Source organism: Oncorhynchus masou, chromosome 11, assembly GCF_036934945.1.
Source record: "Oncorhynchus masou masou isolate Uvic2021 chromosome 11, UVic_Omas_1.1, whole genome shotgun sequence".
Lineage (NCBI taxonomy): Eukaryota > Metazoa > Chordata > Actinopteri > Salmoniformes > Salmonidae > Oncorhynchus > Oncorhynchus masou.
The window spans coordinates 23,862,450-23,974,234 of record NC_088222.1 but is presented as its reverse complement, the minus strand read 5'-3'; the positions used below and the strand labels follow the sequence as shown (position 1 = coordinate 23,974,234).

The window sequence follows — 111,785 nt, the reverse complement described above, 5'->3', positions numbered from 1 at the left end:
AATATTTAGCCAGTAGCATTGTGGAACATCCAGGTGCTCTTTTGCTAACTTCAGACGTGCAGCAATGTTTTTTTTGGACAGCAGTGGCTTCTTCCGTGGTGTCCTTCCATGAACACCATTCTTGTTTAGTGTTTTACGTATCGTAGACTCGTCAACAGAGTTAGCATGTTCCAGAGATTTCTGTAAGTATTTAGCTGACACTCTAGGATTCTTCTTAACCTCATTGAGCATTCTGTGCTGTGCTCTTGCAGTCATCTTTGCAGGACGGCCACTCATAGGGAGAGTAGCAACAGTGCTGAACTTTCTCCATTTATAGGCAATTAGTTTTACCGTGGACTGATGAACATCAAGGCTTTTAAAGATATTTTTGTAACCCTTTCCAGCTTTATACAAGTCAACCATTTTTAATCTTAGGTCTTCTGAGATCTCTTTTGTTTGAGCCATGGTTTACATCAGTCAATGCTGCTTGTGAATAGCAAACTCCAATTGTGAGTGTTTTTTATAGGGCAGGGCAACTCTAAACACCATCTCCAATCTCGTCTCATTGATTGGACTCCAGTGTAGCTGACACCTGACTCCAATTAGCTTTTGGAGAAGTCATTAGCCTAGGGGTTCACACACTTTTCCCAACCTACAGTACACTGTGATTGTTTAAATTATGTATTCAATATAGACAAGAAAAACACAAAAATCTGTGTGTTATTAGTTTAAGCACACCATCTTTGTCTATTGTTATGACTTAGATGAAGTTCAGATCAAATTTGATGACCAATTTATGTAGAATTTCAGGTAATTCCAAAGGGTTCACATACCTTTTCTTACCACTTGGCATTTTTCCTATTTTGTTGCACTACAACCTGTAATTTAAATAGATTTTTATTTTTATTTCATGTAATGGACATACACAAAATTGTCCAAATTGGCAAAGTGAAATGAAAATTATAACTTTTCTTTTTTTAAACGGAAAAGTGGCGTGTGCATACGTATTCACCCCCTTTACTATGAACCCCCTAAAAAATATTGGGTGCAACCAATTACCTTCAGAAGTCACATAATTAGTTAAATAAAGTCCCCCTGTATGCAATCTAAGTGTCACATGATCTGTCACATGATCTCACTATACCTGTTCTGAAAGGGCCCAGAGTCTGCAACACCACTAAGCAAGTGGCACCACCAAGCAAGTTGCACCATGAAGACCAAGGAGCTCTCTAAACAGGTCAGGGACAAAGTTGTGGAGAAGTACAGATCAGGGTTGGGTTCGAAAAAAAATATCCGAAACTTTGTACATCCCACGGAGGACCATTAAATCCATTATTTAAAAAATGAAAAGAATATGGCACCATAACAAACCTGCCAAGAGAGGGCTGCCCACCAAAACTCACAGACCAGGCAAGGAGGGCATTAATCAGAGAGGCAACAAAGAGACCAAAGATAACCTTGAAGGAGCTGCAAAGCTCTGCAGCGGAGATTGGAGTATCTGTCGTTTAAGCCATACACTCCACAGAGCTGGGCTTTATGGAAGAGTGGCCAGAAAAAAACATTGCTTTAAAGAAAAAAATAAGCAAACACGTTTGGTGTTTGCCAAAAGGCATGTGGGAGACTCCCCAAACATATGGAAGAAGGTAAAATGGTCAGATGAGACACAAATGTAGCTTTTTGGCCATCAAGGAAAATTCTATGTCTGGCACAAACCCAACAGCTCTCAGTACCCTGAGAACACCATCCCCACAGTGAAACATGGTGGTGGCAGCATCATGCTGTGGGGATGTTTTTCATCTGCAAGGACTGGGAAACTGGTCAGATTTGAAGGAATGATGGATGATGCTAAATACAGGGAAATTCTTGAGGGAAACCTGTTTCAATCTTCCAGAGATTTGAGACTGGGACGGAGGTTTACCTTCCAGCAGGAAAATTACCCTAATCATACTGCTCTAAAGCAACACTCGGGTGGTTTAAGGGGAAACATTTAAATGTCTTGGAATGACCTAGTCAAAGCCCAGACCTCAATCTAATTGAGAATATGTGGTCTGGCTTAAAGACTGGGAAGAATGGGCAACAATCCCAGTGGCTACATGTGCCAAGCTTATTGAGACATACCCCAAGAGACTTGAATAGTTACGCATGCTCAAGTTTTCTGTTTTATTGTCTTATTTCTTGCTTGTTTCACAATAAAAGATATTTAGCATCTTCAAAGTGGTAGGCATGTTGTGTAAATCAAATGACACAAACCCCCAAAATATACATTTTAATTCCAGATTGGAAGGCAACAAAATAGAAAACTGCAAAGGAGGGTGAATACTTTCGCAACCCACTGTATATCAAGAACCCCAATAGTTTGCCCAGTACTCACTGTCTATATTAGCTTCCTCTTTGTGGGGGTAAGCCTACACATTCGTAAAGCTACTTTGTCATATCTTAATTGTCTAAGTTGAAGCCTACCAGTTATTGTATTGAATCAATGGTTTATGACCTGACAGGTTGCGGCTCGTTGTACATAATTTATGTAGCCACATATTAAAATGACAAAAGTTGCATATGACATGCCCACTGTCATGTCTTATTATGTCTGTTCCTGTCCTTTCTCTTCACTCTGTCTCTCTCTGCTGGTCTTATTAGGTTACCTTCTCTTTCTCTCCTTCTCCAGCTGTTCCTCATCTCCCCTAACTAGCTCATTCACCCTTTCCCCACCTGTTCCCTTTTTTCCCTCTGATTAGGTCTCTATTTCTCTCTCTGTTCCTGCTACTTTCGGTGTCAGATTCTCGTTTGTGTTTCTCATGCCAGAAGCAAGCTATCGTCTCGTTTGCTTCCACCTAGTCCTATCCTGTCAGAGTCTGCCTGGCAGGTGCATCCTGCACTCTACTAACTATCTTTTGTTTGCACCGTGTCCAGTTCATCATATGCTACGTGTGATCAGCTACCACCGTTCCTCTGTGACCCGCACCGACCCAGAGCGACCTGCAGCCTGTCGCCGCTACCCAGCTATTCATCAGAGGGACTTTATGTTTCATTTGTCACCCTCTCTGCGGGTATTCTATTGTGCCATTGACAACGTCGGAAGAGGATCTATGCCATTCCTGTTTTTTCATTAAATGAACTCTGTTTCTGTTAAAACCGCTTTTGGGTCTTCACTCAAGTACATAACAGAAGAATCTGACCAAGAATGGACCCAGCGGCTCCGGACCCTTTTCACTCCGCCGTCGAGATCCAGGGAGCGATGCTAGGCAGACACGAGGAGGAATTGTCTGCTGCTCGACATGCCGTTGAGACCCTGGCCGTCCAAGTCTCCGACCTCACAAGACAGGTTCACCAACTCCACCTCGATCCACCGCCCACTTCCAGGGTTTCCGAGTCTCCGGAGCCCAGGATCAATAACCCGCCGTGTTACTCTGGGGAGCCCACTGAGTGCCGCTCATTCCTCACTCAGTGTGATGTGGTGTTCTCTCTCCAGCCCAACACTTACTCCAGGAGCACAGCCCGCATCGCCTACGTCATTTCTCTCCTTACCGGACGGGCGCGTGAGTGGGGCACGGCAATCTGGGAGGCGAGGGCTGAGTGTATTAACCAGTATCAGGACTTTAAGGAGGAGATGATACGGGTTTTTGACCGTTCTGTTTTTGGGGAGGAGGCTTCCAGGGCCCTGTCTTCCCTATGTCAGGGGAATCGATCCATAACGGATTATTCTATTGAGTTTCGCACTCTCGCTGCCTCTAGTGACTGGAACGAGCCGGCTTTGCTCGCTCGTTTTCTGGAGGGTCTCCTCGCCGAGGTTAAGGATGAGATTCTCTCCCGGGAGGTTCCTTCCAGTCTGGACTCCTTAATAGCTCTCGCTATTCGCATAGAGCGACGGTTTGATCTTTGTCGCCGAGCTCGTGGAAAGGAGTTCGCGTTCTCCGTTGCCCCCCTCTCCGCATCACTGCCACCTGCCGCATCACTGCCACCCTCCTCCGCCGGCTCGGATGCTGAGCCTATGCAGCTGGGGGGTATCCGCATCTCGGCCAAGGAGAAGGAACGGAGAATCACCAACCGCCTCTGTCTCTACTGCGGCTCCGCTGGTCATTTTGTCACCTCATGCCCAGTAAAAGCCAGAGCTCATCAGTAAGAGGAGGGCTACTGGTGAGCGCAACTACTCAGGTCTCTCCTTCAAGATCCTGCACTACCTTTCCGGTCCATCTCCGCTGGACCGGTTGATCTGCTTCCTGCAGTGCCTTGATAGACTCTGGGGCGGAGGGCTGTTTAATGGACGAGACCTGGGCTCGGGAACATGACATTCCTCTCAGACAGTTAAGGGATCCCACGGCCTTGTTCGCTTTAGATGGTAGTTCTCTCCCCAAGATTCAGCATGAGATGCTGCCTTTAACCCTCACTGTCTCTGGTAATCATAGCGAAACCATTTCTTTTTTAATTTTTCGTTCACCTTTTACACCTGTTGTTTTGGGTCATCCCTGGCTAGTGCGCCATAACCCTTCTATTAATTGGTCTAGTAATACTATCCTATCCTGGAATGTTTCTTGTCATGTGACCTGTTTAATGTCTGCTATCCCTCCTGTTTCCTCTGTCTCTTCTTCACAGGAGGAGCCTGGTGATTTGACAGGGGTGCCGGAGGAGTATCACGATCTGCGCACGGTGTTCAGTCGTTCCAAGGCCACTTCTCTCCCTCCACACCGGTCGTATGACTGTAGTATTGATCTCCTTCCGGGAACTACTCCCCCCGGGGTAGATTATACTCTCTGTCGGCTCCCGAGCGTAAGGCTCTCGAGGATTATTTGTCTGTATCGCTCGACGCCGGTACCATAGTCTCCTCCTCCTCCCCCGCCGGAGCGGGGTTTTTTTTTGTTCAGAAGAAGGACGGGTCCCTGCGCCCATGCGTGGATTATCGAGGGCTGAATGACATAACAGTTAAGAATCGTTATCCGCTTCCTCTTATGTCTTCAGCCTTCGAGATCCTGCAGGGAGCCAGGTTTTTCACCAAATTGGACCTTCGTAACGCCTACCATCTCGTGCGCATCAGGGAGGGGGACGAGTGGAAGACAGCGTTTAACACTCCGTTAGGGCACTTTGAATACCGGGTTCTTCCTTTCGGCCTCGTTAACGCTCCAGCTGTCTTTCAGGCACTAGTTAACGACGTCCTGAGAGACATGCTGAACATTTTTGTTTTCGTTTACATGGACGATATCCTGATTTTTTCACCGTCTCTCCCGATTCATGTTCAGCACGTGCGACGCGTCCCTCCAGCGCCTTTTGGAGAACTGTCTTTATGTGAAGGCTGAGAAGTGCACTTTTCATGCCTCCTCTGTCCCTTTTCTCGGTTCCGTTATTTCCGCTGAGGGCATTAAGATGGATCCCGCTAAGGTCCAGGCTGTCATTGATTGGCCCGTTCCTAAGTCACGCGTCGAGCTGCAGCGCTTTCTTGGCTTCGCGAATTTCTATCGTCGTTTCATCCGTAATTTCGGTCAGGTGGCAGCTCCCTCACAGCCCTTACTTCTGTTAAGACGTGCTTTAAGTGGTCCGTTTCCGCCCAGGGAGCTTTTGATCTTCTCAAGAATCGTTTTACATCCGCACCTATTCTTGTTACACCTGACATCTCTAGACAGTTTGTTGTTGAGGTTGACGCGTCAGAGGTGGGTGTGGGAGCCATTCTTTCTCAGCGCTCCCTCTCTGACGGCAAGGTCCATCCTTGCGCGTTTTTCTCTCATCACTTATCGCCGTCAGAACGTAATTATGATGTTGGTAATCGCGAACTGCTCGCCATTCGCTTAGCCCTAGGCGAATGGCGACAGTGGTTGGAGGGGGCGACCGTTCCTTTTGTCGTTTGGACTGACCATAGGAACCTTGAGTACATCCGTTCAGCCAAACGACTTAATGCGCGTCAGGCTCGTTGGGCTCTGTTTTTCGCTCGTTTCGAGTTTGTTATTTCTTATCGTCCGGGCTCAAAAAACACCAAGCCTGATGCTTTATCTCGTCTCTTCAGTTCTTCTGAGGTCTCCACCGACCCCGAGGGGATTCTCCCTGAGGGGCGTGTTGTCGGGTTGACTGTCTGGGGAATTGAGAGGCAGGTAAAGCAAGCACTCGCTCACACTCCGTCGCCGCGAGCTTGTCCTAGGAACCTTCTGTTCGTTCCCGTTCCTACTCGTCCGGCCGTTCTTCAGTGGGCCCACTCTGCCAAGTTAGCCGGCCACCCCGGCGTTCGGGGTACGCCGCTTCCATTCGCCAGCGTTTCTGGTGGCCCACTCGGGAACGTGACGCGCGTCGATTTGTCGCTGCTTGTTCGGTCTGCGCGCAGACTAAATCTGGGAACTCTCCTCCTGCCGGCCGTCTCAGACCGCTTCCCATTCCCTCTCGACCGTGGTCTCACATCGCTTTAGATTTTATCACCGGACTGCCTTCATCAGCGGGGAAGACAGTTATTCTTACGGTTGTCGATAGATTCTCTAAGGCGGCTCATTTCATTCCTCTCGCTAAGCTCCTTCTGCTAAGGAGACGGCTCAGATCATTATCGAGAATGTTTTCCGAATTCATGGCCTTCCGTCAGACGTCGTTTCGGACAGAGGCCCGCAGTTCACGTCTCAATTTTGGAGGGAGTTTTGCCGTTTGATTGGGGCTTCCGTCAGTCTCTCGTCCGGCTTTCATCCCCAGTCTAACGGTCAAGCCGAACGGGCCAATCAGACTGTTGGTCGCATCTTACGCAGTCTTTCTTTTCGTAACCCTGCGTCTTGGTCAGAACAGCTCCCCTGGGCAGAGTACGCCCACAACTCGCTTCCATCGTCTGCTACCGGTCTATCTCCTTTTCAGAGTAGCCTCGGGTACCAGCCTCCGCTGTTCTCATCTCAGCTCGCCGAGTCCTGCGTCCCCTCCGCTCAGGCTTTTGTCCAGCGTTGCGAGCGCACCTGGAGGGGGGTCAGGTCGGCACTTTGCCGTAATAGGGCGCAGACTGTGAGGGCCGCTAATAAGCGTAGGACCAAGAGTCCTAGATATTGTTGCGGTCAGAGAGTATGGCTCTCCACTCAGAACCTTCCCCTTAAGACAGCTTCTCGCAAGTTGACCCCGCGGTTCATTGGTCCGTTCCGTATTTCTCAAGTCATTAATCCTGTCGCAGTGCGACTTCTTCTCCCGCGCTATCTTCGTCGCGTTCACCCGGTCTTCCATGTCTCCTGTGTTAAGCCCGTTCTTCGCGCCCCCGCTCGTCCCCCCCCCATCCTTGTCGAGGGCGCACCTATCTACAGGGTTCGTAAGATTTTGGACATGCGTCCTCGGGGCCGTGGTCATCAGTACCTAGTGGATTGGGAGGGGTACGGTCCTGAGGAGAGGAGTTGGGTTCCCTCTCGGGACGTGCTGGACCGTTCGCTGATCGATGATTTCCTCCGTTGCCGCCAGGTTTCCTCCTCGAGTGCGCCAGGAGGCGCTCGGTGAGTGGGGGGGTACTGTCATGTCTTATTATGTCTGTTCCTGTCCTTTCTCTTCACTCTGTCTCTCTCTGCTGGTCTTATTAGGTTACCTTCTCTTTCTCTCCTTCTCCAGCTGTTCCTCATCTCCCCTAACTAGCTCATTCACCCTTTCCCCACCTGTTCCCTTTTTTCCCTCTGATTAGGTCTCTATTTCTCTCTGTTCCTGCTACTTTCGGTGTCAGATTCTCGTTTGTGTTTCTCATGCCAGAAGCAAGCTATCGTCTCGTTTGCTTCCACCTAGTCCTATCCTGTCGGAGTCTGCCTGGCAGGTGCATCCTGCACTCTACTAACTATCTTTTGTTTGCACCGTGTCCAGTTCATCATATGCTACGTGTGATCAGCTACCACCGTTCCTCTGTGACCCGCACCGACCCAGAGCGACCTGCAGCCTGTCGCCGCTACCCAGCTATTCATCAGAGGGACTTTATGTTTCATTTGTCACCCTCTCTGCGGGTATTCTATTGTGCCATTGACAACGTCGGAAGAGGATCTATGCCATTCCTGTTTTTTCATTAAATGAACTCTGTTTCTGTTAAAACCGCTTTTGGGTCTTCACTCAAGTACATAACACCCACTGACTTGTATATTTTTCTGGGCTTTGGATGTTTGAAACTCCCATATTGATATGCACTCAGCATCTGAGGGGTTGAAGCAAAAAAAATGGACGGGGATTGTGGTAAAGTATGTGGACTAGAGTCAGCACATATCTTTTTCACATATCTTTTTCTATAGTTTCTCTTCCCCTAACTTTCCTCACACTCTATTTTCTTCTTTCTGTCTACCTTACTCCACCCTCTCTTCTCCTCCTCTCTTTCTATAGGTAATTTCATATGCTCTTCATCACCTGGATATTTACTCATTAAACTGTTCATCAAGCTAACCATGCATGCCTTAAAACGTACACTGAGTGTATAAAACATTAGGAACACCTTCCTAATATTGAGTTGCACCCCCTTTTGACCTCAGGACAGCCTCAATTTGTCGGGCATGGACTCTACAAGGTGTCAAAAACATTCCACAGGGATGATGGCCCATGCTGACTCCAATGCTTCCCACATTTGTATCAAGTTGGCTGGATGTATTTTGGGTGGTGGACCATTTTGGGTGGTGGACCATTCTTGATACACAAGGGAAACTCACACTCAAACCGGTATGCATGGAAGCTACTACCATACCCTGTTCAAATGCACTTACATCTTTTGTCATGCCCATTCACCCTCTGAATGGCAAACATACACAATCCGTCTTAATTCTCTCAAGGCTTAAAAACCCTTATTTAACCTGTCTCCTCCCCTTCATCTACACTGATTGAAGTGAATTCAACAAGTGACAAATAAGGGATCATAGCTTTCACCTGGATTCAGCTGGTCAGTCTATGTCATGCAAGAGCAGGTGTTCCTAATGGTATGTTCACTCAGTGTATATGCCTTCATAATGTACTGTTTGCATCTATGCAAACAATGAGTCACTAGGGGGAGCTCTTGATCCGTCATCTGCCTCTCCCCGTGTGTGACGTGTGATCATGGAGCATTAGTTCAGTGTCGGGCGGTTAGTGCCATTTAAGATTAGGGAGGACATATTTTTGTTCTTCTATTACAACGTATTGGATGACTTCATATTTCATTCACCCAGCTCAATGTAACATTGATAGGTTTAGGCTACTACATGATACTCTAATTTGCCCTACTCCCATCATGAGGTTGCTATAACCTAGCCTACCTAGCCTACAAGTGCACAAATTGAGAGACAAATTGGAGTAGTCAAGGTGAGGGACAGTGGCACATTCAATACTGCCTTGCACACTCTTGCCTGCATCTATCTAATCTGGGGTGTAATCATTAGTCAAAACTAAAACGAGAATTTCTATTGGACAAATTCAGCCAAGACCCTCCCCGTTTCATTCCGTTTGCTTCTGTTTTAAAAAAGCCGAGAAAATAAAAACATCAGAAAATATCTTGATGAAAATTCTGGTTCTTTCAATCACATTAATCTCTCTACTCCACCTTCCTGCCTCCCTTTAAATTGAGCAATTGTTAGTGAAGTGCAACATTGTGTCAAATCATTAACTGGGTCTGGCCAGAAGCTGTTGCTAGCGAACTTACAACATTGTATCAACTAGCCTATTTGGGGCCCTCAGAGTTTCCCACGCAAGTGAGCTCAGGACAGACAGCTGTTTCCACTGGATATATGGGATCATCAGATCATGATATTTTGCTCTTTCACACAAAGGCTTGATGATTATCGAGGCCGAGAGTGTTGGAACGATTTTTCAAATACTGAGGAACTATCATTTGCAATGGATGTAAAAAAAAAAACAGATTTGGTTTACAACGTGTGAGGTGAACAAAACATTACTGAGAAGTTAGTGGTGGACGTGGTGAGTTCAGACAATCAGAAAACAGACATTGCCAAATGGGCAATTTCCTACATTTGCACGCAGTAAGCCAGGTAAATTAATTGAATTAATACATGCATTAACAGAAATCTATGTAACCAAATGATGTCATTTCAGATTTTCAAAATATGCTTTACAGCCAACGCTAGACAAGCATTTGTGTAAGTTTATCATGGCATAATGCTATGCTCATAAGAAGCGATTGGAAAAATGGCTACCTCAGTATTTTACGCCAGATTGTCTGCGGGAGACATCATGTGACCACTTGCTAAATGTGGTCCCTTACGGCTATTCTTCAACTGAAAGTAATTATATAATGTGGGCAAGACATCAATTTACTTTAAGGCAGGTATTCCCAAACTGGGGTACGCATACCCCCAAGGGTACACGCAATGCCATCGTGGGTACTACAAATAAAAATGTAATTCACAATAAAAATAATAATAATAATAAATTATTCATATTTTCAAACAGTCCATTTATATTTTCCAACAGGGCTATACATTTGGGTGAGGTTTTTTTCTCGCCTGAATAGCCTCGTTTCACTGCCATTTAAAAAAAAAAAACATCTAGTGTTTAGCAAAATAACAACACAATGTCAAATACAGGTAGCCTAGTCAAATAATTACCATCCAATCACATTAACCATTACTCTCTGGTGGGAATTCATGTATGTAGCCAAATGTTGTTGCTGCTCATTTGCTCATTCCGTTTGCTCGAAAATAGATAAATAGTTTAAAAAACGTAAGGCCCGTGTCCATAGAGACACATACCAGTTCTACTGGTAGTACTGCTACCACCAGCAGTACTACACCTGCACCTGTTCGACGACACAAGTTGTTCTGCTTCCACGAGCACATCCAATGCTAGCATCAGTAATTCCATATTTGTTGTTATTCCAGCTAGCATGGACACTGACAGTTGTGAATCTGATGCAGCCTAAGAGCTACTGCCCCTTTACCCGGGAAAGCACCGAACAACAGACAGGAAAGTTGGACCATCGAAGAGGTGCAAATATGATGAGAACTACATTGATTTGGAGTATTGGGAGTAGTTATATTAGCACTTATATTGGGAGTAGTGTCTTTCCTCAGCCACAGTGTGTTATATGTGCAGAAATACTATCTGACAACTCAATGAAACCTTCACTCTTGCACAGACATTTAGAAACAAAACATGACGATTTGAAAAATAAGCCACAGGAGTTTTTTGAGCGACAATTAATACAACTTTTGAGTAGTAAGACATGTATAAAAGCAACAGATACAATTAATAAGAAGGGTCTAGAAGCGTCTTATATGGTGAGCTACCGAGTGGCTAGGACAGGCAAGCCCCATACTATTGTGGAGGATTTAATTCTTCCAGCTGCCGCAGATATGGCTGGGACAATGCTGAGGGAAAATGACAAAAAAACTACAGACAATGCCTTCATCAAACAACATGTTTTCATGACACTTCAGTGACATGGCAGGAGATGTTTTGAAACAATTACTGCTTTGCATACAAGCCAGTGAATTCTATGCGTTACAGCTGGATGAGTAAACGGACGTGGCGGGCCTGACACAGCTCCTGGTGTCTGTCCGTTACATTTATGGGAAGATCAATTAAGGAAGACATCCTCTTCTGGAAACCAGGACAACAGGAGAGGATATTTTTAAAATATTGGACAGCTTTGTGACATCAAATGGACTTTGGTGGTCAAGATGTGTTGGTATCTGTATTGATGGCGCAAAAGCCATGACAGGGAAACATAGTGGAGTGGTAACGCACATGCAAGCAGTTGCTCCCGACACCACTTGGGTACACTGCAGCATCCACCTAGAGGCTCTTGCTGCCAAAGGAATGCCTGACAGCCTGACAACGTGATACTTCAGTGAAAATGGTTAACTTTGTTAAAGCAAGGCCCCTAAACTCTTGTGTATTTTCTGCATTATACAATGATAAGGGCAGCGACCATGTAACGCTTTTACAACATACAGAAGTGCGCTGGTTGTCAAGGGGCAAAGTATTGACATGTTTTTTTAAATTGAGAGATGAGCTTAAAGCTTTCTTTACTGACCAATATTTCCACTTGTCTGACCGCTTGCATGATGATGAGTTGCTCACATGACTGGCCTATCTGGGTGATGTTTTTTCTCGCTTGAATGATCTGAATCTAGGATTACAGGGACTCTCCTCAACTATATTCACTGTACGGGACATGATTAAGAAATTGGAACTCTTCTCAGTCTGCATTACTAACCTCTTGGCGCACCGATCCCTTTAGCGGGATAATTTTTGTCAACATCCCGTGAATTGCAAAGCAACAAATTCAAATTAAATTACAACAAATATTACATTTTTATGAAATCACAAGTGTAATACACCAAAACACAGCTTAACTTGTCATTAATCCACCCGGTCTCACGTTCTGACCTTAGTTCCTTTGTTTTGTCTTTGTTTTAGTATGGTCAGGGTGTGAGTTGGGGTGGGCAGTCTATGTTTGTTTTTCTATGTTGGTTTTTGAGTTTGGCCTGGTATGGTTCTCAATCAGAGGCAGGTGTCGTTAGTTGTCTCTGATTGAGAATCATACTTAGGTAGCCTTTTTCCACCTGTGTTTCATATGTGTGTGTTTTCTGTTTTCTGTTGTGTGTCTGCACCAGCCAGAACTGTTTTCGGTCGTTTCTCTTTGTTATTTTGTTATTTATGTGTTCATCTAATAAATATGGACACATACCACTCTGCACCTTGGTCCTCATCTTCTTCCACTGACGACGGCCATAACATCCGGCGTGTCAGATTTCAAAAATGATTTACGGTGAAAGCAAACCATGCGATTATGTGAGGACAGCTCTCTCAGCAGACAAAACATTGCAAACAGCTAGCATGAAAGTAGATTGGTCACGAAAGTTAGAAAAGCAATAAATATAATCCTTACCTTTGATGATCTTCATATGTTTGCACTCACGAGACTCCCAGTTGCACAATAAATGTTTGTTTTGTTCGATAAAGATTATTTTTATATCCAAAAACCTCCATTTGGATGGTGCGTTTTGTTTAGTAATCCACAGGCTCGTGCAGGTCACGACAGGCAGACGAAAATTCCAAATAGTATCCTTAAAGTTCGTAGAAAGATGTCAAACATTTTTTTTAATAATATAATCAATCCTCAGGTTGTTTTTACAATAAATAATCGATAATATTTCAACCGGATGGTAGCCTTTTCAGTAGGAGAGAGAGAGAAAATGTCTTGCTCCAGGCGCTCGCGCATGCACAAATTTGGGGACACCTAGCTATCCACTGACGCAATGTGAACATTCTCGCTAATTTATCAGAATAAAAGCCTGAGACGATGTCTAAAGACTGTTCGCACCATGTGGAAGCCATAGGGAAAGGAATCTGGTTGATTTTCTTTTAAATGGAGGATAGGCTTGCAATGGAAAAGAGAGGTTTCAGAATAACAGCACTTCCTGGTTGGATTTTCCTCAGGTTTTCGCCTGCAATATCAGTTCTGTTATACTCACAGACAATATTTTGACCGTTTTTGAAACTTTAGAATGTTTTCTATCCTGATCTGCCAATTATATGCATATTCTAGCATCTGGGCCTGAAAAATAGGCAGTTTACTTTGGGAACGTTTTTTATCCAAACATCAAAATACTGCCCCCTTGCTTCTAGAGGGACAACACACAGGTATTTCCATCATTGTATGATTTTTGTGTGTAAATGAACTCAAGCTTATGGACAATGTAAAATGTGATATAGTGATGCACCTGAGCGAGTTGTGTGCGGTATTACGCAGGTACTTTCCCAAAACAGATGGCACAAACAACTGGATTCCTTATCCCTTTCATGCCCTGCCTCCAGTCCACTTACCGATATCTGAACAAGAGAGCCTCATCGAAATTGCAACAAGCAGTTCTGTGAAAATGTAATTTAATCAGAAGCCACTGCCAGATTTCTGGATTGGGCTGCGCTCAGAGTTTTGCCTTGGCAACTCGCGCTGTTAAGACACTGATGCCCTTTGCAATCACGTACCTATGTGAGAGTGGATTCTCGGCCCTGACTTACATGAAAACTAAATACAGGCACAGACTTTGTGTGGAAAATGATTTAAGACTGAGACTCTCTCCTATACAACCCAACGTTGCAGAGTTATATGCATCCTTTCAAGCACACCCTTCTCATGAACCTGTAGAGAGTTATTCACAATTTTCAAATAACAAATAAAGTTTTATATGTAAGATGGCTAAATAGAGCAAAATTATTGACTATTATTATATTATTATTTGTGCCCTGGTCCTATAAGAGCACTTTGTCCCTTCCCACGAGCCGGGTTGTGACAAAAACTCACACTCATTCTTATGTTTAATAAATGTATCGTATAGTGTGTGTGGCACGCTTACAATGATGGAAAAAAAATAAACATTTAAGAGTGCTCTGACACTGCTGCTAGAGGGGGTACGCAGCTGGAGGTTGAATGTTTGAAGGGGTTGGGAACCACCGCTTTAGGGGAAGCCAGCTTTCCTTTCCAATTCCCAAGAGGCTAAAAGCAGAAATCTGCATATAATGACAATGACAATGTCTTCACCCTAACAATTGGAGTCTTTGTCCAAAAGGTGTGAAGGCAGACGACATGCTTAGGTCTGCATATTATGTGCATAGAAACACATTGCGCTTATTCTGGACAAATTCTGGCGAGAGTGAGTCCTTCCTTGCTGCTGAAACTTTATGACCAGAGCGAAACAGCGTCCCCTCTGTCTTACTATTTGTAGCCCATATATCTGATGCTGTCTGACCAGAAATAGTATGACATGCCATATTCTTTTGGTCCAGACAGCATCAGATACATGGCTACACAGACTGAGAAAGAGGAGTGCTGTTTCGGTCAAATAAATTATCAACATTTCAATGTTTTATTTGGATGGGCAAGTAGGTACGGTAGGGCCGGACAGCCCCCCTAAGACCCACCCATAACGCCAGCCTTGGAATGGTCCTCCTCTTCCTCTGAGGAGGAGCATCCACTGGAGTCTTGTGCATGCTGCACTAAGTGTAATTATAAACTGGGTGGTTCGAGCCCTGAATGCTTATTAGCTGACAGCAATGGTATTAGCTGACAGACCGTATACCATGGGTATGACAAAACATTTATTTTTACTGCTCTAATTACATTGGTAACCAGTTTCTAATAGCAATAAGGCATCTTGGGTTTGTGATACATGGCCAATATGCCACTGCTAAGGGCTGTGTCCAGGCACTCCACGTAGCGTTGTGCATAAGAACAGTCCTTACCTGTGTGGTATATTGGCCATGTATCACGAACCCGAGGTGCCTTATTGGCCATATATCTCACCTCCTCTGGCCATATTGCTTAAATATACAGCTGAGCTCTTACAGTGCACCATTGATTATTCATTTCATTGTATAGCTGATAGGCAGACTTTTACTTGGTCTGTGTCTCAGCTCTCTGACTTATCTGAATGCTGCCCTCTCTTGGTCTATGGCCCAGCTCTCTCCCAACCTCTCTCTCTCTCCCTCTTCCTCTCTCTTTGTCTTCTGCTGATGAGGCTCTGGCTGATGTCTGGCCTACATAAAGTGAGCAGGCAGCAGCCTGGGTATAGTCTGCCCTGAGGAAAATCAGAACACTACTGATACTCTGCTTCACTACTGTACATGACATGATCATACTGACTTCAACCTTTCAGAAAAGAGACCCCAGAAACATTCATAGAGCGAAATATGCTCCTCGGACTAGAGAGGAAGCCCATCCTCATGGTAGATATTTAGAACACATCTGACTAGCAAAAGGAAGAAGTTAAGTGAAAACATAAACAATAACTAGGAGTTGGCTACCTTGGTGATACTTCGACAGTGATCATGTTACATTATGTTCATTCCTATGTGAGAATTCTAGATTTGAAAGAGATGTCCTATGATTGATGAAACTGAGTAATTAAAGGTTAGTATGAGTAAATACCCGTGCGTGTGTGTGTACGTGCGCTCTATCCTGTGTCTGCATGTTTGTGCGACTACAGTATTAACATTGCATGTATAAACTATATAACGCAATACGGGATTAATGATGGCTATGTGTGCTTACATTGCTGTGTGCGGTGTTGGTTCTATTGAATGAGGGAATATCCTCTATGTAGAACTGTGTGCTTGTCCTATGGCGCGATCATTTACTTATCTGGCCTCTGAGCGCCGCTCCTGTGTCCTGGTTTAACCACCAATCTGACTGCGTATCAGCAGAGAGGAAGAAGCGGAACGAGAGGTTTCACTCTCGCCAAAGTCTTTCCAAAATAAATCCAATACGTTTCTATTGGCTTATTTTGGACCTACGCCTATCGTCTGGCTTCCCGTCTTTGGGACAACGACTCCCATTGTTATGGCAGAGACATCTCGTCGTTATTTACAGATCTCTGGAACCAGGAGCTGTCTATGGTTCTGAATTCCGATTCCAGGGTTCTTCATTTTCATTAGTCATATTTTATTTCCCCTTTCTCTTCCACAGATGTTTTACAGTTCATAGCCACTATACATTTATTTAGGACCTTAAAGTGAGAACGTCTCAAATATCAAGTGAATTGTGTTTGGGTACAATCATTGCATAACACATTTTACAGTAGCCTACCTGATAGTTATAGAAATATATTTCAGCCCTGGACACTTATCTTTCACTAGGCTATGTGCCAATTAGTTTATTATACCTCATCATTTCCCCCTTCATGCGAATTTACAATGATTTGTTGTGCAGAAATGCTTTTCTGTCTTCCCTTTCTAGTTTATGCCAGTTTTTGAGTTTACGGTTTTCTTGCATGTATGCTCTTATGTCGGACCAGTTCTTATCCACACGGTGTCAGTGTCTACCAGCAAGACCAATTTACTCTTGAACTCCACCTAGGTCCTGGCACAATAGCAAAAATCCCACTCATCGCCGACTGTCAGTGAAATCTTAATGAGGTGGCGCACGGAGATATGAGGATTATGTTTCTCTTTCTTAAAAAAATTCCATTGCGTTACTTGGGTTCTCTTTGTTCTCTGTCACACTCTATGGATTACATTCTTAAAAGGATTATATAACAATGGCTGTACTCGAGAACCGTGAGTGGGGTTGGATTGTGAATATATTTTTGCTGTTGCTTTGTTTTCGGGGTTCTGTTTCTAGACAAATTACCTATTCCATTTCCGAGGAGGTAAAACCGGGGACATTTGTTGGGAATTTGGCCAAGGATCTAAATCTAAAAGTGATTGAACTGGAGGCACGCAGGATTCAGATTGAATCTGGATCATATAAGAAACATTTTGAGGTAAATTTGAAAACTGGCGTTCTCTTCGTTAGCGAAGCAATAGACCGAGAGAAGCTTTGTCCCAACAGCCTTGTTTGCACTGAAAGCTTGGAGGTTATTGTTAATAATCCTTTACGAATGTACAATGTTGAAGTAAATATACTAGACATAAACGACAACGCACCACAATTTCCTGTGAAATCACAGATTATTCGTATTTCTGAGCATACGTCACCTGGAGCAAGATTTCCTCTGTCTACAGCTGACGATATGGATGTAGGGAGCAACACTATTGACGCATATAAACTCTCCACAAATGCCTTTTTCAATCTAGACGTACATACTGAGGCTGATAGTGGTCCATCAGCAGAGTTAATTCTAAATCAAGCTTTAGACCGAGAGAAACAGCCTGCGATCAAGCTAACACTGACTGCTATTGATGGAGGAAAGCCTCCCAGATCAGGGAGCACAGAAATCATTGTCAACATACTCGATGCAAACGATAATGCGCCAGTGTTTTCCAAAGCCCTGTATAAGGCAAAAGTCTTAGAGACTGCGCCAATTGGCACTGCTTTTCTAAGGCTTAATGCAACAGACCTAGACGAAGGCTTGAACGGTGAAATAATGTATTTGTTCAGCAAACAAGGACAAAAGGGGGGTTATGGTACATTTGCAATCAATCAGAGCAATGGGGAAATGACAGTAGCGGGACCTTTAGATTATGAGGTGACCAGTGCGTATGAGATTCGTGTAGAAGCTCAGGACCGAGGCCACTCACCTCTGGCCTCACATTGCAAAGTGTTGGTAGAGGTAGTTGACGTAAACGATAATGCCCCGGACATCAAACTCTCCTCGCTTTTGGAGAGTGTGAGAGAGGACGCAAAGAAGGGTACGGCAATTGCGCTAATCACGATTATTGATAAGGATGGCGGTAAAAACGGGAATGTGCATTGTACCATATCTGGTGTCTCGCCGTTTCTATTGGAGTCATCTCAGGGTAAATACTACTCCGTGGTCCTTGGAGAAACGCTGGACAGGGAAATCAACTCTCAGTATAATGTCACAATCATAGCCAGAGATGAAGGGACCCCTCCACTGTCCAGTACTAGCATTATTACTGTCCATGTATCTGATGTCAATGACAATACGCCACGCTTTCCGGAACCCACTGTTAACGTGTTCTTAAAAGAAAATAGTCCGGCAAGATCTGCAATAACTTCTGTGACTGCGCTAGATCCAGATTCAAAAGCAAACGCTCAGATAACATATAATTTACTAGAGCCCAGAAATAGGCCTACAGCTTCGCAGACACATGTCAATGTGAATTATGCCACAGGTGAAATATATAGCATGCAGTCAGTGAACTATGAAGAAGTGAAAAAGTTCCAGTTTCAAGTTCAGGCCACAGATTCTGGTGTTCCTCCACTAAGCAGCAACGTCACTGTCAACGTTTTTATCCTTGATGAGAATGACAACAGTCCTGTGATTCTCCCGCCCTATTCTGACCACGGCTCCGTTAATTCTGAGAACATTCCTTATTCTGCTGAAGCGGGATACTTTGTGGCCAAGATCAGGGCTGTAGACGCCGACTCTGGTTATAATGCGCTGCTTTCTTATCACATCTCTGAACCAAAGGGGACCAATCTATTCAGAATAGGAACCAACAACGGAGAAATACGGACTAAGAGACGTATGAGTGACAATGACGTAAAATCTCACCCGTTGGTCATTCTGGTGTCTGATAATGGAGAACCATCCTTGTCTGCGACTGTGTCTATTGATGTTATGGTCGTTGAAAGTACAGGTGACATGCAGACAACTTTCAGACAACTGCCTGTAAAGGAGGAGAGTTTCTCAGATTTAAATCTGTATCTGCTCGTCGCCATTGTGTCAGTATCAGTGATATTTCTACTTAGCCTCATCAGTTTAATAGTTGTAAAATGCCACAGGACAGACGGCAGTTTCAAAAGGTGCAGCGCCCCAATGATCACCACCCACCCTGACGGGAGCTGGTCGTACTCCAAGTCTACTCAGCAGTATGACGTATGTTTCAGCTCTGACACTCTGAAGAGTGACGTGGTAGTTTTCCCCACGCCGTTTACACCTGCAGATGGCGAGCTGATTAGTATTAATGGAGGGGACACTTTGCAAAGGACACAGACGCTTCCCAACACAGATAAGGTATGCCGGTAACTTTATTATGTCTAATTCTATATTAGCCTATTGTTTATTTTTCTACTAATGTTGTTTTGAAACAGTTTAAATTCCATTTCGATAGACAATGTGGATGTTGTGTTGTGGTTGTCTGTCTTTGTATATTCCACTTAATTTGTACATTAGAGGGCACTGTATGTCGGGTCATGGGTTACTGGTAACTTGTAGGCTATATGTGCAGACAGGTGACCAGAGAGTATGGATGTAGGCATGGAAAGTATACTAACGTGCTCATATTTTACGCGTTGGAGCTATGGATTGCGTTTACGGTAGTTTTGCCTGTAAGGATTAATTGTATGTTATATCTTTACTGCTAATTAATGGGCAAATGATCCAACCCAAGATACAATTTTGGAAAGTGGTTTGTTTTGCACGTGTATATTAACTTTTGCAATCCCACCTGTGCCAGAGTGGCTATCAGGAACAATTGACTTCCGAGAAATTAGTCCCTTTTCGGGAGTGTAACTTGGTGGAAAAAAAAAGGTTTATTTCAGATATTATTAACATTTTGTTATAAATACCACATGGTCAACTTCATAAAAACACGTTTCCCGCCTCAAGAGGTCAAAAAAAGAAGGAAAAAACACTATAGTAAGTGCCTACTAAGTGCCAAATAAAGTAACAGGGTTGGCGATTTCAATTTACATCAGCCATAAATCCCCTTGTGACAGTGGGAATGGAAGGTTGCTGTGTAGAACAGGGAGGGGCAATTGAATGCAAGCTTCACAAAAATATTTAAATTGTTGAAACATTTCTAGCTTGTCTAGCTGTGGGTGACAGGCTTGAGGTGTTATGCTTGACCACTCCGTTTCCCACCACAAAACATCAGAAAATGGCCAAAAATAGTAGAATCAGCTCACCTGCTTTTACGCTAGGATTTTACTATTAGATGTTCAATATTTATTTTGAAAATATTATTTAACTCTCATACTGGCGCCTGGGGTCATTTTGACCTCAGAGGAATATTTGTTATCATAGCCCAAAGGTGGTTTATTTAATTCTTCAAAATCTTCATGACTTTGTGAATTAACTCTTTCTTAATAAATTAAATCACTGTTTAGTGTTTCTGTATCAATATGGACATTTTTTATTAAGTCATTTGCGGTCATTTTGACCCCAGCCAAAAACGACTAATTCCGTTTATAGTAATTTGTTAGATGGATCTTTATTTGAATCCAGGTTTCTCTGGAGAATATTAATCATCAGAGGGTGGAGGGGGACCTGTATCAGTGATTTTGACCAGACAGACAGATCACCTGCAGAGATATAGGTCCCCATGTATTTGCCTATGATTGTACTTTTTATACCACGTATAATATGACTGTGTGCAAAACCAAAATGACCTTCTTTTCGTGCATATGAAAGTGTGCCAATGGTATAAATATTTTATAAATCTGCAACACGGAACTCAGGTACTCTCTGAATCTACACAGAAAGCTGTATGGGGCTGCAGTTAGCTTAATGGCTAAGAGCGTTGGGCCAGTTACTGAAAGGTTGATGGTATGAATCCCAGAGCCGACTAGGTGAATAATCTATCAATGTGCACTTGAGCAAGGCACTTACCCTTAATTTCTCCTTGTAGTCGCTCTGCAAAAGAGTGTCTACTAAAATGTACTGGTGTGTATTCCCTGAAAATGTGTTATTCTATGGCTAATCTAAAAAATGACCTTACATATATGCTAAATTGTGGTCAAAACAGCTCATGAAAGTCTGTCAGTGGGATGAATACTTAGTATTACTGTAATGCAGAAACCAGCTACCTTCTAAATGTACACATAGTGCTGTATTGGTATGTATTCTACATAAGTAGTTATTCTACGATAAATGTTATATCCTGTGCCTTCGGAAAGTATTCAGACCCCTTGACTTTTTCCACATTTTGTTAGGTTACAGCCTTATTCTAAAATTGTTTTTTCCCTCAGCAATCTACACACAATACCACATAATGACGAAGCAAATAGAAATGTTTGCTAATTTATAAAAAATAAAAAAATGAAATATTACATTTACATAAGTATTCAGAGCCTTTACTCAGTACTTTTTGAAACACCTTTGGCAGCAACTACAGCCTGGAATCTTCTTGGGTATGACGCTACAAGCTTGGCACACCTGTATTTGGGGAGTTTCTCCCATTCTTCTCTTCTCAAGTTCTGTCAGGTTGGATGGGGAGCATCGCTGCACAGCTATTTTCAGGTCTCTCCAGATATGTTTGATCGGGTTCAAGTTCGGGCTCTAGCTGGGTCACTCAAGGACATTCAGAGACATTTGCCCCGAAGCCACTCCTGCATTGTCTTGGCGTTGTGCTTAGGGTCTTTGTCTTGTTGGAAGGTGAACATCCGCCCCAGTCTGAGGTCCTGAGCGATCTGGAGCAGGTTTTCAGCAAGTATCCTTCTGTACTTTGCTCCATTGCTCTTTGCCTCAATCCTGACTAGTCTCCCAGTACCTGCCGCTGAAAAACATCCCCACAGCATGATGTTGCCACAACCATGCTTCACGGTAGGGATGGTGGCAGGTTACCGCCAGACGTGACGCTTGGCATTCATGCCAAATAGTTAAATCTTGGCTTTATCAGTCCAGATAATCTTGTTTCTCATGGTCTGAGAGTCTTTAGGTGCCTTTTGGCAAACTCCAAGCAGGCTGTCATGCATGTGCCTTTTACTGAGGAGTGGCTTCCATCTGACCAATACCATAAAGGTCTAATTGGTGGAGTTCTGCAGAGATGTCCTTCTGGAAGATTCTCCCATCTCCACAGAGGAAATCTGGAGCTCTGCCAGAGTGACCATTGGGTTCTTGATCACCTCCCTGACCAAGGCCCTTCTTCCCCGATTGCTCATTTTGGCCAGGCGGCAAGCTCTAGGAAGAGTCTTTGTGGTTACAAACTTGTTCCATTTAAGAATGATGGAGACCACTGTGTTCTTGGGGACAGTAAATGCTGCAGAAATGTTTTGGTACCCTTCCCCAGATCTGTGCCTCGACACAATCCAGTCTCGGAGCTCTACGGACAATTCCTTTGACCTTGGCTTGGTTTTTGCTCTGACGTGCACTGCCAACTGTGGGACCTTATATAGACAGGCGTGTGCCATTCTAAATCATGTCCAATCAATTGAATTTTCCACAGGTGGACTCCAATCAAGTTGTAGAAACATCTTATGGATGGTCAATGGAAATAGGATGCACCTGTTTCTGAATACGTATGTAAATAAGGTATTTCTGTTTTTTGTTTTGAATACATTTGCAAAATGTCTTAAAACCTGTTTTTGCTTTGTCATTATAGGGTATTGTGCGTAGATTGCTGAGGAAACGTTTTATTTAATCAATTTTAGAATAAGGCTGTAACATAACAAAATGTGGAAAAGTCAAGGGGTCTGAATACTTTCTGAAGGCACTGTGAATATCAGTGTTCCTACAATATCCTACAATATTATATATGTGGAACTTATGGCATTTGGGTTGCTATAACATTTGGTTTGAAGTGACTTTGAGTATTTGGGCATTATTTTTTAAGCGTCCTGCCTTAGGCCCTACCACTCCTATTGTTTTGCTTGCAGCAATGGTAATGCTTGCTGTGGGGTAAGTAAATAAAGAAAACTAAGCCATATTTTTGGTCATTGCCTCAGAATCAATGAATGAATCACTTTTTGTCAATAAAATTAAGTGTATTTCACATTTTTGTGTACCACCCCTTTAAATGGCAGTCATTTTTACCACATGAATTAGTATTTACTTAAACATTCTAAAAACTAAGTGATGCTACAATCAAATGATGGTCAATCAGCTTTTTAGTACATATATGGATTTTATTGTACTTTGGAAAAAAGCTGCACTTTATGAAACATTTATATTTTTGTGTTGCAAAATATGCAAATTAACTGTAATTTTGCTAAAATATCTGTCTGTTTTGGTTATTGTTGATTTATTTCTGATAACTGTATTTACACATCTAAATTGGTTTAGAAAAAAAAGAAATTTATATTTGACTGATTGTTGCTTTTTAAAATTTGTTTCTTCTTGGGGTCAAAATGACTCCAGTTGGTATTCCATGTATGTAAAATATGTTGATAGTGTGAAGGTAAAAAAATTATAGTTTCACCATTTTAAAATACGAGTTTAGTTCACGTAACAGGGTTGACCTTAAAATAAGAGACAGGTTTATTTCTCCTTAAACTGAATCACTAATCACATGAAATAAATAATTATCTACAGAAATTACTTTATCAAAGCAACAAAAAAACCAATGCTTTACAATGATGGTGAAAAGGACTTTTAGGGCTTAAGTGATTTCAAATCTTCCTAGAAGTCGCAGAGGGTATACAGAAGGACATAGAAAGACCCACAGGCTGTAACTATTATTTTCACATTGAAGTGTTTTTACATTTGTTCTGTTCAGCAATGTGTTACTATTATTGTGTTTCGACGCTGGGAGACGCTATTGACCACGATAGAAATGCACCTGATTTAGAAAGCCCGGGCTCCTCCCATCCTTTGCTACAGGATGTGTAGATCTAGGCTAGCATAGTAGTGAGGCTTTGTTTAAGAACACATTGGAATACCTTGCTGCACAGATAAATCGGCTGGGTGGAATGTCGCGGATTTATCGCAGGCCTACCAATTTGATCAATTTGGGATTAATCTCGATTACAGTGTCAAGGAACTGAGCAGCGATGGATTTGTGTGACCGTAGAATACATGTTTGGATACAGTGTTTTGTATTGCTTTGTTCATGGGGATTGTCTTCAGGACAGATCGTCTACATGGTCTCAGAGGAGGTGGATAAAGGCACAGTTGTTGGAAATATAGCCAAAGATCTCAATCTAAATGTGCAAGATTTGGAATCGAGAGGAGTTGAGATTGTAACTGGATCGAATAAGAGGTATTTTGACGTAAACCGGAAGACTGGGCTTCTGTATGTCAATGAAATAATCGACAGGGAGATGCTGTGTCAGAATTCAGTCAAGTGTTTTGTAAACGTTGAAGCCATTTTGAAAGGTCCAACACATCTCCACCGCATAGAAATCAATATTTTAGACATAAACGACAATGCACCATCATTCCGAGAGACAGTTCATATTTTTAATATTACTGAGTATGCCTCTCCAGGGGAGAGATTTTCTCTGCCTGAAGCCCAGGACATGGATGTTGGCAGTAACTTGGTGAAAGCCTACAAGCTGAGCCCAAATGAACACTTCTCTCTGGATGTACAGAGCGGCGGAGAGCAGGTGTCTGCTGAGTTGGTGCTACAGAAAGCTTTAGACCGAGAGAAACAGGCTGTTATCAAGCTTGTGCTGACTGCCATTGATGGAGGAAAACCACCTAGATCCGGGACATTACAGATTATTGTTAACATTATTGATGTAAACGATAATTCCCCATTTTTCAGCAAACAACTCTACAAAGTTCAGATTCCTGAGAATGTCCCAAGTGGAACGACAATTCTTATTTTAAATGCGACTGATTTTGATGAGGGTGTAAACGGAGATATAATGTATTTCTTAACGGCAAAGGGAGATGCAAAACATGCTGAAATATTCTCCATTGATCCGCAGTCGGGAGTTATCACCTCTAAAGGCAAAATAGACTACGAGGAAAGTACAGCATTTGAGATCCGTGTACAGGCTAAGGACAGAGGCGTCCCTCCTCGAAGCACGCAGTGTAAAGTCTTAGTTGAAGTGCTTGATGAGAATGACAATGCCCCCGAGATAGCTGTAACATCACACATGGGCGCAGTGAAAGAGGACTCTCCAATTGGCACTGTTGTCGCATCTATAAATTCATTAGATAAAGATGGAGGTAAAAATGGACGTGTTTTGTGTGCCATAGTCGGAGAAGTTCCCTTTAAACTTATCTCTACTTATAAGAACTATTATTCTGTAGTAGTGGGCGGACCTCTGGACAGAGAGAGCGCATCGCAGTGCAATGTCACCATCATTGCTAAAGATGAGGGAACACCTCCTCGCTCCAGTACCAGTGTTATAACAGTAGACATCTCTGATGTGAATGACAACCCACCTCACTTTTCAGAACTAACAATAAACATGTTTCTAAAGGAGAATGGTCCTGTGAGAGATTTAATTGCAAGCTTGACTGCAATTGACCCCGACGTCAATGGCAATGCTCAAGTTACATATTCAATGCCAGAAACTAGCAACAACCTTCCATTGTCTACGATGATAAGCATCAACTCCTTAACTGGTGAGGTATATAGCATGCAGACTTTTAACTATGAAGAAGTAAAACAGTTCCAGTTCCAGGTTAAGGCCACAGACTCTGGTGTTCCTCCACTAAGCAGCAACGTCACTGTCAACGTTTTTATCCTTGATGAGAATGACAACAGTCCCGTGATTCTCCAGCCCCATTCTGACCACGGCTCCGTTAATTCTGAGAACATTCCTTATTCTGCTGAAGCGGGATACTTTGTGGCCAAGATCAGGGCTGTAGACGCCGACTCTGGTTATAATGCGCTGCTTTCTTATCACATCTCCGAACCAAAGGGGACCAATCTATTCAGAATAGGAACCAACAATGGAGAAATAACGACTAAGAGACGCATGAGTGACAATGACCTAAAAACTCACCCGTTGGTCATTCTGGTGTCTGATAATGGAGAACCTTCCTTGTCGGCGACTGTGTCTATTGATGTTGTGGTCGTTGAAAGTACAGATGACACACAGACAACTTTCAGACAACTGCCTGTAAAGGAGGAGAGTTTCTCAGATTTAAATCTGTATCTGCTCGTCGCCATTGTGTCAGTATCAGTGATATTTCTACTGAGCCTCATCAGTTTAATAGTTGTAAAATGCCACAGGACAGACGGCAGTTTCAGCAGGTACAGCGCCCCAATGATCACCACCCATCCTGACGGGAGCTGGTCTTACTCCAAGTCTACTCAGCAGTATGACGTGGTCTTTAGCTCTGACACACTGAAGAGTGACGTAGTAGTTTTCCCCACGCCGTTTCCACCTGCTGATGATGAGTTGATCAGTATCAATGGAGGAGACACTTTTCAAAGAACAAAAACGCTTCCGAGATCAGAGAAGGTAAGGAGAACTGTTCATGATATGGGATGTTGTCACGTCTTGATTTATTTTATTAGCATTATTATCTTGGGTGTGCACATTATATTTTTCAAATTCCCGAGATTTATTGTAATTTACATAGACGGTTCCAATTGTATGGGTACGGTTTAGGATAGGTATTTTTTTTAAATTCAATTCTCCTCTAAATTGATGCAGAATGTAGCGTTACAATTCAGCACCAGGGACAGCAACATATGGCTTCTTGCTTTGATTTGTGTCAGTCTAATTCTTGCTCACGTTTTCTCAATTAGTTTGCAGGAAAGTTGTTTCATATTCTCCCATATCAGATAATCTTTTGGATCTGTCAAATTAGTGTAGTTTTTAATGGTTTATGGTTGACGCAGTAACTGATAAAGTTATTTAAATGTATATGCACACCACAGAATATTTAACCATTGAGTTCGACTACTGGTCATCAGCTGTTTGTCAGATTTAAAGCGAAGCAATAAATTACATTTGAGAGGATCATGCAAAGCGTTGTTCATTGGATTATCTTTTTTTAATATGAACTCTTCTGATAGATACCAACATCTTGAATAACTAAAGCAGTCACATCTGTATTCATTTTAAGACCAGAATAAAAGCACTTGGTGTCGCTGTAGACCGTGATTATTCAGTTGATAACTACATGGGGCTTCTCCTTCCTCTCCTCACTTCCACTGATGAGGCAGGTACAGTCAAGCGAGTTGTTGAGACGAGAACGCACTCGAGATAGGCCTGTGTGTAGACACAACCGTTGTATACTAATAGAGAGATACTTTTTACATAAAAACGTTGCTTAGCAATATTATAAATCTATCATAAACAACTCACAGAAGAATCAGAAGGTCTGTGTATAAGGATGGACCATTCCGTGCATTGTGGATATTTTTGGATTCGGATTGTGCTGTTTCTTTGCTTATGGGATATATCTTCCGGTCAGATTGTCTATTCTGTTTTGAGGAGGTGAACAAGGGAACATTTGTTGGGAATATAGCCAAGGATCTCAATCTCAACGTTCAGGAACTGGAGTCACGTATGTTTCAGATTGTATCCGGATCCAACAAGAAGTATTTTGATGTCAATCTAAGAACTGGTGTTCTGTTCGTGAATGAGATAATCGACCGTGAGGAGCTTTGTGAGACCAATGTGAATTGTTCTTTGAATGTGCAGGCCATTGCGCACAATCCTTTACATGTTTTTCGTGTTGAAATAGAGATTTTGGATACAAATGACAATGTACCTTGTTTCATAGAAAATTATCTGACATTAAATATTTCTGAAAACGCTGTTGCGGGAGAGCGATTTCTTCTGCCAGTGGCTGAGGATGCCGATGGGGGCAGTAACTCTATGAAAACCTACAAGCTAAGTCCAAATGAACATTTTTATTTGGATGTACAGAGCGGTGGAGATCAGAGTTTGTCTGCTGAGTTAGTGTTACACAAGGCTGTAGACCGAGAGAAACAGGCTGTGGTGAAGCTCATACTAACTGCTGTTGATGGAGGAAAACCTCCCAGATCTGGGACATTACAGATCACTGTACACGTATTCGATACTAATGACAATACTCCAATTTTCAGCAAACCTCTTTACAAAGTGAAAGTTGAGGAGAACGTTTCAAATGGAACCAAAATATTAACTCTCACCGCATCAGACTTGGATGAGGGTATCAACAGTGACATTCTTTACTATTTTGTTGGTAACAGGAATGCAAAAGGATCTAGTATATTTGCTATTGACCCATATACTGGGGATGTATCAGTGAAAGGTAATGTCGATTGTGAAGAAAACGTTGGGATTGAGTTGCGAGTCCAGGCTGCAGACCAAGGCCAACCTCCAAAAACGACACATTGTAAAGTGTTGGTGGAAGTAGTGGATATAAATGACAATGCTCCAGAGATAGCAATAACATCACTCATGAGCACAGTAAGAGAGGATGCCAAGTCTGGCGCTGCTGTTGCTTTAGTCATGCTCTCAGATAAAGATGGGGGGGTAAAAATGGAATTGTGAATTGTCAGTTAAGTGATACTGTTCCTTTCAAACTGCAGTTTTCTTATAAAAATCACTACTCTTTAGTTGTGGACAGGCCTCTGGACAGAGAGAAATGTTCTCAGTACAACATCAGTATTATTGCTATGGACGAGGGGACCCCACCTCTCTCCAGCACCAGTGTTGTTACTGCATACATTTCTGATATGAATGACAACCCACCCCGTTTTCCAGAACATCTTATTAACATGTTTCTAAAGGAGAATAGTCCAGTGGGTGGTCTGATAGTTAGTGTAAGTGCGTATGATCCAGATGAAATGGAAAACGCGCATGTATTATATTCTCTATCGGAAAGTAAAGTGATAATATATCGCCCTCGTCAATTGTCAACATTAACTCTATAACTGGTGAAATATTCAGCTTACAGTCTTTTAACTATGAAGAAGTAAAAAAGTTCCAGTTCCAAGTTCAGGCCACAGACTCTGGTGTTCCTCCACTAAGCAGCAACTTCACTGTCAAGGTTTTTATCTTTGACGAGAATGACAACAGTCCTGTGATTCTCCCGCCCTATTCTGACCACGGCTCTGTTAATTCTGAGAACATTCCTTATTCTGCTGAAGCGGGATACTTTGTGGCCAAGATCAGGGCTGTAGACGCCGACTCTGGTTATAATGCGCTGCTTTCTTATCACATCTCTGAACCAAAGGGGACCAATCTATTCAGAATAGGAACCAACAATGGAGAAATACGGACTAAGAGACGCATGAGTGACAATGACCTAAAAACTCACCCGTTGGTCATTCTGGTGTCTGATAATGGAGAACCTTCCCTGTCGGCGACTGTGTCTATTGATGTTGTGGTCGTTGAAAGTACAGATGACACACAGACAACTTTCAGACAACTGCCTGTAAAGGAGGAGAGTTTCTCAGATTTAAATCTGTATCTGCTCGTCGCCATTGTGTCAGTATCAGTGATATTTCTACTGAGCCTCATCAGTTTAATAGTTGTAAAATGCCACAGGACAGACGGCAGTTTCAGCAGGTACAGCGCCCCAATGATCACCACCCATCCTGACGGGAGCTGGTCTTACTCCAAATCTACTCAGCAGTTTGACGTGTGTTTTAGCTCTGACACACTGAAGAGTGACCTAGTCGTTTTTCCCACGCCGTTTCCACTTGCTGACGGTGAGCTGATCAGTATTAATGGAGGGGATACCTTACAAAGGACACGGACGCTTCCCAACACTGAAAAGGTAAGAACATATTTTTATTTGACCAATATTCTAATGTTTCATTAAAGTTTTAGTGTTGAGCTCGTGAAATCTGCCGAGATTCCAGCATTGGTGATTTTAGCACCATGCTAATGGACTGCGATGCCGGGACAGAAACCATCTCCATCAGTAGATTGGTGAATGACGAGCAGTATACATTGTTGTTCTTTCTTTAAATTCTTCATCTTTGAGGGGTTGTGTTAACGTCTCTCGACTTTCAATTAACCTTAAATTGTGACACCTTTCTCTTTTATAATTGGAATTAACGGGCACAAAATATTAAGCATCAGTTTTCTCATAGTCATTCTTCCACATTATGAAATTAAGATTTTTTATTTTTCTTTATCTTCTTTAGTGCTTCATTTTGTGAACTGCCTAAATGTTGTGACCCATCTCCTTTTGCAATGTATTCAACCATAAGGGTTATAACCTTCAGTTCTCTGTTTCTTTTTCAACTACTAATAACTATAGTGGAAGCCTGTATGATAACGATCTCAAGTGTTGTGCTATTGATTAGTCAACGTGGTAGGTGGTCTCTAAATTATATAGAGTAAACCACAAGTGAAATAAGTTGGCGTACTATTTGCCTCTTCTTGTAATGAAGCAGAATTTTTTACTTAGACTATTAAACCGTTTTATTTCAGGCAAAGACATGATGCAGATGTAGGTCATGTGCTTATTTCTAATTGAGCAGTGTCATGTCCGTTTAGTAAGAAAAACACAGGGTGTCGCTGTAGACCGTGGATATGAACCCATGATTTAATTATTTTGGGCCCCTCCTTCTGAACCTATCAGTCAGTGTTGTGCAGGCTTTTGTCAGAATAACAGAGCCAGATTCCATTTGAAACAACAGCTCTTTCGTGAGAGTATATGATGTGGTTCTTTTCTAAAATATTTGCCTTATTATCTTCATGATTTTCTCATAGAATACGGAAAGTGTGGGATTCCCGTGGATTTGACGATGGGTCATTCCATGCATTGTGGAAATTGTTGGATTACGGTTGTGCAGCTTCTTTGTTTCTGGGATTTATCTTCCGGTCAGATTGTCTATTTTGTCTCAGAGGAGGTGAACAAGGGAACCGTTGTTGGGAGTATAGCCAAGGACTTCAATCTCAATGTTCAAGAACTGGAGTCTCGTATGTTTCAGATTGTATCCGGATCTAACAAGAAGTATTTTGATGTGAATTTAAAGACCGGTGCTCTGTTTGTGAAAGAAAGAATCGATCGAGAGGAGCTTTGTATGACCAGTCAAAAATGCTCTCTAAACTTAGAGGCCATTGCACAGAACCCTCTCAACATGTACCGTTTAGAGATCCAAGTATTAGATATAAATGATTACGCACCTTCATTTCGTACAAGTGATCATACATTAAATATCACAGAATCTACCTCTCCAGGTGAAAGATATCCCCTACCAAGAGCTAATGATGCTGACATAGGCAGTAACTCTGTTAAAACCTACAAACTGAGCCCAAATGAGCACTTCTCTCTGGATGTACAGAGCGGTGAGAAAACGGTGTCTGCTGACTTAGTGCTTCAGAAAGCTTTAGACAGAGAGAAACAAGCGGTTATCGTGCTCCTTCTGACTGGTGTTGATGGAGGAAAACCTCCACGATCCGGGACATTAAATATATTTATTAATGTGATAGATGTAAACGATAATAGCCCGACATTTAGCAAACATTTGTATAAAATAAGTATATTTGAGAACTTCCCTGCTGGCACACCTATAATAACAATTAACGCAACTGATATGGACTCAGGAGTATATGGGGAAATAATTTATTCTTTGATAGGCCATGGGGAGGAAAACGCACTGGACTTTTTTCAAATAAACCCAGTCACTGGTGAAATTACAGTTAAAGGAACAATTGATTACGAAGAGCATGCTGAGTTTGAGTTACAAGTACAGGCCAAAGACAGGAGTTCTAGTCCCCGTGCAACACACTGTAAAGTCCTGATAGAAGTGATGGATGTCAATGACAATTCCCCAGAAATATCAGTGACTTCAATGATGAATGCAGTCAGAGAAGATGCAAAATCAGGTACAGCTGTTGGTCTAATAACAGTGTCTGATAAAGACAGGGGAGTAAATGGAAAAGTACACTGTCAAATAGTAGGCTCTGTTCCATTCAAATTGCAATCCTCCTATAAAAACTATTACTCATTGGTAGTAGATGGATCTCTAGATAGAGAGAGTGGTTCCCAGTACAATGTGACCGTTACAGCTACAGATGAAGGCATCCCACGTCTCTCCAGTACCAGTGTCATTATTGTGTATGTCGCTGATGTGAATGACAACGCGCCTCGCTTTTCAGAACCAATAATGAATGTCTATCTGAAGGAGAATAGTCCCGTTGGAGGTCATATTGCCAGCTTGACTGCGCATGATCCAGATATGAATGAAAATGCTCAGATGTCTTATTCATTTTTAGAAGGCAATAATGCAATACCCTTGTCTACAATGATAAACATCAACTCCTTAACTGGTGAGATATATAGCATGCATACTTTTAACTATGAAGAAGTAAAACAGTTCCAGTTTCAAGTTCAGGCCACAGACTCTGGTGTTCCTCCACTAAGCAGCAACGTCACTGTCAACGTTTTTATCCTTGATGAGAATGACAACAGTCCTGTGATTCTCCCGCCCTATTCTGACCACGGCTCGGTTAATTCTGAGAGCATTCCTTATTCTGCTGACGCGGGATACTTTGTGGCCAAGATCAGGGCTGTAGACGCCGACTCTGGTTATAATGCGCTGCTTTCTTATCACATCTCTGAACCAAAGGGGACCAATCTATTCAGAATAGGAACCAACAACGGAGAAATACGGACTAAGAGACGCATGAGTGACACTGACTTACAATTGCACTCGTTTTTCATTCTGGTGTCTGATAATGGAGAACCTTCCCTGACTGCGACTGTGTCTATTGATGTTGTGGTCGTTGAAAGTACAGATGACACACAGACAACTTTCAGACAACTGCCTGTAAGGGAGGAAAGTTTGACAGATTTAAATCTGTTTCTGCTCGTCGCCATTGTGTCAGTATCAGTGATATTTCTACTGAGCCTCATCAGTTTAATAGTTGTGAAATGCCACAGGACAGACGGCAGTTTCAGCAGGTACAGCGCCCCCATGATCACCACCCACCCTGACGGGAGCTGGTCTTACTCCAAATCTACTCAGCAGTATGACGTGTGTTTCAGTTCTGACACACTGAAGAGTGAAGTAGTAGTTTTCCCCACGCCGTTTCCACCTGCTGATGGTGAGCTGATCAGTATTAATGGAGGAGACACTTCTCAAAGGATACGAACACTCCCTAACACAGAGAAGGTAAGACAATAAATATAGATTTTCCCAACTATTACAAAATATTTTAGAAGTGTTTGTGGAGAGCCCTGGTGGCATCATCACCACACTGGTGGAGAGCGACACCGTGGGAGAAACTGTCCTCTCCAGCAGATTGGTGAGTTGTCCTTTCCCTATTGTCGTCATCTTTGAGGAAGGTTGCGCTTTCAATTATAGTCTTGTTGTGACCTCGATCAGAAACTTTGCTTCTTCAGAGTAGTATCGTTTACCGCGACAAATGTATATGATTATTTCTCGACCCTGCATAATTTCAACATCCAAAAGTTTCTTACAATATTATTGTTGCCTACTGTTGATGAACAGCTGTAAAGATATTTGGTTAAATTTGTCTGTCAAAGTGCTATTGAGTATAGCAGCCTATCCAGACGTTTACATTTTATTTCGTAATCTATTGCTCCTAAAATAACGTCGATTTCAGCATTTTCTATGTGTAGTCTAGTACGCCTAGTAATAATCAAACTGTTATCCCCTTTGAACTGTATAAAGAAAGACATTATGCACTCTGATTGTTGTACTTTCTCGTTTGACCAACATCATATTCATTAGTAAGCACTAAGTGTCGCTGTCGACCAAGGGAAAAAAACAACTTTTTTTTCTTGAAGTCTTTGTACGGTGTCTGGCATTCATTGCAGGAAGGGCTTTGTCATAACATCACGGCTTGTATTCGTGAAGGAGTGTTTGGCATGGGGTAGAGGGGTTGATCTCGTTAGCTTATACATGCTTTTTCGTTATTTCCTTATTAATGATTACTGCAAATTGCACATGAACAGTGGATAGCAATGGGCCTCTCCGTCAATGGATGTATTTTGATTCAGATGCTGCTGCTTTTTTGTTTCTGGGATTTATCTTCCGGTCAGATTGTCTATTCTGTCGCAGAGGAGGTGAACAAGGGAACCGTTGTTGGGAATATAGCCAAGGACCTCAATCTCAATGTTCAAGAACTGGAGTCTCGTATGTTTCAGATTGTATCCGGATCTCACAATAAGTATTTTGATGTGAATTTAAAGACCGGTTCTTTGTTTGTGAAAGAAATAATCGATCGAGAGGAGCTTTGTATGACCAGTCAAAAATGCTCTCTAAACTTGGAGGCCATTGCACAGAACCCTCTCAACATGTATCGTTTAGAGATCCAAGTATTAGATATAAATGACAACGCACCTTCATTTCATGTTAGTGATCATACATTGAATATAACAGAATCAACCTCTCCAGGTGAAAGATATCCTCTACCAAGGGCTAATGATGCTGATATCGGCAGTAATTCAGTGAAAACCTACAAGCTGAGCCCAAATGAACACTTTCTTCTAGATGTACAGAGCGGTGGAGAGCAGAGTGTGTCTGCCGAGGTAGTGTTACATAAAGCTTTAGATCGAGAGAAACAAGCTGTGATCCGGCTCCTATTGACTGCTCTTGATGGAGGGAAACCTGCTAAATCTGGGACTCTTCAGATAATAGTGAATGTGATAGATGTGAACGATAATAGTCCAGTCTTCAGCAAACCAATGTACAAAGTACGTGTGTCGGAGAACGTACCTATAGGCACACCTATAATAAAACTGAACGCAACCGATTTGGACTCAGGAGTAAATGGGGAAATATTTTTTTATTTGATTCATCACGGCAATCAGAAAGCATGGGATGTTTTTCAAATCGATCCAGCTACTGGTGAAATTACAGTAAAAGAAGTGATTGATCATGAAGAGAATGTTGCGTTTGAGCTGCACGTACAGGCCAAAGACAGGAGTTCTAGTCCTCGCACAACGCACTGTAAAGTCTTAGTTGAAGTGATAGATGTCAATGACAATGCTCCAGAGATATCAATAACTTCAATGATGAATGCAGTCAGAGAAGACGCAAAATCAGATACTGCTGTTGGTCTAATAACAGTGTCTGATAAAGACAGGGGTGTAAATGGAAAAGTACACTGCCAAATAGTAGGCTCTGTTCCATTCAAATTGCAATCCTCCTATAAAAACTATTACTCATTGGTAGTAGATGGATCTCTAGATAGAGAGAGTGGTTCCCAGTACAATGTGACCGTTACAGCTACAGATGAAGGCATCCCACCTCTCTCCAGTACCAGTGTCATTATTGTGTATGTCGCTGATGTGAATGACAACGCGCCTCGCTTTTCAGAACCAATAATGAATGTCTATCTGAAGGAGAATAGTCCCGTTGGAGGGCTTGTTGCCAGCTTGACTGCGCATGATCCAGATTTAAATGAAAATGCTCAGATGTCTTATTCATTTTTAGAAGGCAATAATGGAATACCGTTGTCTACAATGATGAATATAAACTCTTTAACTGGTGAATTATTCAGCCTACAGTCATTGAACTACGAGGAGGTGAAAAAGTTCGAGTTCCAAGTTCAGGCCACAGATTCTGGTGTTCCTCCACTAAGCAGCAAGGTCACTGTCAACGTTTTTATCCTTGATGAGAATGACAACAGTCCTGTGATTCTCCCGCCCTATTCTGACCACGGCTCCGTTAATTCTGAGAGCATTCCTTATTCTGCTGAAGCGGGATACTTTGTGGCCAAGATCAGGGCTGTAGACGCAGCAACATATGGCTTCTTGCTTTGATTTGTGTCAGTCTAATTCTTGCTCACGTTTTCTCAATTAGTTTGCAGGAAAGTTGTTTCATATTCTCCCATATCAGATAATCTTTTGGATCTGTCAAATTAGTGTAGTTTTTAATGGTTTATGGTTGACGCAGTAACTGATAAAGTTATTTAAATGTATATGCACACCACAGAATATTTAACCATTGAGTTCGACTACTGGTCATCAGCTGTTTGTCAGATTTAAAGCGAAGCAATAAATTACATTTGAGAGGATCATGCAAAGCGTTGTTCATTGGATTATCTTTTTTTTAATATGAACTCTTCTGATAGATACCAACATCTTGAATAACTAAAGCAGTCACATCTGTATTCATTTTAAGACCAGAATAAAAGCACTTGGTGTCGCTGTAGACCGTGATTATTCAGTTGATAACTACATGGGGCTTCTCCTTCCTCTCCTCACTTCCACTGATGAGGCAGGTACAGTCAAGCGAGTTGTTGAGACGAGAACGCACTCGAGATAGGCCTGTGTGTAGACACAACCGTTGTATACTAATAGAGAGATACTTTTTACATAAAAACGTTGCTTAGCAATATTATAAATCTATCATAAACAACTCACAGAAGAATCAGAAGGTCTGTGTATAAGGATGGACCATTCCGTGCATTGTGGATATTTTTGGATTCGGATTGTGCTGTTTCTTTGCTTATGGGATATATCTTCCGGTCAGATTGTCTATTCTGTTTTGAGGAGGTGAACAAGGGAACATTTGTTGGGAATATAGCCAAGGATCTCAATCTCAACGTTCAGGAACTGGAGTCACGTATGTTTCAGATTGTATCCGGATCCAACAAGAAGTATTTTGATGTCAATCTAAGAACTGGTGTTCTGTTCGTGAATGAGATAATCGACCGTGAGGAGCTTTGTGAGACCAATGTGAATTGTTCTTTGAATGTGCAGGCCATTGCGCACAATCCTTTACATGTTTTTCGTGTTGAAATAGAGATTTTGGATACAAATGACAATGTACCTTGTTTCATAGAAAATTATCTGACATTAAATATTTCTGAAAACGCTGTTGCGGGAGAGCGATTTCTTCTGCCAGTGGCTGAGGATGCCGATGGGGGCAGTAACTCTATGAAAACCTACAAGCTAAGTCCAAATGAACATTTTTATTTGGATGTACAGAGCGGTGGAGATCAGAGTTTGTCTGCTGAGTTAGTGTTACACAAGGCTGTAGACCGAGAGAAACAGGCTGTGGTGAAGCTCATACTAACTGCTGTTGATGGAGGAAAACCTCCCAGATCTGGGACATTACAGATCACTGTACACGTATTCGATACTAATGACAATACTCCAATTTTCAGCAAACCTCTTTACAAAGTGAAAGTTGAGGAGAACGTTTCAAATGGAACCAAAATATTAACTCTCACCGCATCAGACTTGGATGAGGGTATCAACAGTGACATTCTTTACTATTTTGTTGGTAACAGGAATGCAAAAGGATCTAGTATATTTGCTATTGACCCATATACTGGGGATGTATCAGTGAAAGGTAATGTCGATTGTGAAGAAAACGTTGGGATTGAGTTGCGAGTCCAGGCTGCAGACCAAGGCCAACCTCCAAAAACGACACATTGTAAAGTGTTGGTGGAAGTAGTGGATATAAATGACAATGCTCCAGAGATAGCAATAACATCACTCATGAGCACAGTAAGAGAGGATGCCAAGTCTGGCGCTGCTGTTGCTTTAGTCATGCTCTCAGATAAAGATGGGGGTAAAAATGGAATTGTGAATTGTCAGTTAAGTGATACTGTTCCTTTCAAACTGCAGTTTTCTTATAAAAATCACTACTCTTTAGTTGTGGACAGGCCTCTGGACAGAGAGAAATGTTCTCAGTACAACATCAGTATTATTGCTATGGACGAGGGGACCCCACCTCTCTCCAGCACCAGTGTTGTTACTGCATACATTTCTGATATGAATGACAACCCACCCCGTTTTCCAGAACATCTTATTAACATGTTTCTAAAGGAGAATAGTCCAGTGGGTGGTCTGATAGTTAGTGTAAGTGCGTATGATCCAGATGAAATGGAAAACGCGCATGTATTATATTCTCTATCGGAAAGTAAAGTGATAATATATCGCCCTCGTCAATTGTCAACATTAACTCTATAACTGGTGAAATATTCAGCTTACAGTCTTTTAACTATGAAGAAGTAAAAAAGTTCCAGTTCCAAGTTCAGGCCACAGACTCTGGTGTTCCTCCACTAAGCAGCAACTTCACTGTCAAGGTTTTTATCTTTGACGAGAATGACAACAGTCCTGTGATTCTCCCGCCCTATTCTGACCACGGCTCTGTTAATTCTGAGAACATTCCTTATTCTGCTGAAGCGGGATACTTTGTGGCCAAGATCAGGGCTGTAGACGCCGACTCTGGTTATAATGCGCTGCTTTCTTATCACATCTCTGAACCAAAGGGGACCAATCTATTCAGAATAGGAACCAACAATGGAGAAATACGGACTAAGAGACGCATGAGTGACAATGACCTAAAAACTCACCCGTTGGTCATTCTGGTGTCTGATAATGGAGAACCTTCCCTGTCGGCGACTGTGTCTATTGATGTTGTGGTCGTTGAAAGTACAGATGACACACAGACAACTTTCAGACAACTGCCTGTAAAGGAGGAGAGTTTCTCAGATTTAAATCTGTATCTGCTCGTCGCCATTGTGTCAGTATCAGTGATATTTCTACTGAGCCTCATCAGTTTAATAGTTGTAAAATGCCACAGGACAGACGGCAGTTTCAGCAGGTACAGCGCCCCAATGATCACCACCCATCCTGACGGGAGCTGGTCTTACTCCAAATCTACTCAGCAGTTTGACGTGTGTTTTAGCTCTGACACACTGAAGAGTGACCTAGTCGTTTTTCCCACGCCGTTTCCACTTGCTGACGGTGAGCTGATCAGTATTAATGGAGGGGATACCTTACAAAGGACACGGACGCTTCCCAACACTGAAAAGGTAAGAACATATTTTTATTTGACCAATATTCTAATGTTTCATTAAAGTTTTAGTGTTGAGCTCGTGAAATCTGCCGAGATTCCAGCATTGGTGATTTTAGCACCATGCTAATGGACTGCGATGCCGGGACAGAAACCATCTCCATCAGTAGATTGGTGAATGACGAGCAGTATACATTGTTGTTCTTTCTTTAAATTCTTCATCTTTGAGGGGTTGTGTTAACGTCTCTCGACTTTCAATTAACCTTAAATTGTGACACCTTTCTCTTTTATAATTGGAATTAACGGGCACAAAATATTAAGCATCAGTTTTCTCATAGTCATTCTTCCACATTATGAAATTAAGATTTTTTATTTTTCTTTATCTTCTTTAGTGCTTCATTTTGTGAACTGCCTAAATGTTGTGACCCATCTCCTTTTGCAATGTATTCAACCATAAGGGTTATAACCTTCAGTTCTCTGTTTCTTTTTCAACTACTAATAACTATAGTGGAAGCCTGTATGATAACGATCTCAAGTGTTGTGCTATTGATTAGTCAACGTGGTAGGTGGTCTCTAAATTATATAGAGTAAACCACAAGTGAAATAAGTTGGCGTACTATTTGCCTCTTCTTGTAATGAAGCAGAATTTTTTACTTAGACTATTAAACCGTTTTATTTCAGGCAAAGACATGATGCAGATGTAGGTCATGTGCTTATTTCTAATTGAGCAGTGTCATGTCCGTTTAGTAAGAAAAACACAGGGTGTCGCTGTAGACCGTGGATATGAACCCATGATTTAATTATTTTGGGCCCCTCCTTCTGAACCTATCAGTCAGTGTTGTGCAGGCTTTTGTCAGAATAACAGAGCCAGATTCCATTTGAAACAACAGCTCTTTCGTGAGAGTATATGATGTGGTTCTTTTCTAAAATATTTGCCTTATTATCTTCATGATTTTCTCATAGAATACGGAAAGTGTGGGATTCCCGTGGATTTGACGATGGGTCATTCCATGCATTGTGGAAATTGTTGGATTACGGTTGTGCAGCTTCTTTGTTTCTGGGATTTATCTTCCGGTCAGATTGTCTATTTTGTCTCAGAGGAGGTGAACAAGGGAACCGTTGTTGGGAGTATAGCCAAGGACTTCAATCTCAATGTTCAAGAACTGGAGTCTCGTATGTTTCAGATTGTATCCGGATCTAACAAGAAGTATTTTGATGTGAATTTAAAGACCGGTGCTCTGTTTGTGAAAGAAAGAATCGATCGAGAGGAGCTTTGTATGACCAGTCAAAAATGCTCTCTAAACTTAGAGGCCATTGCACAGAACCCTCTCAACATGTACCGTTTAGAGATCCAAGTATTAGATATAAATGATTACGCACCTTCATTTCGTACAAGTGATCATACATTAAATATCACAGAATCTACCTCTCCAGGTGAAAGATATCCCCTACCAAGAGCTAATGATGCTGACATAGGCAGTAACTCTGTTAAAACCTACAAACTGAGCCCAAATGAGCACTTCTCTCTGGATGTACAGAGCGGTGAGAAAACGGTGTCTGCTGACTTAGTGCTTCAGAAAGCTTTAGACAGAGAGAAACAAGCGGTTATCGTGCTCCTTCTGACTGGTGTTGATGGAGGAAAACCTCCACGATCCGGGACATTAAATATATTTATTAATGTGATAGATGTAAACGATAATAGCCCGACATTTAGCAAACATTTGTATAAAATAAGTATATTTGAGAACTTCCCTGCTGGCACACCTATAATAACAATTAACGCAACTGATATGGACTCAGGAGTATATGGGGAAATAATTTATTCTTTGATAGGCCATGGGGAGGAAAACGCACTGGACTTTTTTCAAATAAACCCAGTCACTGGTGAAATTACAGTTAAAGGAACAATTGATTACGAAGAGCATGCTGAGTTTGAGTTACAAGTACAGGCCAAAGACAGGAGTTCTAGTCCCCGTGCAACACACTGTAAAGTCCTGATAGAAGTGATGGATGTCAATGACAATTCCCCAGAAATATCAGTGACTTCAATGATGAATGCAGTCAGAGAAGATGCAAAATCAGGTACAGCTGTTGGTCTAATAACAGTGTCTGATAAAGACAGGGGAGTAAATGGAAAAGTACACTGTCAAATAGTAGGCTCTGTTCCATTCAAATTGCAATCCTCCTATAAAAACTATTACTCATTGGTAGTAGATGGATCTCTAGATAGAGAGTGGTTCCCAGTACAATGTGACCGTTACAGCTACAGATGAAGGCATCCCACGTCTCTCCAGTACCAGTGTCATTATTGTGTATGTCGCTGATGTGAATGACAACGCGCCTCGCTTTTCAGAACCAATAATGAATGTCTATCTGAAGGAGAATAGTCCCGTTGGAGGTCATATTGCCAGCTTGACTGCGCATGATCCAGATATGAATGAAAATGCTCAGATGTCTTATTCATTTTTAGAAGGCAATAATGCAATACCCTTGTCTACAATGATAAACATCAACTCCTTAACTGGTGAGATATATAGCATGCATACTTTTAACTATGAAGAAGTAAAACAGTTCCAGTTTCAAGTTCAGGCCACAGACTCTGGTGTTCCTCCACTAAGCAGCAACGTCACTGTCAACGTTTTTATCCTTGATGAGAATGACAACAGTCCTGTGATTCTCCCGCCCTATTCTGACCACGGCTCGGTTAATTCTGAGAGCATTCCTTATTCTGCTGACGCGGGATACTTTGTGGCCAAGATCAGGGCTGTAGACGCCGACTCTGGTTATAATGCGCTGCTTTCTTATCACATCTCTGAACCAAAGGGGACCAATCTATTCAGAATAGGAACCAACAACGGAGAAATACGGACTAAGAGACGCATGAGTGACACTGACTTACAATTGCACTCGTTTTTCATTCTGGTGTCTGATAATGGAGAACCTTCCCTGACTGCGACTGTGTCTATTGATGTTGTGGTCGTTGAAAGTACAGATGACACACAGACAACTTTCAGACAACTGCCTGTAAGGGAGGAAAGTTTGACAGATTTAAATCTGTTTCTGCTCGTCGCCATTGTGTCAGTATCAGTGATATTTCTACTGAGCCTCATCAGTTTAATAGTTGTGAAATGCCACAGGACAGACGGCAGTTTCAGCAGGTACAGCGCCCCCATGATCACCACCCACCCTGACGGGAGCTGGTCTTACTCCAAATCTACTCAGCAGTATGACGTGTGTTTCAGTTCTGACACACTGAAGAGTGAAGTAGTAGTTTTCCCCACGCCGTTTCCACCTGCTGATGGTGAGCTGATCAGTATTAATGGAGGAGACACTTCTCAAAGGATACGAACACTCCCTAACACAGAGAAGGTAAGACAATAAATATAGATTTTCCCAACTATTACAAAATATTTTAGAAGTGTTTGTGGAGAGCCCTGGTGGCATCATCACCACACTGGTGGAGAGCGACACCGTGGGAGAAACTGTCCTCTCCAGCAGATTGGTGAGTTGTCCTTTCCCTATTGTCGTCATCTTTGAGGAAGGTTGCGCTTTCAATTATAGTCTTGTTGTGACCTCGATCAGAAACTTTGCTTCTTCAGAGTAGTATCGTTTACCGCGACAAATGTATATGATTATTTCTCGACCCTGCATAATTTCAACATCCAAAAGTTTCTTACAATATTATTGTTGCCTACTGTTGATGAACAGCTGTAAAGATATTTGGTTAAATTTGTCTGTCAAAGTGCTATTGAGTATAGCAGCCTATCCAGACGTTTACATTTTATTTCGTAATCTATTGCTCCTAAAATAACGTCGATTTCAGCATTTTCTATGTGTAGTCTAGTACGCCTAGTAATAATCAAACTGTTATCCCCTTTGAACTGTATAAAGAAAGACATTATGCACTCTGATTGTTGTACTTTCTCGTTTGACCAACATCATATTCATTAGTAAGCACTAAGTGTCGCTGTCGACCAAGGGAAAAAAACAACTTTTTTTCTTGAAGTCTTTGTACGGTGTCTGGCATTCATTGCAGGAAGGGCTTTGTCATAACATCACGGCTTGTATTCGTGAAGGAGTGTTTGGCATGGGGTAGAGGGGTTGATCTCGTTAGCTTATACATGCTTTTTCGTTATTTCCTTATTAATGATTACTGCAAATTGCACATGAACAGTGGATAGCAATGGGCCTCTCCGTCAATGGATGTATTTTGATTCAGATGCTGCTGCTTTTTTGTTTCTGGGATTTATCTTCCGGTCAGATTGTCTATTCTGTCGCAGAGGAGGTGAACAAGGGAACCGTTGTTGGGAATATAGCCAAGGACCTCAATCTCAATGTTCAAGAACTGGAGTCTCGTATGTTTCAGATTGTATCCGGATCTCACAATAAGTATTTTGATGTGAATTTAAAGACCGGTTCTTTGTTTGTGAAAGAAATAATCGATCGAGAGGAGCTTTGTATGACCAGTCAAAAATGCTCTCTAAACTTGGAGGCCATTGCACAGAACCCTCTCAACATGTATCGTTTAGAGATCCAAGTATTAGATATAAATGACAACGCACCTTCATTTCATGTTAGTGATCATACATTGAATATAACAGAATCAACCTCTCCAGGTGAAAGATATCCTCTACCAAGGGCTAATGATGCTGATATCGGCAGTAATTCAGTGAAAACCTACAAGCTGAGCCCAAATGAACACTTTCTTCTAGATGTACAGAGCGGTGGAGAGCAGAGTGTGTCTGCCGAGGTAGTGTTACATAAAGCTTTAGATCGAGAGAAACAAGCTGTGATCCGGCTCCTATTGACTGCTCTTGATGGAGGGAAACCTGCTAAATCTGGGACTCTTCAGATAATAGTGAATGTGATAGATGTGAACGATAATAGTCCAGTCTTCAGCAAACCAATGTACAAAGTACGTGTGTCGGAGAACGTACCTATAGGCACACCTATAATAAAACTGAACGCAACCGATTTGGACTCAGGAGTAAATGGGGAAATATTTTTTTATTTGATTCATCACGGCAATCAGAAAGCATGGGATGTTTTTCAAATCGATCCAGCTACTGGTGAAATTACAGTAAAAGAAGTGATTGATCATGAAGAGAATGTTGCGTTTGAGCTGCACGTACAGGCCAAAGACAGGAGTTCTAGTCCTCGCACAACGCACTGTAAAGTCTTAGTTGAAGTGATAGATGTCAATGACAATGCTCCAGAGATATCAATAACTTCAATGATGAATGCAGTCAGAGAAGACGCAAAATCAGATACTGCTGTTGGTCTAATAACAGTGTCTGATAAAGACAGGGGTGTAAATGGAAAAGTACACTGCCAAATAGTAGGCTCTGTTCCATTCAAATTGCAATCCTCCTATAAAAACTATTACTCATTGGTAGTAGATGGATCTCTAGATAGAGAGAGTGGTTCCCAGTACAATGTGACCGTTACAGCTACAGATGAAGGCATCCCACCTCTCTCCAGTACCAGTGTCATTATTGTGTATGTCGCTGATGTGAATGACAACGCGCCTCGCTTTTCAGAACCAATAATGAATGTCTATCTGAAGGAGAATAGTCCCGTTGGAGGGCTTGTTGCCAGCTTGACTGCGCATGATCCAGATTTAAATGAAAATGCTCAGATGTCTTATTCATTTTTAGAAGGCAATAATGGAATACCGTTGTCTACAATGATGAATATAAACTCTTTAACTGGTGAATTATTCAGCCTACAGTCATTGAACTACGAGGAGGTGAAAAAGTTCGAGTTCCAAGTTCAGGCCACAGATTCTGGTGTTCCTCCACTAAGCAGCAAGGTCACTGTCAACGTTTTTATCCTTGATGAGAATGACAACAGTCCTGTGATTCTCCCGCCCTATTCTGACCACGGCTCCGTTAATTCTGAGAGCATTCCTTATTCTGCTGAAGCGGGATACTTTGTGGCCAAGATCAGGGCTGTAGACGCCGACTCTGGTTATAATGCGCTGCTTTCTTATCAGATTTCTGAACCACCAAAGGGGACCAATCTATTCAGAATAGGAACCAACAACGGAGAAATACGGACTAAGAGACGCATGAGTGACAATGACTTAAAAACTCACCCGTTGGTCATTCTGGTGTCTGATAATGGAGAACCTTCCTTGTCGGCGACTGTGTCTATTGATGTTGTGGTCGTTGAAAGTACAGGTGACATGCAGACAACTTTCAGACAACTGCCACTAAAGGAGGAGAGTTTCTCAGATTTAAATCTGTATCTGCTCGTCGCCATTGTGTCAGTAACAGTGATATTTCTACTGAGCCTCATCAGTTTAATAGTTGTAAAATGCCACAGGACAGACGGCAGTTTCAGCAGGTGCAGCGCCCCCATGATCACCACCCACCCTGACGGGAGCTGGTCTTACTCCAAATCTACTCAGCAGTATGACGTTTGTTTTAGTTCTGACACACTGAAGAGTGACGTAGTAGTTTTCCCCACTCCGTTTCCACCTGCTGATGGTGAGCTGATCAGTATCAATGAAGGAGACACTTTTCAACGGACACGAACGCTTCCCAGTAGCGAGAAGGTAATTACCCTTCATTATAAAAGCATACTATGCACCATCTATTGACCAAAATGCTGTTTGTATGTCGATAATATGTCTCTTGTTTTATATCATTAGTTTTGATCAGGAAATCCTCATGTCTCAGCATGTTGTCGTTTCGTTCAATGTGCCTTTTGACAAGGTCATGTAGGTGTACCTTATGTTGTTGAATAGAGTTAGGCCTACCTTGTTTAACTTTTCTGCCTTCTGGATATTAAATACTTTGTTCAAACAATATTTTCACAATTTGGGTTCATATGGTGTAAATGTTATGGTTAATTGTAGGTCCAAAAAGACAGCTCGTTTAAGAAGCACTTTTATTTTGACTTCAGCACCACTGGGGTGGACAGCGACATAACTGTGTCGCTGGTGGTTTTTAAAAACACTCGTTTCATGTCACACCGTGTCGCTGCAGACCATGGATATGAAGGTTGTTTCTCAGTCTGGTGCCCCTCCCTCTATGGCTTGTCCTGAGCTGGGAGGGATTTGTACAGGTCCATGATACATCGCACTCTGTTTGTATTTTATACAAGAAAGCATTCTCACTGCGTTTTGGGCGTTTTATGTCTAATGTTTTTATGGTAGATAACACTAGTTTCAGAATCTACTTATCGATGTTTGGCACAAACAACTGAACCGTGGATAACGATGGGCCTCTTTCTCCATGCATGTATTTTTATTCGAATTCTGCTTCTTCTTTGTTTCTGGAATTTATCATCCGGTCAGATTGTCTATTCTGTCTCAGAGGAGGTGAACAAGGGAACCGTTGTTGGGAATATAGCCAAGGACCTCAATCTCAATGTTCAGGAATTGGAGTCTCGTATGTTTCAGATTGTAGCCGGATCTAACCAGAAGTATTTTGATGTGAATGTTAAGACTGGTGCTCTGTTTGTGATTGAGAGAATCGATCGAGAAGACCTATGTGTGACGAGCAAGACTTGTGCCTTAAATTTAGAGGCCCTAGCACAAAACCCGCATAGTCTTTATCGGATCGAGATAGAGATTTTGGATACAAATGACAACGCGCCATTTTTCTCAGGTAATACACTTACAATGAATATTACAGAGATAGCTATTTTGGGAGACAAATTCCTCTTACCCATTGCAAAAGATCCAGATGTTGGTAGTAACTCGGTAAACAGCTACAAGCTGAGTCCAAATGAACACTTCTCTCTGGATGTACAGAGCGGTGGAGAGCAGAGTGTGTCTGCGGAATTAGTGCTAAAGAAAGCTTTAGACCGAGAGAAACAGGCTGTGATCCAGTTGACACTGACTGCTGTTGATGGAGGAAACCCTCCTCGATCAGGGACGTTACAGATTGTGGTAAACGTTATGGATATAAATGACAATAATCCAATTTTCAGCAAACCTCTTTACAAAGTGAAAGTGAATGAAAATTCGCCGGTAGGAAAAAAAGTAACTTCTCTTCTTGCTTCAGATATGGATGAAGGAGTAAATGGTGAAGTAATATATTCTCTAGTTGGATATGGGCCTGAAAACGAAGCTCTATTCTCTATCGTTCCTGAGACAGGGGTGATTGAGGTAAAGGGAGTGATTGACCATGAACAAAATGCTGCAATTGAGTTAAGAGTCCAAGCAAAAGACAAGGGCATTCCACCTAGGAGTACACGTTGTAAAGTCTTAGTTGAAGTTATTGATGAGAATGATAACACTCCAGAAATATCAGTGACGTCATTCATTGACACTGTTCGCGAGGATGTGAAAACAGGCACAGCTGTTGCCTTAGTCACAGTCAGTGACAAAGATGGGGGTAAGAATGGAGTAGTTCAGTGTAACATTGCAGGTTCTGGTCCTTTCAAGTTGCAGTCTTCATATAATAATTACTATTCTGTATTAGTTGATGGGCCACTAGACAGAGAACTTGTTTCAATGTACAATGTAACCATTGTTGCAACAGATGAAGGATCCCCACCTCTCTCCAGCACTCGAGTTATTAGTGTGCACATTTCTGATGTGAATGACAATGCGCCTCGCTTTTCAGAGACCGTAATGGTGAATTTAAAAGAAAACAGCCCAGTGGGAGGGCTTATTGCCAGCTTGACTGCGCATGATCCAGATATGAATGAAAATGCTCAGATGTCTTATTCATTTTTAGAAGGCAATAATGCAATACCCTTGTCTACGATGATAAACATCAACTCCTTAACTGGTGAGATATATAGCATGCAGTCTTTTAACTATGAAGAAGTAAAACAATTACAATTTCAAGTTCAGGCCACAGATTCTGGTGTTCTTCCATTAAGCAGCAACGTCACTGTCAACGTTTTTATCCTTGACGAGAATGACAACAGTCCTGTGATTCTCCCGCCTTATTCTGACCACGGCTCCGTTAATTCTGAGAACATTCCTTATTCTGCTGACGCGGGATACTTTGTGGCCAAGATCAGGGCTGTAGACGCCGACTCTGGTTATAATGCGCTGCTTTCTTATCACATCTCTGAACCACCAAAGGGGACCAATCTATTCAGAATAGGAACCAACAACGGAGAAATACGGACTAAGAGACGCATGAGTGACAATGACTTAAAAACTCACCCGTTGGTCATTCTGGTGTCTGATAATGGAGAACCTTCCTTGTCGGCGACTGTGTCTATTGATGTTGTGGTCGTTGAAAGTACAGATGACACACAGACAACTTTCAGACAACTGCCTGTAAAGGAGGAGAGTTTCTCAGATTTAAATCTGTATCTGCTCGTCGCCATTGTGTCATTATCAGTGACATTTCTACTGAGCCTCATCAGTTTAATAGTTGTAAAATGCCACAGGACAGACGGCAGTTTCAGCAGGTGCAGCGCCCCAATGATCACCACCCACCCTGACGGGAGCTGGTCTTACTCCAAATCTACTCAGCAGTATGACGTGTGTTTCAGCTCTGACACAATGAAGAGTGATGTAGTAGTTTTCCCCACGCAGTTTCCACCTGTTGATGGTGAGCTGATCAGTATTAGTGGAGGAGACACTTTTCAAAGGACACGAACACTTTCCAACACAGAGAAGGTAAGGATCACTTTTTCTAAGGATTTTGCTTTGTAATTGCTTTTTTTAAATTGACATTATTGTCTGATGTGCACATATTTTTTCAAATTCCCGAAAAACTTGGGGAAGTTCCCTTTTAACTTGACAAATGTAATGGGTACGGTATAGTTTGGGTAAAATTTTGCTCCAAATTGATGCAGCATGCAGCTTTTTAATTCAACACCATGGACAGCGACCTGTGGCTACTTTGGTTAGTCAGTCTCATTCTTGCTCACTTTTTCTAGATAAAACTGCAGCAAAGTTGTGTCGTATTGTCCTCTAACAGGTAAAGGAATGAACATGTCAGAATATTGTAGTTTTCATGTAAAACTGAATATTTCTTTGTTTGTTTCTTTAAGCGTCCCTTATGTTATTTCAGCCCAGCCTCACATCCAATTCGCGCATATATGTACAAAATGTATTTCAGCAGATTTCGTGCGTTTTTGTGTGGTTCAATTCGTTCGAAATGACACGAATTGATGTGCTACTTAATTCGTGGGAAAAGACACGAATTTAACCAGTAGGCACACAAGCCTTTGCAACAACCAGATACTCGACTATACCTTACCCTAACCTTAACCCTAACCTTAACCATTCTACTAACTATACCTAACTCCAACTGGACCTAACCCTAACCCCCACCCTACGGACGGCCTACGCGCATATGTGTGGAGTGCATCCCCTCCCTCCCCCCCCTCCGGTTTCCCCGTGTCAGAGATGGAAGTGGATCAACCGACTCAAACTAGAAACCAAACTCCTAGGTTGCACTATGCTTTCCACATCCGTTGACAAGCGGACCTAGACATCATGACCACACCACTCGATATGGACACATGGCAACCAACCGAGGACCAAACCTGCATAAGGTGCGCAACTCAAGAGATTTTGCCTGATCCTACATCGAGTTTAAGAACAAAAATTAAATATAAACTATCGCGTCTATATGGTTGTTGAAAAGGCTTGTGTGGTTAAATGTGTTTTTTTTTCACACGAATTAAGAAGCACATGAATTCGTGTCTTTTCTCACGAATTAAGCCAGAAAAACGCACAAAAACGCACGAAATTTGCTGAAATGCATTTTGTACATATATGCACGAATTGGTTGGCTAGCCGGTCCTGATGTTGTTCTCAGTCCCCAGCCCTCTGTAGTCACTGGTCGACTCCTCCACTATCGATGTGTAGCACCCTCTTGGGAGATGCTTCTTCTGCTGCCAATACTGGCGTATAAAGCTCACCCACACATCAGTCCATTGTAACGTCACCTTCTGCCATATACGTACTGTGGTGACATATGCATACTGCAGTCCTCTCACTATGGGTGGGGGAAACTAGAAGTGGGCGGTGCTGAATGCATCTTTTGAATGCAAACAGTACACAGCTATAGCTAGTTAGCTAACTAGCTTAGCAAACCAAACAAATCAATCTGCTTCCATTTCTGCAATTCTGTTGATAGCAATATTTTGAATAACTAAAATAATACATATTTATTATTTAAAAAAATAAACACAGTAAACACACTTGGTGTTGCTGTAAACCGTGATTATATTGTGTTGATTAGGTTCCTCCTTCCTTCCTGCACTTCCACTGCTGAAGGCACAGTCAAGCAAGTTTGATGAGACGGGAATGCACTCAAGATCTACTGTATGTAAACGCATCAGGGTGTGTGGTGATCATTGGGGCGCTGCACCAAGGGGGGGTTCTGCACTACTGGAAAGGCCCATCACTATCCATGGACCACCCTATTCTTCTGTAGGCCTAAGTTATTTATGATCGTTTCATTATATTGCAAAGTATCGTTAAGAATAATCTCTCGACTAGTATACCGCGGTTCTTTTGGTGGGAGGGGCGGTAGGTATCCTAGTGGTTAGAGAGTTGAACTAGTAACCGAAAGGTTGCAATATCAAATCCCCGAGCTGACAAGGTAAAAAAAAAACTGCTGTTCTGCCCCTGAACAAGGCAGTTAACCTACTGTTCCTAGGCTGTCATTGAAAATAAGAATTTGTTATTAACTGACTTGCCTAGTTAAATAAAGTGTTTTTTTTTTAATAAACAGCTATGTCAATAGTATTTGTGTTGTGTATATACAACAAACACAGGATGTCGCTGTTGACCATGAACATTATTTCTAGGAGGAAAAATACTGGACTATTCTTGTGAATACTTGAAAAGGAATGGAGTTGAAACCAGTCGTGTGTTTTGGGATGAGAGGAAAATGCTTGTGCGTCCTGGATTACTTGGGTTGTATAGACACGGATTAGCAGAGTTTGTATTATTTTCATTTTTCCCTTTTAGTATATTTTGGATAAGCGTTTACTTGTACAGCCATGGGCCTGTGTGACCACAGAAGACGTGTTGGGATGAAATGTCTTCTGCTGCTTTGTTCATGGGGATTGTGTTCCGGACAGTTCGTGTATTCAGTCTCAGAGGAGGTGGATAAAGGAACATTTGTTGGAAATATCGCCAAAGACCTCAATCTTAACGTGAGGGAACTAGAATCTAGAGAGATTCAGATAGTAACCGGATCCAAACGGAGGTATTTTGATATCGACGTGAAGACTGGCGTTCTTTTTGTCAATGAGATAATTGACAGAGATGCCATCTGCCCCAACTCCATAACATGCTCCATAGATGTAGAAGCTATCATGAACCATCCCATGCGAATCCATCGGATTGAAGTAAACATTTTGGACATAAATGACAACGTGCCATCATTTCAAGAGCGCATTCACGTTATCAATATGACCGAATATGCCTCTCCAGGTGAAAGATTTCCATTACCACGTGCCGGTGATGCGGACGTTGGCAGTAAATCGATAAAAACCTACAACCTGAGCCCGAATGAATACTTTTCTCTGGATGTACAGAGCGATGAGCATAGTGTGACTGCTGAGTTAGTGCTGCAGAAAGCTTTAGACCGAGAGAAACAAGCTTTAATTAAGCTGATACTGATTGCTGTTGATGGAGGGAAACCTCCACGATCCGGGACTTTAGAGATAATAATTAATGTGATAGATGTGAACGACAACAGCCCGATTTTCACTAAATCTCTGTATAAAGTCCAAGTCTTAGAAAATGTTGCCATTGGAACTTTAGTTCTTATCATAAACGCAACAGACATAGACGAAGCTGCAAACGGTGAGATTGAATACTCCTTCATTAGTAACAGAGAAATGGATCTTCATAGGCTGTTTGCAGTCAATCAGCACACAGGTGAATTAACCATTAAAGGAAGGTTAGATCACGAGGAGAACCCTGCGTTTGAAATCCGTGTACAAGCAAAAGACAAGGGTAATCCACAAAGGAGTGCCCATTCAAAAGTCCTAATTGAAATACTTGATATCAATGATAATACACCCGAGATAGAAATAACGTCACTGACCATTGCAGTCAAAGAAGATGCCGAGAAAGGAACAGCAGTGGCTTCATTGAGTATAGGAGACAAAGATGGGAGTAAAAATGGGCTCATCAAAGCATTTGTTATAGGAGATGTTCCTTTTAAATTACAGTCGTCCTATAAGAACTATTATTCTTTGGTGGTAGACGGGCCTCTAGACAGAGAGAGTGCCTCTCTTCATAACGTAACTATTAAAGCCATTGATGAAGGGACCCCACCTCTCTCCAGTACCAGTGTTATTACTGTACACATTTCTGATGTGAATGACAACGCCCCACTCTTTCCGGAGACAATATTGAACTTTTATATAGAGGAGAACAGTCCAGTGGGGGTTCGTGTTGGCAGCGTGACAGCGAATGACCCGGATATCAATGAAAACTCTCAATTGACGTATACACTATCAAAAAACAAAACATACGCCCGTTTGTCAACATTTCTAAACTTAAATTCTCTAACTGGTGAAATATTCAGCTTACAGTCATTTAACTATGAAGAAGTGAAAGCGTTCCAGTTCCAAGTTCAGGCCACAGATTCTGGTGTTCCTCCACTAAGCAGCAACGTCACTGTCAACGTTTGTATCCTTGATGAGAATGACAACAGTCCTGTGATTCTCCCGCCCTATTCTGACCACGGCTCCGTTAATTCTGAGAACATTCCTTTTACTGCTGAAGCGGGATACTTTGTGGCTAAAATCAGGGCTGTAGACGCCGACTCTGGTTATAATGCGCTGCTTTCTTATCACATCTCTGAACCACCAAAGGGGACCAATCTATTCAGAATAGGAACCAACAACGGAGAAATAACGACTAAGAGACGCATGAGTGACAGTGACCTAAAAACTCACCCGTTGGTAATTCTGGTGTCTGATAATGGAGAACCTTCCCTGTCTGCGACTGTGTCTATTGATGTTGTGGTCGTTGAAAGTACAGGTGACATGCAGACAACTTTCAGACAACTGCCTGTAAAGGAGGAGAGTTTCTCAGATTTAAATCTGTATCTGCTCGTCGCCATTGTGTCATTATCAGTGATTTTTCTACTGAGCCTCATCAGTTTAATAGTTGTGAAATGCCACAGGACAGACAGCAATTTCAGCAGGTACAGCGCCCCCATGATCACCACCCACCCTGACGGGAGCTGGTCTTACTCCAAATCTACTCAGCAGTATGACGTGTGTTTCAGCTCTGACACACTGAAGAGTGACGTAGTAGTTTTCCCCACTCCGTTTTCATCTGCTGATGGCGAGCTGATCAGCATTAATGGCGGGGATACTTTTCAAATGACACGAACGCTTCCTAGTAGTGAGAAGGTAAGCCTTTTTCACTATTCACAATAAGTACTGGATCTGTTAGAATGAGGGTCTATTTAATTCATTCACTGCTTATGGATTTGTTTTTTATAAAAATGTTGTTGGATGATTATTGACAGTGATATTGAGTACGGTTACATGCACACAATGGTACGATTATTGTGGATAGTCAGATTAATATAATAGTTCGATTAAAACTTTTACATTCTTTGCAAGAAGTACAATTTCCCTAATAATCTTTACAATCAGGCTACCTGATGGCACTCTGATGAATGCAGAAAATCCCCAATGAAAATATACGTTCTACCACATGGACCATGTTATTTTTGGGAAATATATTTCATTCTAAATTCGACATAACGTTTGTATGTGAAAAAAACTTATAAAATGCGTACATTCAGTTGTTCCAAACTCACTTCACTTGCGATAAAGAGGGAGGCTCGCTCCGCTGGTGCTAGCACATGCGCAGATCAAACACACAGCTGGAACGCGGTTAAAGGTGTTTACATGTCCTAATAATTCGAAAGATTGCTTAGAAAACCAAATGTTTTAATCGGCGTATGCTTACTTCTATTTTGACCTTATGCTGATTACGATAAACAGAGTAACGTGTTTACATGACTTTTGCATAATCTGCCTAATGGCACAATCCGTTTAATATCGAATTAATAGTGTGCATGTAAATGTAAGCCTATAAATTGTCGTCGATTGTGAAGCGATTCAGATTTCACATAACAGCTACTGCTGCTTCATCATACATGGTGATAGTACTTAGAGCAGGACTGTCAAACTCATTCCATGGAGGGCCTAGTGTCTGCGGTTTTAGTTTTTTCATTTCAATTTAGACCTAGGTGAAGGGAGTTCTCCAAATGAAATGAAATCAAATGTATTTATAAAGCTTTACATTGGCAGATGTTACAAAGTGCTTATACAGTTGTGGACAGTAGCATCATTACTGATGTATAGTATAGGCCTATTTCAGCACCACCGGTGTGGATAGCAGCATCAGTTCTGAGGTATTCTATAGGTCTATTTTAGCACCACCAAGCTACAGCAAAACATCAATCAATCAATCAATCAATCAATCAATCAAATGTATTTATAAAGCCCTTTTTACATCAGCCTATGTCAGAAAGTGCTGTACAGAATCCGCAAACAACAAACAGCAAGCAATGCAGATTTATAAGCACAGGGGCTTGGAAAAACTCTCTAGAAAGCCCGGAACCTAGGCGGAACCTAGGATGAAACCTAGAAAGGAACCAGGTGGAGATTATAACAGAACATGGCCAAGATGTTCAAACATTCATAGATGACCAGCAGGGTCAGATAATGATAATCACAGTGTCAGGATTTGGCCAGGGTTGTTCCGGTTTTTGGTCACTAGATGCCCCCATTGTGCTTGTTGACCTTTTGCTTTCCCTTGAACCCCATTATTATTTGCACCTGTGCCTCATTTCCCCTGATTGTATTTAAACCCTTAGTTTCCCTCAGTTCTTTGCTCTGTGTTTGTATGTTAGCACCCAGCCCTAGTATTCTGTGTACTCTTGTTGATCCCGGTGGACGCTCTTGTGGAATTCTGTTTTTTTTGTTCTTGTTTATTTATTTTTGAGTATCTTTTGAGGCTTTTTATGCTTTACCTACCACCTTGTGGATTTACCTTTTTGTCTTGGAGGATTACCTTGTGGATTACCTTGTTCTTGTGGAATTCCTTTTGAGGTTGTGAAGTTACATGTTTTCCTGAAGGACTTCACTTTTTACTTTATTAAATACACCGTCTCAAGTACTGCTGTGTCTGCCTTATCTTCTGGGTTCTGCTGACTATTCGTGGCTCAGTTGGTTAAGTGACTGTTTCTCACTCCGGAGACCCGGGTTCGTAACCGGGTCCTGACAGAAATAAATAAACAAGAACAAAAAAAACAGAATTCCACAAGAGCGTCCACCGGGATCAACAAGAGTACACAGAATACTAGGACTGGGTGCTAACATACAAACACAGAGCAAAGAACTGAGGGAAACTAAGTGTTTAAATAAAATCAGGGGAAATGAGGCACAGGTGCAAATAATAATGCGGTTCAAGGGAAAGCAAAAGGTCAACAAGCACAATGGGGGCATCTAGTGACCAAAAACTGGAACAACCCTGGCCAAATCCTGACACACAGTGATTGTCGAGGGTGCAACAGGACAGCACCTCAGGAGTAAATGTCAGTTGGCTTTTCATAGCCGATCATTCAGAGTTAAAGACAGCAGGTGTGGTAGAGAGAGAGTCCAAAACAGCAGGTCCGGGACAAGGTAGCATGAACAGTGAACAGTTCAGGCTTCCATAGCCGCAGGCAGAACAGTTGAACTGGAGCAGCAGCATGACCAGGACTGGGGACAGCAAGGAGTCATCTGGCCAGGTAGTCCTTGATGCATGGTCCTAGGGCTCAGATCATCCAAGAGAAGAGAGAGAGAATAAGAAAGAGAAAGAGAGAGAAAGAATTAGAGGGAGCATAGTTAAATTCACACAGGACACCGGATCAGACAGGAGAAATACTCCAGATATAACAGACTGACTATAGCCACCCAACACATAAACTATTGCAGCATAAATACTGGAGGCTGAGACAGAAGGGGCCAGGAGACACTGTGGCACTGTCCTGACGATACCCACAGACAGGGCCAAACAGGCAGGATTTAACCCCACCCACTTTGCCTAAGCACAGCCTCCACACCACTAGAGGGATATCTCCAACCACCAACCTACTACCCTGAGACAAGGCAGAGTATAGGCCACGAAGATCTTCCTGACTGCACAAACCCGAGGGGGGCGCCAACGCCAGACAGGAATATCATGTCAGTGACTCAACCCATTCAAGTGATGCACCCCTCCTATGGACTGCATGGAAGAGCACCAGTAAGCCAGTGACTCATCCCCCGCAATAGGTTAAGAGGCAGAGAATCGCAGTGGAGAGCGGGGAACCGGCCAGGAAGAGAAACAAGGGAGATCCGTCGCTCCAGTGCCTTTCCGTTCACCTTCACCCTCCTGGGCCAGACTACACTCAATCATAGGACCTACTGAAGACACGAGTCTTCAATAAAGACTTAAAAGGGTGAGACCGAGTCAACGTCTCTCACATGGGTAGGTTAACATTATGTTTCCGAATGACATCACCAACAGGTCAAATATATTGTGAATACAATAGTGGTCCTAAAACGGAACCTTGAGGAACACCGAAATTTACAGTTGATTTTTGAAAAGACAAACCATCCACAGAGACTAACTGATATCTTTCTGACAGATAAGATCTAAACCATGCCAGAACTTGTCCATGTAGACCAATTTGCGTTTCCAATCTCTCCAAAAGAATGTGGTGATCATGATATCAAAGCAGCACTAAGGTCTAGGAGCACGAGGACAGATGCAGAGCCTTGGTCCAGTATGCAGCTTGAAGGTTTAAAGGCCAAGACAATTTTCATCAATGTGTCAAGAGATATAGTATTAAAACACTTGAGTGTCTCCCTTAATCCGAGGTCCTGGCAGTGTTGTGCAAACTCAGGACAACTGAGCTTTGGAGAAATATGCATATTTGAAGAGGAGTCCGTAATTTCCTTTCTAATGATCATGATCTTTTCGTCAAAGAAGTTCATGAATGTATCACTGCTGAAGTGAACGCCATCCTCTCTTGGGGAATGCTGCGTTTTAGTTAGCTTCGCGACAGAATCAAAGTAAATATTGGATTGTTCTTATTCTCCTCAATTAAAGTTGTAAGAATAGGATGATCGAGCAGCAGCGAGGGCTCTTCGATCCTGCACGGCATTGTCTTTCCAAGCTAGTCGCAAGACTTCCAGTTTGGTGTAGTGCCATTTCCGTTCAAATTTTCTGGAAGCTTGCTTCACGTCCAGGGTATTTTCCGTATACCAGGGAGCTAGTTTCTTATGACAAATGTTTTTTGTTTTTAGGGGTGCGACTGCATCTAGGGTATTATGCAAGGTTACATAACCTTACACGTAAGAGTACAAAAATCGTTTAACCACCTAACAGAGCTCTGTTAGGTGGTTAACCAATTTTTGTACTCTTACCTCCTTTTGTAGATGAAGGGAGTCTGGAAGGGCATCAAGGAATCTTTGTGTTGTCCGAGAATGTATAGCACAGATTTTGATGATCATTGGTTGGGATCTGAGCAGATTATTTGTTGAGATTGCAAACATAATAAAATTAAACATTAAAAAACATTAAGATCCACAATATTTATTCCACGGGACAAAACTAGGTCAAGAGTATGACTGTGGCAGTGAATATGTCCGGAGACATGTTGGACAAAACCCATTGTCACGCCTTGGTCTTAGTATTTTGTGTTTTAGATAATTAGTTTGTCAGGCCACGTTGTGACATGGGTTTATGTTATTGTGTTGTCGTATTGGGGTTTTTGTAGGTATTGGGATTGTGGTTGATTAGGGGTGTGTTTAGTTTAGGTTTGGCTGCCTGAGGCGGTTCTCAATCAGAGTCAGGTGATTCTTGTCTCTGATGGTGAACCGTATTTAGGTAGCCTGGGTTTCACTGTGTATTTCGTGGGTGATTGTTCCTGTCTCTGTGTAGTTTCACCAGATAGGCTGTAATTAGGTTTCACGTTCCGTTTTGTTGTTTTTGTATTTTGTATCAGTTATTTCATATACCGCGATTCATTCATTAAAAACATGAGTAACCACCACGCTGCATTTCGGTCCGACTTTCTTGCGACAAACGAAGAACGCCGTTACACCCATTGAGTCGATGATGGCTCCGAAATTCTTTTGGAGTGAGTCTGTGGACTTTTCCATGTGAATATTAGTCACCAAAAATTAGAATATTATCTGCCATGACTACAAGGTAGGTAGGAATTCAGGGAACTCAGTGAGGAACGTTGTATATGGCCTAGAAAGACTGTAAACAGTAGCTATAAAAAGTTATTGAGTAGGCTGCATAGATTTCATGACTAGAAGTTCAAAAGATGAAAACGTAGTAATTTTTCTTTTTTTTAATAGAAATTTGCTATTGTAAATGTTAGCAACACCTCCACCTTTGAGGGATGCGCGGGGGATATGGTCACTAGTGTAACTGTCACGTTCTGACCTTAGTTCTTTTGTTATGTATTTGTTTTACTATGGTCAGGGCGTGAGTTGGGTGGGTTGTCTATGTTACTTTTTCTATAATTTGGGACTTCTGTGTTTGGCCTGGTATGATTCTCAATCAGAGGCAGCTGTCTATCATTGTCTCTGATTGAGAACCATACTTAAGTAGCCTGGTTTCACTTTTGAGTTATGGGTGATTATTTTCCGTGTCAGTGTTTGTTTCCACACGGAACTGTTTCGGTTTTGTTTTTTCACATTGTCGTTTATTGTTTTGTTCAGTGTTCTTATTAAAAACCAAGATGAACACTTACCACGCTGCGTATGGAAGCCGTTACAGTAACCAGGAGGAGAGGCCTCATTTAAATTCATCAGGCTTAAACCATGTTTCAGTCAGGCCAATCACATCAAGATTATGATCAGTGATTCGTTCATTGACTATAACGACATTGGAAGTGAGGGATCTAACATTAAGTAGCCCTATTTTGAGATGTGAGATATCACAATCTCTTTCAAATAATGACAGAAATTGAGGTCTTTATTCCAGTGAGATTGCGAAGGCGAACACAGCCATGTTTAGTTTTGCCCAGCCTAGATTGAAGCACAGACACGGTCTCAATGGGGATAGCTGAGCTGACTATGCAAGTGGCTCCACTAAGCTGGTCAGGGTGGCTAGCAATATGCTGCCTGGCCTGCACCCTAACTCATTGTGGGGCGAGAGGAGTTAGAGCCCTGTCTATGTTCATAGATAAGATGAGAGCACCCATCCAGCTAGGATGGAGTCCGTCACTCCTCAGCAGGCCAGGCTTTGTCCTGTTTGTGGGTGAGTCCCAGAAAGAGGACCAATTATCTACAAATTCTATCTTTTGGGAGGGGCTGAAAACAGTTTTCAACCAGCGATTGAGTTGTGAGACTCTGCTGTGAAGCTCATCAATCCCCCTAACTGGGAGGGGGCCAGAGACAATTTCGTGACCTCTGACTGTTTCATTCTAACATCGTTGGTGCCGACGTGGATAACAATATCCCTAAACTCTCTACACTAGTTTTAGCCTTGGCCAGCACCATCTTCAGATTATCCTTAACGTCGGTAGCCCTGCCCCCTGGTAAACAGTGTATTATCGCTGGATGATTATTTTTAAATCTAATACTACGGATAATGGAGTCGCCAATGACTATGGTGTTCAATTTGTCAGAGCTATTGGTGGGAGGCTTTGGCGTCTCAGACCCCGTAACGGGAGGAGGAGAGACCAGAGAAGACTCGGACTATGACTCGGACTCGTTGCTTAATGGTGAGAACCGGTTAAAAGTTTGTCGGCTGAATGAGCAACACCGGTTGAGCATTCCTACAGCATTTCCCTCCAGAAGACATGAGAAAACTGTCCGGCTGCTGGGACTGTGCGAGGGGATTTATACTACGTTCTGTACTTAATGCTGGCACAAACGCTGTTTCATCCTTTCCTACAATTACATTACCTTTGCCTAACGATAGCTTCAAAAGCTGGGCTTGCAGCATGGCTATCCTCGCCTGGGCTGCCTCGCCATAAGGCGACGGTTCTCCTGTAAATGATGAGTACAGCGACTGCAGTTAGAGTCATAATGTTAATGTTACTGCTTAGCTTCGGCTGGTGGAGGTCCTGTAGAACCATGTCCAGATAAAGCGTCCGGAGTGAAAAAGTTGAGTGAAAACAGTAGAACGAGGGAAAAATGTAAAATATAAAACGGCAATTAAAAAGTAAAAACCGTAAAGTTGGCAGGTAGCAAAGAAACTTTAGCAACAAACCGCACAGCAGCACATAAACAAGTCTACAAGTCTACATCAGCATTCCGCACTCTCCTAATTTACTGTTATTTGTCAAACATAGATCAACACAAACCTCAGCCTTTCCATTCTTACCACATTTATATAGGCGTTAAGATTATATTGAAGGTTATATTGCTTTACTGAACTTTACTGAACTGAACTTTTATCAGGTTGTTTCCAGATGAATGGGAATATCGTCATAAACCAAGTTTCCATCCACAGTTTTTATGCGAGTAAAGTTATAACATATACAAAAAAAATATGAAAGCTGTGATGGAAACATGAAGTTTCGGTACAGTTTTATAAATCCCAACAGATCATTTGTTCGTTTGACATGGTGGGATCTTTTTCTGTCGGTAAAATTTATTATGCGAGAAATGTGTGCCTTCATGCGCAAATATTGATACTGTATAATAGCCATCATATCTAAGTAATTGGGAGTCACGTTATTATATGGCGTGTGGTACTCCCACTACGATTTAGGAAACCATACAGTTTATTAGGCTACAGATGAAACTTCACAGGGTGTTGAAAGTGAACTGAGATCTTGATGCTCCTTTCCAATAAATATTGAGGGTCTTATTCTGAGGATCAATGATTGACTGCGTTTGACAGTCAATCATTGACCTTATCCATAATAATATAATAATATAGACTATACTGCACATCCTACATGCACTGTAGGCTACCTGAGATCTGTTGGCCAGAGCACACGTGCCAAGACCAAAGTAGGCACATTTGCAATTTATCGCAACGGTTTTTGTGACGAAACTATCGTTAGAGTTGAAAATGCCATGGAAACATATTAAAAATGATATTTTTTATTAGGTACATGAAAACTTCAGTGAAAAAGTACTTTCTGTTTGCACTACATCATCACGCCCTGATTCTTAGTCATTGCAAGTCCATTTGGGGGGAAAAACACCACTGTTGGGAAAATGCATATTTTCTTTATGTGGATTCCAGTATTCACATTAAAATACAAATTGGATGGAAACCTAGCTATATCCTCACTTTCCCATTGATCTCCAATGAGCTATTGTGTGTTTGAATAAATAGGTTTCCATCCAATTGACAACACATTTTCATGCGAATATTCTAAAATCTGCATATAAACAATATGCACATTTCCCCAAATTGACTTGTTGCCGATAAAAGGCCGTGCCTGATGAAGTAGTGGACATAAAAATAACTTTTGCGGTTAAACTCCAAAGTAAGGATAAAAACATATAAGTTAAATTGTTTTGTAAAAAAAAATAGTTTTGAGTCATATAGCGATTGTGCTCACACTGGTATTGGCACGTGAGCCTAAAGGCGTCGACATGCTTACCAGTGAAAACATACATTATGACGACATTTGTTGAAGTTTTTGTTTGTTTTGGAATTCATTGGGGTATTTTTCGACTGTTCGGAACACAAAGTATTTTCTGGAGGCATGTCCTTTCGGCGATGATTCGTCAACAGCAGGGATACTTCAATAAAGTCTTTGTTGTCATTCAACGAGAGACGACTTGTCTTCATGCACATTTTTTTCCATCAAGAAATACTGCACCAAACATCTTAGTTCGATGTAATATTGCTCGATTAAGATCTCCTCGGAAAAATTAATTACAGATTTCTTCAGTTATCTCAGACTAATTTGGACTATTTTGGCTACCGTCTCAAAATTGACAAATCAATCAAATGTATTTATAAGGCCCTTCTTACATCAGCAACAAAGTGCCAGAAACCCAGCCTAAAACCCCAAACTGCTAGCAATGCAGGTGGAGAAGCACGGTACTATTGCTGTTTTTTCCCCCTAGTTTTTCAAGCAAAGGTCTTTTAATAAGGCACTTTCCCTTTTTTTCCCTTTTTCACTTTGGGGCGGCAGGGTAGCCTAGTGGTTAGAGCGTTGGACTAGTAACCGGAAGGTTGTGAGTTCAAACCCCCGAGCTGACAAAGTACAAATCTGTTGTTCTGCCCCTGAACAGGCAGTTAACCCATTGTTCCCAGGCTGTCATTGAAAATAAGAATGTGTTCTTAACTGACTTGCCTGGTTAAATGAAGGTAAAAAATTGCAATATCTCTCTTTCAGTTTGCCTAGCTGAATCATTAAGCCAACAGCTCACACATATAGTGCAGGTATAGCCTATATGATACGATTATAATGGACAAAAGAGCGAGATAATTTGTATTTGTCAAATGGCAGCCAAGAATCAATCATCATGTCAACAGAATAAGACCCTCGATAGCATCACTTTCACCAGGATGTGAAGTTCATCATCATTTATTTCATCTGTACCCTAACAAACTGCATGGCCACTGTGGATGGGTCTGTGTTTAGAGACAGTCACAGATGTGCGGCCTGTTTAATTCACAAGTCAACCTCTATATAATCATGTTAACCTTTCTTAGCATGCTCTGTGTTTGGTCTGTGTCTGTGTTTGTCACAGCTTGTGTAGCCATCCTGTCATGGCCTCTCAGGGAAAATATAGCTGTCATTCTAGAGGGGACTGTGACAATGTATACTGATTCAGTTAATTCAAATTTACATGTAAACGTCCCATTGACATCAATGCATGATTTCAGCTTATACCATGGCATTGTTGAATACCCCTTTCTGATTGGCATGAAGGGTATTCTAAGGAGTGCATTATTTCCCTATAATTGCCTATACTCTATGCCACTGAGCTCAGCTCTCTCTGACTGTGTGTTGTGGTTCTCACTGAGGATAGGTAATGATAGCATGTTTCTGTAATGCCATCCCATGGGTCAGTTGTGCATGAGTCCTTAACAGAGGACATGGATGACTCCAGCTGTAAGTGGGTCAGGCCTGTGGTTCCGCCTGGCCCATCTGGCAGAGAGAGATACATGGATTAGAGGGTCTTGGGTCTGCAAGCACTGGAGCAATCCCACTTGCATTATGTGTGGAAGGCAGGAGGATTCACTCTCACTGCTGCATTGAGAGCGATACTGCAGCCTCGCTCCCCAGAGAGACACTCCTTCTATGTCTCCCTTTCTCTCTCTCTCTCTCTCTCTCTCTCTCTCTCTCTCTCTCTCTCTCTCTCTCTGTCTCTCTCTGTCTCCCCCTCTCTCTCCGTTTTTCTCTCTCTCCCTGTCTCTTTCCCTTTATTTTCTCTCTGTTTTCACGGATTTCACAGTGTCTTCTATCACCATATAGAATCAGGATCTCATTAAAAGTGTTCTACACTTTTTTTTCTCTAACTCTTTGTAAGTACTTCTAGAGTCAGTCTTACACAGAGCCCACTTCTATGTTGGGTGGCTGGGATGAGGATTATGATTAAGACATTTTTTCACTTGTTGACCTTACAGAGGAAGTGTGTCTCACACGGAGATTACACCTCTCACAAAGTGGCTGTATATGTCAATATTTCACTTACTTTTTATCCCATCCTAGTTGAAATTGAGAGTGTATGGTACATTCTTATTGTGAGATTTGATTTCCCAAGTCCACTTCCTGAGCTGTTGTCTGATAGATTACATTTCCCTGGGAGTCATACTGCTGGTGCTCTGGGGCGCCACAGGGACAATTACCCATGCTATATTAACACTATTGTTCAGATAGCGTCCCCGAAAATTGTGAGTTTCTAAACTTTGTCTGTCTTTAGTTAGTAGTGCTGTAGGGCTGTCTCAGGAAGAGAGAAAATAAAGTCCCTGCAGTGCAGCAAAGACAGAGAGGAGAGGAGAGGAGAGGAGAGGAGAGGAGAGGAGAGGAGAGGAGAGGAGAGGAGAGGAGAGGAGAGGAGAGGAGAGGAGAGGAGAGGAGAGGAGAGGAGAGGAGAGGAGAGGAGAGGAGAGGGAATAGAAGAGACAGGATATCCTTTCATGCCTTCTGCTTTTGTTTGTACCTTAAGTGAGCCTGCTCCAAATGCCCAAGGGAATTCAGGAAGAGTTTTACAATTATATTAATAGACTGATATATTTGGAAACATCTGTGTTTAATTTATGCTGAGTACTGCATTAAGGAGGGTGTGTAATGTGATATGCAGAGTCACATACACACGTTCTCACACACATGCACACACATTGGCTTGCAGGCTGTGTAGGATGCCTGCCAGTAATATTCCACTCTGTATTTCTCCACTGCACCACTGAAGCCAGATATAGGGCTATGCTGGGGGAAAGGTGTGGCTTCAGATACACACACTGTCACATGCAGGTCTCTCTCTGTCTTTTCTCATCCCCACCTTCTTGTATTGTGTCCTTCTCTACCCCATTCTCTTCCTATTTCCCTTTTTTCTCTCTCTTTTCGCCATCTCTCTCCTCTCCGTGCCACATCACCTGTGTGTTGCTTGGACAGGTGATTCACAAATGTCAACTCTTCTATCGGTCATGCATCTCTTTATGTATTATTCAGCAGGGCCAGTGGGGAGGCAGCAGCATCCCTCTTACAAAAATTGTAATCCGTAGCCATCTATCTACCGTTATACAACCATCATTAGTCCACCCTCATCCATTAGTCTGCTCACATCCAAATGTCATGGGTCAGACCCAAAGGCATAACATCATTACAGATCAGTACGAGAGAGAGAGAGAGAGAGAGAGAGAGAGAGAAAGAGAGAGAGAGAGAGACTGACTGACTGACTGACTGAAAGATTGATGGATAGATAGAGAGAACACACACAGAGCTACACCTAGATATCCCTTCATCTGTACTATATCACTGCTGTAAGTATGTGATGTGCTTCTAGTCATGTCATTGTCTTCTAAGACGTACAGTATGTTCTTTATTATGCATTTCTATAGCTGCAAGGCCCAGGTCATGATAATCTAGTGTTTCGATCAGTCAGTCTTTTGCATGGCTTGGCTGGTATGTTTCTTTGGAGGGCTGCAGGTGGCAGAGCAAGCTAAGCCGAGCTGGGTGCATTGGCTGCTAGCAAGTTCACTGGCGCCCTCTGTCTGTGTCGTGGTGGTGGTGATGGAAGGGGGAAGGATGGGAGTTGTCTCTGGAAGTGTCTTTAGAAGGCTCCAATTTTGGAGGTCTTACTCAGCCAAGAGATTTATCCATTAGAACTCCTCAGTGCTTGAAATTGTTTGTAGAGTTCTACCTTTTTTACCTGTCACTGATCCCCCACAATCTCTGTGTGATGGGATGTTCTCTTTACCATGTTATGCATCAGCAGAGACACAGACAGAGATAAACACTGACTCAAGGCATGCTGGTTTATATTACTATGTCATAATAAATCCAGTTGACCTTGGAGGTCATGTATATGATGCAGATTTCTGAAATGAAACAGCTACATTCATCTGCTGCCACATTCTGTGCAAGTCAGGATTTATCTCCTTGTATAATGTTCACTACCAGCTAGTTTTGTATGAGTAAGTTACTGTTCAGGTTATTGTACTAAAACAAACCAATCACTCAATCCATAGGATAATGAGTACATGTGTAGTTGTTGATTAAATTTAATATTCATTGTCACATGCTTGACGTAGATATACAGTACCAGTCTGGACACACCTACTCATTCCAGGTTTTTCCTTTATTTTTGACTATTGTCTACATTGTAGAATAATAGTGAATACATCAAAACTCTGAAATAGCACATGGAATCATGTAGTAAACAAAAAAGTGTTAAACAAATCAAAATATTTGTTATATTTGAGATTCTTCAAAGTAGCCACCCTTTGCCTTGATGAAAGATTTGCACACTCTTGGCATTCTCTCAACCAGCTTCACGAGGTCGTCACCTGGAATGCATTTCAATTAACAGGTGCCTTGTTAAAATTTAATTTTTGGAATTTATTTCCTTCTTAATAAGTTTGAGCCAGTCAGTTCTAGGGGTGATATACAGAATATAGCCCTATTTAGTTAAATACGAAGTCCATATTATTGCAAGAACAGCTCAAATATGCAAAGAGAAACGACAGTCCATCATTTCTTCAGTCAATCCGGAAATGTCCAGTTGCAAAAACCATCAAGCGCCATGATGAAACTGGCTCTCATGAGGACCGCCACAGGAAAGGAAGACCCAGAGTTACCTCTTCTGCAGAGGATATGTTCATTAGAGTTAACTGCACCTCAGATTGCAGCCCAAATTTAAAAGCTTCACAGAGTTCAAGTAACAGACACTTCCCAACATTAACTGTTCAGAGGAGACTGTGTGAATTAGGCCTTCATGGTCGAATTGTAGCAAAGAAACCGTTACTTAAGGACACCAATATGACGATGAGACTTGCTTCGGTCAAGGAACACAACAATGGACATTAGACCGGTGGAAATCTGTGCTTTGGTCTGATTAATCAAAATGTGAGATTTTTGGATCCAGCTGCTATGTCTTTGTGAGATGCAGAGTAGGTGAACGGAAGGTCTCTGCATGTGTGGTTCCCACCGTGAAGCATGGAGGTGGTGTGATGGTGTGGCGGTGCTTTGCTGGTGACACTGTCACTGATTTATTTAGAATTCAAAGCACACTTAACCAGCATGGCTACCACACCATTCTGCAGCGACACACCATTCCATCTGGTTTGCACTTTTGATTAGATTTTTTATTTAACCTTTATTTAACTAGGCAAGTCAGTTAAGAACAAATTCTTATTTAAAATGATGGCCTACCCCGATCATACCTTAACCCTGACGACGCTGGGCCAATTGTGTGCCACCATATGGGTCTCCCAATCACGGGGGCTTGTGATACAGCCTGGAATCGAACCAGAGTTTGTAATGATGCTTCTATCACTGAGATAAAGTGGCTTGGACAGCTGCGCCACTCGGAAGCCCTTAGTGGGACTATCATTGGTTTTTCAACAGATTAATGACCCAAAACACACCTCCAGGAAGTGTAAGGGCTATTTGACCAAGAAGGAGAGTGATGGAGTGCTGCATCAGATGACCTGGCCTCCACAATCACCCAACCTCAACCCAATTGAGATGGTTTGGGATGAGTTTGACCGCAGAGTGAAGGAAATGCAGCCAACAAGTGCTCAGCATATGTGGGAACTCCTTCAAGACTGTTGGAAAAGCATTCCTGGTGAAGCTGGTTGAGAGAATGCCAAGAGTCTGCAAAGCTGTCACCAATGCAAAGGGTGGCTACTTTGAAGAATCTCAAATATAAAATATATTTTGATTTGTTTAACACTTTTTTGGTTACTTCATGATTCCATATGTGTTATTTCATAGTTTTGATGACTTCACTATTATTCTACAATGTAGAAAATAGTACACATAAAGAAAAACCCTGGAATGAGTAGGTGTATCAAAACTTTTGACTGGTTCTGTATAATAGCACATACTTAGGAACTAATATACCTGAATTGCTCCTCTGATAGCTAGATATATTGAGGTGTTCGGATAGACAGGGCAGAATTCAGCAGGCACTGGGAAATGTGCACTATGTTGGAACCTCATATAATACTGCAGTGAGTAATGGACACTAGAGGGCACTCAATGTCAGATCTAGTCTGTGATCACACCCTTCAGCTGCAGGCTGCGGCAGTGTCCAGTCTCGGCTTGAGAACAAGAGAGGGGGAGAGAGAGCTGGATAAATAACTGGAACAAGTGGGAGAATGAAGTTTGATAAAGGGAGGGATAGAGAGAGATCGAGAGAGAGAGTTTGTCTTGAGTGGTCCGTGTAGCTGTCGTGCCTGTAGCTGGTTGTGTGTCCACAGTTGCTCTTGCTGAGGGTGTTGTTCTGCTGTGGTGGGGGCTGTCTGTCTGCTCTTGCTGAGGGCACTGTTCTGCTGTGGTGGGGGCTGTTTCTCTACTCTTGCTGAGGGCGCTGTTCTGCTGTGGTGGAGGCTTTCTGTCTGGTCTAGTTGAGGGTGCTATTCTTCTGTGATGGGGGCTGTCTGTCTGCTGTTGATGAGGGCGCTGTTCTGGTGTGGTGGGGGCTGTCTGTCTGCCGTTGGTAAGGGTGCTGTTCTGCTGTGGTAGGGGCTGTCTGTCTGCCGTTGGTGAGGGCGCTGTTCTGCTGTGGTGGGGGCTGTCTGTCTGCAGCTGGTGAGGGTGCTGTTCTGCTGTGGTGGGGGCTGTCTGTCTGCCGTTGGTGAGGGTGCTGTTCTGCTGTGGTGGGGGCCGTCTGTCTGCCGTTGATGAGACGGAGTGCATGTCTGAACTCTGGTGTCTTTGGGTGTGAGTTCAGATCCCCAAAAGAATGTACCACTTTCTGGAGTTCATAGGTCATCATTATCTTGTGTCAACATGAAGGGGAATGGAGCGAAGCCATAAGCCTTTAATCCACTTAGACAGACCCCAACTCCCCATCTCACTGTCCTGTGTCCTCCTCTGTTCATCTCGCTCTATCTATATGTATCTCTCTAGTTGAAATTCAAATAAGCTTTATTGACAGGAGAGGTACCATCCAATGTTGCAAAAAGCCATTTATAGCACACAGAAATAACATACAAGACATTGCACAAGTAATCAAAATACCACACAGAATAAAATAATGGACTGGAAATGGATGTTCATTCCCAACTCTATGCTCGCTCTCTCTCTCTCTGTCTCTCTCTCTTTCTTTCATTCTCACTCAAAGAAGTATTTATATTTTCAATTTGTGTTTGCACAGAATCATTTTGAACTTTCTGAGAGGCACAGTTCTGGGACGCAAAGACAACCCCCTGACAGTTTTGCATTAACTTTTTATATGTTGTGTTTTGGAATTTGCTATTTTTATAGAACAGAGAAATTTGCCTATCTCTTTTACTCACACTTCCGAGATCTCTTTCACACACTGTATCTACAGTATCTGTGTACTCTTTATTGTGTTTCTGTCTTTCCATCTTTCTATGTCACTCTCTTCACCTCTCAATATACAGTATCTCTCTTCCTGTCTGTGTCAGATATTTTCCTGGTCTTGTTGATGAAAAGCAGACCCAGGTCATTAGAACAGTGGCACTTAGTGTTCCTGTGAAATGTGTTCTGGACCTGTCGTTCTTGACTCACTTGGAAGGGTTGTGTTTTATATACACAGTGAGGATGATATATCTCAATCAGAGTCTACAACAGGAAATGGCTCTTATATACAACGTGGACAACAGATGGGGCAGCTGCCTGACAAGCTCTTTAAAAGAGACAATTAGATTGTCACGTTCTGACCTTTATTTCCTTTGTTTTGTCATTATTTAGTATGGTCAGGGCATGAGTTGGGGTGGGAAGTCTATGTTTGTTTTTCTATGATTTGGGTATTTCTATGTTTCGGCCAAGTATGGTTCTCAATCAGTGGCAGGTGTCATTAGTTGTCTCTGATTGAGGATCATACTTAGGTAGCCTGGGTTTCACTGTGTGTTTGTGGGTGATTGTTCCTGTCTCTGTGTTTGCACCAGATAAGGCTGGTTTGGGTTTTCTTGTGTTTATCTTTGAATTAAACATGAATCAGAATAACCACGCTGCGCTTTGGTCCGCCTCTCTGTCAATGGAAGAAATCCCTTAGATAGATAGACAAGATATAAGACATGAGCCAGAAGAGGTACTTTTCCCTGCTGCAGGAGCCAGGTGGAAGGATTGTGCTGCTGTGTGTGTTATTGATAGGATTGTGTTGATTTTCAGGCTGTGATAACCAGTCCCTCCAGCTGAAAGACTAAATGTCATTTTGTCTTCTGTCAACAGATGAAAATCAGGATATAAAACCAGGAGATGACTTATTCAGGAGATGACTTATTCATTAAATTATTTAGTTACTGCTACCCTTATTTGTTAGTGTAAAGTTGGGAAATTATGCACACTGTCTAAGTGGAACCATTCCAGATGTCATTTTCCCTTTGGTTCTTCAGTATTCAACACCATAACATGACATGATTGATAAAGGTTTATTGCTGGTGTGCATCAGCAGAATCTCTAGAATAGATTGGCTATGTTAGATATGTCTAGGTGAACTTTCCACCCAGTATTCCTTTGCGAGTCCAGCTCAGAGTTGTCGTTTCCTCTTCTTGTGATGGGGTCAGGGTGTCTTGGTCAGCCAGAGTCGTTAGGATGTGGGTTACCCATTGCATGAGGCGAGGACTGCGGATATGGGCTGGCTGCTCAGTGCATCAGTGACCTGTAGTCCGCTGCTTACTGCAGGAATAATTCACCCAGATCCCAAGATCCCCTGATTCGCTCGGAATCATCTGTCCTCACAATGACACATAGCCTTGCTTGGGTTTAGACTTACAAGTCCATGGGCCTGGTTTGGAGATAATGGGCTTTTCGGTAATGAGTCAGAGCCGTTCTCTCTTTCTCTCAAACACACACACGTCACAACATCAAAAGTAAACAAACAGTACCTTTCATATTTGAGTTTACCTTATAAGCTCATAGAGTGTGTAACACAAGCAAATCATTCCATTCAACGGCCTGTTAGATATAGCTAAAGCTATTGACACACTGACTTCACTGCTCTCGGTACAAAATGTATTGAGCATCATTAACTTTGGTACTCAAGTTGTGATTTAATGCGTCACCTGAATTTATTTCACTGAAGTCAGCGCCCCAAACAAAGTGTTTCTCAGCAAATACATGACATTGGCAACACACTATCATCTTGAAGTCTTGTGCCCTCCTGCTTTAACCACAGAAAGAAGCTTCTTTCTTTCCTGTAGGAAACCACTTGGCCTACAGATGTAGGATCTTAATTTGATCACCCTGTTCCAGGGGAACTTTCCTGCAATGCAGGAAAACAACTTGTAGTGTTTTTGAAGTTTAAAAAGGCTTCTGAAGTTTGTAATTTCCACTTTGTAATGTTAGACTTGATTTTCCCTTACAAAAAAATATCAATCCCAACAAAAATGTACATGAATTATAATCCACATAATAATTCACATTTCCTGTTGCTGCAGATTAATTAATTATATGTTAATTATATGCTGGAGCAGGTTTGTGTTGGCGATTTAGCAACTTCAAGATATTACTAGTCCAAAACTGACAGTATATGACTGACTTTGTGTTAACTTGCTCAATGAGAAAGCAAACTACTGCATTAAAATTCATAACATTACAGTGAATTCTGCCTGTGCCATAAACCATGTATGCCTACAGATGTCATAAAGACAGATGTCTTAAGGTATCTGCCCAGTAATAGGCCTACCACATGTTCCCCATTCGCCAACTCTTGTGCACGGGACTCAATTGTCACTCTGAATAGACAGTAGTTTCAGAGTGACAGATTAACGTACTCTAATTTTGTTGATGGATGCACAGAGAGCATGCCTGGGGCATGCTGGCCAATATGGTCTGCACTGTCTCGTGTAAATCTGTTAACATTTTGACAATGATGAGGATGATTATAATAATGTTAATGATGATGATGAAGATGACGATTATTATTGTGATGATGATGTGGAAAGTGATGGTGCTGATAGTTAGGATGATGGTGGAGAAAATAAGCGGGTTCCGCGTGCACAGTGGTGATACAGAGAGGGAATGAGACGTAGGGCTTATTGGGGACACCACGGGCATCTTAGAAGTGATTATTTGAGCTGACACTGAAGTCTAGCACTGACAGCGATCCCGGTGTTAGAGGTTGTGGATGTAAGGGCGATGCCAGTGATCTGCATCGTTATATGCCTTTCCCAAATGTGGAGGTGCAGGGTGGGCTATAGCAGAGAACATAGCTATTAGAGCTGCTTTAGGGGAAGCCGCCATCAGCGGTTCAGGTTCAAACAAATCAGGACAATGACAGTCTCCAAAACGTGCCATGTTTCAGAACGGCTACCTGTTGTAAAATTTGACTGCAGGGTTTTGCGTCGCAGCATGAGGCAGGCTAATTGCAAATTTGATATCATATGATTAAAAAAAGACTAGAGAATAATTGGTGGGACAACCCAAATTAACAATTTCATTTTAAACTATACAGTTGTGCTGATTTTCAATATCCATTTAAACGAGTGATGTATTGCAGTGGTGACTCAATTTATCATGTGCACAGACACGGTAAATGGCCATAAATGGTGGATTTGTATTCAGTTCTGTTATTGTTCTTAATTAAGGTGCTGATATGTGAAATGGAGCCAACCATCTTTGAGCACACGGACCCTCCCCCGCTGCTCTGCACCGACACCATCACATTGAGCACTGGAGGTAGAGAGAGAGACACAGGGAGAAATTGATGGGGACGCGGGGGAGAAGAGGAGAAAGAGAGAGAGAGAGACCGTTGCGCGCGAGAGCGAGATACGCAGCACCAGTGGCAGGGAAACACACCCGTCAGCCGCGCGCTGAGGGGAGAAAAAATACATCACGGACAAAGACAACATGGATGCGTTGGAGAAGTATCCATTCAAGCAGTTAACGGAATGGAAGTGCCGTTCCTCCTGCACTTAACGGGGAACCCATTATCTTATTTTAATGCGGTGGTGGGAGGCGAGGTACTGCAAGCTAAAAAGGCGGAAAGCTGTATTTAATCCGTCTGCGGATCCCATGAGCTTGCAATGGCTGTTACGAGGATATGTAATTGTATAGGAAACAATGTGGCTCTTTCTTTTGTTGTATTTTTCTTATTTTGTGGCCTTTCACTTGGACAACTACGGTACTCCATTCCCGAGGAATTAGAAAATGGAGCGGCGGTGGGGGATCTTGTGCAGGATTTGGGGTTGGATATCCGAAAGCTCTCAAATCGAAAGATAAAGGTAACCTCCACCACTGGAAAACGGTATGTGGATGTCAATCCCAAAAATGGAAAATTAATTGTCACTGAAAGAATCGACAGAGAGACGTTGTGTGATTTAAGCAGCACCTGTCTTATACATTTAGAGGTGCTTGTTGAAAACCCATCCGAGGTGCACAATGTTGAGGTGGAGATTGTGGATGCTAATGACAATGCGCCGAAGTTCCCTAGAGATGAGTATCAATTGGAAATGACAGAATCGGCTTTACCAGGGTCTCGTTTCCCCATTGAGAATGCCCTGGATCCGGACGTGGGATCCAACTCCGTTCGTCTATATCGACTCAGCCCAAACGAACACTTCGCGCTGGATTCCAACAAACCCTCCATCAACAGCAAGCACATTGAGCTCGTGCTCAAAAAGCCCCTTGACCGCGAGCTGGCGCCTTACCACCAATTAATTCTGACTGCTGCTGATGGCGGAACACAAGCAAAAACCGGTTCAGCTAAAATTAATGTGCGAGTCCTGGACACCAATGACAATGTCCCTGTATTTGACAGCTCAGTGTACAAAGTAAAATTGTTAGAAAACTCACCAAAAGACACACTGGTCATCAAATTGAATGCCACAGACCTTGACGAGGGTACCAATGGCGAGGTGTATTATTCTTTCAGCAGCTACACTTCTGAGAGAGTCAGACAGATGTTCAGCATGGACAGCAACACGGGAGAGATCAGAGTGAGGAGCAATGTGGACTATGAAGAGACCAACTCTTATGAGATGTATATTCAGTCCATGGATAAAGGCCCTGGTGCTGTGGCAGCCCACTGTAAGGTGGTGGTGGAGGTGGTGGATGTGAATGACAACGTCCCAGAGATAGTCCTGTCTTCTCTCTCCAGCCCAGTGAGGGAGGATGCCCGGGCTGACACCGTGGTGGCCCTGATCAGTGTCACAGACCGGGACTCTGGTGCTAACAAACAGGTGAGCCTAGAAATACCCCTGGGCCTCCCCTTCAAGATCAAGTCCTTTAGAAACTACTACACCCTGGTCACCTCCGCCTTCCTGGACCGTGAAACCACCGCTGCCTACAATGTCACCCTCAGCGCCACTGACGCCGGCACCCCACCCCTCTCCTCCCAAAAGACCATACAGGTGGATGTGGCTGATGTGAATGACAACCCGCCACGCTTCGAGCAGACCTCCTACACGGTCTATGTAACGGAGAACAACGCCCCCGGGGCCTCGCTGTGCACTGTGAAGGCCCAGGACTCAGATGTCAACGAGAACGGACGCATCACCTACACTGTCCTCAATGACAACAACCACGGGATCCCTGTCACCTCTTACGTCTCTGTGAAGGCCGAAACGGGAGAGGCCTACGCCCTGCGCGCCTTTGACTATGAGTCACTCAGGGAGTTCCACTTCCAGGTCAAAGCTCAGGACGGGGGCATTCCGCCCCTCAGCCGGGTGGCCACTGTCTACATCTACATCATGGACCAGAACGACCACGTGCCTGAGATCGTCAATCCCCCAGGCAACGGTACGCGCTCCACAGAGACAGTCCTGAAGAACGTTGAGGCTGGCGCCCTGGTGACCAAGGTGGTGGCGTACGACGCAGATGCAGGTCCCAATGCCTGGCTGATCTATGTGTTGGATCAGTGCACAGACTTGGAACTGTTCAAGGTGCATGAACACACGGGGGAGATCCGCACCACACGCAGGGTCTTGGAGGACAACTCCACCTCCTTCAGCATGACGGTGCTGGTGAGGGACCACGGCCAGCCGCCTCTCTCCTCCACTGCCACTGTCAATGTGGCTGTCATGGAGGTGCCACCCAAGGTGACCCCTGACCCTAAGAGGGTCATCCGGCCCCACAGAACCCTCCTCTTTTCTAATTTGACCCTCTATCTGATCGTGGCTCTGAGCGCCACCACCTTTGTGTTCCTGGTAACTGTGGTGGTGCTGGCCATCGTGCGCTGCCATGCCTACTGCACCCAGCCTGGCTCCTGCTCCCCCTGCTGCGTATCCCAAAAGACCCCCCCTGACGGCGGGAGCAGCAGTATAGTAGGTGGTGGTGGGGGACAACCCAATAACAATGTGGCGCTGCGGAGAGACCTCAAGGTGGAGCCTCACTACATTGAGGTGCGTGGGAATGGCTCTATGACCAAGACCTACTGCTACAAGACCTGTCTGACGGCCACCTCAGGCAGCGACACCTTCATGTTCTACAACACAGGCCGGCCCATTAGCGGCACCTGGGGTTCTGAACGCTTCTTCACAGGAGGTAGTGGGTTTGTACGGAGACTAAGCATGCCCGACGCTTCACTGCAAGTCTGCCCAGAGGTGCGTCATATTTTTCCTCTTCTTTTAAGCCAAATGACTAACAGGTCATACATGGCATAACAGAAGTATAGCCTCACAATCTGCCACCTCTCCAGATTACATACTAGGCCAGGGGTGTCAAGCATACAGCCTGCGGGTGGTTTGAGTACAGAAATTATTTAAAAACGATATGCTTTTCTCAATATCCTTTAAAATTACTAAAACCAAATTGAAAGTGTGTAGAAATTATAATGGACCTACATTTATAAAGTTTCTTGACTGTGTCCAGCTCACTAATAATCACAGAAATTACAGATAGAGTATCAAAAATTTAAAAAACAAAGGATAGAGGACTGTCTTTTGCAAATTTCGACGGTGAGGAAAAATGTAACATTTTCAGAGCGGCTCTCTGGACCATGTTGAAGACCTATTGCGGTTCCCAGGGCAGAATGAGTTTGACACCTCTGTACTAGGCTTTATATGTATTGGCTATGTTGGTGCTGGTTGTCTTTAGATGAGTGTTGAAGAACACATTCCATCCTACCACTGTTCTTTGAACTGTCTGTTACATGAAGGGCTGTAGAGGCTCAGTGGTTTTACATGCTCGCTGAAGTCGTTCATTGTCATATTGTTTGCTTTGTTGTCATATTCTTTTTATTTGCCAGTACATCTTGAGACTGCGTCTGTGTGTCTCTTAGTTCCTCTCTCTAGTTGCACAGTGTAGCTACTTCCTCCACCCAGCTCAGCACTCACACTGTGTCAGTGTAAGATTGGAAGACTTTCTGGTGTCCTGCTGTATTTTTGATGATTCGGGGATTTGTAGTTCACTTTGATGTTGTTATCACATATTCAGTCAGTGCAGGTCATTTTGACTCTACCATTGGCTCATTCTCTTTCCAAGTGTGTTTGACTTCATCATATCTCACAGTGCCTGTGTGTGCCTGTGATTTCTCCAGTTTAAATGTGGACAGTGTGTGTGTGTGTGTGCGTGTGTGTGTCTTTGTGTCTTCTTTTTCTTTAGTCACAACAATGTACGTGTTAAATTGCAGTAACTGAAAGATCCTCTCATAACTTTACTCCTGTGATCCTTCCTCTCCAGTCTGCCACATTGACTCCTCACTCAGAGTTCTCTCTAGCAGTCTTTCCTGCTGTCTCTCCTCTCTAGAACCTATTCTACTGCAGCACTATGCTGCCGTAGGAAAGTGTTGGCATTCATGTTCGAGCATGGCTTAGGAGCCAAGGCTGAGTACTACAGGAAATGAAAAATAAACAGCCCTGCCTATGTTTACCACAACAGGGCTGGAATGTTACGTATTGCAGCAGCACTCATGATAAACATGTTCTCTAACGAGGAACCACAAGTTGAGTTTTCGTTTAACCTCAGTAAAACTCCCAATAGGGGTGCTTCATTACAGACTGGAGCTCAATGAATTAATGTTCCTGGAGAGTGTGCAAATGGCTGTATTCAGCAGCTATGTCTTTTGAGATCCATGAGCTCTCTGCTTACATTAGCCATGTTTTAAGGTTGATTTGTTGTATTTTTGTCTCTGTTTAATTGTCGGGAACTCATGTTTACTCTAACGAGCAGAGATCTGGGTTGTGTCCTCTAATGGGCTGGCTGTCATACGATCTGATGCTTTGCTGTTTCAGCGCTCCACTCTCTGCATTGGATAGATTGATGGTCAAAACATTGTCAGAATGTAGTTCGGAGGCGACATCGAGTTGATTGGAATGTTTTGGAGTTTAGGTTGTGGTCGTGGATGGGTCAAGATGGAGCAACGAGCAGAGGCAGCATCTGGCCAAGATAAGAATGGTGGTGCAAATAAAATTAACCTCCAGCCCCACAAATTAGATTCACTCAGAGAGGTTGTGTCACAGAGCAGGAGATACTCCCTTCAGAATGAAACTAATGAAATAACATTATGTACCCTCTTTATCTGGGGCACCTACTGAAGCCTAAACAGGTATGAGTCTTAAACTACTACAGTACTCACCCCTACCCACAGATCTGATGTCTAGGGCTCTGATGATGTCAGTGGTTATGATTTGTGTTTTCAAGATATACATATTGAAATCTCTGAAGCTCCATTATGAACCTTCATGCAATGTGTAAACCTTGTGAAAATCAAACTACATTAATTGAAAAAACACACATCCACATGGAGCAGCCTTCTGGAGGAAAACATCAATAAACTTGAGTAATGTGTGACTGCCCTAGGAGAGCCGCCCTTTACCTCTTAACCCCAGCCCAACATGAGCAGGGATGGAGGATGTGGTTGGCCTGGTGATAGAGGGGCTCGTCCTGATTGGATTAGCTCAAAGCCCAGCTGCAGTGTGACTGATGAGGCAGTAATTTAAAAGGGCTGCCTGGAGCTCTGAGCTCACGGCACTCAAGCAAACTTCATCAGCAAACACACACACACACACACACACACACACACACACACACACACACACACACACACACACACACACACACACACACACACACACACACACACACACACACACACACACACACACACACACACACACACACACACACACACAGGTATTCCAAGAATGTATCAGTGTGTCTCTCAAAGTCATTGCTTTGGTAAAGGGCATGTGTGTGTGTATCTGATGGCAGTGGCACACAGTTTTCCAGAACTGCAGTGTTCCAATCAGGATGCAGAGCTGGGATGTGCACCATGATTAATTAATGAGACCATATCTGCCCCCCCCCCTCTCTCTCTCCCTCTCTAGCCGAAGGCCCCAAATGCTGACTGGCAATACTCCACTTCTCTGAGGACAGGGATGCAGAGGTAACCACTTTACTCTTTTGCCCTCTTGTAAATTCTACGCTCCTTAAAAAGATTCCTAAGCCCCTTACAACTTTTAGCTCTTAGAATTACAGTATATTACAGTATACTGGGAGGCAGCCACTCTGACTACTGCACTCTGCAGAAGCACCTGCCTGCAGACAGCCTAACATGACCACAGACAGGTCTCAGATCAGATTAGCAACAGCCTCCATAACCACTAGTGGCTCCTCAACATGTGTCTGACCCCACTCAGCCCCCTGTTGCCCTGTTTGGGCCAGCTGTGCCCTGGCTGTCCTGTCAGCCACCCCAGAGGGGTACACACACAGACAGTGGGGCAGAGCCATGCTGTTCCAGCCAGGCCCCAGTAGCTCTGCTCCTCTGCTCTGCCATAGTGTATATAGGTCATCTACATTCTGAGCACCACTCTTCCCAGATACACAGTCTTTCAGAAGGAACCGTGAAGGACAAACGAGCTGATGAACAGACTGAGAGCTTTCTCAGCCTCAGATCATCACACACACACAAATGCATGCACGCACGCACGCACGCACGCACACACACACACACACACACACACACACACACACACACACACACACACACACACACACACACACACACACACACACACACACACACACACACACACACACACACTATAAAGGGCTGCAGACCGTTTCGTTATTGACATGAATGTGTTAATCAGTAGCCCCTGGCGGTTGGGGGGATGTGGATGCTCTCTTGGGTAAATAAACAAAATCAGTAGGCTAATCTTTTTGCGTGTGAAGTGTGTACTGTATTGTATTATACTGTATTAGATGGACTGTAATTACACACATCGTTCAAACCATGATAAAGCAGAAGAGAACATGGAATTCTAGTGCAGCACATGCGGCCTACAAAGTTACAAGTATAGGCTGGCGAATTTGATAAACATTTTGAAATATACTGTAATAGGGCCTATTTATATAAGGCTGGTACTGTATACATTTATATATATTTATACAGTACCAGTCAAAAGTTTGGACACACCTACTCGTTCAAGTGTTTTCTTAAAAAAATCTATTTTCTACATTGTAGAATAATAGTGAAGTCCTCAGAACTATGAAATAACACATATGGAATCATGTAGTAACGAAAAAAGTGTTAAACAAATCTAAATATTTCTTATATTTTAGATTCTTCAGAGTAGCCACGCTTTGCCTTGATGACACCTTTGCATACTCTTGGCATTCTTCACCTGGAATGCTTTTCCAATAGTCTTGAAGGAGTTCCCACTTACACTGAGCACTTGTTGGCTGCTTTTCCTTCCCTCTGCAGTCCAACTCATCCCAAACCATCTCAATTGGGTTGAGGTTGGCTGACTGTGGAGGCCAGGTCATCTGATGCAGCACCCCATCACTCTCCTTCTTGGTCAAATAGCCCTTACATATGATAGTCCCACTAAGCACAAACCAGATGGGAAGGCGTATCGCTGCAGAATGCTATGCTAGCAATGCTGGCTAAGTGTGCCTTAAATTCTAAATAAATCACAGACAGTTTCACCAGCAAAGCACCATCACACCACCTCCTCCATGGTTCACAGTGGGAACCATACATATCAAATCACATTTTATTGGTCACATACACATGGTTAGCAGATGTTATTGCGAGTGTAGCGAAATGCTTATGCTTCTAGATCTGACAGTGCAGCAGGATCTAACAGGTAATATGTAATAATTCCACAACAAAACCTAATATCTAACAAATTCCAAAACAAAACCTAATACACACAATCTAAACTCGGCAAAAAAGAAACGTCCTCTCACTGTCAACTGTGTTTATTTTTAGCAAATTGTGTGTAAATATTTGTATGAACATAACAAGATTCAACAACTGAGACAAACTGAACAAGCTCCACAGACATGTGACTAACAGAAATGGAATAATATGTCCCTGAACAAAGGGGGGGGGTCAAAAAAAAGTAAGAGTCAGTATCTGGTGTGGCCACCAGCCGCATTAAGTACTGCAGTGCATCTCTTCCTCATGGACTGCACCAGATTTGCCAGTTATTGCTGTGAGATGTTACCCCAGTCTTCCACCAACGCAAGTTCCCGGACATTTCTGCAGGGAATGGACCTAACCCTAAACTTCCGATCCAACCCCAGTAGTGCTCAATGGGATTGAGATCCGGGCTCTTCGCTGGCCATGGCAGAACACTGACATTCCTGTCTTGCAGGAAATCATGCACAGAATGAGCAGTATGGCTGGTGGCATTGTCATGCTGTAGGGTCATGTCAGGATGAGCCTGCAGGAAGAGTACCACATGAGGGAGGAGGATGTGTTCCCTGTAACGCACAGCGTTGAGATTGCCTGCAATGACAACAAACTCAGTCCGATGATGCAGTGACACACCTCCCCAGACCATGACGGACCCTCCACCTCCAAATCGTTCCCACTCCAGAGTACAGAGTACAGTGTAACACTCATTCCTTCGATGATAAGCACGAATCCGACCGTCACCCCTGGTGAGACAAAACCGCGACTCGGCAGTCCTGTCTGGTCCAGCAATGGTGGGTTTGTGCCCAAGGGGCCCCAGGGTTGAGGATAAGCAAAGTGGAGAGGTTGTTTCCTACCTTCACCACCTAGGGGCGGCCCGTCAAGAAGTCCATGACCCAGTTGCACAGTGCGGGGTCGAGATGAGTTTGGAGGGTACTATGCTGTTGAATGCTGAGCTGTAGTTAATGTACAGCAAACTACATAGGTATTCATCCTGTCCAGAGGGAATAGGGCAGCGTGCAGTGTAATGGCTATTGCATTGTATGTGGACCTATTGGGGCGGTAAGCAAATTGGAGTGGGTCTAGGGTAACAGTACATGCAGCCCTGGCGAAGTAGTGTGTTACTGATGGTAGGCTTTGTTACTTTGGTCCCAGCTCTCTGCACGTCATTCACTAGGTCCCCCCGTGTGGTTCTGGGATTTTTGCTCACCGTTCTTGTTATCATTTTGACCCCACGGGGTGAGATCTTGCGTGGAGCCCCAGATCGAGGGAGATTATCAGTGGTCTTTTATGTCTTCCATTTCTTAATAATTGCTCCCACAGTTGATTTATTCAAACCAAGCTGCTTACCTATTGCAGATTCAGTCTTCCCAGCCTGGTGCAGGTCTACAATTTTGTTTCTGGTGTCCTTTGACAGCTCTTTGGTCTTGGGCATAGTGGAGTTTGGAGTGTGACTGTTTGAGGTTGTGGACAGGTGTCTTTTATACTGATAACAAGTTCAAACAGGTGCCATTAATACAGGAAACGAGTGGAGGACAGAGGAGCCTCTTAAAGAAGAAGTTACAGGTCCGTGAGAGCCAGAAATCTTGCTTGTTTGTAGGTGACCAAATACTTATTTTCCACCATCATTTGCAAATAAATTCATTAAAAATCCTACAATGTGATTTTCTGGATTTTTTTTCTCATTTTGTCTGTCATAGTTGAAGTGTACCTATGATGAAAATTACAGGCCTCTCTCATCTTTTTACGTGGGAGAACTTGCATAATTGGTGGCTGACTAAATACTTTTTTTGACCCACTGTGTATATATAGGGCTATATATCAATCTAGAAAAGATTATCTACTTTGGATTCAATTCGAAATGGGGGTGAAGGAGAGAGAGAAGGAGAGACTGCTCGCACATGCACTGATTTAGAGCAATAATATTCGAGTGATAAGATGTTTTAAAACTGGAGCTGCAATTTAAACAATTATAATATTTACAATTAAAAAACAAGGTGACCCCTGAAAGCCAGATGGAGACAGGTAAATTAGACGCTCATTCTGTGTTTATTTTACTGTAGCATAGGCTATGCTGCAGAAAATGTAGGCCGAAGAAAAAGAGTTCTCATGCATTGTGAACTGCACTCCATACTAAGATGGGCTGTCTGTCCCCACCCGGAGCGTTGATTCATCATGCAGAGGCTTAGAGAAGCCAGATTTAGATATCGTATATAATTTAACAGTTCCGTTTCACCCCATGCTCTTTATATAAATAATGTATTATCATTTCTGGATTCTCGCAGTTATTTATCACTGGAAAAGGGAGTGGTTTTGGGCGGTAAATCTTGGTAACCGGGTTCCCGCCATTCAACCCTAGTGTGTGTGTGTGTGTGTGTGTGTGTGTGTGTGTGTGTGTGTGTGTGTGTGTGTGTGTGTGTGTGTGTGTGTGTGTGTGTGTGTGTGTGTGTGTGTGTGTGTGTGTGTGTGTGTGTAAGGGAAGGGGAGAGGGTGTAAACACAGACGGCAGAAGACATTTTAGATTAATAACAGCACTGCTATACAAACACATTAATATTCTCCTCCAGGGGCAATGCTTCTCCCATGCATACAATTTAGCCATTCTACAACAATTACGCAATCATCTGCTAAGAGTGCAGGTCCTCGTTTTGTGTACTATCTCAATGGAGTCTGATTTTCCGGTTTGGTTTTAATGCATTTGAGTAGGATATTTTGATATATTGGATTGATGATTTATCTGGTATGCAGAGAGATTGTGTATCATGGTGACATAGACTCTCATAGACTCTCATCCACCGTCTTTGCATTGCTGCAGCAGTTTCAAATGGCACACTCCCTATACCTCTTTCTGCACACAGCCAATCCAAACCCTTGCTTCCATATTCTCCACCCGCACACATCCTCCAGACACCCCCACTAACACCCCTCAGTTCAAATCCCTCACCCAACATCACCCAATGGGAAACCCACTATAAACGGCCACATCTCTCTCTGAGTGATGTGTATTGCAACAGAGGGCAGGAAGGCATACAATTCATAAAGCAGAGGGAGAATATACACTGTGAGCTGCATTGCAGAGGCTACAGCCAGGGCTAGCGGCTCCTCTGCAGGCCTTAATGCTTTACATTTATTATGCATTTTTTGGAAAAAGGGTGCGTGTTTGTGTGTGTCTGTTTTTTGATGTTTATGGCCTTTTTCCGTATGTGTGGTTGCCAAGACAAATAATGCAGTCCTGAATGCATCTGTGACTCATACATGCCCTCTGTTTTGTGTGTGCATTAGATGTGGTAGGGATTGTGAATGTTGGAGTAGCATGGTTAGTTGTGACAAACAGTGGATAAGGGTTGACTTCGGAAAGTATTCAGACCTCTTGACTTTCTCCACATTTTGTTATGTTACAGCCTTATTCTAAAATGGATTTTTAAATATAAATCTACACACAACATCCCATAATGACAAAGAAAAAACAGGTTTTTATATATCATATTTACATAAGTATTCAGACCCTTTACTCAGTACTTTGCTGAAGCACCTTTGGCAGCGATTACAGCCTTGAGTCTACTTGGGTATGACACTACAAGCTTGGCACACCTGTGGGAGCGTCGCTGCCCATTTTCAGGTCTCTCCAGAGATGTTCGATCGGGTTCAAGTCCAGGTTCTGGCTGGGCCACTCAAGGACATTTAGAGACTTGTCCCAAAGCCACCCCTGCATTGTTTTAGCTGTGTGCTTAGGGTTGTTCTCCTTTTGGAAGTTGAACCTTCGCCCCAGTCTGAGGTCCTGAGCGCTCTGGAGCATGTTTCATCAAAGATCTCTCTGTACTTTGCTCTTTTCATCTTTCCCTCAATCCTGATTAGTCTCCCAGTACCTTCCGCTGAATAACATCCCCACAGCATGATGCTACCACCACCGTGCTTCACTGTAGGGATGGTGCCACATTTCATCCAGACGTGACGCTTGGCATTTAGGCCAAAGAGTTCAATCTTGGTTTCAGCAATCTTGTTTCTCATGGTCTGAGAGTCCTTTATGTGCCTTTTGGCAAACTCAAAGCAGGCTGTCATGTGCATTTTATTGAGGAGTGTCTTCCGTCTGGCCACTCTACCATAAAGGCCTGATTGGTAGAGTGCTGTAGAAATGGTTGTCCTTCTGGAAGGTTCACCCATCTCCACAGAGGAACTCTGGAGCACTGTCAGAGGGACCATCAATGTCTTGGTCACCTCCCCGACCAAGGCCTTTCTACCCCGATTTTTCAGTTTGGCCAGGCAGCCAGCTCTGGGAAGAGTCTTGGTGGTTCCATATTTCTTCCATTTAAGAAAGGGAGGCCACTGTGTTCTTGGGGACCTTAAATGCTGCATAATGTTTTTGGTAGCCTAATCCAGGTCTGTGCCTTGACACAATCCTGTCTCTGAGCTCTACAGACAATTCCTTCGCCCTCGTGGCTTGGCTTTTGCTCTGACATGCACTGTCAACTGTGGGACATTATATAGACAGGTGTGTGCCTTTCAAAAATCATGTCCAATCAATTGAATTTATCACAGGTGTTCTCCAATTAAGTTGTAGAAACATTTCAAGGATGATAAATGGAAACATTTAATACATATAAATAAGGTGTTTCAGTTATTTATTTATTTTAATTTGCAAAATGTTCTAAAAACCTGTTTTCGCTTTGTCATTATGGGGTATTGGGGGTAGATTGATGAATTTTATCATTTTTCGAATAAGGTTGTAACATAACAAAATGTAGAAAAAGTGAATGGGTCTGAATACTTTCCTAAGGCCCTGTATGTAAAATGATAAGGAACTTGGAGTAGATCGTCAGAGCGTTCTGTTTTCCTCTGCTTACCAATCCTCTCACTCTCGCTTTACTCCTTCTCTCTCTCATCTTTCTCCTTCTCTCTCTCATCTCTCTCCTTATCTCTCTCATCACTCTCCTCTCTCTCCTTCTCATCTCTCTCCTTCTCTTTCTCTCATCTCTCTCCTTCTCTCTCTCTCTCATCTCTCTCCTTTTCTCTCTCATCACTCTCCTTCTCTCTCTCATCTCTCTCCTCTCTCTCATCTCTCTCCTTCTCTCTCATCTCTCTCCTCTCTCTCATCTCTCTCCTCTCTCTCCTCTTTCATTTTCCTGCCTCTATATAACTACCACCTCCCGTCCCTATTTTTTATCTCTCACCTCTTTCTTTCAATCCCATCACACCTGCTCTCTCCATCTGACTCCTTCTCTCCCTTTCTTTCCTGTCCTTCTCTCCTCCTCCTCAAATCAAATCAAATTGCATTTGTCACATGTGCCGAGTACAACAGGTGTAGACCTTACAGTGAAATGCTTACTTACAAGCACTTAACCAACAATGCTTTAAGAAGTTTTAAGGGAAACAAAGTGTTAAGTAATAAATAGATAATCAAAAAAAATAAAAAATAAAAAAAATTAACAAATAATTAAACACAGCAGTAAAATAACAATAGCGAGGCTGTATACAGGGGGTACCGGCACAGAGTCAATGTGGGGGGCACCGGTCAGTCGAGGCAATTTAGGTAATATGCCCATGCAGGTAGAGTTAAAGCGACCATGTATAGACAATAAACAGAGAGTAGCAGCATGTTTATGCGATGTTTCCTCTGTCTCTCTGCCTCTCAGTCAACACATCTGATGGGAGGTGAAGTGATACACAACAGACCAGAGACACATCAGTGTGCAAAGATATTTGCACGCAACTTAACAGGCACCCCCCCCACACACACACACACACACCACACACACACACGTTCCCAGATATATACATCAAACTCCGATTATACTGTCCCACTGGAAACATCCACCAAATGAAATGCTGCCGGGCTTACCTAAACAAGACTGATTAAAAGCATGGTGTCAACCTTGAAGGGATAATTAGAGCATTAGAGGAGGAAGTATGTGGGTGTCTGATTGTATAGTTCTTCTAATATTGAAAGTATATCGTCTGTATCCATTTCCTTTTTGGAGAGTATTTTTAATGAATGTAGTATTGGCTGGACTATGGGAGTCACTTTCTTGACATGTATTTAAACTTTGAACCCTTAAGCTTACAGACTGGGGTTATTTTGACCCCAGAGGGGCATTTTTTCTCATATCTCAAAAGTAGTTTATTCAATTCTTCAAAATGTTCATGACTTTGTCTAACCTAAGCGTAAAAAAGATGCCTGAGCGGAGGTTCCACTTCCCTTTTTGGGGTAATTGGAAGTTAGGTTGAAAATACTGTATCCCTGAAAAACGGATGGTAGCGTTTTCTGGTCACTCCGCACAGCCTAGACTTTGTCAGTCAATTTGTTCTTAACAAATCTAAATCATTGTTTAGTTTTTCTGTATTTATATGGACTTTCAACATCTCATGTCTAGTCCTTTGGGGTCATTTAGACCCTAGCCAATTTTCCTAATTCACCTAATTCCCCCTTTACCAGCACTTCCCAAACTCTGTCCTCGGGACCCCAAGGGGTGCTCATTTTGGTTTTTGCTATAACATTACATAGCTGATTCAAATGATCAAAGCTTGTTGATTAGTTGATTATTTGAATCAGCTGTGTAGTGCCAGGGCAAAACCTCCATAGTGCACCCCTTGGGGTCCTGAGGACCGAGTTTGGGAAACCCTGCCCTATAGTCATTTGATAAATTGGACCTTTATTTTAATCTAGGTTTCTCTGGAGACCTACTATTAAGTAGTACACATCATCCGAGGGTGGAAGGGGACCTGTATCATTCATTTTGACCAGATAGACAGATCACCTGCAGAGATACACTGCAGCTCACTCCCCATGTACTTGCCTAAGATTGTACTTTTCAATACCACATCGTATGACTGTGTACAAAACCAAAGTTATTCTCCAAAAATGCTTTATTCTACTGAAAATGTGATATAAATACCAGCATTCCTATAATATCCTCCAATATTCTATATGTGCAACTTGTTATGATTTGGTTGCTATATAATTTGCTTTGAAGTGACTTCGAACATGTGGTTGTGCTTTTTGAAGCATGCTGCCAAAGCCCCTACCACTCCCATTGTTTCACTAACAGCGATGCTAATGCTGGCTGTGGGGTAATTACATAAAGAAAACTAAGCCATATTTGTTGGTCAATGTCTCAAAGGATTACTTTTTGAAGTGAATAGAGTCCCTTTTTGCATTTTTTTAAGAATATATTTAAATGGAAGTAGTTTTTACCACATACATATGACAAAAGTAGTATTGATTTAAAAAATCTGAAGACTAAATGATGCTATATGATGGTAAATTAGCTTTTTATTACTAATGTGGATTGTACTTTGTAAAACTACACATTTATATAAAAGACAAATGCATATTTTTGTTAACCAGAATATGCAAATAAATGATAATTTTGCTAAATTAAGTCTGTTTTAGTCTTTATTTATTTATTACATGTCTAATGGTGTTTTGATAAGACATAAGTTCATATTTTGTGATTATTGTTGTTTTTTCCAGTAGTTTCTTCTTTGGTATATGTAAAATATGTTGGTAGCTTGAGGGTTGCAAAAAAACTATTCATAGCCTTTAGGTGATCCATACTTGGAGAATGATGGTCAAAATATCAATTGTGACCTGAACTCAAGTATAACATCACCCGGAAAAATATTTAAATACAAACTTAACTGGCAGCTATTTGTGATGTCATGAATCCGAATATTCAGTCCTGAATTATGACATCATACAGGAAAACTATGACTAAGGACTGAGTTGGTAGCCTATTGTGATGCCATCAATCAGAATGTTTGATGTTTTCTAAACAACCTGGTGGGCCAACACACACATCTGGCTGGTTTTGATAGGCTATGACCAAAGCTATACTTTACTTTCAGCTCATTAATGTGTTGATACGACAGGGGATAATATTGATGTATCTAATGAGCATACGTGAATGTGTGTTTTGTGTTCCAGCTCGGTCCATATGGAGGAGTCGTCAGTGATGCAGGGAGCCCAGGGGATGCTGGTCCAGAACTGGCCCACAGTGTCCAGTGCTGCAGGTGAAATGGTTGGCTGGGTGGGGGTCAAAAGCACACAGTGTTGATCTGCTGCCCGCTACTGTAATGGAGGCACTCTGCACACATAGTGAAATGACAGAAGATAAATAGAAATAACGAAGTCAGATGGGAAACATGCAGGTGACCTTTTAGAATCCCTGCCAGATGAATGCTAAGCATTAGCGCTGAGACTCCAGAGGGAGCATCCTGGAAAGACTAGAGGAAGGCCAATGACAGACAGCAACACAATCTGCCAAAATAAAGGAGCCAATGAGAAGCTGTTACAAGACAAGCAAATGTGGGCTAATATCTGTCTGTTGGTTAGGTAGGGGAAATTGGGACAGACTGATAGGTGAAGTGAAATGTGACACTGCACCATGCCCGACTTAATAGTTGTGATGGGGTGCTGTTGGGAGTGGTACATTTAAAACCATTGCCACTGACAAAAGAAGAGAGAAAGCAAGGCTTTCATTTGTCCATATACACAGTATCTTAGATAAAATGGAGCGAAAACAATCGCCTTTGAAGACTATTTTAGGAATCTGTCTGGTAGTGAAGAGAGGGATAACTAGACAGCGAGTGAGAGAGACAGAGAGGGCTGACTTGATCACAGTTGACTGGTTTGCTCCTTTGGTTGTATTCGGAGGGGTTGTCAGAATGCCTAGGCGCTGGTTTGGTGTTCCTGTCAGCTGCCTGCCTCCTCTCTAATGCCTGCCAGCCCAGGCTGAGGACTCATCGATTTACTGTCCAGTGACGAGAGTTAGAGCACAGGTGTAGGATCCTAAGGTGGTTGAGGTATCAGCACGGTGATGGACTGAAGTGTGTCTGTTTATATGTGTGTGTCTACACAAGCTGAAATTGAGTTGGGAGATTGAGGGAGAGAGAGAGTATGGTTAACGAGAGGGAGAGAGAAATTAGGGTTAACGAGAGGGAGAGAGAGAGTTTGGTTAACGAGAGGGAGAGAGAGATTAGGGTTACCGAGAGGGAGAGAGAGAGTAGGGTTAACGAGAGGGAGAGAGAGAGTAGGGTTAACGAGAGGGAGAGAGAGAGTAGGGTTAACGAGAGGGAGAGAGGGAGTAGGGTTAACGAGAGGGAGAGAGAGAGTAGGGTTAACGAGAAGGAGAGAGAGTGGGTTAACGAGAGGGAGCGAGAGAGTGGGTTAACGAGAGGGAGAGAGAGAGTGGATTAACGAGAGGGAGAGAGAGAGTAGGTTAACGAGAGGGAGAGAGAGTAGGTTAACGAGAGGGAGAGAGTGTATCAAGCAATTTATCTTTTTCTTCTTACTGACTGACGTTTTTTTGAGCTTATGGAAAACTTGCACTCTGTGGTCTTGCAGAGAATCCAATACTCTGTGGAGGCAGAGGACATGCAGAGTGTACTGCAGGCTTATCAGAAATGTCATGCAGGGTTAATAGGGGCTTAGTGCTACATCCTGGTATGCTGCAGGGTGAGACAGTTTTCATAATAGGGAAAGTTATCAAAGCCTTATGACTTATACAGTATATATATGATGTCATATAGCAGGATTGGCTTTGTTTCTAAATGTTGTATCAAGTATGGTTGGAAGTGTAAAGGAAATAATTCACATACTGCATAGTAGAGCTATTGCACCTCAAAGAGAGAGTATACTTCCTCAATGTGATTCATTTGAGTTACCTGCAGAGAAAGGGGAACGGGGCATGGTTGGATTAAGACCAGACACAGCGTTAGATAGAGAGGTTGTTGAATAAGGCATGGCAAGACAGCCATCTTTTTTACAGTACTATTGGAATTCTGAGTAATTTGCCGCAGGACAAAAGAGACACAAATGACAAAGATGGTAAAGGAAAGAGAGGTATGGGGGTTTGGAGAAAGAGAAAGGTTTAGGAATGTCAGGGCCTTGCAGTACTTGCTAGGGAAAGCTGTGACTTGCTTCTAGGCAACGGTGTCTAACTGAGAGATTGCTGCACCATCCTACATCAACAGAGAGTGGGTGAAAGCAGTTTCCACGGCAACCATTCAAAACCTGAATGGAAGATTTAGAGGATGAGAGAGAAACAGAGAGGAAGGGGGGGAGAGAGAGACAGAGAGAAGAGAAGAAATGGATAGGTGTTAAGAGGAAAGAGTGAACAGTCAGACATGGAGAAGAATGAAAATGGAGGTGGAAAAGTAAGACAGTGAGCTTTTAAGAGAAAAATTGATTCATAAAGAATGCGGATACAGCATGTGCACACACACACACACACACACACACACACACACACACACACACACACACACACACACACACACACACACACACACACACACACACACACACACACACACACACACAGAATAAATAGCGTAGAATAATATAAATAAAACACACACACACAAATAACATACACACACTCATATTCAGAAACCTTAATCTAACACATGATCTTTAAATTGGGATGTGTAGAACAAGTAATAAGAATGGGTTTAGGAGTAACTCAGATTGGACCAGGAATAATGGACTTGAATGTAGAACACTGGGTGCTGAAATGAGGCTAGAACCACCCCAGACAGCTGAGTACCATGGAAACCTCCTTATAGAAATCTATAGTAACCTACAAATCAGCAGCCACAGCAGGTTCATTTTAATATGATGTTTGCGGAGGGGGGAAATAGGCAATGGCCAGGGTAGATCAGAGCTCCAAATAAGCCTCCATATTACTGGAGATACAAAGGCACTGTGTGTGCAGAGCATGTCACGCCTGCTCCCGCATAGCCCCTGCCGAGAATTAGACTCACATCTTCCACAGAGTAACATTCTGCAAATTGATACAACTCTCTCATGTAGACACGCAAAAGAGATGAAGAGAGGGGGAGATAAAAACAGAAAGAGAAGAGGAAGTACAGGTGTAGAACTGTTTGTTGGTTTCTTTCAATAGGTGCACATTTGATAAATACATTAGATTGTTCCATCTACACACACCACTTTCAAACATGTGGCCCTCTCCAAACCAATGGCAAGCTCAACTGTCCTGCTTTGACAAATAATCAATGCACTCAAAATGTTGTTGATCGGTATAGGCTACCCCCATTAACACAATCACAGTGGGCTTGAGGGAAGTGATGTACTTTAGGTGTGATAACGGTGTTGTAATGTAATAACTTCCCCACACTAACCAGGGGGAGAGGTTTAATTTAGTTTCTACTGTAAAATAATTGTTATGGCTGCATGCCACGATTATCTGAGCTGTTCAACCATACTGGCTTTATCAAGTCCCAGGGAACCAAAAGTACTGAAGAGGGTGTCGTACTAGCTCCATCAAGCCCTAGGGAACCTAAAGTACTGAAGAGGAAGTCAAATTGGTTCTACCAAGCCCTAGGAAACCTAAAGTACTTTAGGTTCCCTAGGGCTTGATGGGGCTAGTACAATTCCCTCTTCAGTACTTTAGGTTCCCTAGGGCTTGATGGAGCTAGTACAACTCCCTCTTCAGTACTTTAGGTTCCCTAGGGCTTGATGGAGCTAGTACGACACCCTCTTCAGTACTTTAGGTTCCATAGGGCTTGTTGGAGCTAGTACAACTCCCTCTTCAGTACTTTAGGTTCCCTAGGGCTTGATGGAGCTAGTACAACTCCCTCTTCAGTACTTTAGGTTCCCTAGGGCTTGTTGGAGCTAGTGTACTGAAGAGGGTACCAGAGCGGATCTATGTGTTTGTTTAATTTTATTTACTTTACTTTATTTCTGAGAGCTCTTGCATTGCATGCTACAGTCATTGCAGGCATGCACAATCATACACACACACACACACACACACACACACACACACACACACACACACACACACACACACACACACACACACACACACACACACACACACACGGTTTCACTTTAAGGATCTTGTCAGAGTAGTAGGCTATATTCGAGTACAACGTCCCTGTGGGACCATGCGTGAATTTAATTAGGCACTCCAGCCATTTCATAATTAACCTACAAATAAAATACAAAAATAATCTCTTTGCAGTGCCTTAGTTTGATCTAAATAAAACACAGGCAGAAAGTAGGTCAGAGCCAGTGAAGCTAGTGTGTGGGACTGAGAGCACTGTGTCTGCCGAGCCCAGAGAAGCCGGTGTGGGACTGAGAGCACTGTGTCTGTCGAGCCCAGAGAAGCTGGTGTGGGACTGAGAGCACTGTGTCTGTCGAGCCCAGAGAAGCCGGTGTGGGACTGAGAGCACTGTGTCTGCCGAGCCCAGAGAAGCCGGTGTGGGACTGAGAGCACTGTGTCTGCCGAGCCCAGAGAAGCCGGTGTGGGACTGAGAGCACTGTGTCTGCCGAGCCCAGAGAAGCCGGTGTGGGACTGAGAGCACTGTTTCTGCCGAGCCCAGAGAAGCCGGTGTGGGACTGAGAGCACTGTGTCTGCCGAGCCCAGAGAAGCCGGTGTGGGCCTGAGAGCACTGTGTCTGCCGAGCCCAGAGAAGCTGTTGTGGGACTGAGAGCACTGAGTCTGCCGAGCCCAGAGAAGCTGTTGTGGGACTGAGAGCACTGAGTCTGCCGAGCCCAGAGAAGCTGTTGTGGGACTGAGAGCACTGAGTCTGCCGAGCCCAGAGAAGCTGTTGTGGGACTGAGAGCACTAAGTCTGCCGAACCCAGAGAAGCTGTTGTGGGACTGAGAGCACTGAGTCTGCCGAGCCCAGAGAAGCTGTTGTGGGACTGAGAGCACTGAGTCTGCCGAGCCCAGAGAAGCTGTTGTGGGACTGAGAGCACTGAGTCTGCCGAGCCCAGAGAAGCTGTTGTGGGACTGAGAGCACTGAGTCTGCCGAGCCCAGAGAAGCTGTTGTGGGACTGAGAGCACTGAGTCTGCCGAGCCCAGAGCACATCACCTCACTATTTCTTTCCCTTACTGACGCCCTCTCATTTCCCCTCTTATTTTTCTGCATTGTTCTTCACCTCAATCGATATCTCCCTTCATATGCCTCTGTCTCTTGCCTGCTGGTTATAATTAAATTTCTTTCATATCTTCCATTATACTGTATGCTAAATGAAAGGAGAATAGGGTCTCATTCTCTTGGTACTTCAGTTCACCCTCTCCAGGCTCTCTTGGTCTTTTTCTTTCATTGTCTCTTCCGCTCGCCCTGCTTCTCTCTCTCTCTCTGTCATATTCATGATTGCATATTATATGAGATTCTCTCTTTTTCCACTGCTGTGTCGAGCCCTTGTGAGAGTGGGATTAGGTTAGTGCTGGGTTTTCACAGTTCCTGTCATCCTTACGTGCTAATTCTTGTCACATCACAAGTGTTAAACATCCCAGTACCTCTCTGCCGTTAAAGGTCTCGACTGTTTAGTCTAACCTTGTGTTCTCAGCTGCACCACTGGCTGATAAAGTTATACTCCCTGCAATCACTTTCCCCTTCTTTAGTTTATCGGTGTGCCTCTGGCTTGAATTCTTTTGCTTATCTATCCAGTTGTCATACTTGAGTAAAAGTAAAAGATACCTTAATAGAAAATGACTCAAGTAAAAATGAAAGTCGCCCAGTAAAATACTACTTGTGTAAAAATCTAAAAGTATTTGGTTTGAAATATACTTAAATATAAATAGTAAATGTAATTGCTCAAATATACTTAAGTATCAAAAGTAAAAGTATAAATCATTTCAAATGTCTTAAATTAAGCAAACCAGACGCCCAATTTTCTTATTTTTTAATGTACTGATAGCCCTTGGCTATCTCCAACACTCAGACATAATTTACAAATGAAGCATTTGTGTTTAGTGAGTCCACCAGATCAGAAGCAGTAGGGATGACCAGGGATGTTCTCTTGATGAATGTGTGAGTTGGACCATTTTCCTGTCCTGCTAAGCATATCAAAATGTATCTGGGTGTCAGGGAAAATATATGGAGTAAAAAGTACAATATTTCTTTAGAAATGTAGTGAAGTAAAAGTGATCAAAAATTGAAATAGTAAAGTACAGATACCCCCCAAAACTACTTAAATGGCGCTTTAAAGTATTTTTACTTACATACTTACACCATTGGCTGTATTACAGCTGTGGTAACACTTTACCTCAGCCGGAAATAGGAGACTGAATAAGGCTCAATTTATGAATGTGCTGGTATGTTCAGAATCTCATTGTGATGATGAATAATGGGGATGAAGATGATCATGAATTAGACATAGCTCTTCTATCTCGCTCCTTTTCTTCTCTTTCTCTCTTGTAGATGGTGAGGGGGGTGAGCTGTCCCCTCCGGTTGGAGCTGGCATCGACAGTAACAGCTGGCACTTCCGTTACGGGCCTGGCCCTGGCTACGGCCCCCCTCAGGTCCTGAAGCCTGGAGACATTCCCCCTGAAGCCTTCATCATCCCTGGCTCCCCCGCCATCATCTCAATCCGCCAGGGCCCGGGTGGAGAGGATGACAAGAGTGATTTCATTTCCTTCGGCAAGAAGGAGGAAGCCAAGAAGAAGAAAAAGAAGAAGAAGGACAAGAAAGACAAGAAAGACAAGGGGAAGGAGGATGTGGACGAGTAGAGGAGAAAGGGGAGATGTGAAAACAGAGCTACCAACTAAAGTCCAAATAACAACTGCAAGACAAAAAGCCAAATGTATATTTTCAAATCAGGAGAGTTTCCATGTGTTGTGTTTGCATAGTTAAATCTGCCCAGCCAAGTCCCCATTAGCAGAGGCCTGTCTCTGTAAAACATGTAAGCAGCCAATAGTAGCCTCTGCCAGATTGGCCCTCTGAAGCTTCCATACCTCTGGCTATAAAACACTATTTTGAAATATATTTAATAGGCTCTCATTTACCAGACATTTGCTGAAAATTCCACAAAAATCTCTTTGATTAGAATAACCTAAAAATGATAATGCAATCAACTACCGATACCCAGACGTTTCATGTATAAAATGCCGTACAGTATGTGAGAGAAACCTCACATACCCTATTAATGGTGTGCTATAGTCCTGCCAGCCCGCCTCCCTAACCTTGCTTGAAATGGGACCCTTCTCCCTGGCCCTTCTGGCCCCTTGTTGGCATCTCTGTCTTTACTCTGCCCCTTGCCTCCTCTGCTCTCCTGATTGGAGGGGGAGAGGAGGAGCTCAATCTGACAAAGAGTGACACAGAGGCTCTCATCTACAGTAAGATGGAAGCCTTCTGCAAAAAAATGAGTTTTTTTTCTCTACAAAATATAAAAAAGAAAAAGTGGTGCAAACAAGACACCTGACGTGTATATGTACAGTACAGTGAGCTGTGTGAGATTGGAATGTGTTGAGAATAGTGCTGGCCGGGATTGAAGGCTGGATTAGGCTGACCGTGTTCTGGATTAGGCTGCCCCGTGGGTTGTTTCATGCCTGGTACTGTTGGCACTGTTGGCAGCATAGGGCAGGGGCTAAAGACCTTGCCCCGCCTTCTCATCTACAACACAAAATAGGCCAGTGGGACCTTGGACCCACAGTCTGTGCAGCACACAACCACTGTAACACACACACACACACACACACACACACGAACACATTAGACAGTCTGGGGGGGACATGCACACACCTCTCTGGATAGTGTACAGCTCTAACTCAGCCAAAAGACTGAGGCCTATTTCAGTGGCCTCTTTTCTATGGGAGTGTAATATATGACAGGAACTGTTGCTTGTTGTTTAATTTCTGTTCACGCCTGATTTCCCCCCCGCTTCTGTCAGTCAATGTTCAATAGTCAATGTTCAGTAGTTCTTAAAGCCCCGCCCCCTTACCTTGCTCGCTTTGGTGCTAGTAGGATTCTCTCGCACGCCTCGTCTGTTGACCCTCAACTCCTCCGTCCTCTGATCACCATGTTCAGAAGGCCTCTCTCAAAGACACTCTTAACTTCTGATAACTTGTTCCTCTGCAAAAACAGCAACGGAATGAACCTGTATAACACACTCACACACTTTCTGTTAGCTTTAACCAAGCCTTGCTACTGAAATATCAACATTCCTAGCACTGTTTTGGGGACAAGTTGCCGTCTCTTCCACCAGTTACACACAGGGTAGTGGGGCAAACATAAGGAGCTTAGCAGAAATATGGACGGGCTTCCTTCTGTCCAGATGGAGAGAAAAAGAGGGATGGAAGGACGTAGAGGCAAGGAGAGAGAAGTGGATTTGTAGTGATGGGCACTCCAGTCCACAGACATTCCCTGGAGAGCTTTGTTGCTGTGTTAAACTCTACTCATATTTTGTGATGAAAAGGAAGCATCAACAGCATTGAGTCTTCTCCAGAATAGAGCATCCCCAGAATGAACTCAGTATGTGTGAGGGCTAATTCCACAGCATCTCCTACTCACCTCTCTGTTTCCTCTTCCTGGCTGATATCTGACCAATCAGAGGGGACACAGGGATGATGCTAGCGCTGCTATTGGACTGAATCCCCCCATATTATACACGTGCTCCCCCTTCAGGTGTGAATCTGTGCTGTCAGATCACTAAGTGGCTGTTTGCATGTTATAAGCAAAGGGAATATATATATATAGATCTATATAGATAGATATGTTTCATTTCCTTCAACCATTTATCACAAATTCAGAGATATGAATATCATCTCTGCTAAAATATGTATACATACTCACTCTCGAAAACACACATGAACACAAATACACACATACTATGTATTCCTAGACCAACAGGAATCATTTGTTATTATTCTGTTGAAGTTCAATTAAAATAACCTTCTAAATATAAGTAATGCTGTAGATATGCTATGAAATGCTATTTTTGTTCATGCCCTTATGATTTTTAAGCTATGAACTGATATCAAAGAAACACTAACGTAATACTGAATCATTTACTCACCATCGATATATATCCCGAACACCTTTGAAAATGTTTTTATAATGTTGAGAGAAAAAACTAGCAAAATTGTTTAAAAAAAAAAGCTAATCTTGATGTACTCTCTGCTTGTGTGAAGTGAATGTTTCCTGAGTCATCTGGTGCCTGTATGACACTAAGCAGTCGACTGCGACATTGCAGATCTGTTAATGACCTTTTTGTACACCTGCTCATCAATGTAATGGTGATATAGTGATTTGTCTTTTTTATTATTTGATGGATCTGGTATCGTGTTTTGTTTATAAATCACAAATAAAATGTTATTTCTTAAATATTGGGATAAAATGGTCTGTGCCTTGATTTCAACTAATGTATACTGCTAAGCCCAGCAGCCTGGTTAGTTGGGTTTTGGGCACAAGGTTGAACAGGCCCACTGCAAAAGTGATAATTACATATATTTACAGATTTTGGCTACAATTGACAAAATAATATCCTAAGTTCTGTAGAAACCTAACGGCTGCAGGAGAAAAACGCTCAAAAACTGCAGAAAGACCCACACAAACACCCCTGAGTTTAATACCTGAGCGCTAATCAACGAGAAGGGTCTGCCCCTGACTTGCATCCAGGGAAAGTCCAGGGAAGAAACGCCCCGGGGAACCAAACCCCGTCTTGCTTCTCTTTCTATTGGATCCTAGCTGCTTTCTCATCATAACCTTAACCTCATTTCCCTAACCTAATATGTTAATTATGGTAACCTGCTACGTTAGTTATCCTAACCTGCTATATTAGTTCTCCTAACCTGCTAATAGTGCTAGGGGCAAATCTGACCAGGTCTGAAGATGAGATTGAGAGACACGGACCCAACAAGGACTCTCATCTGGGTTAGATAACACATCTCATTGAGTTTGTCACTGTAGGGAGAGACAGCTCTGCTCTATGATAAATTATATATCTGTGGCTGACAGGGCTCTCCCAGTCAGAGCAAGAAGAACTTAACCCTTGTGTGGTGTTCATGTTTTTGTTATTCACTCAATGTTTGCGGGTCTGTTGGACCCACAACATTATTGGGTTTTTAAAACAATACAGCAATAACAGTGTACATACAATACTTAATACTTAATGCTTAGATGTTGACTTATATCAATTGCAAGCAATATAGACAGCATACATTGTTAATATTTGCCATTTACCTCTGCTTAATCACATGTATCAATTAAAGCGCTATTTGCTTTTTTTAAATAAAATTTGATTTTTGTAAACAAAAAACAATTATAATCAAGACATGGGTGGAATAAATAATGTTTATTGCAAATGTATTTATTGCCCTTGATGCACGTGTACTGTGTCTTCCTGTCCTTTTTGGGTCCACATACATCACAGCACTTCTTGTTGCTACCGGCTGCAATCTAGAATGATGAAACACTTAGTTCAGGAATTTTACTAACAACTCACTCACCCACATATGCAGTTACAGCAGGCCAAGGTAGGAGAGTCAGACACACATGCAACAACATCACTCACACTTACTTCCGGTATTGGAGTTGTTAGTTCTGTGGGTCGGGTGGATGGGGCACCAACATCCTCCTCCTGAATCCTCCTCATGATGTCTGCAGAAGCTGGGGTCCTTGGGATATGTTGCCGCCTCTGGATTTGAGGTCTTACCAATGCCTTGCCCAGCTTCTCGACTGTTGTTCCAATCTGAGTTCAACGCCATCCAGATGACAAACGCGTTGTACACCGAGTTGTCCAAGATGTTGAAGAATGTGTGTTGAAGAAGTGGCCAGTGTAGGGTTTTTATTTTGCAGCTGTAGCCAGTCACCAGCTTGTCTAAAAATTGTCCACTCCTCCTTTTTGTGGCATTGTAATCTATTATGATTTCTGTTTTTTAATGTTCCTGGCCACAGATTCTCCCATCCCTATGCAGCGTACTCATGAGTACCACATTTCAGCCTTTCTTTGGCACGTAGGACACTACGGACGTGTCGGCCGTGAACACAAACTTAGAGGAATTGATAGGCCTGCTCCGTGTATTGAACAGCTGAGGTGGGAGCTCTGGCTTGTTTTTTCGTATTGTTCCTACTATTGTCAGCTTCCTCTTGAGGAGCTCCTATCCCAACTTGTGCAAATTTAAAGAGTTATTGCATGTGATGCTGTGGCCACGGAGTCCCTGTGTCAAGTCCAGGACAACTCACATCCCTTGGTTTTTCTCAGGGGCTCCTCCATCTGGCTTCCCTGTATACACTTGCAAGTTTCACGCATATGATGAAGCAGCATCACAGTCAGCCCAGATTTGGATTCTATATTTTGCCTGTTTAGATGATATGTACTACCTGAAGAGGCAGCAGCCCCTAAATGGCATAAGCTGCTCATAAACAGTAACGTTGGGCCCAGGGTTGTAAAACAGTTTTCCAAAGGCATTGTTGCAGGAAAGGTTCTCTGCCAGTTTATGCATCCCACAGGGATACTGTGAATTCTCCATTGAATCTGAAAACACCAGCAAGGATAAGAACCCGAAGGTTTGCATGTAAATGAGTTTGGTCCATCTCCTTCCACCTCTCTCCAAAAACACACCTTCTCCATATTAGTGCAGTCCAGAATTATTTTCTGGATGGTGTCTGGGATGAACAGTTCAAAAATAGACTTTATGTCCTGCACATGAGTAACCACCATCCTCGTTGGCCCTGGTTGCATCCTTATCACATTGGCAGCCATGCGGGGTGGCTCATTCCTTGGACAAGAAGACCATTCCATTAAAAATGTTTTTATGTACAACCATATTTCTCCTCCTGCAGGCTGCTGATGAGTTGGATAATGATGGGCTAGTCCTGTGGCTGGCTGAGGGTCCAAAGTGGAAGACGCTCCTCTCCTCCCCCAATTTGCACCTGGCTGGGGTAGAGTGTGGGAAAGTACTCAATTTTTTACAATGTATCGAAATGAGGTATCTAAATAATGTATTGTAATAACATTGTGCAGGTTCCCGCAAGACATGGTGTAGTTTCACACTCTACAAAGGGCATAGAGTGCAAGAAAAGTGTGAGACAGGAAGACAGACAGGGAGACAGACAGGTTCTTGGTGCTATGTTGAAACAGAAGGCCCGGGGAGGAGGAAGACAGAGTGAAGTCAAACAGCAAACATTTTAGTTTCATTTTTACTTGTGCTCACCTACACACACACTTTTCCACACTTTTATTACACTCGGGTCCAGTGTGTCAAATTTTTACCAGCATGTCACATGTGTAACCAAAGAAAAAAATCCTAGACCACCTTTACTCCACACACAGAGATGCATACAAAGCTCTCCCCTGCCTCCATTTGGCAAATCTTACCATAATTATATCCTCCTCATTCCTGCTTACAAGCAAAAACTAAAGCAGGAAGTACCAGTGACTCGCTCAATACGGAAGTGGTCAGATGACACGGATGCTACACTACAGTACTGTTTTGCTAGCACAGACAGGAATGAGTGGATGCTACTCTTCAGGACTGTTTTGCTAGCACAGACAGGAATGAGTGGATGCTACTCCTCAGGACTGTTTTGCTAGCACAGACAGGAATGAGTGGATGCTACTCTTCAGGACTGTTTTGCTAGCACAGACAGGAATGAGTGGATGCTACTCTTCAGGGCTGTTTTGCTAGCACAGACAGGAATGAGTGGATGCTACTCTTCAGGACTGTTTTGCTAGCACAGACAGGAATGAGTGGATGCTACTCTTCAGGGCTGTTTTGCTAGCACAGACAGGAATGAGTGGATGCTACTCTTCAGGGCTGTTTTGCTAGCACAGACAGGAATGAGTGGATGCTACTCTTCAGGGCTGTTTTGCTAGCACAGACAGGAATGAGTGGATGCTACTCTTCAGGGCTGTTTTGCTAGCACAGACAGGAATGAGTGGATGCTACTCTTCAGGACTGTTTTGCTAGCACAGACAGGAATGAGTGGATGCTACACTACAGTACTGTTTTGCTAGCACAGACTGGAATGAGTGGATGCTACACTACAGTACTGTTTTGCTAGCACAGACAGGAATGAGTGGATGCTACTCTTCAGGACTGTTTTGCTAGCACAGACAGGAATGAGTGGATGCTACTCTTCAGGACTGTTTTGCTAGCACAGACAGGAATGAGTGGATGCTACACTACAGTACTGTTTTGCTAGCACAGACTGGAATGAGTGGATGCTACACTACAGTACTGTTTTGCTAGCACAGACAGGAATGAGTGGATGCTACTCTTCAGGACTGTTTTGCTAGCACAGACAGGAATGAGTGGATGCTACTCTTCAGGACTGTTTTGCTAGCACAGACTGGAATATGTTCCGGAATTCATCCAATGGCATTGAGGAGTATACCATCTCAGTCATCGGCTTCATCAGTAAGTGCATCGACGACATCATCCCCAAAGTGACTGTATGTACATATCCCAATCAGAAGCCATGGATTACAGGCAACATCCGCATTGAGCTAAAGGCTAAAGCTGCCGCTTTCATTGAGTGGGAGACTAATCTGGACAGTTATAAGAAATCCCTCAGACAAACCATCAAACAAGCAAAGCGTCAATACAGGATCAAGATTGAATCCTACTACACCGGCCCTGACGCTCTTCGAATGTTGCAGGGCCTAAAAACTATTACGGATTACAAAGGGAAACCCAGACGCGAGCTGCCAAGTGACGCGAGCCAACAAGACGAGCTAAATGCATATTATGCTCGCTTCGAGGAGAGCAACACTGAAGCATGCACGAGAGAACCAGCTGTTCTGAATGACTGTGTGATAACGCTCTCGGTAGCCAATGTGAACAAAACCTTTTAACAAGTCAACATTCACAAGGTCGCTGGGCCAGACAGATTACCAAGACGTGTACTGCAACTGGATCCTGGACTTCCTGACGGGCCGCCCCAAGGTGGTAAGAGTAGGCAACAACACGTCTGTCACACTGATCCTCAACACTGGGGACCCTCAGGGGTGTGTACTTAGTCCCCTTCTGTATTCCCTGTTCACCCATGACTGTGTGGCCAAACATGACTCCAACACTATAATTAAGTTTGCTGTTGACACAACAGTGGTAGGCCTGATCACCAACAACGATGGGATGGCATATAGGGAGGAGGTCAGAGAACTGGCAGTCTGATGCCAGGACAACAACCTCTCCCTTAATGTGAGCAAAACAAAGGAGCTGATCGTGGAATACAGGAGAAGGTGGGTCTAACAGGCCCCCATTAACATCGACGGGGCTGTAGTGGAGCGGGTCGAGAGTTTCAAGTTCCTTGGTGTCCACATCACCAACAAACTATCATGTCCAAACACACCAAGACAGTTGTAAAGAGGGCACAACAAAACCTTTTCCCCCTAAATAGACTGAAAATATTTGGCATGGGTCCCCAGATCCTCAAAAGGTTCTACAGCTGCACCATTGAGACCATCCTGACCAGTTGCATCACCGCCTGGTATAGCAACTGCTCAGTATCTGACCTTAAGGCACTACAGAGGGTAGTGAAAACTGCCCAGTACATCACTGGGGCCAAGCTTCCTGCCATCCAGGACCCATAAAATAGGCAGTGTCAGAGGAAAGCCCATAAAATTGTCAGACTCTAGACTCTCACCAAAAGGCTCCTCAACACCTTCTACCCCCAAGCCAAAAGACTGTTGAACAATTAATAAAATCGCCACCGGACAATTTACATTGACCCCCCACCCCCCCTATTTTTGTACACTGCTGCTACACGCTGTTTATTATCTATGCATAGTCACTTCACCCCCACCTACATGTACAAATTACCTCAACTTACCTGTACCCCCGCACAGTGACTCGGTCCCGGTGCCCCCTGTATATAGCCTCGTTATTGTTATTGTGTTACTTTTTATTATTACTTTTCATTTTAGTCTACTTGGTAAATATTTTATTAACTCTTCTTGAACTGCACTGTTGGTTAAGTGCTTATAAGTCAGCATTTCACGGTAAAGTGTTCACTTGTATTCGGCCATGTGACAAACAAAGTTTGATTTGATTTTAATTGATTTGACCCGGACACCACATATGTGCTATAAATGTGTAGGAGGATGCACAGTGTGCACTCAATGAAACTGTGTTCTTTTACATGTTCTTTACAGAAAATGAGCCAAGGCCAATGAGTCTCAGGTTGAAGAATAATTGAATGTATCAAGTTGAGAACAAGTTCTCATTTACAATTGCAACCTGGCCAAGATAAAGCAAAGCAGTTTGACACATACAACAACCCAGAGTTACACATGAAGTAAAACAAACATACAGTCAATAATACAGTAGAAAAATAAGTCTATGTACAATGTGAGCAAACAAGGTGAGATAAGGGAGGTAAAGGCAAAAAAATACAATTTTGACAAAGTAAATCAAATATAGCAAGTACAACATTGGAATGGTAGATTTGCAGTGGAAGAATGTGCAAGGTAGAGATAATAATGGGGTGCAAAGGAGCAAAATAAATAAATAAATACAGTAGGGAGAGAGGTAGTTGTTTGGGCTAAATTATAGATGGGCTATGTACAGGTGCAGTAATCTGTGAGCTGCTCTGACAGCTGGTGCTTAAAGCTAGTGAGGGAGATTAGTGTTTCCAGTTTCATAGATTTTTGTACTTCATTCCAGTCATTGGCAGCAGAGAACTGGAAGGAGAGGCGGCCAAAGGAAGAATTGGTTTTGGGGGTGACCAGAAAGATATACATGAGCTGAGATAAGGGGGACTTTACCTAGCAGGGTCTTGTAGATGACCTGGAGCCAGTGGGTTTGGCGACGAGTATGAAGTGAGGGCCAGCCAACAAGAGCGTACAGGTCGCAGTGGTGGGTAGCTTGATGGGTGGCTTTGGTGACAAAACGGATGGCACTATGATAGACTGCATCCAATTTATTGAGTAGGGTATTGGAGGCTATTTTGTAAATGACATCGCCGAAGTCGAGGATCGGTAGGATGGTCAGTTTTACAAGGGTATGTTTGGCTGCATGAGTGAAAGATGCTTTTTTGCAAAATAGGAAGCCAATTCTAGATTTAACTTTGGATTGGAGATGTTTGATGTGAGTCTGGAAGGAGAGTTTACAGTCTAACCAGACACCTAGGTATTTGTAGTTGTCCACAATTCTATGTCAGAACCGTCCAGAGTAGTGATGTTGGAAAGGCGGGCAGGTGCAGACAGCGATCGGTTGAAGAGCATGCATTTAGTTTTACTTGTATTTAAGAGCAATTGAAGACCACGGAAGGAGAGTTGTGTGGCATTGAAGCTTGCCAGGAGGGTTGTTAACACAGTGTCCAAAGAAGGGCCAGAAGTATATAGAATGGTGTCATCTGCTTAGAGGTGGATCAGAGACTCACTAGCTGCAAGAGAGACATCATTGATGTATACAGAGAAGAGAGTCGGTCCAAGAATTGAACCCTGTGGCACCCCCATAGAGACTGCCAGAGGCCCAGATAACAGACCCTCCGATTTGACAAACTGAACTCTATCAGAGAAGTACTTGGTGAACCAAGCGAGGCAATCATTTGAGAACCCAAGGCTATCGAGCCTGCCGATGAGGATGTGGTGATTGACAGAGTCGAAAGCCTTGGCCAGGTCACCACACATGCGATGATGTCATCACATGTGTGGGTGGTGGAACTGAAAGGTTGGATAAGGTATAATGAGCAGGGCTAGAGGATCTACAGTGAAATAAGGCAAAAAACACTAACCAGAACAGCAATGGACAAGGCATATTGACATTAAGGAGAGGCATGCTTAGTCGAGTGATCATAAGGGTCCAGAGAGTAGTGAGGTTGGTTGGGGTCACGGCGATTCAGACAGCTAGCCGGGCCTTCGGTAGCAAGCTAGCAGATGATGGAGGTCTATTTTTAGCCACCTCGTGCATTTCCGTTGGTAGATTAGTGGGGTTCCGTGTGGTAGAGGGGATCAATCCAATTGGCAAAATAGATATACTTATAGTGACTCAAGAAAAATTGTCCGATAGACCTATTCAGGTAGCAGCCGATAAGACAGCTAACGATTAGCGGGCCGCAGATGGGCTTTCAGGTAACGTCGCGATGGAGGAGCCCGTTGGATAACTCCCTCGGGCAGAATAACGTCGGTAGTCCAGTCGTGAAGGCCCGATGGGGCTCCGCATCGGCAGTAAAACGGGTCCGGATAGGTGATTGTAGCTGATGAAATTGGCTGATGAAACTCTTCAGCTGGCTAGCTCCGGAGTAATTTATGTTTGCACCGGGATCGACGTAAGCCAATAGTCACACGGATAGCAGCTAGCTAGCTGCGAGATCCAGGTGTAAATGTCCAGAGCTTGCGGTTGAAATCCGGGGATATGGAGAGAAAAATAGATCCGGTATGTTCTGGTCTGAGTCGCGTTGTACAAAACTGCCGATAGCTTTTCGAGCTAAAGGATAGCTGATGACCACAAACCGTGGTTAGCTGAATACTCACATTAACCAGTAAACTGTCTAGCTTCTGGCTAGATTCTGGCTAGTTTCTGGCTAGTTTCTGGCTAGTTTCTGGCTAGATTCTATTGTGGATTTCAGATTTGAGGTAAATAATACTTTTTTTTTTAAATTGTTGAGGCGGGTTGCAGGAGAGTGTTTTGAAGTTGAGTTTTTGGAAAATAAAATATATAAAAGATATGCGAAGAAACGTGTAAATATATATATACACGGGACACGACAAGACGAGGACAAAGGACGTCTGACTGCTATGCCATCAATAGGAATTGATGGGAAAGGATGTAAAATATATCACTAGCCACTTTAAACAATGCTACCTAATATAATGTTTACATACCCTACATTATTCATCTCATATGTATACGTATATACTGTACTCTATCATCTACTGCATCCTTATGTAATACATGTATCACTAGCCACTTTAACTATGCCACTTTGTTTACATACTCATCTCATATGTATATACTGTACTCGATACCATCTACTGTATCTTGCCTATGCTGCTCTGCACCATCACTCATTCATATCTTTATGTACATATTCTTTATCCCCTTACACTGTGTATAAGAAATTAGTTTTGGAATTGTTAGTTAGATTACTTGTTGGTTATTACTGCATTGTTGGAACTGGAAGCACAAGCATTTCGCTACACTCGCATTAACATCTGCTAACCATGTGTATGTGACAAATAAAATTTAATTTGATTTGGTTTGATTTTGATTTGATTTGATTTGTATGTATGTATTAATGTCATCTCTTATTTGTTCAAAGATATGTCACCATTTTCATCCCAACGGCAACGGTAATCTAGTCAACAAAAACACAGTAATAAGAAGAGAACAATAGACTGGCAGTAGAAGGTTAGAAAGGTAAGAAGAGGACATTTCATTATAAGGGGGCTTGATTAAAGGAAACAGGCTGACTGTTGGCCTGGGTTAAAGGTTTACCAGGGCCAGAATGAGCTGAAGCAGTGACAATATTTTTTCCTCTTCCCCCTGGGCTTGTCTGGCTGGGTACCCAGCCATGCCATCTGGGAGTCTGGGAGTAAAATCATTCACAAGCTGCTTCACTTATACAGGCTGCTTCCCTCACAGAGGCTAAACTGGGGCAATCACTCACAAGGGGCAGCACCAAGCATAGGTTCCACATGTGGGGAATGCAATACATACAGTATCTACAACATCAGTATGTTTTGCAGTGTTTTGGGTATAAGCCACTTTACTGTTAGAGTTTGGTCTACTTTGAGCAAACATCGCTAAACTTACAAATGCAGACTTCAGTTAGGAGCAAGGCAATGCTCAGGCAGGACATCAATATGGTCCAATTCACCCACCTATCAATATAATGCCTTGTCATTCCTACTGCCTCTGATCTGGTGGACTAAACATAAATGCTGTGTTTGTAAATTATGTCTGAGTTTTGTAGTGTGCCCCTGGTTGTCCATAAATTGTAAAAACAAGACATTCATGCCATCTGCTTTGCTTAATATAAGGAATTTGATAGCATTTACTTTTACATTTGACTTTTATTCAAGTATGACAGTTGAGTACATTCTCCTCCCATGGAACTTAAGCACATTTAAAGCCAGATACCTTTAGACTTTTACTCAAGTAGTATTTTACTGGGTGACTTTCTCTTTCACTTGAGTCATTTCTATTAAAGTGTCTTTACTTTTACTTAAGTATGACAATCAATTACTTTTTCCACCACTCCTGATATTGACCTCTCTCAACCTCACAGACTCAAATTATATACATTTATAATGTACCACCATACATCAGCAGCTGTTTGTCCTTCAATAAACACACCCAAGATACCTAAATTGTCCATAAGGGAGGAGGGCATCATTAAAAACAGATCACTCTAGAGAGCATCCTTTAAAACAGGCCACCAGATATCTTGGGTGTGTTGATTAAGACTGTCTGTAGGAGGGAAGGGAGGAAGTATAAGACTGATGGAGGAGTTAAGGCATCCAGTGGCTACAGCTGCTATGCCAAGGCAGATGAGGAAGATGGAGTCAAATTCACTGCACTATCCTTGTATCTGTCAAGGAATCTGTTCACATGGGGAGAGGCCAGGAGAGGAGCCATCAAGGGAATGAAATGATAGACATCAAAGACATCAGAGCTGAAGTCGGAGACTGGTTAGGTGTCAGAGTATTTTTGAGACATTCCATCATCAACTTGTTTGGATTTGCATTTTGCAGTCAATTAGCTGAAATGTTGCAGACCGTGTCTGTGTTCACTCACAAGCTAAAATGAGATGATATGCAACCCCATGTATCATGCAATTGGGAGTGTTTACTGTCAGTGCTACTGATTATGTTTGTGCGTGTGTGTGTGTGTGTGTGTGTGTGTGTGTGTGTGTGTGTGTGTGTGTGTGTGTGTGTGTGTGTGTGTGTGTGTGTGTGTGTGTGTGTGTGTGTGTGTGTGTGTGTGTGTGTGTGTGTGTGTGTGTGTGTGTGTGTGTGTGTGTGTGTGTGTGTGTGTGTGTGTGTGTGTGTGTGTGTGTGTGTGTGTGTGTGTGTGTGTGTGTGTGTGTGTGTGTGTGAGGCGAAGACGATTGGAGGATGGCCTGGTGTCAAGAAGGGCAGCAAAGAAGCCACGTCTCTCCAGGAAAAACATCAGGGACAGACTGATATTCTGCAAAAGGTACAGGGATTGGACTGCTGATGACGGGGGTAAAGTCATTTTCTCTGATGAATCCCCTTTCCGATTGTTTGGGGTATCCGGAAAAAAGCTTGTCTGGAGAAGACAAGGTGTTCGCTACCATCTGTCCTGTGTCATGCCAACAGTAAAGAATCCTGAGACCATTCTTGTGTGGGATTGCTTCTCAGCCAAGGGAGTGGGCTCACTCACAATTTTGCCTAAGAACACAGCCATGAATAAAGAATGGTACCAACACATCCTCCGAGAGCAACTTCTCCCAACCATCCAGTAACAGTTTGGTGACGAACAATGCCTTTTCCTGGATGATGGAGCACCTTGCCATAAGGCAAAAGTGATAACATAGTGGCTTGGTGAACAAAACATCAATATTTTGGGTCCATGGCCAGGAAACTCCCCAGACCTTTCTCCCATTGAGAAATTGTGCTTTTTAAAAATTGTTTTATTTATTTATTTCACCTTTGTTTAACCAGGTAAGCTAGTTGAGAACTAATTTACAACTGTGACCTGGCCAAGATAAAGCAAGGCATTGCAACAAAAACAACAACACAGAGTTACACATGGAATAAACAAGTGTACAGTCAATAACACAATAGAAAAAAGAAAGTCTATATACAGTGTGTGCAAATGGCATGAGGTGGCAAGGCAATAAATAGGACATAGTAGCAAAGTAATTACAATTTAGCAGATTAACACTGGAGTGATCGATGAGCAGATGGTGATGAGCAGATGATGGTGTGTAAGTAGTGATACTGGTGTGCAAAAGAGCAGCAAAATAAAAATAAAACAATATGGGGATGAGGTAGATAGATTGGATGGGCTCTTTGCAGATGGACTATGTACAGCTGCAGCAAACGTTTAGCTGCTCAGATAGCTGATGTTTAAAGTTAGTGAGGGAAATGTGAGTCTCCAGCTTCAGCAATTTTTGCAATTCAATCCAGTCAGTGGTAGCAGAGGAGCCAGTGGGTTTGACGACAAATATGTAGCGAGGGCCAGCCAACGAGAGCATACAGGTCGCAGTGGTGGGTGGTATAAGGTGATTTGGTAACAAAACGGATGGCACTGTGATAGACTGCATCCAATTGGCTGAGTAGAATATTGGAAGCTATTTTGTAGATGACATTGCCAAAATCGAGGACCGTAAGGATATTCAGTTTTACTAGGGTAAGTTTGGCTGTGTGAGTGAAGGAGGCTTTGTTGCGAAATAGAAAGCCGATTCTAGATTTGATTTTGGATTGGAGATGTTTGATATGAGTCTGGAAGGAGAGTTTACAGTCTAGCCAGACATCTGGTATTTGTAGTTATCCACGTATTCTAGGTATGGACCGCCCAGAGTGGTGATGTTGGTCGGGCGGGTGCGGTCGGGCGGGTGCGGGTTGGAATGGTTGAAAGCATGCATTAGGTTTTACTAGCGTTTAAGAGCAGTTAGAGGCCACGGAATGAGTTTTGCATGGCATTGAAGCTCATTTGGAGGTTAGTTAACACAGTGTCCAAAGAAGGGTCAGATGTATATGGAATGGTGTCGTCTGCGTAGAGGTTGATCAGGGAATCACCCGCAACAAGAGCGACATCATTGATATATACAGAGAAAAGAGTCGGCCCGAGAATTGAACCCTGTGGTAGAGGCTGCCAGAGGTCCGGACAACAGGCCCTCCGATTTGACACACTGAACTCTGTCTGCGAAGTAGTTGGTGAACCAGGCGAGGCAGTCATTTGAGAAACCAAGGCTATTGAGTCTGCCGATAAGTATACGGTGATTGACAGAGCCGAAAGCCTTGGCCAGGTCGATGAAGATGGCTGCACAGTACAATCTTTTACCGATGGCGGTTATGATATCGTTTAGTACCTTGAGTGTGGCTGAGGTGCACCCATGACCAGCTCGGAAACCGGATTGCACAGCGGGAGACGAAATGGTCAGTGATCTGTTTATTAACTTGGCTTTAGATTGGCTTTAGATTACTTAGATTAGATTAGATTAGATTAGATTAGATTAGATTAGAAAGGGAGGGCAGGATGTATATAGGTCCATAACAGTTTGGGTCTAGTGTCACCCCCTTTGAAGAGGGGGATGACCGCGGCAGATTTCCAATCTTTAGGGATTTCGGATAATATGAAAGAGAGGTTGAACAGACTGGTAATAGGGGTTGCAACAATGGCGGCGGATAATTTTAGAAAGAGAGGGTCCAGATTGTCTTGCCCAGCTGATTTGTACGGGTCCAGGTTTTGCAGCTCTTTCAGAATATCTGCCATCTGGATTTGGGTGAAGGAGAAGCTGGGGAGGCTTTGGCAAGTAGCTGCGGGGGATGAGGAGCTTTTGGCCGGGGTTGGGGTAGCCAGTAGGAAAGCATGGCCAGCCGTAGAGAAATGCTCATTGAAATGTTCGATTATCATGGATTTATCGGTGGTGACCGTGTTACCTAGCCTCAGTGCAGTGGGCAGCTGGGAGGAGGTGCTCTTGTTCTCCATGGACTTTACAGGGTCCCAAAGTTTTTTGGAGTTAGAGCTACAGGATGCAAATTTATGTTTAAAAAAGCTAGCTTTTGCTTTCCTGACTGACTTTGTGTATTGGTTCCTGACTTCCCTGAACAGTTGCATATTGCGGGGACTATTCAATGCTATTGCAGTCTGACCCAGGATGTTTTTTTGCTGGTCAAGGGCAGTCAGGTCTGGGGTGAACCAAGGGCTATATCTGTTCTTAGTTCTACATTTGTTGAAAGGGGCATGCTTATTTAAGATGGTGAGGAAATTCCTTTTAAAGAACGACCAGGCATCCTCGACTGACGGGATGAGGTCAATATCCTTCCAGGATACCCGGGCCAGGTCATTTAGAAAGGCCTGCTCGCAGAAGTGTTTTAGGGAGCGTTTGACAGTAATGAGGGGTGGTCGTTTGACCGCGAACCCATAGCGGATGGAGGCAATGAGGCAGTGATCGCTGAGATTCTGATTGAAAACAGCAGAGGTGTATTTGGAGGGCATGTTGGTCAGGATAATATCTATGAAGGTGCCCATGTTTACGGATTTAGGGTTGTACCTGGTGGTTTCCTTGATCATTTGTGTGAGATTGAGGGCATCTTGCTTAGATTGTAGGACTGCCGGGGTATTAAGAATATCCCAGTTTAGGTCACCTAACAGAACGAACTCTGAAGATAGATGGGGGGCAATACATGCACATATGGTGTCCAGGGCACAGCTGGGAGCTGAGGTGGGTCTATAACAGGCAGCAACAGTGAGAGACTTATTTCTGGAGAGATTCATTTTTTAAATTTGAAGCTTGAACATTTTGGTAACCGATCGCTGCAGCTGTACATAGTCCATCTGTAAATAGCCCACCCAATCTACCTACCTCATCCCCAGACTGTTTTTATTTGATTTACTTTTCTGCTCTTTTGCACACCAGTATCTCCACTTGCACATCATCATCTGCTCATTTATCACTCCAGTGTTAATCTGCTCAATTGTAACTATCCGCTCCTATGGCCTATTTATTGCCTACCTCCTCATGCCTTTTGCACACACTGTAAATAGACTTTATTTTTTCTACTGTGTCATTGATTTGTTTATTGTGTTATTGGCTTGTTTATTGTTTACTCCATGTGTAACTTTGTGTTGTTGTTTGTGTCACCCTGCTTTGCTTTATCTTGGCCAGGTCACAGTTGCAAATGAGAACATGTTCTCAACTAGCCTACCTGGTTAAATAAAGGTGAAATAAAAAATAAATTAAAAGTGGGCCTTTAAACACTCCCGTTTCGTTTTTAACTATATGAGCAGGATTTATCCACTCGGCCATTGCGTGCATTGCGGAGCATAATGTGCTGTACTTGTTGACATATTTTTTATTTTTTTGTGACATTGTGTAACAGTCGTTGTATGAAGGAGAGGACCAAAGTACAGCGTGGTAAGTGTTCATCTTGGTTTTCAATAAGAATAGTGAACACTGAAACAAAAACAATAAAACGACAAAACGAACAGTCCTGAACGGTGAAATAAAATACAGAACATAAAAGAATCACCCACACCTCAAAAGTGAAACCAGGCTACCTAAGTATAGTTCTCAATCAGGGACAACGATTGAGAGCTGCCTCTGATTGAGAACCATACCAGGCCAAACACAGAAATCCCAAATCATAGAAAAAGGAACATAGACGACCCACCCAACTCACGCCCTGACCATACTAAAACAAAGACATAACAAAAGAACTAAGGTCAGAACGTGACACATGGCCATTGGCCTAAGTGAATGTCGATATTTACTACACCGTGCGGATCTCAATGGCGTATGCAGTGTACTGTGATTTTGCTTACCATCATTCAGGCCTCTGTTGCGGACATTATATATTCTGTTCCCGAAGATTACAAAACTTGTAATCAGGAGCTTGAGTAGTGACCTTCGTTTGGATGTTAGGCGACTGAGGGTTCGGAAAGCCCGAGTTGATTACCAGGGAGAGAAACTGTACTCTGGAGATCTCATATAATCGACAGGGAGATGCTTTGTGGAACCACCTCACCCTGCCTCTTGCATTTTGAGTTCATCTTGGAGAACCCTTTGGAACTGCATAATATTGTGGTGGAAATACAGGACAATAATGATAACCCTCCCATTTTCCCAAAGGTTTTCATCAAATTGGAAATAAGCGAGACCGCTCCAACTGGGAGTCGATTTAAAATAGCCTTGGCTCAAGATTTAGATGTAGGACTGAATTCAGTTCAAAAGTATGTTAATATAATAAGTACTTTGTGTTGGAATCAAAAGGCAGTAAAG

General features: G+C 42.9%; 2 protein-coding genes and 2 pseudogenes across 7 annotated transcripts; all 4 read left to right on the top strand.

The window, feature by feature from the left end:
- The first annotated feature begins 16,789 nt into the window (after nt 1-16,789).
- On the top strand, nt 16,790-96,261 carry LOC135548361 (protocadherin alpha-C2-like). Of its 6 annotated transcripts, XM_064977883.1 has the most exons (5): nt 30,472-32,964; nt 38,045-38,590; nt 77,357-77,415; nt 87,095-87,180; nt 93,348-96,261. In XM_064977883.1, exons 1-5 carry the CDS (start codon nt 30,592-30,594, stop codon nt 93,653-93,655), a joined length of 3,372 nt encoding a protein of 1,123 aa, XP_064833955.1. In that variant the 5' UTR covers nt 30,472-30,591; the 3' UTR covers nt 93,656-96,261. The 6 variants fall into 6 exon arrangements, with proteins under 6 accessions (XP_064833957.1, XP_064833960.1, XP_064833955.1 ...); XM_064977885.1 differs by lacking the exons at nt 30,472-32,964; nt 38,045-38,590 and adding an exon at nt 16,790-19,286; XM_064977888.1 differs by lacking the exons at nt 30,472-32,964; nt 38,045-38,590 and adding an exon at nt 23,861-26,353.
- On the top strand, nt 27,089-28,467 carry LOC135547942 (protocadherin alpha-2-like; annotated as a pseudogene).
- LOC135547941 (protocadherin alpha-5-like) lies at nt 33,663-35,588 on the top strand. The gene has a single exon (XM_064977149.1). It carries the CDS (start codon nt 33,780-33,782, stop codon nt 35,580-35,582), a length of 1,803 nt encoding a protein of 600 aa, XP_064833221.1. The 5' UTR covers nt 33,663-33,779; the 3' UTR covers nt 35,583-35,588.
- Nucleotides 36,069-37,840, top strand: LOC135548365 (protocadherin alpha-2-like; annotated as a pseudogene).
- Nucleotides 96,262-111,785: the final 15,524 nt, after the last annotated feature.

Bases quoted from the DNA above. Each gene is read 5' to 3' on its own strand.
- LOC135548361 (XM_064977883.1), top strand. From the start codon at position 30,592: ATGGGTCATTCCATGCATTGTGGAAATTGTTGGATTACGGTTGTGCAG. The intron at 38,591-77,356 runs GTAAGAACATAT...CTCCCTCTCTAG, and splicing joins CGCTTCCCAACACTGAAAAG to CCGAAGGCCCCAAATGCTGA. The intron at 87,181-93,347 runs GTGAAATGGTTG...TCTCTCTTGTAG, and splicing joins CACAGTGTCCAGTGCTGCAG to ATGGTGAGGGGGGTGAGCTG.
- LOC135547941 (XM_064977149.1), top strand. From the start codon at position 33,780: ATGGGCCTCTCCGTCAATGGATGTATTTTGATTCAGATGCTGCTGCTT.